We start from the raw sequence: 131,571 nt of genomic DNA, 5'->3' as shown, positions 1-131,571 counted from the left end.
ACCAGATCCACACTGTGGGTGGAATCCCTGTCAAGGAGACTGGGGGCATTGACCAGATCCACACTGTGGGTGGAATCCCTGTCAAGGAGACTGGGGGCATTGACCAGATCCACACTGTGGGTGGAATCCCTGTCAAGGAGACTGGAGGCATTGACCAGATCCACACACTGTGGGTGGAATCCAATGTCAAGGAGACTGGGGGCATTGACCAGATCCACACTGTGGGTGGAATCCCTGTCAAGGAGACTGGAGGCATTGACCAGATCCACACTGTGGGTGGAATCCCTGTCAAGGAGACTGGGGGCATTGACCAGATCCACACTGTGGGTGGAATCCCTGTCAAGGAGACTGGGGGCATTGACCAGATCCACACTGTGGGTGGAATCCCTGTCAAGGAGACTGGGGGCATTGACCAGATCCACACTGGGGGTGGAATCCCTGTCAAGGAGACTGGGTGCATTGACCAGATCCACACACTGTGGGTGGAATCCCTGTCAAGGAGACTGGGCGCATTGACCAGATCCACACTGTGGGTGGAATCCCTGTCAAGGAGACTGGGCGCATTGACCAGATCCACACACTGTGGGTGGAATCCCTGTCAAGGAGACTGGGGGCATTGACCAGATCCACACTGTGGGTGGAATCCCTGTCAAGGAGACTGGGGGCATTGACCAGATCCACACTGGGGGTGGAATCCCTGTCAAGGAGACTGGGTGCATTGACCAAATCCACACACTGTGGGTGGAATCCCTGTCAAGGAGACTGGGGGCATTGACCAGATCCACACTGTGGGTGGAATCCCTGTCAAGGAGACTGGGGGCATTGACCAGATCCACACTGTGGGTGGAATCCCTGTCAAGGAGACTGGGAGCATTGACCAGATCCACACTGTGGGTGGAATCCCTGTCAAGGAGACTGGGGGCATTGACCAGATCCACACTGTGGGTGGAATCCCTGTCAAGGAGACTGGGTGCATTGACCAGATCCACACACTGTGGGTGGAATCCCTGTCAAGGAGACTGGGGGCATTGACCAGATCCACACTGTGGGTGGAATCCCTGTCAAGGAGACTGGGGGCATTGACCAGATCCACACTGTGGGTGGAATCCCTGTCAAGGAGACTGGGAGCATTGACCAGATCCACACTGTGGGTGGAATCCCTGTCAAGGAGACTGGGGGCATTGACCAGATCCACACTGTGGGTGGAATCCCTGTCAAGGAGACTGGGGGCATTGACCAGATCCACACTGTGGGTGGAATCCCTGTCAAGGAGACTGGGGGCATTGACCAGATCCACACACTGTGGGTGGAATCCCTGTCAAGGAGACTGGGGGCATTGACCAGATCCACACTGTGGGTGGAATCCCTGTCAAGGAGACTGGGGGCATTGACCAGATCCACACTGTGGGTGGAATCCCTGTCAAGGAGACTGGGGGCATTGACCAGATCCACACACTGTGGGTGGAATCCCTGTCAAGGAGACTGGGCGCATTGACCAGATCCACACACTGTGGGTGGAATCCCTGTCAAGGAGACTGGGGGCATTGACCAGATCCACACACTGTGGGTGGAATCCCTGTCAAGGAGACTGGGGGCATTGACCAGATCCACACACTGTGGGTGGAATCCCTGTCAAGGAGACTGGGTGCATTGACCAGATCCACACACTGTGGGTGGAATCCCTGTCAAGGAGACTGGGGGCATTGACCAGATCCACACACTGTGGGTGGAATCCCTGTCAAGGAGACTGGGTGCATTGACCAGATCCACACACTGTGGGTGGAATCCCTGTCAAGGAGACTGGGAGCATTGACCAGATCCACACACTGTGGGTGGAATCCCTGTCAAGGAGACTGGGGCATTGACCAGATCCACACACTGTGGGTGGAATCCCTGTCAAGGAGACTGGGAGCATTGACCAGATCCACACTGTGGGTGGAATCCCTGTCAAGGAGACTGGGGGCATTGACCAGATCCACACTGTGGGTGGAATCCCTGTCAAGGAGACTGGGGACTTTGACCAGATCCACACACTGTGGGTGAAATCCCTGTCAAGGAGATTGGGAGCATTGACCAGATCCACACACTGGGTGGAATCCCTGTCAAGGAGACTGGGGGCATTGACCAGATCCACACTGTGGGTGGAATCCCTGTCAAGGAGACTGGGGGCATTGACCAGATCCACACACTGGGTGGAATCCCTGTCAAGGAGACTGGGGGCATTGACCAGATCCACACACTGTGGGTGGAATCCCTGTCAAGGAGACTGGGGGCATTGACCAGATCCACACACTGTGGGTGGAATCCCTGTCAAGGAGACTGGGGGCATTGACCAGATCCACACACTGTGGGTGGAATCCCTGTCAAGGAGACTGGGGGCATTGACCAGATCCACACACTGTGGGTGGAATCCCTGTCAAGGAGACTGGGAGCATTGACCAGATCCACACACTGTGGGTGGAATCCCTGTCAAGGAGACTGGGGGCATTGACCAGATCCACACACTGTGGGTGGAATCCCTGTCAAGGAGACTGGGAGCATTGACCAGATCCACACTGTGGGTGGAATCCCTGTCAAGGAGACTGGGGGCATTGACCAGATCCACACTGTGGGTGGAATCCCTGTCAAGGAGACTGGGGGCATTGACCAGATCCACACTGGGGGTGGAATCCCTGTCAAGGAGACTGGGTGCATTGACCAGATCCACACACTGTGGGTGGAATCCCTGTCAAGGAGACTGGGGGCATTGACCAGATCCACACTGTGGGTGGAATCCCTGTCAAGGAGACTGGGGGCATTGACCAGATCCACACTGGGGGTGGAATCCCTGTCAAGGAGACTGGGTGCATTGACCAGATCCACACACTGTGGGTGGAATCCCTGTCAAGGAGACTGGGGGCATTGACCAGATCCACACTGTGGGTGGAATCCCTGTCAAGGAGACTGGGGGCATTAACCAGATCCACACTGTGGGTGGAATCCCTGTCAAGGAGACTGGGAGCATTGACCAGATCCACACTGTGGGTGGAATCCCTGTCAAGGAGACTGGGGGCATTGACCAGATCCACACTGTGGGTGGAATTCCTGTCAAGGAGACTGGGTGCATTGACCAGATCCACACACTGTGGGTGGAATCCCTGTCAAGGAGACTGGGGGCATTGACCAGATCCACACTGTGGGTGGAATCCCTGTCAAGGAGACTGGGGGCATTGACCAGATCCACACTGTGGGTGGAATCCCTGTCAAGGAGACTGGGAGCATTGACCAGATCCACACTGTGGGTGGAATCCCTGTCAAGGAGACTGGGGGCATTGACCAGATCCACACTGTGGGTGGAATCCCTGTCAAGGAGACTGGGGGCATTGACCAGATCCACACTGTGGGTGGAATCCCTGTCAAGGAGACTGGGGGCATTGACCAGATCCACACACTGTGGGTGGAATCCCTGTCAAGGAGACTGGGGGCATTGACCAGATCCACACTGGGGGTGGAATCCCTGTCAAGGAGACTGGGGCATTGACCAGATCCACACTGTGGGTGGAATCCCTGTCAAGGAGACTGGGGGCATTGACCAGATCCACACTGTGGGTGGAATCCCTGTCAAGGAGACTGGGGGCATTGACCAGATCCACACTGTGGGTGGAATCCCTGTCAAGGAGACTGGGGGCATTGACCAGATCCACACTGTGGGTGGAATCCCTGTCAAGGAGACTGGGGGCATTGACCAGATCCACACTGTGGGTGGAATCCCTGTCAAGGAGACTGGGGGCATTGACCAGATCCACACTGTGGGTGGAATCCCTGTCAAGGAGACTGGGGGCATTGACCAGATCCACACACTGGGGGTGGAATCCCTGTCAAGGAGACTGGGGGCATTGACCAGATCCACACTGTGGGTGGAATCCCTGTCAAGGAGACTGGGGGCATTGACCAGATCCACACTGTGGGTGGAATCCCTGTCAAGGAGACTGGGGGCATTGACCAGATCCACACACTGTGGGTGGAATCCCTGTCAAGGAGACTGGGGGCATTGACCAGATCCACACACTGTGGGTGGAATCCCTGTCAAGGAGACTGGGGGCATTGACCAGATCCACACTGGGGGTGGAATCCCTGTCAGCACATTCCTGCAGCGACCTGTTGAACACGCTGGCGTTCTAACTAAGGCAACATCGCTCGGGCAAACGCTTGGTTTCTAAATCTACTAGACCTGTAGGCATACAGCTGAACATTTTTTAGGGCATTTAAGGTTTCACAAGACTGACTCAGCATATTTTGTTTTCTTTTTGTTTTAGTGAATTTTTGGATTCAGTGGTTAAAAATGGGTATTTTTGTACAACTGGTTGTAACTGCTGCCTACATGGGTTATGGCTCATTGCAGAGTCTCAGTTATCAAAAACAATCTCCTCTCCTTTCCCCAGAGATACCTCTAAACCCTACGTTGACTGGTGGTGCAGCAGATTTTATCTTACAGAGGGATCTGATTGTTACCATTTGACTCCTGGTGATGCAGCAGCTTTTATCTTTCAGAGGGATCTGATTGTTACCATTTGACTCCTGATGGTGCAGCAGCTTTTATCTTTCAGAGGGATCTGATTGTTACCATTTGCCTCCTGATGGTGGAGCAGCTTTTATCTTTCAGAGGGATCTGATTGTTACCATTTGCCTCCTGATGGTGGAGCAGCTTTTATCTTTCAGAGGGATCTGATTGTTACCATTTGCCTCCTACTGTGACATGCTCATGAAACTCTTTCTCATCTACAGGGTTTGGTCTGGCTAAAAACTGGGTTTGTTGTATCAGATGACTGTAGTTTGGATCATTTTAAATCATCTAAAGTGTAGAGAGATTTTAGGAAGCAACAAATCAAGGTGTTTTATTGTTCTTCTGCTTTTGTTGTCAGGAAACATTCAGCCAAACCCAGGTCCACTGGCTATGGAGGAACGTCCCACTCCAAATGATTTGTTGTCAGGAAACATTCAGCCAAACCCAGGTCCACTGGCTATGGAGGAACGTCCCACTCCAAATGATTTGTTGTCAGGAAACATTCAGCCAAACCCAGGTCCACTGGCTATGGAGGAACGTCCCACTCCAAATGATTTGTTGTCAGGAAACATTCAGCCAAACCCAGGTCCACTGGCTATGGAGGAACGTCCCACTCCAAATGATTTGTTGTCAGGAAACATTCAGCCAAACCCAGGTCCACTGGCTATGGATGAACTTCCCACTCCAAATGATTTGGTGTCAGGAAACATTCAGCCAAACCCAGGTCCACTGGCTATGGAGGAACGTCCCACTCCAAATGATTTGGTGTCAGGAAACATTCAGCCAAACCCAGGCCCACTGGCTATGGAGGAACTTCTCACTCCAAATTATTTGAAAACTAGATCAGGGTTGGGACTGTGTCATGAGAATCTCTAATACTAAGCTTTGAATAATTCCCAGAGGTTGTAAGACTAGTTAATTAAGAATTAAACAAATGATCCAGTCTGCAAGAAATCAGCCATTTTTTTTATTCATGAGAGCTCTGGCGCTCAAAACACACACAGGCTTTTTATATACCCTCACACAAAGGAACTTTGCTCCACCCACCATAATCCTACATTACTTCTACATTTCCAAAAATATAATGTCCCCCTGAAAGCTTGACCAAAATTCAATGTGTTGACGTCATATGATCACCCCCTTTACCCGTTACCTTTTTCAATGATGTCGCTCTTGCTGCTGCTGGTGACTCTCAGATCCACCTCTACGCAGACGACACAATTTTGTATACATCTGGCCCTTCATTGGACACTGTGTTAACAAACCTCCAAACGAGCTTCAATGCCATACAACAATCCTTCAGTAGCCTCCAACTGCTCTTAAACACTAGTAAAACTAAATGCATGCTTTTCAATCGAACGCTGCTGGCACCCGCCCACCCGACTAGAATCACCACTCTCGACGGGTCTGACCTAGAGTATGTGGACAACTACAAATACCTAGGTGTCTGGTTAGACTGTAAACTCAACTTCAAGACTCACATAAAGAATCTCCAATCCAAAGTTAAATCTAGAATCGGCTTCCTATTTCGCAACAAAGCCTCCTTCACTCATGCTGCCAAACATGCCCTCGTAAAACTGACTATCCTACCGATCCTTGACTTCGGCGATGTCATTTACAAAATAGCCTCCAACACTCTACTCAGCAAATTGGATGTAGTCTATCACAGTGCCATCCGTTTTGTCTCCAAAGCCCCATACACTACCCACCACTGTGACCTGTACGCTCTTGTTGGCTGGTCCTCACTACATGTTCGTCGTCAAACCCACTGGCTCCAGGCCATCTATAAATCACTGCTAGGCAAATCCCCGCCTTATCTTAGCTCATTGGTCACCATAGCAGCACCCACCCGTAGTCTGCGCTCCAGCAGGTATATCTCACTGGTCATTCCCAAAGCCAACACCTCCTTTGGCCGCCATTCCTTCCAGTTCTCTGCTGCCAATGACTGGAACGAATTGCAAAAATCTCTGAAGCTGGAGACTCTTATCTCCCTCAATAACTTTAAGCATCAGTTGTCAGAGCACCTTACCGATCACTGCACCTGTACACAGCCCATCTGAAATTAGCCCACCCAACTACCTCATCCCTATATTGTTATTTATTTTGCTCTTTTGCACCCCAGTATCTCTATTTGCACATAATCTCTTGCACATCTAGCATTCCAGTGTTAATACTATTGTAATTATTCTGCACTATAGCCTATTTATTGCCTTACCTCCATAACTTGCTTCATTTGCACACACTGTATATATATTTTCTGTTGTATTTCTGACTTTATGTTTTTTACCCCATATGTAACTCTGTGTTGTTTTTTATTGCACTACTTTGCTTTATCTTGGCCAGGTCGCAGTTGTAAATGAGAACCTGTTCTCAACTGGCTTACCTGGTTAAATAAAGGTGAAATAAATAAAATAAAAATTTCTCCAACAAGATTTCTCATATTCCTCCTGTTCTTTTTTCCTTCCCCTTGTCTGCTTTCTTTATGTCCGCAGTCGCGATGGTTATGGCCTGTTTTGTTACAGTATTTACACGGGGCCTCACACTCTCTTGCAAAGTGCCCTCCCTTGTTACAGTTAAAGCACTTATTCCCTCCACCATAGGACAGGAAAGAGTGAGGGCTATCTCCTCTCTCCTGGGTTTCTACCTCTACCAGCTATTTCCCCTATGGTGGCCATTAAATACTCTGCTCCCTTCTGTTATTTTCTTTCTCTGTCCTGTCTACTATTCTGCTCATGATGGATTGCGTATCTCTTAACCTCAGCTAGTGATGCTGTTCCCCACCCCACCAAATAATTTTTAATGGTCCTGCTTATTTCTGGTCTCATTCCACTGAGGAACGCTATCTTCAGCTGCTGATGGTACGGAGTATCATTTCCCTGCGCCTGGGGCGGCTCAGGTATGCCACTGTTTGTGTTAAATACATCTTTCAGCCTTTCTAAGTATTGGCTGATGGTTTCACTGTCTTCCTGTTTACACTCATGTACTTTGGAGAAGTCAGCATGCCGATGGTAATGTTCCCTTAAATTATTACAAAACTCATTTTCCCAACATATTGCCCATTATCTGCCCATAAAAGTCTGGGTTCACTCTGCTGACCCAGATGTCTTAGTTCTGTCCGAGACCTGGCATAAGACGTCTGTTCTAAATCAGTCTATAGGCTTGGATGGTTATAATGTTTATCGATGTGACCGAAGATGTAAGGGTATAAGTAAGTATAGCCATCTATATTAAAGACAGATATGTGGTTACTGAACTAAGGTCTTTATCTAAACCAAAACAGTTTTTAGCATTGAAACTGCAGTAATTGAAAGCTGTGAACTTAGATTCAATAGGATGTTATTGACCTCCATCTGCAAAAGTAGAATCCCTGGATTCTCTGGCTGAACTGATGCGTGGTTGGGGGAAAAATGGAATGGTCCTTATGGGCGATTTAAACTGGGACTGGTTATCTCCAAACTCCGAGGCCATAAGAGGACGGTGCACTGAATTCAACTCAAATTATATATATAGTCACAAGACTCAATCCAAAAGACATCTCTACGTCAACACTTATTGATGTTATTCTAACTAACAATCCGCATAAATACTCGCCGGTTGGTATTTTCCCTAATGATTTAAGTGATCATTGTGCAGTTGCTTGCATTAGAGACACCAAAATCCTCAAAGTGCCCCCTCGGTTCATAGTCAAACGACATTTTACGCAGTTCTGTGAGCAGGCATTCCTGCATGAACTTTATTCATGCAACTGGGATAGGATTGCGCATATTTCAGACATCAAAGAGGCAGTCTCCTATTTTAATTCCATGTTTTCTGCTATCTGTGATAAACACTCCCTCTCAAAAAAGTACCGGGTAAGAGGTAGAGACAATCCCTGGTTTACAGGGGAAGTATCTGATTTGATCCAAATACACAATGGGCCAAAGCCAGAAAGGGTCATTCCCAGGCTGAATGGCAGTTATTCAGGCCACTGAGAAATAAGTGCCCCTTGTTAAAACGGAAATGCAAATCTAGCTTCTATTACGAATCTACCTTAAGGCAAACCTCAATAACCCGACGAAATTATGGAAAACCATTAAATTCATGAATGCTAACACTAACTCCTCTGGTCTTCCGCTGAAATTGACCTCAAATTCAATGCTTGTGACTGACAAGAATAAACTGCTTGACATGTTGAATGAGCATTTTGCTAAAGCTGGGCATTTATTTGATAATGAACTCCTTCCTAACATCTGGAATGAGGCAGTGAATGAAACTGCCGCATGCCGGCCTGTGGTTCATCTATTTCATTTGACAGAGATTGAGCTTTCAGAAGTTGTAAAGTCACTCAAATCTATTGATATTAAGAAAGCGGCTGGCCCGGATGAATTAAACCCTTATTTTCTCAAAATTGGTGCAAAGATCATTGCTGTCCCTCTCACTCATATATTACATATTTTGTTGGCGAATAATACCATTCCAAAAGTCTGGAAAGCAGCCTATGTCACGCCTTTACATAAGGGTGGAGATCCGTCCCAGTTGGATAACTATCGTCCCATATCTAAGCTGTTTCCATTGGCAAAAGTTTTGGAAAAACTGGTGAACTCACAGTTGAAAGACTGTCTTTATAATAACTCAGTTTTATCTCAATTCCAGTCGGGTTTTAGAGCCAATCGTAGTACAATTACTGCAGTAAGTAAGGTTGTAGGTGATATTCTACATGCTCAGGACAAGACAAATCACTGTGTTTCACTTTTTATTGACTTATCGAAGGCCTTCGACACTGTTGACCATGCCCTGCTGTTGTATCGACTAAAAAAAGGTTGGTTTAAGTGTTCATGCATTGGATTGGTTCCAAAACGACCTTTCTGACAGAACACAGTGTGTAGCACAGGAGGGTATGAAATCTGAGTTTCGAAGGCTTACAAAAGGAGTTCCCCAGGGCTCAACTTTAGGTCCGATCCCTTTTACACTGCATGTAAATGATATTGGAAGACTGTTGACTCTGCAAATCTCCAACTGTGTGCTGATGACACAATTATATTTATTCTAGCGCATCTAATATTGAGAAGGCTTTTCAGGACTTACAGTTGGCTTTTGATGTTATACAAAGGCAGCTATTCGAATTGAAACTTGTGCTTAATGCAAGGAAAACAACATGTATGGTTTTCTCTTCCCTGAAAGTAAACAGATGGAGTCACTTGCAGATTTGAACTATAAAAGGCCAGCAAATTGATAGGGTCACCTCCCATAAGTATCTTGGGATTTGGTTAGATGAAAAGCTGAATTCTAAACAACACATTGATAACTTGACCAAGAAGCTGAGGTTGAGATTGGGTTTCTATTTTGGGAACATATCTTGCTTTTCAATGTTAGTCAGAAAGGATCTTGTTCAAAACACTTTTTAATCAGTGCTGGATTATGGTGATGTTGTTTATATGCCTCAGCAAGTACCTTAACAACTCTGGGCACAGTGGATCATGGTGTTATTTATTACAGCTGCTAGATCAATCACTCATCACTGTGGTCCTCTGTAGCTCAGCTGGTAGAGCACGGCGCTTGTAACGCCAAGGTAGTGGGTTCGATCCCCGGGACCACCCATACACAAAAATGTATGCACGCACGACTGTAAGTTGCTTTGGATAAAAGCGTCTGCTAAATGGCATATTATTATTATTATTATTATTATTACTGTGATTTGTATGCTATGGTGCAATGGACCTCTCTCTCCACCAGGAGGCTAAAGCACTTGTACATGTTTGTGTACAAAGCATTGATAGGACAACTCCCTTTGTATCTCTGTTCCTTACTGACCAGATCAGTCACTCAATACAGTCTTCGTTCACAGTCGCTGCTGTCCTTGGCTGTTCCTAAGGCTAGAACTGAGATGTGGGAAACAGTATTTTTCCCCATAATGCCCCTTCATCCTGGAACATGCTTCAAAATATATTAAAGTTAGGGGAGTTAGTGTCCTTGCCTGTTTTTAAGACTCTGATCGACAACACTGTTTGTGACAGCTGCAGTTGTTTCTAATCGTCAATTGTATCTGTAACTTGTGACTCTTTGTCTTTTGTTTGTATTTTGTTTTTTTTCTGTAATAATTTATGCACGCTGCTATTTCCCTGTTTTGCCTTCTTGCCAGGTCGCCCTCGCAAAATAGGGTTTAACCTCAATGGGTCTTACCTGGTTAAATCAAAATCAAAATAAATATTACGGACTACAAAGGGGAAACCCAGCCGCGAGCTGCCTAGTGACGCGAGCCTACCAAACGAGCTAAATGCCTTTTATGCTCGCTTCGAGATAAGCAACACTGAAGCATGCATGAGAGCACCAGCTGTTCCGGACGACTGTGTGATCACGCTCTCCATAGCCGATGTGAGCAAAGACCTTTAAACAGGTCAACATTCACAAAGCCGCGGGGCCAGACGGATTACCAGGACGTGTACTCAAAGTACGCGCGGTCCAACTGGCAAGTGTCTTCACTGACATTTTCAACCTCTCCCTGACCGAGTCTGTAATACCTTAAGTTTGCTGACGACACAACAGTGGTAGGCCTGATCACCGACCATGATGAGACAGCCTATAGGGAGGAGGTCAGAGACCTGGCAGTGTGGTGCCAGGACAACAACCTCGCCCTCAAAGGAGCTGATCGTGGACTATAGGAAAAGGAGGGCCGAACAGGCCCCCATAAACATCGACCGGGCTGTAGTGGAGCGGGTCGAGAGTTTCAAGTTCCTTGGTGTCCACATCACCAACGAACTATCATGGTGCAAACACATCAAGACCATTGTGAAGAGGGCACGACAACACCTTTTCTCCCTCAGGAGACTGAAAAGATTTGGCATGGGTCCCCAGATCCTCAAAAAGTTATACAGTTGCACCATCAAGAGCATCCTGTCTTGTCTCATATATATTTACTAAAATAGAATTGTACTTTTGGTCATGCCCCATTAAATCAAATTGTATAAAGCTGTATGTTTTTCATTCAACTTCTGCTCCTAACCTGTACCTCAGCACATTGACTCGGTACCGGTACCCCCTGTATATAGCCTCATTATTGTTATTTTACTGTGTTACTTTTAATTTATTTAGTTTATTTAGTAAATATTTTAACTCTTATTTTTCATAAAGCTGCATTGTTGGTTAAGGGCTTGTAAGTAAGCATTTCATGGTAAGGTCTACACCGGTTGTATTCTGCGCATGTGACAAATAACATTTGATTTGATTCGAACTGAATACAGAGCATATCAGTTTCAATGTTACGGTCTTTGATTCAATTCTATTTTTCAAACTCTGGCTTGTGTGTTTATCTGCGTCATTCCTTGATCATTCCTTGTGGTCCTGTAGCTCAGTTGGTAGAGTATGGTGCTTGTAAAACCAGGGTAGTGGGTTCGATTCCCGGGACCACCCATATGTAAAATGTATGCATACATGACTGTAAATGGCTTTGGATAAAAGTGTCTGCTAAATGGCATATATATACACTGATTATACCAAACATTTGGAACACCTTTCTAATATTGAGTTGCACCCTCCCCTTTTTCCCTCAGAACAGCCTCAATTCGTCGGGACATGGACTCTACAAGGTGTGGAAAGCGTTCTACAGGGATGCTGGCCCATGTTGACTCCAATGCTTCCCAAAATTGTGTCAAGTTGGCTGGATGTCGTTTGGGTGCAGTGGAGGCTCCTCAGAGGAGGAAGGGGAGGACCATCCTCCTGAGTGATTCCCAGAAAAATAAAAATGGTAAAACATTAAAAAAGTTCTCATTTTTAGACAAAACTATACTAAATATAATCACGTCACCAAATAATTGATTCAAACATACTATTTTGCAATGAAGGTCTACAGTAGCCACAACAGCACTCTGTAGGGTAGCCCCATGGTATAGCACGGAGGACAGCTAGCTTCCGTCCTCCTCTGGGTACATTGATTTCAACACAAAACCTAGGAAGCTCATTTGTTCTCAAGCCCTTCCATAGACTTACACAGTAATCATGACAACTACCGGAAGACGTCCTCCAACCTATCAGAGCTTTTGCAGCATGAACTTACATGTTGTCCACCCAATCAAAGGATCAGAGAATGAATTTAGTACTGAAAGCATAAGCTACAACTAGCTAGCACTGCAGTGCATAAAATGTGGTGAGTAATTGACACAAAGAGAGAAAAATACAATAGTTGAACAGTTTTGAACAAATTCATTTCTTCCAAAATGAAGGAGAAGCGAGAGAGAGAGCGAGAGAGATTTCGTCATTTTTTTCCCACTTTCAGTTTCACTTACTTAGCTAGCAAATGCAGCTGGCTAGTTTAGTTACCCAAACACCCGGCTCAAACAGAGGGATGCTATGTTAGCTAGCTGGCTATGACTATCCAACACAACACTGGAACTCTTCCAAGTCAAGGTAAGCTTTTGGTTTTATTAATTTATTGTCTCCAGGCCCACCGGTGTAAGTGCTAAACTGCTTACTGACTGTACACTGTAACGTCATTGCATGATTATAGCAGGTATACTAATGCGTTAGTTCTATTATCTATGTTGACTTTACTTTAGCTAATATGGTGACAACGATGTAGGCTGTGTGTAGCAGTTATGATATGGTTTGGCTTGGAAAGGTTTTTTCGCCTTGTCACATACAGCTGATGTGGTTTGCATTGAAGTCCAGAAGCGAAGGGAAAAGTTGAGAGGAGGAGAGCGCATAGATGCGAGAAGAAATACAACGTGGCTGTTATGAAAGTGAACTGTGTTTACGCGTGATCAGGGGTGTATTCATTCCGCCGATTCTGTTGAAAAAACATTTTTAAAACGAAACAAAACCGGGATAAACGTACCTGAATTTGTCCAATAGAAACTCTCGTTTGCAACAGTTGGACTAATGATTACACACTATGTCAGCTAGATACAGGCAACAGTTTGGAAGGCGGTATTGAATGTGTCACTGTCTGTCACCTCAAATTTTTATCTCGACCTGTGTGCACCTACATTCTAAACTTTCATTCATAGGCTAGGTTGTAGCAACCTCATGATGGGTACAGGGAAAAGTATCATGTAGTAGCATAAACCTATCGCTGTTACATTGAACAGGGTGAATGGAATATGAATGACAGTCATCCAATGTGGTGTAATAGAAATAAGGCCATGCTCATGAAAAACAAAATGTCCTCCCTCATCTTAAATGGTACCAACCTCCACTGTTTGGGTGGTGGACCATTCTTGGTACACGTGGGAAACTGGTGAGCTGGAAAAACCCAGCAGCGTTGCAGTTCTTGACACAAACTGGTGCGCCTGGCACCTACTACCATACCCCGTTCAAAGGCACTTAAATATTTTGTCTCCCCGATTCACCCTCTGAATGGCACACATACACAATCCATGTCTCAATTGTCTCAAGGCTTAAACATCCTTCTTTAACCGGTCTCCTCCCCTTCATCTACACTGATTTAAGTGGATTTAACAAGTGACATCAATAGTTGGATCATAGCTTTCAACTGGATTCACCTAGTCAGTCTATGTCATGGAAGGAGAAGGTATTCTTAATGTTTTGTATACTCAGTGTATATCACTACAGATAATCAAGTGCTATTTGCATGTGATGCATTTGCTCTATTGTTTACAGGATGATTTGTATCTTATAGAGTGTGGCTTTAAGGGAATATTATGGTCACTTCTAGATAAAAACGAACGTGAAAAATGAACAGAGAATGTGTATTAACACACTACCTATTCATAGAAGTATTTATTAATCAAATTCAATCAATCACATTTTATTTATAAAGCACTATTTACATCAGCAGATGTCACAAAGTGCTATACAGAAACCCAGCCTAAAACCCCAAACAGCAAGCAATGCAGATGGAGAAGCACGTGGCTAGGAAACACTCCCTAGAAAGGCAGGAACCAAGAGAGGAACCAGGCTCTGAGGGGTGGCCAGTCCCCTTCTGGCTGTACTGGGTAGAGAGGAACCAGGCTCTGAGGGGTGGCCAGTCCCCTTCTGGCTGTACTGGGTAGAGAGGAACCAGGCTCTGAGGGGTGGCCAGTCCCCTTCTGGCTGTACTGGGTAGAGAGGAACCAGGCTCTGAGGGGTGGCCAGTCCCCTTCTGGCTGTGCCTGGTAGAGAGGAACCAGGCTCTGAGGGGTGGCCAGTCCCCTTCTGGCTGTGACCGGTGGAGATTATAACAGTACATGGCCATTAATGCAAGATTTTTCTCCAAGATGTTAAAATGTTCATAGATGACCAGCAGGGTCAAATAATAATCACAGTAGCTGTAGATGTTGCAACAGGTCAGTACATCAGGAGTAAACATCACTTGGCTTTTCATAGCTGGGCATTTAGAGGTTGAAATAGCAGGTGCGGTAGAGAGAGAGTTGAAAACAGCAGGTCTGGGACAAGGTAGCACGTCCGGTGAACAGGTCAGGGTTCCATAGCCGCAGGCAGAACAGTTGAAACCGGAGCAGCAGCACGACCAGGTGGACTGGGGACAGCAAGGAGTCATCAGGCCAGGTAGTCCTGAGTCATGGTCCTAGGGCTCAGGTCCTCCGGGATGGGAGGGAGAGAGGGAGAGAGAGATAATTAGAGGGAGCATACTTCAATTCACACAGGACACTGGATAAGACAGGAGAATAACACCAGATATAAGAGACTGAACCTAGCCTCCCAGCACATAGACTATTGGAGCATAGATACTGGAGGCTGAGACAGGGAGGTTTGGGAGACACTGTGGCCCCATCCGATGATACCCCCAGACAGTGCCAACCAGGCAGGATATAACCCCACCCACTTTGCCAAAGCACAGCCCCCACACCACCAGAGGGATATCAACAGACCACCAACCTACTACCCTGAGACAAGGCTGAGTATAGCCCACAAAGATCTCCTCCACTGCACGAGCCCGAGGGAGCAACAAACCGGACAGGAAGATAATGTCAGTTACTCAACCCAATCAAGTGATGCACCCCTCTTAGGGACGGTGAGAGATAGGAACCTAAATCTAAATATTCATATTAAGCTTTACGTCTGTGTACAGGAAAGTGTTATTTGTAAGACGTAAGAGAAAATATATCAGCTTATTGTTAAATTATTACGACATTCTTTGCCAATACGAACGATGTAGTAAATATTGTTTCCAAACTGCGTTACCCACTCCAGTCAGCAGATGGCGATGTGAGTCTTTCAGGTGATGATTATTGCGTGACGTTTAATGGACTGGACGGGACTCTTCTTCAGCAACAACCACACGGCTACTCTTTCAACCACCTCAGTAGCTTGCTAGCCAACATAAAACCGAAAGATTGAGGATTTAGACCATGTTTATTTACATTAGCTAACCTCAGTGTTTTAAACACATTTCTTTTGACGTAACATTATCTACTGGGTAACTTTAACCTAATTTGCAAACTTGTTAAAGATTGATACTGAGCCTAGCACTAGGCTAGTCGCTAATTAGCTAGCTAACTAGCTTACATCCCTGACCATGAGCTCACTAAACTACTCCTCCCGTGCTAAAGAAGAGGAGGTCTGGTCTATGGAGAAAGAAGCTCTGGGGCTGAACATTGCCGTGAAACAAGAAGAGGAGGATGTTACAGTGAAAGGAGAGGAAGAAGCTTTCAGAATGAAAAAGGAGGAAGAGGACGCTGATGTATTGAAAGAAGAAGAGGAGGATGTTATAGTGAAAAAAGAGGAAGAACCTTTTAGAGAGGAAGAGGATGGTATCTCAATAAAGGTGAAGAAGGAAGACGTTTTTGGAGTGAAAGAGCAGGAGGAGGAGACAGAATATCAGATTAACACCAGTGAGTACTGTCTTAAAAACAGGGGCACAAACTATGCAGTTCTTGAACTAATGTGTGGTTTTTAAGGGGCATTCTACTGAAGTTATATACTTCAATATGTTGTTCAGTACTGTAGGAATTGTTAAAGGTTCAATCTGCAATTAGTACATATATTTTTGGGACTTTTAAATTAGCTTTAATGAATTCTCCATGTGGTCTACATTAAAGTGCACCTCATCTAATATAACAGGCTTTTCAAATTCAATATTGGTGCTTAATTTCTACTTAAAATATCAAAAGGACGCAAAAGGCACCCAATTTGTGGAACTACCTTTTCACATTTGCATCATAAACAATATTTTATAAAATGATGATGAAAGTGACCATTTTAGGCCCTGTTTAGATATATTAATGCCTCTTGTAAGACCCTGTGATTGTAATAGACGGTCATAAGTTTACCATCAGTTTGATGTTCTCGTTCACACAGGAGGGAGACATTACTATCATGGATCCTCTGGGGAGCCTCAACAACATCCTGATACTGACGAGGCAGAGAAGAGTCTCTCCAGATCAGAACACCAGATGGTACAGCTTGGTCTGGTCTAGCATACAGCTTGCTCTGTCGGGGTCTGGGTTTCTGTAAAGCACTTTATGACTACAGTGACATCAGCATCCATAATGATATGTGTCTGTGTCCCCTCTTTATGGTTACCAGGACAACGCTAGCCCTTCCGCCCTCCCAGAATCCCCGTGTCGTACCTCTCCCAGTAGCACCTTACTGCTGGGTCTGAAGAGGTTGTCTGTGCGGCTGGTGGACTGCAGGAAAACAACGGGGCTGAGTGGAACTGTGAGAGGAGGAGAAGAGAAGAAAGGAGCAGATTTGACTCATCAAAGTAAGTGCTGTAGTTTAGTTTGAACAAATAAAATAGATCTGCCCACTGGTATCTGTTACCAGGACAACCAGCAGAGTTCTGTTTGTTGAGATGACAATAAACTGGTACAGTTGAAGTCGGAAGTTTACATACACCTTAGCCAAATACATTTAAACTCAGTTTTTCACAATTCCTGACATTTAATCCTAGAAAAAAATCCCTGTCTTAGGTCAGTTAGGATCACCACTTTATTTTAAGAATGTGAAATGTCCAAATAATAGTAGAGAATGATTTATTTAAGCTTTTATTTCTTTCATCACATTCCCTGTGGGTCAGAAGTTTACATACACTCAATTAGTATTTGGTAGCATTGCCTTTCAATTGTTTAACTTGGGTCAAACGTTTCGGGTAGCTTTCCACAAGCTTCCCACAATAAGTTGGGGAAGTGTAGCTCAGTTGGTAGAGCATGGCGCTTGCAACGCCAGGGTTGTGGGTTCGATTCCCACGGGGGGCCTGTATGAGAAGAAAAAAAATGTATGCACTCACTAACTGTAAGGTGCTCTGGATAAGAGCGTCTGCTAAATGACTAAAATGTAAAATGTGAATTTTGGCCCATTCCTCCTGACAGAGCTTGTGTAACTGAGTCAGGTTTGTAGGCCTCCTTGCTCGCACACGCCTTTTCAGTTCTGCCCACACATTTTCTATAGGATTGAGGTCAGGGCTTTGTGATGGCCACTCCAATACCTTGACTTTGTTGTCCTTAAGCAATTTTGCCACAACTTTGGAAGTATGCTTGGGGTCATTGTCCATTTGGAAGACCGATTTGCGACCAAGCTTTAACTTCCTGACTGATGTCTTGAGATGTTGCTTCAATATATCCACATCATTTTCCTTCCTCATGATGCCATCTATTTTCTGAAGTGCACGAGTCCCTCCTGCAGCAAAGCACCCCCACAGCATGATGCTGCCACCCCCGTTCTTCACGGTTTGGATGGTGTTCTTCGGCTTGCAAGTTACCCCCTTTTTCCTCTAAACATAATGATGGTCATTATGGCCAAACAATTCTATTTTTGTTTCATCAGAACAGAGGACATTTCTCCAAAAACTACGATCTTTGTCCCCATGTGCAATTGCAAACCGTATTCTGGCTTTTTTAGGGCGGTTTTGGAGCAGTGGCTTCTTCCTTGCCGAACGGCCTTTCAGGTTTTTTTATTTATTTAAAAAAATATATATATATTTCACCTTTATTTAACCAGGTAAGCCAGTTGAGAACAGGTTCTCATTTACAACTGCGACCTGGCCAAGATAAAGCAAAGCAGTGCAATAAAAACAACACAGAGTTACATATGGGGTAAAAAACATAAAGTCAAAAATACAACAGAAAATATACATTTACATTTACATTTACATTTTAGTCATTTAGCAGACGCTCTTATCCAGAGCGACTTACAGGAGCAATTAGGGTTAAGTGCCTTGCTCAAGGGCACATTTACGTCATTTAGCAGACACTCTTATCCAGAGCGACTTACAAATTGGTGCATTCACCCTATAGCCAGTGGGATAACCACTTTACAATTATTATTTTTATTTTTATTTTTATTTTTTTTGGGGGGGGTAGAAGGATGACTTTATCCTATCCCAGGTATTCCTTAAAGAGGTGGGGTTTCAAATGTCTCCGGAAGGTGGTGAGTGACTCCGCTGTCCTGGCGTCGTGAGGGAGCTTGTTCCACCATTGGGGTGCCAGAGCAGCGAACAGTTTTGACTGGGCTGAGCGGGAACTATGCTTCCGCAGAGGAAGGGGAGCCAGCAGGCCAGAGGTGGATGAACGCAATGCCCTCGTTTGGGTGTAGGGACTGATCAGAGCCTGAAGGTACAGAGGTGCCGTTCCCCTCACAGCTCCATAGGCAAGCACCATGGTCTTGTAACAGATGCGAGCTTCAACTGGAAGCCAGTGGAGTGTGCGGAGGAGCGGGGTGACGTGAGAGAACTTGGGAAGGTTGAACACCAGACGGGCTGCGGCATTCTGGATGAGTTGTAGGTGTTTAATGGCACAGGCAGGGAGCCCAGCCAACAGCGAGTTGCAGTAATCCAGACGGGAGATGACAAGTGCCTGGATTAGGACCTGTGCCGCTTCCTGTGTAAGGCAGGGTCGTACTCTCCGAATGTTGTAGAGCATGAATGATGGGTATAGGGAAAAGTATCATGTAGTAGCATAAACCTATCGCTGTTACATTGAACAGGGTGAATGGAATATGAATGACAGTCATCCAATGTGGTGTAATAGAAATATGGCCATGCTCATAAAAAACAAATTGTCCTCCCTCATCTTAAACGGCACCAACCTCCACTGTTTGGGTGGTGGACCATTCTTGGTACACATGGGAAACTGCTGAGCTGGAAAACCCCAGCAGCGTTGCAGTTCTTGACACAAACCGGTGCGCCTGGCACCTACTACCATACCCCGTTCAAAGGCACTTAAATATTTTGTCTCCCCGATTCACCCTCTGAATGGCACACATACACAATCCATGTCTTAATTGTCTCAAGGCTTAAACATCCTTCTTTAACCGGTCTCCTCCCCTTCATCTACACTGATTGAAGTGGATTTAACGAGTGACATCAATAGTTGGATCATAGCTTTCACCTGGATTCACCTAGTCAGTCTATGTCATGGAAGGAGAAGGTATTCTTAATGTTTTGTATACTCAGTGTATATCACTACAGATAATCAAGTGCTATTTGCATGTGATGCATTTGCTCTATTGTTTACAGGATGATTTGTATCTTATAGAGTGTGGCTTTAAGGGAATATTATGGTCACATCTAGATAAAAACGAATGTGAAAAATGAACAGAGAATGTGTATTAACACACTACCTATTCATAGAATTATTTATTAATCAAATTCAATCAATCAAATGTTATTTATAAAGCCCTTTTTACATCAGCAGATGTCACAAAGTGCTATACAGAAACCCAGCCTAAAACCCCAAACAGCAAGCAATGCAGATGTAGAAGCACGTGGCTAGGAAACACTCCCTAGAAAGGTAGAAACCTAGAGAGGAACCAGGCTCTGAGGGGTGGCCAGTCCCCTTCTGGCTGTGCCTGGTGGAGAATATAACAGTACATGGCCATTAATGCAAGATTTTTCTCCAAGATGTTAAAACGTTCATAGATGACCAGCAGGGTCAAATAATAATCACAGTAGCTGTAGATGTTGCAACAGGTCAGTACATCAGGAGTAAACATCACTTGGCTTTTCATAGCCGGGCATTTAGAGGTTGAAATAGCAGGTGCGGTAGAGAGAGAGAGTTGAAAACAGCAGGTCTGGGACAAGGTAGCACGTCCGGTGAACAGGTCAGGGTTCCATAGCCGCAGGCAGAACAGTTGAAACTGGAGCAGCAGCACGACCAGGTGGACTGGGGACAGCCAGGAGTCATCAGGCCAGGTAGTCCTGAGGCATGGTCCTAGGGCTCAGGTCCTCCGGGATGGGAGGGAGAGAGGGAGAGAGATAATTAGAGGGAGCATACTTCAATTCACACAGGACACTGGATAAGACAGGAGAATAACACCAGATATAACAGACTGAACCTAGCCCCCGGCACATAGACTATTGGAGCATAGATACTGGAGGCTGAGACAGGGAGGTTCGGGAGACACTGTGGCCCCATCCGATGATACCCCAGACAGGGCCAACCAGGCAGGATATAACCCCACCCACTTTGCCAAAGCACAGCCCCCACACCACCAGAGGGATATCAACAGACCACCAACCTACTACCCTGAGACAAGGCTGAGTATAGCCCACAAAGATCTCCTCCACTGGACGAGCCCGAGGGAGCAACAAACCAGACAGGAAGATAATGTCAGTTACTCAACCCAATCAAGTGATGCACCCCTCTTAGGGACGGTGAGAGATAGGAACCTAAATCTAAATATTCATATTAAGCTTCTACGTCTGTGTACAGGAAAGTGTTATTTGTAAGACGTAAGAGAAAATATATCAGCTTATTGTTAAATTATTACGACATTCTTTGCCAATACGAACGATGTAGTCAATATTGTTTCCAAACTGCGTTACCCACTCCAGTCAGCAGATGGCGATGTGAGTCTTTCAGGTGATGATTCTTGCGTGACGTATAATGGCCTGGACGGGACACTTCTTCAGCAACAACCACACGGCTACTCTTTTAACCATCTCAGTAGCTTGCTAGCCAACATAAAACCGAAAGATTGAGGATTTAGACCATGTTTATGTACATTAGCTAATCTCAGTGTTTTAAACACATTTCTTTTGACGTAACATTATCTACTGGGTAACTTTAACCTAATTTGCAAACTTGTTAAAGATTGATACTGAGCCTAGCACTAGGCTAGTCGCTAATGCTAACTAGCTAGCTAACTAGCTTACATCCCTGACCATGAGCTCACTAAACTACTCCTCCCCTGCTAAAGAAGAGGAGGTATGGTGTATGGAGAAAGAAGCTCTGGGGCTGAACATTGCCGTGAAACAAGAAGAGGATGATGTTACAGTGAAAGGAGAGGAAGAAGCTTTCAGAATGATAAAGGAGGAAGAGGAGGATATTACACTGAAAGAAGAAGAGGAGGATGTTACAGTGAAAGGAGAGAAAGATCCGTTTGTAGTGAAAGAGGAAGAGGGGATAGAGGCAGTCACAGTGGAAGAGGAGGAGGTAGAAGCTTTCAGAATGATAAAGGAGGAAGAGGACGCTGGTGTATTGAAAGAAGAAGAGGAGGATGTTATAGTGAAAAAAGAGGAAGAACCTTTTAGAGAGGAAGAGGATGGTATCTCAATAAAGGTGAAGAAGGAAGACGTTTTTGGAGTGAAAGAACAGGAGGAGGAGACAGAAGATCTGATTAACACCAGTGAGTACTGTCTTAAAAACAGGGGCACAAACTATGCAGTTCTTGAACTAATGTGTGGTTTTTAAGGGGGCATTCTACTGAAGTTATATACTTCAATATGTTGTTCAGTACTGTATAAATTGTTAAAGGTTCAATCTGCAATTGGTACATATATTTTTTGGACTTTTAAATTAGCTTTAATTAATTCTCCATGTGGTCTACATTAAAGTGCACCTCATCTAATATAACAGGCTTTTAAAATTCAAAATTGGTGCTTAATTTCTACTTAAAATATCAAATGGACGCAAAAGGCACCCAATTTGTGGAACTACCTTTTCACATTTGCATCATAAACAATATTTTATGAAATCGTGATGAAAGTGGCCATTTTAGGCCCTGTTTAGATATATTAATGCCTATTGTAAGACCCTATGATTGCAATAGAAGATAATACGTTTACCATCTGTTTGATGTTCTCGTTCACACAGGAGAGAGACATGACTATCATGGATCCTCTGGGGAGCCTCAACAACATCCTGATGCTGACGAGGCAGAGAAGAGTCTCTCCAGATCAGAACACCAGATGGTACAGCTTGGTCTGGTCTAGCATACAGCTTGCTCTATCGGGGTCTGGGTTTCTGTAAAGCACTTTATGACAACAGTGACATCAGCATCCATAATGATATGTGTCTGTGTCCCCTCTATATGGTTACCAGGACAACACTAGCCCTTCCTCCCTCCCAGAGTCCCCGTGTCGTACCTCTCCCAGTAGCACCTTACTGCTGGGTCTGAAAAGGTTGTCTGTGCGGCTGGTGGACTGCAGGAAAACAACGGGGCTGAGTGGAACTGTGAGAGGAGGAGAAGAGAAGAAAGGAGCAGATTTGACTCATCAAAGTAAGTGCTGTAGTTTAGTTTGAACAAATAAAATAGATCTGCCCACTGGTATCTGTTACCAGGACAACCAGCAGAGTTCTGTTAGTTGACATGAAGATAGACTGGTGGATATGGATGTTATGAATATCATAACACTGAAAAAGGATTCTGCCAATGAAAAGAGAGAAACCAATAGACTATATAAAACCTTGATGAAAGTTAGATTTAGAGAGAACGTTTCAAGATGATCCAATATAAGGTGCATGTTTTACAAAAACATTTCCCAAAAACATTAGCTAATTTTCCCCCAACATCGGACACCCCCTAACTTCGGACACTCTAGTGGTTGGAGGACTAAATCACCTCGAGTTCGACGTTTAAATGGACTGGAAAATAACTGTACGTTTTGCGACTAACGACACCCTTCTAGCTAGCTGACCACCGATTTTCATTGCTATTTTTGTAAGTTAAGTTCGGTTTGCATATTGTAAAATTTGACGGCGCGACAGACCACACATCATTTAATATCCAACTTTTTACCTCTGAAATATAGCTAACGCATTTTCTAATGTTACTAGCTTAGTTGCTAAATGTTGATAGAACTGCTAAGACAGCAAAAAGGAAAGAAATTGTAAGCGTTAGATAATACATATCACGAAAACAGCTGAATGTTGTCAAGCTTTACCTTTTCAGAATTGGAGTCCTCTGACGGAGGCGTTTTGCACAATCTGCAAAAATGTATTTGGAATTTTGAACCATTAACTTTTTGACACCTATCACTGTTGGCTATGTTTCATCTTACAACAGCTACATAGAGGCAGTATTTAGTCAAATTTTACAATGTATGCATCAATATGAAACTAATTGGGACACTCATTTTCATTACAGATAACATCAAACAAAAAACGTGGGTACATTTTCAGTTAATGTGAAAACTTTCATCACCTTTCAATGCCTTAGCTCTGAAATGTAAATGTTTATACATATTCAGATTGAGTTATCTGTCTAAAATGTGTATAGTATGCCAAGTTATTTAGCTACATGTATTTACCACCACAGCATGGAGAAAGTCAAGAGGAAGCAGTGGAGTGAGGTGGATATGTTCCATGCCATGGAGGACTGCGGGGCAGGGATGGCTATCCGCCATGCTGCCAAGGTTAGGCATCTTTTGTTTTTAGGAGATTACCATGTGTATGTGAATTTTATCTGCTAGTAACAGTTTTATTTTCTTATCTACCAAGGTACATGGTGTACCTCGGCAGACCCTGGCGTACAGGCTGAGCGGCCGGGGGACCCATGGTTTTCGCCGTGGACAACCCACATTGCTTGCACCAGAGGATGAAAATTCTCTGGTGCAGTACTGTATCTACTGCGCCAGCCATGGGTTCCCCCTTCACCAGACAGAGGCTGATGAAATACGCCGACAAAATACGCAGGTATTTGGTGTTCTATGTATGTAGATTGGTGGACTGACTGTTCTCAATGTGTGTGATGTAAATGTGGATGTGTATGGTGATGCCAAAACAAACATTTTCATCCTGGATGGACAATTATACATTCTATTCTATTGTAGGTTTCGGCACCCAGGGGAAACAATCCCACCACTGGGGAAGAGGTGGTGGGAATTGTTCAGGAAGAGGCACAAGAACCTGAGCATAAGGAGGCCGGACACCCTGGACAGGGGGAGAGCTGAGTGTGCATCACCACTGCCAGTGCCTCCCAGTGTGCAACACCTGTAGGAGCCGCCGGAGTCCCCAGCTGCAGAAGAAGGCCACGTGCCTACTCTCCCGGCCACACCATCGTTGGCCCCTCAACCCCACCATTACAAACACCAGCTCCTCCAAGCCATTGTCGGCGGTTTTGTCCACCACCACCACGATGCACCCCCGTCCCCCGTCTGTCACCACCAACACGGCCTCCTCTGGACCAACTGCCTCCTACGTCTCCCCTGGTCACACCACCATAGCAGCCTCGTATGGGAAGTGGAGTGGTCTGCTATTGGCCGGTTATAAAATGGCCCATAACTGTAACACTAGCAGAGATCCTGGACCTGATATATCCTTACAGTATATTATGTTCAACAATATATAGAAAAATAATCTAAAATGTTATATTTTCAATATTCATTTTTATGTTTTTCAATATTAATAAATTAATGTAATTCATTTTTTTACTAAATTAAAATACTGCTCATATTACAGGTCAAGTGGTAAAGATTAATATGACCCATTGTTGATTTGTAGCCTGTAGCATCTAATGATGAAACATTATGGAGTCTTAAAGGAGGACTGTAGCATCTAATGATGAAACATTATGGAGTCTTAAAGGAGGACTGTAGCATCTAATGATGAAACATTATGGAGTCTTAAAGGAGGGCTGTAGCATCTAATGATAAAACATTATGGAGTCTTAAAGGAGGCCTGTAGCATCTGATGATGAAACATTATGGAGTCTTAAAGGAGGACTGTAGCATCTAATGATGAAACATTATGGAGTCTTAAAGGAGGACTGTAGCATCTAATGATGAAACATTATGGAGTCTTAAAGGAGGACTAGGATGAAAAGGGAAAGGAAAGGGCATATCTAGTCAGTCACAGCTGAATGCATTCACTCTAAATGTGTCTTCCTCATTTAACCCAACCCATCTGAATCAGAGAGGTGCTGGGGCTGCCTTAATCGAAGTTCCACGTCATCCGCGTCCGAGGAGCATTTGTTGTTGGGGGATAACTGCTTTGCTCAAGTGCAGAACGGCAGACCTTTCCACCTTGCGGGCGTGGGGAATCAAACCAGTGACCTTTCGGTTACTGGCCCAACACTCTTAACCGTTAGTCTACAAATGTTCCAACTTCAATTAATTATTTCTCAATGATGCTTTAAAGGAGAAGTTTACCCAAAATCCAGAAACTCTGAAGTGATTCCATACTATGAAACCAGTCCAGTGGAGTTTGCCCTCTCTCCCTGTAGTGCTGTACTGAAACAGCTTCAAACACGTATCACGTGACGTTGCTGAATGCAGGCCAAGCTCTGCTACTTTGCCAGTTAATTTGGTATTTTATTAAAGCTATGGCCTTTGGCTTTCACCTGGAATTGTTTATTTATGTCTGAGGAAAAAAAGTTTTTCAATCAATAAAACATATACAAAAATATGATGATATCATAGTGAATTCATGACATCTGAATGAACAAGCCTTTTCATACTTTATAATATAGTGCTTTCGGAAAGTATTCAGACCCCTCGACCTTTTCCGTATTCTTTTACGGTGCAGCCTGATTCTAAAATGGATTAAAAATAATTTTTCACTCATCAATCTACACACAATACTCCTTAATGACAGAAACAAAACAGGTTTTTATACATTTTTGCAAATATATATTTAAAAAAAGATACCTTATTTAAATAAGTATTCAGACGTTTTGATATGACACTCGAAATTGAGCTGAGATGCATCATGTTTCCATTGATCATCCTTGAGATGTTTCTACAACTTACCTGTGGTAAATTCAATGGATTGGACATGATTTGGAAAGGCACACACCTGTTTATAAAAGGTCCCACAGTTGACAAACGCATGTCAGAGCAAATACCAAGCCATGAGGTCAAAGGAATTGTCCTTAGAGCTCCGAGACAGGATTGTGTCACGGCACAGATCTGGGGAAGTGTACCAAAACATTTCTGCAGCATTGAAGGTCCCCAAGAACACAGTGGCCAACATCATTCTTAAAAGGAAGACCTTTGGAACCACCAAGACTCTTCCTAGAGCTGGGCGCCTGGCAACACTGAGAACACTCTAGGCTGTAATCGCTGCTAAAGGTGCTTCAACAAAGTACTGAGTAAAGGGTCTCAATATTTACGTAAATGTGACATTTCAGGTTTTCTTTTTGAAAAAAGGTGAAAAAATTCATACAAACCTGTTTTTTGCTTTGACATTTATGGGGTGTTGTGTATAGATTGATGAGGGGGAAATGAAACAATTTAAAATATCTACAGTGAGGGGAAAAAAGTATTTGATCCCCTGCTGATTTGGTACGTTTGCCCACTGACAAAGAAATGATCAGTCTATCATTTTAATGGTAGGTTTATTTGAACAGTGAGAGACAGAATAACAACAAAAAAATCCAGAAAAACACATGTCAAAAATGTTATAAATTGATTTGCATTTTAATGAGGGAAATAAGTATTTGACCCCTCTGCAAAACATGACTTAGTACATTGGCAAAACCCTTGTTGGCAATCACAGAGGTCAGATGTTTCTTGTAGTTGGCCACCAGGTTTGCACACATCTCAGGAGGGATTTTGTCCCACTCCTCTTTGCAGATCTTCTCCAAGTCATTAAGGTTTCGAGGCTGACGTTTGGCAACTCGAACCTTCAGCTCCCTCCACAGATTTACTATGGGATTAAGGTCTGGAGACTGGCTAGGCCACTCCAGGACCTTAATGTGCTTCTTCTTGAGCCACTCCTTTGTTGCCTTGGCCGTGTGTTTTGGGTCATTGTCATGCTGGAATACCCATCCACGACCCATTTTCAATGCCCTGGCTGAGGGAAGGAGGTTCTCACCCAAGATTTGACGGTACATGGCCCCATCCATCGTCCCTTTGATGCGGTGAAGTTGGCCTGTCCCCTTAGCAGAAAAACACCCCCAAAGCATAATGTTTCCACCTCCATGTTTGATGGTGGGGATGGTGTTCTTGGGGTCATAGGCAGCATTCCTCCTCCTCCAAACACAGCAAGTTGAGTTGATTCCAAAGAGCTCGATTTTGGTCTCATCTGACCACAACACTTTCACCCAGTTCTCCTCTGAATCATTCAGATGTTCATTGGCAAACTTCAGACGGGCCTGTATATGTGCTTTCTTGAGCGGGGGGACCTCGCGGGCGCTGCAGGATTTCAGTCCTTCACGGCGTAGTATGTTACCAATTGTTTTCTTGGTGACTATGGTCCCAGCTGCCTTGAGATCATTGACAAGATCCTCCCGTGTAGTTCTGGGCTGATTCCTCACCGTTCTCATGATCATTGCAACTCCACGAGGTGAGATCTTGCATGGAGCCCCAGGCAGAGGGAGATTGACAGTTATTTTGTGTTTCTTCCATTTGCGAATAATCGCACCAACTGTTGTCTCCTTCTCACCAAGCTGCTTGGCGATGGTCTTGTAGCCTTGTGTAGGTCTACAATCTTGTCCCTGACATCCTTGGAGAGCTCTTTGGTCTTGGCCATGGTGGAGAGTTTGGAATCTGATTGATTGATTGCTTCTGTGGACAGGTGTCTTTTATACAGGTAACAAACTGAGATTAGGAGCACTCCCTTTAAGAGTGTGCTCCTAATCTCAGATCATTACCTGTATAAAAGACACCTGGGAGACATAAATCTTTCTGATTGAGAGGGGGTCAAATACTTATTTAGCTAATTAAAATGCAAATCAATTTATAACATTTCTGACATGCGTTTTCTGGATGTTTTTGTTATTCTGTCTCTCACTGTTCAAATAAACCTACCATTAAAATTATAGACTGATCATTTCTTTGTCAGTGGGCAAACGTACAAAATCAGCAGGGGATCAAATACTTTTTTCCCCTCACTGTATTTTAGAATAAGGCTGTAACAAAAATGTGTAAAAAGTCAAGGGGTCTGAATACTTTCCGAGAGCATTGTATGTACAGTACTACTCAAACGTTAGGACACAGCACATGCTTTTCCAACAGTCTTGAAGGAGTTCCCACATATGCTGAGCACTTGTTGGCTGCTTTTCCTTCACTCTGCGGTCCATCTCATCCCAAACCATCTCAATTGGGTTGAGGTCGGGGGATTGTGCAGGCCAGGTCATCTGATGCAGCGCTCCATCACTCTCCTTCTTGGTAACATAGCCCTTACACAGCCTGGAGATGTGTTGGGTCATTGTCTTGTTGAAAAACAAATGATAGTCCCACTGAGCCCAAACCAGATGTGATGGCGTATCGCTGCAGAATTCTGTGGTAGCCATGCTGGTTAAGTGTGCCTTGAATTCTAAATATATCACAGACAGTTTCACCAGCAAAGCACCCCCACACCATCACACCACCTCCGTGCTTTACGGTGGGAAATACACATGCGGAGATCATCCGTTCACCCACACCGTGTCTCACGAAGACATGGCGGTTTGAACCAAAAATCTCCAATTTGGACTCCAGACCAAAGGATACATTTCCACCGGTCTAATGTCCATTGCTCGTGTTTCTTGGCCCAAGCAAGTCTCTTCTTCTTATTGGTGTCCTTTAGTAGTGGTTTCTTTGCAGCAATTCGACCATGACGGCCTGATTCAAACAGTCTCCTCTGAACAGTTGATGTTGAGATGTGTCTGTTACTTGAACTCTGTGAAGCATTTATTTGGGCTGCTATTTCTGAGGCTGGTAACTCTAATGAACTTATCCTCTGCAGCAGAGGTAACTCTGGGTCTTCCATTCCTGTGGCGGTCCTCATGAGAGCCAGTTTCATCATAGCGCTTGATGGTTTTTGTGACTGCACTTGAAGAAACTTTAAAAGTTCTTGAAATGTTCCGAATTGACTGACCTTCATGTCGTAAAGTAATGTTGGACTGTTGTTTTTCATTGCTTATTTGAGCTGTTCTTGCCGTAATAGGGTTGTCTTCTGTATACCCCCCCTACCTTGTCACAACACAACTGATTGGCTCAAACGCATTAAGAAGGAAATAAATTGCACAAATAAACTTTTAAGAAGGTACACCTGTTAATTGAAATGCATTCCAGGTGACTACTTCATGAAGCTGGATGAGAGAATGCCAAGAGTGTGCAAAGCTGTCATCAAGGCAAAGGGAGGCTATTTGAAGAATCTCAAATATAAAAATATACTTTGATTTCTTAAAAACTTTTTGGGTTACTACATGATTCCATATGTGTTATTTCATAGTTTTGATATCTTCACTATTATTCTATAATGAAGTTAATATTAAAAATAAATAATTAACCCAGGAAAGAGTAGGTGTTCTAAATCTTTTGACCGGTAGTGTATATTTATTGAACAAAAATATAAATGCAACAATTTCAACGATTTACAGTTCATATAAGCCAACCCTCTTCCTGGAGATCTACTGTCCTGTAGGTTTTCAGTCCAACTCTAATTTAGCATATCTGATTCAGTGTGTTAAGGTCTTGTTGAGCAGCTAATAAGTGGAATCAGGTGTGTTAAATTAGAGCTGGCCTGATAACCCACAGGACGGTACATCTCCAGGAAGAGGGGGGTTGGGCAGCCTTGATATAAGCAAATCAGTCAGTGTAAATAAATTCATTAGGCACTAATCTATGGACTTAACATGACTGGGCAGGGGCACAGCCATTGGTGGGCCTTTTAATATGACTGGGCAGGGGCACAGCCATTGGTGGGCCTTTTAATATGACTGGGCAGGGGCACAGCCATTGGTGGGCCTTTTAATATGACTGGGCAGGGGCACAGCCATTGGTGGGCCTTTTAATATGACTGGGCAGGGGCACAGCCATTGGTGGGCCTTTTAATATGACTGGGCAGGGGCACAAATTAGTGCACAACATTTGAGAAATAAGCTTTCGTGCGCTTGTAAAAATTCAGGGATCTTTTTTTTCAGCTCATGAAAGATTGGACCAACACTTGCGTTTTATATTTTTAGGAACAAAATATTTCACATTCTTTTTGACTTTACCCAAAATATAATGACATTAGTGATCGTCAAAATGTCAAAAATGTGTGAATGTCTAAATCAGAAAAATTGCCATTTAAAACAGCACGTGTCGGACCCTTTCGACAACAGGGAGATGTTACTGATGTGTCTGTCTCCAATGTAAAAAAAACACAATTACTTTTTAACTTATTTTAGGTTTAAGGAAATGTGTAGGTCGCATTCTGTATCATACCGCTATTAAGGTTATAAATGTACAACCAGCTGGTATCATACCGCTATTAAGGTTATAAATGTAAAACCACCTGGTATCATACCGCTATTAAGGTTATAAATGTAAAACCACCTGGTATCATACCGCTATTAAGGTTATAAATGTAAAACCACCTGGTATCATACCGCTATTAAGGTTATAAATGTAAAACCACCTGGTATCATACAACTATTAAGGTTATAAATGTAAAACCACCTGGTATCATACAACTATTAAGGTTATAAATGTAAAACCACCTGGTATCATACCAGGTACAACCGAAAAAGAAAAGCCGCACACTCTAGGAGCTCAGATGCAATAATTGAATATCCTAATAACCAACTGCGAGCAGTGTGGAAAGAGTTTTAGCTGTTTAGGAAGCCTGAAAGGTCATGAACGAATACACACAGGGGAAAAGCCTTACCACTGCTCCCATTGTGGAAAGAGTTTTAGCCATTTAGAAAGCCTGGAAAGACATGAGAGGAAACACAGGGGAGAAGTCTTACCACTGCTCCCGTTGTGGAAAGAGTTTTAATCGGTTAGACAACCTGAAAAGACGAGCAAATACACATAGAAGCGAAGCCACACCACTGCTCCCAGTGTGGAAAGACTTTTAACCAGTTAAGAAAGCTGAAAGAACACAAGAGAATTCACACAGGGGAGAAGCCTTACAAATGTTCAGACTGTGGGAAGAGATATTACTCATCACAGTCACATAAAAAGTATGTGAGAATCCACACAGGAGAGAAGAAGCCTTACTTCTCCTATTGTGTAAATTGATATTTCACATCACATTGACTTAATTACTTCTCCTAGTGTGTAACATTGACTTAATTACTTCTCCTAGTGTGTAAATTGATATTTAACATCGACTTAAAGTTAATCAGAGAACATACACAGTGCTCCCATTGTCTTATATTGTTGACATGAGAATGTGTTTACTTGTTTATACCATATTAAATGTAATTGTACAAAGTATACTCAAAAATATATTTGTATGTGTTTATTAGAAAACATGAATTGAATATGGAGTGTGTCAGTTTGAATATAGAGTAGATCAGATGTGTTTAAATTGTCATTTTTTAAACTCTGACTGTGTGTGTTTATCTGGGTGTGTCATTCCTCCAGCTCTACAGGTAATCAAGTGATATTTGGATGTGATGCATTTGGCTCCATTGTTTACATTTGCATTGTTGGCCCACTGATGATTTAATGAAATGGAAATGTTCACGGACTCTGTAATGGAATTGTTTTATTGTATGTGTCCACATAACTGAGTCCACATAACTGAGTATGTAACTAACCTTGTGAAACTGTCCTATTATAATCTTCTGTTCTTGTGAGTATCATCCTGTGTTAAAAACCAGCTTGCACCTGCGTCCTTGTATAAATAAAGTCCGGCCCAGGAACAGGAAACTATAAAGATATGTGCTCATCACCCAATGCTTTGGAATTCATACTGTCTACACTGCACTGTGTAACGCTGTTATTCTCTCTGAGATCAGAAATAAAGAATCTTGGTTTGACAGGGGGGTTCGGGAGACACTGTGGCCCCATCCGATGATACCCCCAGACAGGGCCAACCAGGCAGGATATAACCCCATCCACTTTGCCAAAGCACAGCCCCCACACCACCAGAGGGATATCAACAGACCACCAACCTACTACCCTGAGACAAGGCTGAGTATAGCCCACGAAGATCTCCTCCACTGCACGAGCCCGAGGGAGCGACAAACCGGACAGGAAGATAACGTCAGTGACTCAACCCACTCAAGTGATGCACCCCTCCTAGGGACGGCATGGAAAGCACCAGTAAGCCAGGGAAACAGCCCCGTAATAGGGTCAGAGGCAGAGAATCCCAATGGAGAGACAGGAACCTAAATCTAAATATTCATATTAAGCTTCTACGTCTGTGTACAGGAAAGTATTATTTGTAAGACGTAAGAGAAAATATATCAGCTTATTGTTAAATTATTACGACATTCTTTGCCAATACGAACGATGTAGTAAATATTGTTTCCAAACTGCGTTACCCACTCCAGTCAGCAGATGGCGATGTGAGTCTTTCAGGTGATGATTCTTGCGTGACGTATAATGGACTGGACGGGACACTTCTTCAGCAACAACCACACGGCTACTCTTTTAACCACCTCAGTAGCTTGCTAGCCAACATAAAACCGAAAGATTGAGGATTTAGACCATGTTTATTTACATTAGCTAACCTCAGTGTTTTAAACACATTTCTTTTGACGTAACATTATCTACTGGGTAACTTTAACCTAATTTGCAAACTTGTTAAAGATTGATACTGAGCCTAGCACTAGGCTAGTCGCTAATTAGCTAGCTAACTAGCTTACATCCCTGACCATGAGCTCACTAAACTACTCCTCCCCTGCTAAAGAAGAGGAGGTCTGGTGTATGGAGAAAGAAGCTCTGGGGCTGAACATTGCCGTGAAACAAGAAGAGGAGGATGTTACAGTGAAAGGAGAGGAAGAAGCTTTCAGAATGATAAAGGAGGAAGAGGAGGATATTACACTGAAAGAAGAAGAGGATGTTACAGTGAAAGGAGAGAAAGGTCCGTTTGTAGTGAAAGAGGAAGAGGGGATAGAGGCTGTCACAGTGGAAGAGGAGGAGGTAGAAGCTTTCAGAATGAAAAAGGAGGAAGAGGACGCTGGTGTATTGAAAGAAGAAGAGGAGGATGTTATAGTGAAAAAGAGGAAGAACCTTTTAGAGAGGAAGAGGATGGTATCTCAATAAAGGTGAAGAAGGAAGACGTTTTTGGAGTGAAAGAACAGGAGGAGGAGACAGAAGATCTGATTAACACCAGTGAGTACTGTCTTAAAAACAGGGGCACAAACTATGCAGTTCTTGAACTAATGTGTGGTTTTTAAGGGGCATTCTACTGAAGTTATATACTTCAATATGTTGTTCAGTACTGTATAAATTGTTAAAGGTTCAATCTGCAATTGGTACATATATTTTTTGGACTTTTAAATTAGCTTTAATTAATTCTCCATGTGGTCTACATTAAAGTGCACCTCATCTAATATAACAGGCTTTTAAAATTCAAAATTGGTGCTTAATTTCTACTTAAAATATCAAATGGACGCAAAAGGCACCCAATTTGTGGAACTACCTTTTCACATTTGCATCATAAACAATATTTTATGAAATCGTGATGAAAGTGGCCATTTTAGGCCCTGTTTAGATATATTAATGCCTATTGTAAGACCCTACGATTGCAATAGAAGATAATACGTTTACCATCTGTTTGATGTTCTCGTTCACACAGGAGAGAGACATGACTATCATGGATCCTCTGGGGAGCCTCAACAACATCCTGATGCTGACGAGGCAGAGAAGAGTCTCTCCAGATCAGAACACCAGATGGTACAGCTTGGTCTGGTCTAGCATACAGCTTGCTCTATCGGGGTCTGGGTTTCTGTAAAGCACTTTATGACAACAGTGACATCAGCATCCATAATGATATGTGTCTGTGTCCCCTCTATATGGTTACCAGGACAACACTAGCCCTTCCTCCCTCCCAGAGTCCCCGTGTCGTACCTCTCCCAGTAGCACCTTACTGCTGGGTCTGAAAAGGTTGTCTGTGCGGCTGGTGGACTGCAGGAAAACAACGGGGCTGAGTGGAACTGTGAGAGGAGGAGAAGAGAAGAAAGGAGCAGATTTGACTCATCAAAGTAAGTGCTGTAGTTTAGTTTGAACAAATAAAATAGATCTGCCCACTGGTATCTGTTACCAGGACAACCAGCAGAGTTCTGTTAGTTGACATGAAGATAGACTGGTGGATATGGATGTTATGAATATCATAACACTGAAAAAGGATTCTGCCAATGAAAAGAGAGAAACCAATAGACTATATAAAACCTTGATGAAAGTTAGATTTAGAGAGAACGTTTCAAGATGATCCAATATAAGGTGCATGTTTTACAAAAACATTTCCTAAAAACATTAGCTAATTTTCCCCCAACATCGGACACCCCCTAACTTCGGACACTCTAGTGGTTGGAGGACTAAATCACCTCGAGTTCGACGTTTAAATGGACTGGAAAATAACTGTACGTTTTGCGACTAACGACACCCTTCTAGCTAGCTGACCACCGATTTTCATTGCTATTTTTGTAAGTTAAGTTCGGTTTGCATATTGTAAAATTTGACGGCGCGACAGACCACACATCATTTAATATCCAACTTTTTACCTCTGAAATATAGCTAACGCATTTTCTAATGTTACTAGCTTAGTTGCTAAATGTTGATAGAACTGCTAAGACAGCAAAAAGGAAAGAAATTGTAAGCGTTAGATAATACATATCACGAAAACAGCTGAATGTTGTCAAGCTTTACCTTTTCAGAATTGGAGTCCTCTGACGGAGGCGTTTTGCACAATCTGCAAAAATGTATTTGGAATTTTGAACCATTAACTTTTTGACACCTATCACTGTTGGCTATGTTTCATCTTACAACAGCTACATAGAGGCAGTATTTAGTCAAATTTTACAATGTATGCATCAATATGAAACTAATTGGGACACTCATTTTCATTACAGATAACATCAAACAAAAAACGTGGGTACATTTTCAGTTAATGTGAAAACTTTCATCACCTTTCAATGCCTTAGCTCTGAAATGTAAATGTTTATACATATTCAGATTGAGTTATCTGTCTAAAATGTGTATAGTATGCCAAGTTATTTAGCTACATGTATTTACCACCACAGCATGGAGAAAGTCAAGAGGAAGCAGTGGAGTGAGGTGGATATGTTCCATGCCATGGAGGACTGCGGGGCAGGGATGGCTATCCGCCATGCTGCCAAGGTTAGGCATCTTTTGTTTTTAGGAGATTACCATGTGTATGTGAATTTTATCTGCTAGTAACAGTTTTATTTTCTTATCTACCAAGGTACATGGTGTACCTCGGCAGACCCTGGCGTACAGGCTGAGCGGCCGGGGGACCCATGGTTTTCGCCGTGGACAACCCACATTGCTTGCACCAGAGGATGAAAATTCTCTGGTGCAGTACTGTATCTACTGCGCCAGCCATGGGTTCCCCTTCACCAGACAGAGGCTGATGAAATACGCCGACAAAATACGCAGGTATTTGGTGTTCTATGTATGTAGATTGGTGGACTGACTGTTCTCAATGTGTGTGATGTAAATGTGGATGTGTATGGTGATGCCAAAACAAACATTTTCATCCTGGATGGACAATTATACATTCTATTCTATTGTAGGTTTCGGCACCCAGGGGAAACAATCCCACCACTGGGGAAGAAGTGGTGGGAATTGTTCAGGAAGAGGCACAAGAACCTGAGCATAAGGAGGCCGGACACCCTGGACAGGGGGAGAGCTGAGTGTGCATCACCACTGCCAGTGCCTCCCAGTGTGCAACACCTGTAGGAGCCGCCGGAGTCCCCAGCTGCAGAAGAAGGCCACGTGCCTACTCTCCCGGCCACACCATCGTTGGCCCCTCAACCCCACCATTACAAACACCAGCTCCTCCAAGCCATTGTCGGCGGTTTTGTCCACCACCACCACGATGCACCCCCGTCCCCGTCTGTCACCACCAACACGGCCTCCTCTGGACCAACTGCCTCCTACGTCTCCCCTGGTCACACCACCATAGCAGCCTCGTATGGGAAGTGGAGTGGTCTGCTATTGGCCGGTTATAAAATGGCCCATAACTGTAACACTAGCAGAGATCCTGGACCTGATATATCCTTACAGTATATTATGTTCAACAATATATAGAAAAATAATCTAAAATGTTATATTTTCAATATTCATTTTTATGTTTTTCAATATTAATAAATTAATGTAATTCATTTTTTTACTAAATTAAAATACTGCTCATATTACAGGTCAAGTGGTAAAGATTAATATGACCCATTGTTGATTTGTAGCCTGTAGCATCTAATGATGAAACATTATGGAGTCTTAAAGGAGGACTGTAGCATCTAATGATGAAACATTATGGAGTCTTAAAGGAGGACTGTAGCATCTAATGATGAAACATTATGGAGTCTTAAAGGAGGGCTGTAGCATCTAATGATAAAACATTATGGAGTCTTAAAGGAGGCCTGTAGCATCTGATGATGAAACATTATGGAGTCTTAAAGGAGGACTGTAGCATCTAATGATGAAACATTATGGAGTCTTAAAGGAGGACTGTAGCATCTAATGATGAAACATTATGGAGTCTTAAAGGAGGACTAGGATGAAAAGGGAAAGGAAAGGGCATATCTAGTCAGTCACAGCTGAATGCATTCACTCTAAATGTGTCTTCCTCATTTAACCCAACCCATCTGAATCAGAGAGGTGCTGGGGCTGCCTTAATCGAAGTTCCACGTCATCCGCGTCCGAGGAGCATTTGTTGTTGGGGGATAACTGCTTTGCTCAAGTGCAGAACGGCAGACCTTTCCACCTTGCGGGCGTGGGGAATCAAACCAGTGACCTTTCGGTTACTGGCCCAACACTCTTAACCGTTAGTCTACAAATGTTCCAACTTCAATTAATTATTTCTCAATGATGCTTTAAAGGAGAAGTTTACCCAAAATCCAGAAACTCTGAAGTGATTCCATACTATGAAACCAGTCCAGTGGAGTTTGCCCTCTCTCCCTGTAGTGCTGTACTGAAACAGCTTCAAACACGTATCACGTGACGTTGCTGAATGCAGGCCAAGCTCTGCTACTTTGCCAGTTAATTTGGTATTTTATTAAAGCTATGGCCTTTGGCTTTCACCTGGAATTGTTTATTTATGTCTGAGGAAAAAAAGTTTTTCAATCAATAAAACATATACAAAAATATGATGATATCATAGTGAATTCATGACATCTGAATGAACAAGCCTTTTCATACTTTATAATATAGTGCTTTCGGAAAGTATTCAGACCCCTCGACCTTTTCCGTATTCTTTTACGGTGCAGCCTGATTCTAAAATGGATTAAAAATAATTTTTCACTCATCAATCTACACACAATACTCCTTAATGACAGAAACAAAACAGGTTTTTATACATTTTTGCAAATATATATTTAAAAAAAGATACCTTATTTAAATAAGTATTCAGACGTTTTGATATGACACTCGAAATTGAGCTGAGATGCATCATGTTTCCATTGATCATCCTTGAGATGTTTCTACAACTTACCTGTGGTAAATTCAATGGATTGGACATGATTTGGAAAGGCACACACCTGTTTATAAAAGGTCCCACAGTTGACAAACGCATGTCAGAGCAAATACCAAGCCATGAGGTCAAAGGAATTGTCCTTAGAGCTCCGAGACAGGATTGTGTCACGGCACAGATCTGGGGAAGTGTACCAAAACATTTCTGCAGCATTGAAGGTCCCCAAGAACACAGTGGCCAACATCATTCTTAAAAGGAAGACCTTTGGAACCACCAAGACTCTTCCTAGAGCTGGGCGCCTGGCAACACTGAGAACACTCTAGGCTGTAATCGCTGCTAAAGGTGCTTCAACAAAGTACTGAGTAAAGGGTCTCAATATTTACGTAAATGTGACATTTCAGGTTTTCTTTTTGAAAAAAGGTGAAAAAATTCATACAAACCTGTTTTTTGCTTTGACATTTATGGGGTGTTGTGTATAGATTGATGAGGGGGAAATGAAACAATTTAAAATATCTACAGTGAGGGGAAAAAAGTATTTGATCCCCTGCTGATTTGGTACGTTTGCCCACTGACAAAGAAATGATCAGTCTATCATTTTAATGGTAGGTTTATTTGAACAGTGAGAGACAGAATAACAACAAAAAAATCCAGAAAAACACATGTCAAAAATGTTATAAATTGATTTGCATTTTAATGAGGGAAATAAGTATTTGACCCCTCTGCAAAACATGACTTAGTACATTGGCAAAACCCTTGTTGGCAATCACAGAGGTCAGATGTTTCTTGTAGTTGGCCACCAGGTTTGCACACATCTCAGGAGGGATTTTGTCCCACTCCTCTTTGCAGATCTTCTCCAAGTCATTAAGGTTTCGAGGCTGACGTTTGGCAACTCGAACCTTCAGCTCCCTCCACAGATTTACTATGGGATTAAGGTCTGGAGACTGGCTAGGCCACTCCAGGACCTTAATGTGCTTCTTCTTGAGCCACTCCTTTGTTGCCTTGGCCGTGTGTTTTGGGTCATTGTCATGCTGGAATACCCATCCACGACCCATTTTCAATGCCCTGGCTGAGGGAAGGAGGTTCTCACCCAAGATTTGACGGTACATGGCCCCATCCATCGTCCCTTTGATGCGGTGAAGTTGGCCTGTCCCCTTAGCAGAAAAACACCCCCAAAGCATAATGTTTCCACCTCCATGTTTGATGGTGGGGATGGTGTTCTTGGGGTCATAGGCAGCATTCCTCCTCCTCCAAACACAGCAAGTTGAGTTGATTCCAAAGAGCTCGATTTTGGTCTCATCTGACCACAACACTTTCACCCAGTTCTCCTCTGAATCATTCAGATGTTCATTGGCAAACTTCAGACGGGCCTGTATATGTGCTTTCTTGAGCGGGGGGGACCTCGCGGGCGCTGCAGGATTTCAGTCCTTCACGGCGTAGTATGTTACCAATTGTTTTCTTGGTGACTATGGTCCCAGCTGCCTTGAGATCATTGACAAGATCCTCCCGTGTAGTTCTGGGCTGATTCCTCACCGTTCTCATGATCATTGCAACTCCACGAGGTGAGATCTTGCATGGAGCCCCAGGCAGAGGGAGATTGACAGTTATTTTGTGTTTCTTCCATTTGCGAATAATCGCACCAACTGTTGTCTCCTTCTCACCAAGCTGCTTGGCGATGGTCTTGTAGCCTTGTGTAGGTCTACAATCTTGTCCCTGACATCCTTGGAGAGCTCTTTGGTCTTGGCCATGGTGGAGAGTTTGGAATCTGATTGATTGATTGCTTCTGTGGACAGGTGTCTTTTATACAGGTAACAAACTGAGATTAGGAGCACTCCCTTTAAGAGTGTGCTCCTAATCTCAGATCATTACCTGTATAAAAGACACCTGGGAGACATAAATCTTTCTGATTGAGAGGGGGTCAAATACTTATTTAGCTAATTAAAATGCAAATCAATTTATAACATTTCTGACATGCGTTTTTCTGGATGTTTTTGTTATTCTGTCTCTCACTGTTCAAATAAACCTACCATTAAAATTATAGACTGATCATTTCTTTGTCAGTGGGCAAACGTACAAAATCAGCAGGGGATCAAATACTTTTTTCCCCTCACTGTATTTTAGAATAAGGCTGTAACAAAAATGTGTAAAAAGTCAAGGGGTCTGAATACTTTCCGAGAGCATTGTATGTACAGTACTACTCAAACGTTAGGACACAGCACATGCTTTTCCAACAGTCTTGAAGGAGTTCCCACATATGCTGAGCACTTGTTGGCTGCTTTTCCTTCACTCTGCGGTCCATCTCATCCCAAACCATCTCAATTGGGTTGAGGTCGGGGGATTGTGCAGGCCAGGTCATCTGATGCAGCGCTCCATCACTCTCCTTCTTGGTAACATAGCCCTTACACAGCCTGGAGATGTGTTGGGTCATTGTCTTGTTGAAAAACAAATGATAGTCCCACTGAGCCCAAACCAGATGTGATGGCGTATCGCTGCAGAATTCTGTGGTAGCCATGCTGGTTAAGTGTGCCTTGAATTCTAAATATATCACAGACAGTTTCACCAGCAAAGCACCCCCACACCATCACACCACCTCCGTGCTTTACGGTGGGAAATACACATGCGGAGATCATCCGTTCACCCACACCGTGTCTCACGAAGACATGGCGGTTTGAACCAAAAATCTCCAATTTGGACTCCAGACCAAAGGATACATTTCCACCGGTCTAATGTCCATTGCTCGTGTTTCTTGGCCCAAGCAAGTCTCTTCTTCTTATTGGTGTCCTTTAGTAGTGGTTTCTTTGCAGCAATTCGACCATGACGGCCTGATTCAAACAGTCTCCTCTGAACAGTTGATGTTGAGATGTGTCTGTTACTTGAACTCTGTGAAGCATTTATTTGGGCTGCTATTTCTGAGGCTGGTAACTCTAATGAACTTATCCTCTGCAGCAGAGGTAACTCTGGGTCTTCCATTCCTGTGGCGGTCCTCATGAGAGCCAGTTTCATCATAGCGCTTGATGGTTTTTGTGACTGCACTTGAAGAAACTTTAAAAGTTCTTGAAATGTTCCGAATTGACTGACCTTCATGTCGTAAAGTAATGTTGGACTGTTGTTTTTCATTGCTTATTTGAGCTGTTCTTGCCGTAATAGGGTTGTCTTCTGTATACCCCCCCTACCTTGTCACAACACAACTGATTGGCTCAAACGCATTAAGAAGGAAATAAATTGCACAAATAAACTTTTAAGAAGGTACACCTGTTAATTGAAATGCATTCCAGGTGACTACTTCATGAAGCTGGATGAGAGAATGCCAAGAGTGTGCAAAGCTGTCATCAAGGCAAAGGGAGGCTATTTGAAGAATCTCAAATATAAAAATATACTTTGATTTCTTAAAAACTTTTTGGGTTACTACATGATTCCATATGTGTTATTTCATAGTTTTGATATCTTCACTATTATTCTATAATGAAGTTAATATTAAAAATAAATAATTAACCCAGGAAAGAGTAGGTGTTCTAAATCTTTTGACCGGTAGTGTATATTTATTGAACAAAAATATAAATGCAACAATTTCAACGATTTACAGTTCATATAAGCCAACCCTCTTCCTGGAGATCTACTGTCCTGTAGGTTTTCAGTCCAACTCTAATTTAGCATATCTGATTCAGTGTGTTAAGGTCTTGTTGAGCAGCTAATAAGTGGAATCAGGTGTGTTAAATTAGAGCTGGCCTGATAACCCACAGGACGGTACATCTCCAGGAAGAGGGGGGTTGGGCAGCCTTGATATAAGCAAATCAGTCAGTGTAAATAAATTCATTAGGCACTAATCTATGGACTTAACATGACTGGGCAGGGGCACAGCCATTGGTGGGCCTTTTAATATGACTGGGCAGGGGCACAGCCATTGGTGGGCCTTTTAATATGACTGGGCAGGGGCACAGCCATTGGTGGGCCTTTTAATATGACTGGGCAGGGGCACAGCCATTGGTGGGCCTTTTAATATGACTGGGCAGGGGCACAAATTAGTGCACAACATTTGAGAAATAAGCTTTCGTGCGCTTGTAAAAATTCAGGGATCTTTTTTTTCAGCTCATGAAAGATTGGACCAACACTTGCGTTTTATATTTTTAGGAACAAAATATTTCACATTCTTTTTGACTTTACCCAAAATATAATGACATTAGTGATCGTCAAAATGTCAAAAATGTGTGAATGTCTAAATCAGAAAAATTGCCATTTAAAACAGCACGTGTCGGACCCTTTCGACAACAGGGAGATGTTACTGATGTGTCTGTCTCCAATGTAAAAAAAACACAATTACTTTTTAACTTATTTTAGGTTTAAGGAAATGTGTAGGTCGCATTCTGTATCATACCGCTATTAAGGTTATAAATGTACAACCAGCTGGTATCATACCGCTATTAAGGTTATAAATGTAAAACCACCTGGTATCATACCGCTATTAAGGTTATAAATGTAAAACCACCTGGTATCATACCGCTATTAAGGTTATAAATGTAAAACCACCTGGTATCATACCGCTATTAAGGTTATAAATGTAAAACCACCTGGTATCATACCGCTATTAAGGTTATAAATGTAAAACCACCTGGTATCATACCGCTATTAAGGTTATAAATGTAAAACCACCTGGTATCATACAACTATTAAGGTTATAAATGTAAAACCACCTGGTATCATACAACTATTAAGGTTATAAATGTAAAACCACCTGGTATCATACAACTATTAAGGTTATAAATGTAAAACCACCTGGTATCATACCAGGTACAACCGAAAAGAAAAGCCGCACACTCTAGGAGCTCAGATGCAATAATTGAATATCCTAATAACCAACTGCGAGCAGTGTGGAAAGAGTTTTAGCTGTTTAGGAAGCCTGAAAGGTCATGAACGAATACACACAGGGGAAAAGCCTTACCACTGCTCCCATTGTGGAAAGAGTTTTAGCCATTTAGAAAGCCTGGAAAGACATGAGAGGAAACACAGGGGAGAAGTCTTACCACTGCTCCCGTTGTGGAAAGAGTTTTAATCGGTTAGACAACCTGAAAAGACGAGCAAATACACATAGAAGCGAAGCCACACCACTGCTCCCAGTGTGGAAAGACTTTTAACCAGTTAAGAAAGCTGAAAGAACACAAGAGAATTCACACAGGGGAGAAGCCTTACAAATGTTCAGACTGTGGGAAGAGATATTACTCATCACAGTCACATAAAAAGTATGTGAGAATCCACACAGGAGAGAAGAAGCCTTACTTCTCCTATTGTGTAAATTGATATTTCACATCACATTGACTTAATTACTTCTCCTAGTGTGTAACATTGACTTAATTACTTCTCCTAGTGTGTAAATTGATATTTAACATCGACTTAAAGTTAATCAGAGAACATACACAGTGCTCCCATTGTCTTATATTGTTGACATGAGAATGTGTTTACTTGTTTATACCATATTAAATGTAATTGTACAAAGTATACTCAAAAATATATTTGTATGTGTTTATTAGAAAACATGAATTGAATATGGAGTGTGTCAGTTTGAATATAGAGTAGATCAGATGTGTTTAAATTGTCATTTTTTAAACTCTGACTGTGTGTGTTTATCTGGGTGTGTCATTCCTCCAGCTCTACAGGTAATCAAGTGATATTTGGATGTGATGCATTTGGCTCCATTGTTTACATTTGCATTGTTGGCCCACTGATGATTTAATGAAATGGAAATGTTCACGGACTCTGTAATGGAATTGTTTTATTGTATGTGTCCACATAACTGAGTCCACATAACTGAGTATGTAACTAACCTTGTGAAACTGTCCTATTATAATCTTCTGTTCTTGTGAGTATCATCCTGTGTTAAAAACCAGCTTGCACCTGCGTCCTTGTATAAATAAAGTCCGGCCCAGGAACAGGAAACTATAAAGATATGTGCTCATCACCCAATGCTTTGGAATTCATACTGTCTACACTGCACTGTGTAACGCTGTTATTCTCTCTGAGATCAGAAATAAAGAATCTTGGTTTGACAGGGGGGTTCGGGAGACACTGTGGCCCCATCCGATGATACCCCAGACAGGGCCAACCAGGCAGGATATAACCCCATCCACTTTGCCAAAGCACAGCCCCCACACCACCAGAGGGATATCAACAGACCACCAACCTACTACCCTGAAACAAGGCTGAGTATAGCCCACGAAGATCTCCTCCACTGCACGAGCCCGAGGGAGCAACAAACCGGACAGGAAGATAACGTCAGTGACTCAACCCACTCAAGTGATGCACCCCTCCTAGGGACGGCATGGAAAGCACCAGTAAACCAGGGAAACAGCCCCGTAATAGGGTCAGAGGCAGAGAATCCCAATGGAGAGACAGGAACCTAAATCTAAATATTCATATTAAGCTTTACGTCTGTGTACAGGAAAGTGTTATTTGTAAGACGTAAGAAAAAATATATCAGCTTATTGTTAAATTATTACGACATTCTTTGCCAATACGAACGATGTAGTAAATATTGTTTCCAAACTGCGTTACCCACTCCAGTCAGCAGATGGCGATGTGAGTCTTTCAGGTGATGATTCTTGCGTGACGTATAATGGACTGGACGGGACTCTTCTTCAGCAACAACCACACGGCTACTCTTTCAACCACCTCAGTAGCTTGCTAGCCAACATAAAACCGAAAGATTGAGGATTTAGACCATGTTTATTTACATTAGCTAACCTCAGTGTTTTAAACACATTTCTTTTGACGTAACATTATCTACTGGGTAACTTTAACCTAATTTGCAAACTTGTTAAAGATTGATACTGAGCCTAGCACTAGGCTAGTCGCTAATGCTAACTAGCTAGCTAACTAGCTTACATCCCTGACCATGAGCTCACTAAACTACTCCTCCCGTGCTAAAGAAGAAGAGGTCTGGTGTATGGAGAAAGAAGCTCTGGGGCTGAACATTGCCGTGAAACAAGAAGAGGAGGATGTTACAGTGAAAGGAGAGGAAGAAGCTTTCAGAATGATAAAGGAGGAAGAGGAGGATATTACACTGAAAGAAGAAGAGGATGTTACAGTGAAAGGAGAGAAAGGTCCGTTCGTAGTGAAAGAGGAAGAGGGGGTAGAGGCTGTCACAGTGGAAGAGGAGGAGGTAGAAGCTTTCAGAATGAAAAAGGAGGAAGAGGACGCTGATGTATTGAAAGAAGAAGAGGAGGATGTTATAGTGAAAAAAGAGGAAGAACCTTTTAGAGAGGAAGAGGATGGTATCTCAATAAAGGTGAAGAAGGAAGACGTTTTTGGAGTGAAAGAACAGGAGGAGGAGACAGAAGATCTGATTAACACCAGTGAGTACTCTCTTAAAAACAGGGGCACAAACTATGCAGTTCTTGAACTAATGTGTGGTTTTTAAGGGGCATTCTACTGAAGTTATATACTTCAATATGTTGTTCAGTACTGTATAAATTGTTAAAGGTTCAATCTGCAATTAGTACATATATTTTTTGGACTTTTAAATTAGCTTTAATTAATTCTCCATGTGGTCTACATTAAAGTGCACCTCATCTAATATAACAGGCTTTTAAAATTCAAAATTGGTGCTTAATTTCTACTTAAAATATCAAATGGACGCAAAAGGCACCCAATTTGTGGAACTACCTTTTCACATTTGCATCATAAACAATATTTTATGAAATCGTGATGAAAGTGGCCATTTTAGGCCCTGTTTAGATATATTAATGCCTATTGTAAGACCCTATGATTGCAATAGAAGATAATACGTTTACCATCTGTTTGATGTTCTCGTTCACACAGGAGAGAGACATGACTATCATGGATCCTCTGGGGAGCCTCAACAACATCCTGATGCTGACGAGGCAGAGAAGAGTCTCTCCAGATCAGAACACCAGATGGTACAGCTTGGTCTGGTCTAGCATACAGCTTGCTCTATCGGGGTCTGGGTTTCTGTAAAGCACTTTATGACAACAGTGACATCAGCATCCATAATGATATGTGTCTGTGTCCCCTCTATATGGTTACCAGGACAACACTAGCCCTTCCTCCCTCCCAGAGTCCCCGTGTCGTACCTCTCCCAGTAGCACCTTACTGCTGGGTCTGAAAAGGTTGTCTGTGCGGCTGGTGGACTGCAGGAAAACAACGGGGCTGAGTGGAACTGTGAGAGGAGGAGAAGAGAAGAAAGGAGCAGATTTGACTCATCAAAGTAAGTGCTGTAGTTTAGTTTGAACAAATAAAATAGATCTGCCCACTGGTATCTGTTACCAGGACAACCAGCAGAGTTCTGTTAGTTGACATGAAGATAGACTGGTGGATATGGATGTTATGAATATCATAACACTGAAAAAGGATTCTGCCAATGAAAAGAGAGAAACCAATAGACTATATAAAACCTTGATGAAAGTTAGATTTAGAGAGAACGTTTCAAGATGATCCAATATAAGGTGCATGTTTTACAAAAACATTTCCTAAAAACATTAGCTAATTTTCCCCCAACATCGGACACCCCCTAACTTCGGACACTCTAGTGGTTGGAGGACTAAATCACCTCGAGTTCGACGTTTAAATGGACTGGAAAATAACTGTACGTTTTGCGACTAACGACACCCTTCTAGCTAGCTGACCACCGATTTTCATTGCTATTTTTGTAAGTTAAGTTCGGTTTGCATATTGTAAAATTTGACGGCGCGACAGACCACACATCATTTAATATCCAACTTTTTACCTCTGAAATATAGCTAACGCATTTTCTAATGTTACTAGCTTAGTTGCTAAATGTTGATAGAACTGCTAAGACAGCAAAAAGGAAAGAAATTGTAAGCGTTAGATAATACATATCACGAAAACAGCTGAATGTTGTCAAGCTTTACCTTTTCAGAATTGGAGTCCTCTGACGGAGGCGTTTTGCACAATCTGCAAAAATGTATTTGGAATTTTGAACCATTAACTTTTTGACACCTATCACTGTTGGCTATGTTTCATCTTACAACAGCTACATAGAGGCAGTATTTAGTCAAATTTTACAATGTATGCATCAATATGAAACTAATTGGGACACTCATTTTCATTACAGATAACATCAAACAAAAAACGTGGGTACATTTTCAGTTAATGTGAAAACTTTCATCACCTTTCAATGCCTTAGCTCTGAAATGTAAATGTTTATACATATTCAGATTGAGTTATCTGTCTAAAATGTGTATAGTATGCCAAGTTATTTAGCTACATGTATTTACCACCACAGCATGGAGAAAGTCAAGAGGAAGCAGTGGAGTGAGGTGGATATGTTCCATGCCATGGAGGACTGCGGGGCAGGGATGGCTATCCGCCATGCTGCCAAGGTTAGGCATCTTTTGTTTTTAGGAGATTACCATGTGTATGTGAATTTTATCTGCTAGTAACAGTTTTATTTTCTTATCTACCAAGGTACATGGTGTACCTCGGCAGACCCTGGCGTACAGGCTGAGCGGCCGGGGGACCCATGGTTTTCGCCGTGGACAACCCAGATTGCTTGCACCAGAGGATGAAAATTCTCTGGTGCAGTACTGTATCTACTGCGCCAGCCATGGGTTCCCCTTCACCAGACAGAGGCTGATGAAATACGCCGACAAAATACGCAGGTATTTGGTGTTCTATGTATGTAGATTGGTGGACTGACTGTTCTCAATGTGTGTGATGTAAATGTGGATGTGTATGGTGATGCCAAAACAAACATTTTCATCCTGGATGGACAATTATACATTCTATTCTATTGTAGGTTTCGGCACCCAGGGGAAACAATCCCACCACTGGGGAAGAAGTGGTGGGAATTGTTCAGGAAGAGGCACAAGAACCTGAGCATAAGGAGGCCGGACACCCTGGACAGGGGGAGAGCTGAGTGTGCATCACCACTGCCAGTGCCTCCCAGTGTGCAACACCTGTAGGAGCCGCCGGAGTCCCCAGCTGCAGAAGAAGGCCACGTGCCTACTCTCCCGGCCACACCATCGTTGGCCCCTCAACCCCACCATTACAAACACCAGCTCCTCCAAGCCATTGTCGGCGGTTTTGTCCACCACCACCACGATGCACCCCCGTCCCCGTCTGTCACCACCAACACGGCCTCCTCTGGACCAACTGCCTCCTACGTCTCCCCTGGTCACACCACCATAGCAGCCTCGTATGGGAAGTGGAGTGGTCTGCTATTGGCCGGTTATAAAATGGCCCATAACTGTAACACTAGCAGAGATCCTGGACCTGATATATCCTTACAGTATATTATGTTCAACAATATATAGAAAAATAATCTAAAATGTTATATTTTCAATATTCATTTTTATGTTTTTCAATATTAATAAATTAATGTAATTCATTTTTTTACTAAATTAAAATACTGCTCATATTACAGGTCAAGTGGTAAAGATTAATATGACCCATTGTTGATTTGTAGCCTGTAGCATCTAATGATGAAACATTATGGAGTCTTAAAGGAGGACTGTAGCATCTAATGATGAAACATTATGGAGTCTTAAAGGAGGACTGTAGCATCTAATGATGAAACATTATGGAGTCTTAAAGGAGGGCTGTAGCATCTAATGATGAAACATTATGGAGTCTTAAAGGAGGCCTGTAGCATCTGATGATGAAACATTATGGAGTCTTAAAGGAGGACTGTAGCATCTAATGATGAAACATTATGGAGTCTTAAAGGAGGACTGTAGCATCTAATGATGAAACATTATGGAGTCTTAAAGGAGGACTAGGATGAAAAGGGAAAGGAAAGGGCATATCTAGTCAGTCACAGCTGAATGCATTCACTCTAAATGTGTCTTCCTCATTTAACCCAACCCATCTGAATCAGAGAGGTGCTGGGGCTGCCTTAATCGAAGTTCCACGTCATCCGCGTCCGAGGAGCATTTGTTGTTGGGGGATAACTGCTTTGCTCAAGTGCAGAACGGCAGACCTTTCCACCTTGCGGGCGTGGGGAATCAAACCAGTGACCTTTCGGTTACTGGCCCAACACTCTTAACCGTTAGTCTACAAATGTTCCAACTTCAATTAATTATTTCTCAATGATGCTTTAAAGGAGAAGTTTACCCAAAATCCAGAAACTCTGAAGTGATTCCATACTATGAAACCAGTCCAGTGGAGTTTGCCCTCTCTCCCTGTAGTGCTGTACTGAAACAGCTTCAAACACGTATCACGTGACGTTGCTGAATGCAGGCCAAGCTCTGCTACTTTGCCAGTTAATTTGGTATTTTATTAAAGCTATGGCCTTTGGCTTTCACCTGGAATTGTTTATTTATGTCTGAGGAAAAAAGTTTTTCAATCAATAAAACATATACAAAAATATGATGATATCATAGTGAATTCATGACATCTGAATGAACAAGCCTTTTCATACTTTATAATATAGTGCTTTCGGAAAGTATTCAGACCCCCTCGACCTTTTCCGTATTCTTTTACGGTGCAGCCTGATTCTAAAATGGATTAAAAATAATTTTTCACTCATCAATCTACACACAATACTCCTTAATGACAGAAACAAAACAGGTTTTTATACATTTTTGCAAATATATATTTTAAAAAAAGATACCTTATTTAAATAAGTATTCAGACGTTTTGATATGACACTCGAAATTGAGCTGAGATGCATCATGTTTCCATTGATCATCCTTGAGATGTTTCTACAACTTACCTGTGGTAAATTCAATGGATTGGACATGATTTGGAAAGGCACACACCTGTTTATAAAAGGTCCCACAGTTGACAAACGCATGTCAGAGCAAATACCAAGCCATGAGGTCAAAGGAATTGTCCTTAGAGCTCCGAGACAGGATTGTGTCACGGCACAGATCTGGGGAAGTGTACCAAAACATTTCTGCAGCATTGAAGGTCCCCAAGAACACAGTGGCCAACATCATTCTTAAAAGGAAGACCTTTGGAACCACCAAGACTCTTCCTAGAGCTGGGCGCCTGGCAACACTGAGAACACTCTAGGCTGTAATCGCTGCTAAAGGTGCTTCAACAAAGTACTGAGTAAAGGGTCTCAATATTTACGTAAATGTGACATTTCAGGTTTTCTTTTTGAAAAAAGGTGAAAAAATTCATACAAACCTTTTTTTTGCTTTGACATTTATGGGGTGTTGTGTATAGATTGATGAGGGGGAAATGAAACAATTTAAAATATCTACAGTGAGGGGAAAAAAGTATTTGATCCCCTGCTGATTTGGTACGTTTGCCCACTGACAAAGAAATGATCAGTCTATCATTTTAATGGAGACTGTTTTCCTTCACTCTGCGGTCCATCTCATCCCAAACCATCTCAATTGGGTTGAGGTCGGGGGATTGTGCAGGCCAGGTCATCTGATGCAGCGCTCCATCACTCTCCTTCTTGGTAACATAGCCCTTACACAGCCTGGAGATGTGTTGGGTCATTGTCTTGTTGAAAAACAAATGATAGTCCCACTGAGCCCAAACCAGATGTGATGGCGTATCGCTGCAGAATTCTGTGGTAGCCATGCTGGTTAAGTGTGCCTTGAATTCTAAATATATCACAGACAGTTTCACCAGCAAAGCACCCCCACACCATCACACCACCTCCGTGCTTTACGGTGGGAAATACACATGCGGAGATCATCCGTTCACCCACACCGTGTCTCACGAAGACATGGCGGTTTGAACCAAAAATCTCCAATTTGGACTCCAGACCAAAGGATACATTTCCACCGGTCTAATGTCCATTGCTCGTGTTTCTTGGCCCAAGCAAGTCTCTTCTTCTTATTGGTGTCCTTTAGTAGTGGTTTCTTTGCAGCAATTCGACCATGACGGCCTGATTCAAACAGTCTCTGAACAGTTGATGTTGAGATGTGTCTGTTACTTGAACTCTGTGAAGCATTTATTTGGGCTGCTATTTCTGAGGCTGGTAACTCTAATGAACTTATCCTCTGCAGCAGAGGTAACTCTGGGTCTTCCATTCCTGTGGCGGTCCTCATGAGAGCCAGTTTCATCATAGCGCTTGATGGTTTTTGTGACTGCACTTGAAGAAACTTTAAAAGTTCTTGAAATGTTCCGAATTGACTGACCTTCATGTCGTAAAGTAATGTTGGACTGTTGTTTTTCATTGCTTATTTGAGCTGTTCTTGCCGTAATAGGGTTGTCTTCTGTATACCCCCCCTACCTTGTCACAACACAACTGATTGGCTCAAACGCATTAAGAAGGAAATAAATTGCACAAATAAACTTTTAAGAAGGTACACCTGTTAATTGAAATGCATTCCAGGTGACTACTTCATGAAGCTGGATCAGAGAATGCCAAGAGTGTGCAAAGTTGTCATCAAGGCAAAGGGAGGCTATTTGAAGAATCTCAAATATAAAAAATATACTTTGATTTCTTAAAAACTTTTTGGGTTACTACATGATTCCATATGTGTTATTTCATAGTTTTGATATCTTCACTATTATTCTATAATGAAGTTAATATTAAAAATAAATAATTAACCCAGGAAAGAGTAGGTGTTCTAAATCTTTTGACCGGTAGTGTATATTTATTGAACAAAAATATAAATGCAACAATTTCAACGATTTACAGTTCATATAAGCCAACCCTCTTCCTGGAGATCTACTGTCCTGTAGGTTTTCAGTCCAACTCTAATTTAGCATATCTGATTCAGTGTGTTAAGGTCTTGTTGAGCAGCTAATAAGTGGAATCAGGTGTGTTAAATTAGAGCTGGCCTGATAACCCACAGGACGGTACATCTCCAGGAAGAGGGGGGTTGGGCAGCCTTGATATAAGCAAATCAGTCAGTGTAAATAAATTCATTAGGCACTAATCTATGGACTTAACATGACTGGGCAGGGGCACAGCCATTGGTGGGCCTTTTAATATGACTGGGCAGGGGCACAGCCATTGGTGGGCCTTTTTAATATGACTGGGCAGGGGCACAGCCATTGGTGGGCCTTTTAATATGACTGGGCAGGGGCACAGCCATTGGTGGGCCTTTTAATATGACTGGGCAGGGGCACAAATTAGTGCACAACATTTGAGAAATAAGCTTTCGTGCGCTTGTAAAAATTCAGGGATCTTTTTTCAGCTCATGAAAGATTGGACCAACACTTGCGTTTTATATTTTTAGGAACAAAATATTTCACATTCTTTTTGACTTTACCCAAAATATAATGACATTAGTGATCGTCAAAATGTCAAAAATGTGTGAATGTCTAAATCAGAAAAATTGCCATTTAAAACAGCACGTGTCGGACCCTTTCGACAACAGGGAGATGTTACTGATGTGTCTGTCTCCAATGTAAAAAAAACACAATTACTTTTTAACTTATTTTAGGTTTAAGGAAATGTGTAGGTCGCATTCTGTATCATACCGCTATTAAGGTTATAAATGTACAACCAGCTGGTATCATACCGCTATTAAGGTTATAAATGTAAAACCACCTGGTATCATACCGCTATTAAGGTTATAAATGTAAAACCACCTGGTATCATACCGCTATTAAGGTTATAAATGTAAAACCACCTGGTATCATACCGCTATTAAGGTTATAAATGTAAAACCACCTGGTATCATACCGCTATTAAGGTTATAAATGTAAAACCACCTGGTATCATACCGCTATTAAGGTTATAAATGTAAAACCACCTGGTATCATACAACTATTAAGGTTATAAATGTAAAACCACCTGGTATCATACAACTATTAAGGTTATAAATGTAAAACCACCTGGTATCATACAACTATTAAGGTTATAAATGTAAAACCACCTGGTATCATACCAGGTACAACCGAAAAAGAAAAGCCGCACACTCTAGGAGCTCAGATGCAATAATTGAATATCCTAATAACCAACTGCGAGCAGTGTGGAAAGAGTTTTAGCTGTTTAGGAAGCCTGAAAGGTCATGAACGAATACACACAGGGGAAAAGCCTTACCACTGCTCCCATTGTGGAAAGAGTTTTAGCCATTTAGAAAGCCTGGAAAGACATGAGAGGAAACACAGGGGAGAAGTCTTACCACTGCTCCCGTTGTGGAAAGAGTTTTAATCGGTTAGACAACCTGAAAAGACGAGCAAATACACATAGAAGCGAAGCCACACCACTGCTCCCAGTGTGGAAAGACTTTTAACCAGTTAAGAAAGCTGAAAGAACACAAGAGAATTCACACAGGGGAGAAGCCTTACAAATGTTCAGACTGTGGGAAGAGATATTACTCATCACAGTCACATAAAAAGTATGTGAGAATCCACACAGGAGAGAAGAAGCCTTACTTCTCCTATTGTGTAAATTGATATTTCACATCACATTGACTTAATTACTTCTCCTAGTGTGTAACATTGACTTAATTACTTCTCCTAGTGTGTAAATTGATATTTAACATCGACTTAAAGTTAATCAGAGAACATACACAGTGCTCCCATTGTCTTATATTGTTGACTTGAGAATGTGTTTACTTGTTTATACCATATTAAATGTAATTGTACAAAGTATACTCAAAAATATATTTGTATGTGTTTATTAGAAAACATGAATTGAATATGGAGTGTGTCAGTTTGAATATAGAGTAGATCAGATGTGTTTAAATTGTCATTTTTTAAACTCTGACTGTGTGTGTTTATCTGGGTGTGTCATTCCTCCAGCTCTACAGGTAATCAAGTGATATTTGGATGTGATGCATTTGGCTCCATTGTTTACATTTGCATTGTTGGCCCACTGATGATTTAATGAAATGGAAATGTTCACGGACTCTGTAATGGAATTGTTTTATTGTATGTGTCCACATAACTGAGTCCACATAACTGAGTATGTAACTAACCTTGTGAAACTGTCCTATTATAATCTTCTGTTCTTGTGAGTATCATCCTGTGTTAAAAACCAGCTTGCACCTGCGTCCTTGTATAAATAAAGTCCGGCCCAGGAACAGGAAACTATAAAGATATGTGCTCATCACCCAATGCTTTGGAATTCATACTGTCTACACTGCACTGTGTAACGCTGTTATTCTCTCTGAGATCAGAAATAAAGAATCTTGGTTTGACAGGGGGGTTCGGGAGACACTGTGGCCCCATCCGATGATACCCCCAGACAGGGCCAACCAGGCAGGATATAACCCCATCCACTTTGCCAAAGCACAGCCCCCACACCACCAGAGGGATATCAACAGACCACCAACCTACTACCCTGAAACAAGGCTGAGTATAGCCCACGAAGATCTCCTCCACTGCACGAGCCCGAGGGAGCAACAAACCGGACAGGAAGATAACGTCAGTGACTCAACCCACTCAAGTGATGCACCCCTCCTAGGGACGGCATGGAAAGCACCAGTAAACCAGGGAAACAGCCCCGTAATAGGGTCAGAGGCAGAGAATCCCAATGGAGAGATAGGAACCTAAATCTAAATATTCATATTAAGCTTTACGTCTGTGTACAGGAAAGTGTTATTTGTAAGACGTAAGAAAAAATATATCAGCTTATTGTTAAATTATTACGACATTCTTTGCCAATACGAACGATGTAGTAAATATTGTTTCCAAACTGCGTTACCCACTCCAGTCAGCAGATGGCGATGTGAGTCCTTCAGGTGATGATTCTTGCGTGACGTATAATGGACTGGACGGGACTCTTCTTCAGCAACAACCACACGGCTACTCTTTCAACCACCTCAGTAGCTTGCTAGCCAACATAAAACCGAAAGATTGAGGATTTAGACCATGTTTATGTACATTAGCTAACCTCAGTGTTTTAAACACATTTCTTTTGACGTAACATTATCTACTGGGTAACTTTAACCTAATTTGCAAACTTGTTAAAGATTGATACTGAGCCTAGCACTAGGCTAGTCGCTAATTAGCTAGCTAACTAGCTTACATCCCTGACCATGAGCTCACTAAACTACTCCTCCCGTGCTAAAGAAGAAGAGGTCTGGTGTATGGAGAAAGAAGCTCTGGGGCTGAACATTGCCGTGAAACAAGAAGAGGAGGATGTTGCAGTGAAAGGAGAGGAAGAAGCTTTCAGAATGATAAAGGAGGAAGAGGAGGATATTACACTGAAAGAAGAAGAGGATGTTACAGTGAAAGGAGAGAAAGGTCCGTTCGTAGTGAAAGAGGAAGAGGGGGTAGAGGCTGTCACAGTGGAAGAGGAGGAGGTAGAAGCTTTCAGAATGAAAAAGGAGGAAGAGGACGCTGATGTATTGAAAGAAGAAGAGGAGGACGTTATAGTGAAAAAAGAGGAAGAACCTTTTAGAGAGGAAGAGGATGGTATCTCAATAAAGGTGAAGAAGGAAGACGTTTTTGGAGTGAAAGAACAGGAGGAGGAGACAGAAGATCTGATTAACACCAGTGAGTACTGTCTTAAAAACAGGGGCACAAACTATGCAGTTCTTGAACTAATGTGTGGTTTTTAAGGGGCATTCTACTGAAGTTATATACTTCAATATGTTGTTCAGTACTGTATAAATTGTTAAAGGTTCAATCTGCAATTAGTACATATATTTTTGGGACTTTTAAATTAGCTTTAATGAATTCTCCATGTGGTCTACATTAAAGTGCACCTCATCTAATATAACAGGCTTTTCAAATTCAATATTGGTGCTTAATTTCTACTTAAAATATCAAAAGGACGCAAAAGGCACCCAATTTGTGGAACTACCTTTTCACATTTGCATCATAAACAATATTTTATAAAATGATGATGAAAGTGACCATTTTAGGTCCTGTTTAGATATATTAATGCCTCTTGTAAGACCCTGTGATTGTAATAGACGGTCATAAGTTTACCATCAGTTTGATGTTCTCGTTCACACAGGAGGGAGACATTACTATCATGGATCCTCTGGGGAGCCTCAACAACATCCTGATACTGACGAGGCAGAGAAGAGTCTCTCCAGATCAGAACACCAGATGGTACAGCTTGGTCTGGTCTAGCATACAGCTTGCTCTGTCGGGGTCTGGGTTTCTGTAAAGCACTTTATGACTACAGTGACATCAGCATCCATAATGATATGTGTCTGTGTCCCCTCTTTATGGTTACCAGGACAACACTAGCCCTTCCGCCCTCCCAGAATCCCCGTGTCGTACCTCTCCCAGTAGCACCTTACTGCTGGGTCTGAAGAGGTTGTCTGTGCGGCTGGTGGACTGCAGGAAAACAACGGGGCTGAGTGGAACTGTGAGAGGAGGAGAAGAGAAGAAAGGAGCAGATTTGACTCATCAAAGTAAGTGCTGTAGTTTAGTTTGAACAAATAAAATAGATCTGCCCACTGGTATCTGTTACCAGGACAACCAGCAGAGTTCTGTTTGTTGAGATGACAATAAACTGGTAAAGTTGAAGTCGGAAGTTTACATACACCTTAGCCAAATACATTTAAACTCAGTTTTTCACAATTCCTGACATTTAATCCTAGAAAAAAATCCCTGTCTTAGGTCAGTTAGGATCACCACTTTATTTTAAGAATGTGAAATGTCCAAATAATAGTAGAGAATGATTTATTTAAGCTTTTATTTCTTTCATCACATTCCCTGTGGGTCAGAAGTTTACATACACTCAATTAGTATTTGGTAGCATTGCCTTTCAATTGTTTAACTTGGGTCAAACGTTTCGGGTAGCTTTCCACAAGCTTCCCACAATAAGTTGGGGAAGTGTAGCTCAGTTGGTAGAGCATGGCGCTTGCAACGCCAGGGTTGTGGGTTCGATTCCCACGGGGGGCCTGTATGAGAAGAAAAAAATGTATGCACTCACTAACTGTAAGGTGCTCTGGATAAGAGCGTCTGCTAAATGACTAAAATGTAAAATGTGAATTTTGGCCCATTCCTCCTGACAGAGCTTGTGTAACTGAGTCAGGTTTGTAGGCCTCCTTGCTCGCACACGCCTTTTCAGTTCTGCCCACACATTTTCTATAGGATTGAGGTCAGGGCTTTGTGATGGCCACTCCAATACCTTGACTTTGTTGTCCTTAAGCAATTTTGCCACAACTTTGGAAGTATGCTTGGGGTCATTGTCCATTTGGAAGACCGATTTGCGACCAAGCTTTAACTTCCTGACTGATGTCTTGAGATGTTGCTTCAATATATCCACATCATTTTCCTTCCTCATGATGCCATCTATTTTCTGAAGTGCACGAGTCCCTCCTGCAGCAAAGCACCCCCACAGCATGATGCTGCCACCCCCGTTCTTCACGGTTTGGATGGTGTTCTTCGGCTTGCAAGTTACCCCCTTTTTCCTCTAAACATAATGATGGTCATTATGGCCAAACAATTCTATTTTTGTTTCATCAGAACAGAGGACATTTCTCCAAAAACTACGATCTTTGTCCCCATGTGCAATTGCAAACCGTATTCTGGCTTTTTTAGGGCGGTTTTGGAGCAGTGGCTTCTTCCTTGCCGAACGGCCTTTCAGGTTTTTTTATTTATTTAAAAAAAATATATATATATTTCACCTTTATTTAACCAGGTAAGCCAGTTGAGAACAGGTTCTCATTTACAACTGCGACCTGGCCAAGATAAAGCAAAGCAGTGCAATAAAAACAACACAGAGTTACATATGGGGTAAAAAACATAAAGTCAAAAATACAACAGAAAATATACATTTACATTTACATTTACATTTTAGTCATTTAGCAGACGCTCTTATCCAGAGCGACTTACAGGAGCAATTAGGGTTAAGTGCCTTGCTCAAGGGCACATTTACGTCATTTAGCAGACACTCTTATCCAGAGCGACTTACAAATTGGTGCATTCACCCTATAGCCAGTGGGATAACCACTTTACAATTATTATTTTTATTTTTATTTTTATTTTTTTTTGGGGGGGTAGAAGGATGACTTTATCCTATCCCAGGTATTCCTTAAAGAGGTGGGGTTTCAAATGTCTCCGGAAGGTGGTGAGTGACTCCGCTGTCCTGGCGTCGTGAGGGAGCTTGTTCCACCATTGGGGTGCCAGAGCAGCGAACAGTTTTGACTGGGCTGAGCGGGAACTATGCTTCCGCAGAGGAAGGGAGCCAGCAGGCCAGAGGTGGATGAACGCAATGCCCTCGTTTGGGTGTAGGGACTGATCAGAGCCTGAAGGTACAGAGGTGCCGTTCCCCTCACAGCTCCATAGGCAAGCACCATGGTCTTGTAACAGATGCGAGCTTCAACTGGAAGCCAGTGGAGTGTGCGGAGGAGCGGGGTGACGTGAGAGAACTTGGGAAGGTTGAACACCAGACGGGCTGCGGCATTCTGGATGAGTTGTAGGGGTTTAATGGCACAGGCAGGGAGCCCAGCCAACAGCGAGTTGCAGTAATCCAGACGGGAGATGACAAGTGCCTGGATTAGGACCTGTGCCGCTTCCTGTGTAAGGCAGGGTCGTACTCTCCGAATGTTGTAGAGCATGAATGATGGGTATAGGGAAAAGTATCATGTAGTAGCATAAACCTATCGCTGTTACATTGAACAGGGTGAATGGAATATGAATGACAGTCATCCAATGTGGTGTAATAGAAATATGGCCATGCTCATAAAAAACAAATTGTCCTCCCTCATCTTAAACGGCACCAACCTCCACTGTTTGGGTGGTGGACCATTCTTGGTACACATGGGAAACTGCTGAGCTGGAAAACCCCAGCAGCGTTGCAGTTCTTGACACAAACCGGTGCGCCTGGCACCTACTACCATACCCCGTTCAAAGGCACTTAAATATTTTGTCTCCCCGATTCACCCTCTGAATGGCACACATACACAATCCATGTCTTAATTGTCTCAAGGCTTAAACATCCTTCTTTAACCGGTCTCCTCCCCTTCATCTACACTGATTGAAGTGGATTTAACGAGTGACATCAATAGTTGGATCATAGCTTTCACCTGGATTCACCTAGTCAGTCTATGTCATGGAAGGAGAAGGTATTCTTAATGTTTTGTATACTCAGTGTATATCACTACAGATAATCAAGTGCTATTTGCATGTGATGCATTTGCTCTATTGTTTACAGGATGATTTGTATCTTATAGAGTGTGGCTTTAAGGGAATATTATGGTCACATCTAGATAAAAACGAATGTGAAAAATGAACAGAGAATGTGTATTAACACACTACCTATTCATAGAATTATTTATTAATCAAATTCAATCAATCAAATGTTATTTATAAAGCCCTTTTTACATCAGCAGATGTCACAAAGTGCTATACAGAAACCCAGCCTAAAACCCCAAACAGCAAGCAATGCAGATGTAGAAGCACGTGGCTAGGAAACACTCCCTAGAAAGGTAGAAGCCTAGAGAGGAACCAGGCTCTGAGGGGTGGCCAGTCCCCTTCTGGCTGTGCCTGGTGGAGAATATAACAGTACATGGCCATTAATGCAAGATTTTTCTCCAAGATGTTAAAACGTTCATAGATGACCAGCAGGGTCAAATAATAATCACAGTAGCTGTAGATGTTGCAACAGGTCAGTACATCAGGAGTAAACATCACTTGGCTTTTCATAGCCGGGCATTTAGAGGTTGAAATAGCAGGTGCGGTAGAGAGAGAGAGTTGAAAACAGCAGGTCTGGGACAAGGTAGCACGTCCGGTGAACAGGTCAGGGTTCCATAGCCGCAGGCAGAACAGTTGAAACTGGAGCAGCAGCACGACCAGGTGGACTGGGGACAGCCAGGAGTCATCAGGCCAGGTAGTCCTGAGGCATGGTCCTAGGGCTCAGGTCCTCCGGGATGGGAGGGAGAGAGGGAGAGAGATAATTAGAGGGAGCATACTTCAATTCACACAGGACACTGGATAAGACAGGAGAATAACACCAGATATAACAGACTGAACCTAGCCCCCCGGCACATAGACTATTGGAGCATAGATACTGGAGGCTGAGACAGGGAGGTTCGGGAGACACTGTGGCCCCATCCGATGATACCCCCAGACAGGGCCAACCAGGCAGGATATAACCCCACCCACTTTGCCAAAGCACAGCCCCCACACCACCAGAGGGATATCAACAGACCACCAACCTACTACCCTGAGACAAGGCTGAGTATAGCCCACAAAGATCTCCTCCACTGGACGAGCCCGAGGGAGCAACAAACCAGACAGGAAGATAATGTCAGTTACTCAACCCAATCAAGTGATGCACCCCTCTTAGGGACGGTGAGAGATAGGAACCTAAATCTAAATATTCATATTAAGCTTCTACGTCTGTGTACAGGAAAGTGTTATTTGTAAGACGTAAGAGAAAATATATCAGCTTATTGTTAAATTATTACGACATTCTTTGCCAATACGAACGATGTAGTCAATATTGTTTCCAAACTGCGTTACCCACTCCAGTCAGCAGATGGCGATGTGAGTCTTTCAGGTGATGATTCTTGCGTGACGTATAATGGACTGGACGGGACACTTCTTCAGCAACAACCACACGGCTACTCTTTTAACCATCTCAGTAGCTTGCTAGCCAACATAAAACCGAAAGATTGAGGATTTAGACCATGTTTATGTACATTAGCTAACCTCAGTGTTTTAAACACATTTCTTTTGACGTAACATTATCTACTGGGTAACTTTAACCTAATTTGCAAACTTGTTAAAGATTGATACTGAGCCTAGCACTAGGCTAGTCGCTAATGCTAATTAGCTAGCTAACTAGCTTACATCCCTGACCATGAGCTCACTGAACTACTCCTCCCCTGCTAAAGAAGAGGAGGTCTGGTGTATGGAGAAAGAAGCTCTGGGGCTGAACATTGCCGTGAAACAAGAAGAGGAGGATGTTACAGTGAAAGGAGAGGAAGAAGCTTTCAGAATGATAAAGGAGGAAGAGGAGGATATTACACTGAAAGAAGAAGAGGAGGATGTTACAGTGAAAGGAGAGAAAGATCCGTTTGTAGTGAAAGGGGAAGAGGGGATAGAGGCTGTCACAGTGGAAGAGGAGGAGGTAGAAGCTTTCAGAATGATAAAGGAGGAAGAGGACGCTGGTGTATTGAAAGAAGAAGAGGAGGATGTTATAGTGAAAAAAGAGGAAGAACCTTTTAGAGAGGAAGAGGATGGTATCTCAATAAAGGTGAAGAAGGAAGACGTTTTTGGAGTGAAAGAACAGGAGGAGGAGACAGAAGATCTGATTAACACCAGTGAGTACTGTCTTAAAAACAGGGGCACAAACTATGCAGTTCTTGAACTAATGTGTGGTTTTTAAGGGGCATTCTACTGAAGTTATATACTTCAATATGTTGTTCAGTACTGTATAAATTGTTAAAGGTTCAATCTGCAATTGGTACATATATTTTTTGGACTTTTAAATTAGCTTTAATTAATTCTCCATGTGGTCTACATTAAAGTGCACCTCATCTAATATAACAGGCTTTTAAAATTCAAAATTGGTGCTTAATTTCTACTTAAAATATCAAATGGACGCAAAAGGCACCCAATTTGTGGAACTACCTTTTCACATTTGCATCATAAACAATATTTTATGAAATCGTGATGAAAGTGGCCATTTTAGGCCCTGTTTAGATATATTAATGCCTATTGTAAGACCCTATGATTGCAATAGAAGATAATACGTTTACCATCTGTTTGATGTTCTCGTTCACACAGGAGAGAGACATGACTATCATGGATCCTCTGGGGAGCCTCAACAACATCCTGATGCTGACGAGGCAGAGAAGAGTCTCTCCAGATCAGAACACCAGATGGTACAGCTTGGTCTGGTCTAGCATACAGCTTGCTCTATCGGGGTCTGGGTTTCTGTAAAGCACTTTATGACAACAGTGACATCAGCATCCATAATGATATGTGTCTGTGTCCCCTCTATATGGTTACCAGGACAACACTAGCCCTTCCTCCCTCCCAGAGTCCCCGTGTCGTACCTCTCCCAGTAGCACCTTACTGCTGGGTCTGAAAAGGTTGTCTGTGCGGCTGGTGGACTGCAGGAAAACAACGGGGCTGAGTGGAACTGTGAGAGGAGGAGAAGAGAAGAAAGGAGCAGATTTGACTCATCAAAGTAAGTGCTGTAGTTTAGTTTGAACAAATAAAATAGATCTGCCCACTGGTATCTGTTACCAGGACAACCAGCAGAGTTCTGTTAGTTGACATGAAGATAGACTGGTGGATATGGATGTTATGAATATCATAACACTGAAAAAGGATTCTGCCAATGAAAAGAGAGAAACCAATAGACTATATAAAACCTTGATGAAAGTTAGATTTAGAGAGAACGTTTCAAGATGATCCAATATAAGGTGCATGTTTTACAAAAACATTTCCTAAAAACATTAGCTAATTTTCCCCCAACATCGGACACCCCCTAACCCGGACACTCTAGTGGTTGGAGGACTAAATCACCTCGAGTTCGACGTTTAAATGGACTGGAAAATAACTGTACGCTTTTGCGACTAACGACACCCTTCTAGCTAGCTGACCACCGATTTTCATTGCTATTTTTGTAAGTTAAGTTCGGTTTGCATATTGTAAAATTTGACGGCGCGACAGACCACACATCATTTAATATCCAACTTTTTACCTCTGAAATATAGCTAACGCATTTTCTAATGTTACTAGCTTAGTTGCTAAATGTTGATAGAACTGCTAAGACAGCAAAAAGGAAAGAAATTGTAAGCGTTAGATAATACATATCACGAAAACAGCTGAATGTTGTCAAGCTTTACCTTTTCAGAATTGGAGTCCTCTGACGGAGGCGTTTTGCACAATCTGCAAAAATGTATTTGGAATTTTGAACCATTAACTTTTTGACACCTATCACTGTTGGCTATGTTTCATCTTACAACAGCTACATAGAGGCAGTATTTAGTCAAATTTTACAATGTATGCATCAATATGAAACTAATTGGGACACTCATTTTCATTACAGATAACATCAAACAAAAAACGTGGGTACATTTTCAGTTAATGTGAAAACTTTCATCACCTTTCAATGCCTTAGCTCTGAAATGTAAATGTTTATACATATTCAGATTGAGTTATCTGTCTAAAATGTGTATAGTATGCCAAGTTATTTAGCTACATGTATTTACCACCACAGCATGGAGAAAGTCAAGAGGAAGCAGTGGAGTGAGGTGGATATGTTCCATGCCATGGAGGACTGCGGGGCAGGGATGGCTATCCGCCATGCTGCCAAGGTTAGGCATCTTTTGTTTTTAGGAGATTACCATGTGTATGTGAATTTTATCTGCTAGTAACAGTTTTATTTTCTTATCTACCAAGGTACATGGTGTACCTCGGCAGACCCTGGCGTACAGGCTGAGCGGCCGGGGGACCCATGGTTTTCGCCGTGGACAACCCACATTGCTTGCACCAGAGGATGAAAATTCTCTGGTGCAGTACTGTATCTACTGCGCCAGCCATGGGTTCCCCCTTCACCAGACAGAGGCTGATGAAATACGCCGACAAAATACGCAGGTATTTGGTGTTCTATGTATGTAGATTGGTGGACTGACTGTTCTCAATGTGTGTGATGTAAATGTGGATGTGTATGGTGATGCCAAAACAAACATTTTCATCCTGGATGGACAATTATACATTCTATTCTATTGTAGGTTTCGGCACCCAGGGAAACAATCCCACCACTGGGGAAGAGGTGGTGGGAATTGTTCAGGAAGAGGCACAAGAACCTGAGCATAAGGAGGCCGGACACCCTGGACAGGGGGAGAGCTGAGTGTGCATCACCACTGCCAGTGCCTCCCAGTGTGCAACACCTGTAGGAGCCGCCGGAGTCCCCAGCTGCAGAAGAAGGCCACGTGCCTACTCTCCCGGCCACACCATCGTTGGCCCCTCAACCCCACCATTACAAACACCAGCTCCTCCAAGCCATTGTCGGCGGTTTTGTCCACCACCACCACGATGCACCCCCGTCCCCCGTCTGTCACCACCAACACGGCCTCCTCTGGACCAACTGCCTCCTACGTCTCCCCTGGTCACACCACCATAGCAGCCTCGTATGGGAAGTGGAGTGGTCTGCTATTGGCCGGTTATAAAATGGCCCATAACTGTAACACTAGCAGAGATCCTGGACCTGATATATCCTTACAGTATATTATGTTCAACAATATATAGAAAAATAATCTAAAATGTTATATTTTCAATATTCATTTTTATGTTTTTCAATATTAATAAATTAATGTAATTCATTTTTTTACTAAATTAAAATACTGCTCATATTACAGGTCAAGTGGTAAAGATTAATATGACCCATTGTTGATTTGTAGCCTGTAGCATCTAATGATGAAACATTATGGAGTCTTAAAGGAGGACTGTAGCATCTAATGATGAAACATTATGGAGTCTTAAAGGAGGACTGTAGCATCTAATGATGAAACATTATGGAGTCTTAAAGGAGGGCTGTAGCATCTAATGATAAAACATTATGGAGTCTTAAAGGAGGCCTGTAGCATCTGATGATGAAACATTATGGAGTCTTAAAGGAGGACTGTAGCATCTAATGATGAAACATTATGGAGTCTTAAAGGAGGACTGTAGCATCTAATGATGAAACATTATGGAGTCTTAAAGGAGGACTAGGATGAAAAGGGAAAGGAAAGGGCATATCTAGTCAGTCACAGCTGAATGCATTCACTCTAAATGTGTCTTCCTCATTTAACCCAACCCATCTGAATCAGAGAGGTGCTGGGGCTGCCTTAATCGAAGTTCCACGTCATCCGCGTCCGAGGAGCATTTGTTGTTGGGGGATAACTGCTTTGCTCAAGTGCAGAACGGCAGACCTTTCCACCTTGCGGGCGTGGGGAATCAAACCAGTGACCTTTCGGTTACTGGCCCAACACTCTTAACCGTTAGTCTACAAATGTTCCAACTTCAATTAATTATTTCTCAATGATGCTTTAAAGGAGAAGTTTACCCAAAATCCAGAAACTCTGAAGTGATTCCATACTATGAAACCAGTCCAGTGGAGTTTGCCCTCTCTCCCTGTAGTGCTGTACTGAAACAGCTTCAAACACGTATCACGTGACGTTGCTGAATGCAGGCCAAGCTCTGCTACTTTGCCAGTTAATTTGGTATTTTATTAAAGCTATGGCCTTTGGCTTTCACCTGGAATTGTTTATTTATGTCTGAGGAAAAAAAGTTTTTCAATCAATAAAACATATACAAAAATATGATGATATCATAGTGAATTCATGACATCTGAATGAACAAGCCTTTTCATACTTTATAATATAGTGCTTTCGGAAAGTATTCAGACCCCTCGACCTTTTCCGTATTCTTTTACGGTGCAGCCTGATTCTAAAATGGATTAAAAATAATTTTTCACTCATCAATCTACACACAATACTCCTTAATGACAGAAACAAAACAGGTTTTTATACATTTTTGCAAATATATATTAAAAAAAAGATACCTTATTTAAATAAGTATTCAGACGTTTTGATATGACACTCGAAATTGAGCTGAGATGCATCATGTTTCCATTGATCATCCTTGAGATGTTTCTACAACTTACCTGTGGTAAATTCAATGGATTGGACATGATTTGGAAAGGCACACACCTGTTTATAAAAGGTCCCACAGTTGACAAACGCATGTCAGAGCAAATACCAAGCCATGAGGTCAAAGGAATTGTCCTTAGAGCTCCGAGACAGGATTGTGTCACAGCACAGATCTGGGGAAGTGTACCAAAACATTTCTGCAGCATTGAAGGTCCCCAAGAACACAGTGGCCAACATCATTCTTAAAAGGAAGACCTTTGGAACCACCAAGACTCTTCCTAGAGCTGGGCGCCTGGCAACACTGAGAACACTCTAGGCTGTAATCGCTGCTAAAGGTGCTTCAACAAAGTACTGAGTAAAGGGTCTCAATATTTACGTAAATGTGACATTTCAGGTTTTCTTTTTGAAAAAAGGTGAAAAAATTCATACAAACCTGTTTTTTGCTTTGACATTTATGGGGTGTTGTGTATAGATTGATGAGGGGGAAATGAAACAATTTAAAATATCTACAGTGAGGGGAAAAAAGTATTTGATCCCCTGCTGATTTGGTACGTTTGCCCACTGACAAAGAAATGATCAGTCTATCATTTTAATGGTAGGTTTATTTGAACAGTGAGAGACAGAATAACAACAAAAAAATCCAGAAAAACACATGTCAAAAATGTTATAAATTGATTTGCATTTTAATGAGGGAAATAAGTATTTGACCCCTCTGCAAAACATGACTTAGTACATTGGCAAAACCCTTGTTGGCAATCACAGAGGTCAGATGTTTCTTGTAGTTGGCCACCAGGTTTGCACACATCTCAGGAGGGATTTTGTCCCACTCCTCTTTGCAGATCTTCTCCAAGTCATTAAGGTTTCGAGGCTGACGTTTGGCAACTCGAACCTTCAGCTCCCTCCACAGATTTACTATGGGATTAAGGTCTGGAGACTGGCTAGGCCACTCCAGGACCTTAATGTGCTTCTTCTTGAGCCACTCCTTTGTTGCCTTGGCCGTGTGTTTTGGGTCATTGTCATGCTGGAATACCCATCCACGACCCATTTTCAATGCCCTGGCTGAGGGAAGGAGGTTCTCACCCAAGATTTGACGGTACATGGCCCCATCCATCGTCCCTTTGATGCGGTGAAGTTGGCCTGTCCCCTTAGCAGAAAAAACACCCCCAAAGCATAATGTTTCCACCTCCATGTTTGATGGTGGGGATGGTGTTCTTGGGGTCATAGGCAGCATTCCTCCTCCTCCAAACACAGCAAGTTGAGTTGATTCCAAAGAGCTCGATTTTGGTCTCATCTGACCACAACACTTTCACCCAGTTCTCCTCTGAATCATTCAGATGTTCATTGGCAAACTTCAGACGGGCCTGTATATGTGCTTTCTTGAGCGGGGGGACCTCGCGGGCGCCTGCAGGATTTCAGTCCTTCACGGCGTAGTATGTTACCAATTGTTTTCTTGGTGACTATGGTCCCAGCTGCCTTGAGATCATTGACAAGATCCTCCCGTGTAGTTCTGGGCTGATTCCTCACCGTTCTCATGATCATTGCAACTCCACGAGGTGAGATCTTGCATGGAGCCCCAGGCAGAGGGAGATTGACAGTTATTTTGTGTTTCTTCCATTTGCGAATAATCGCACCAACTGTTGTCTCCTTCTCACCAAGCTGCTTGGCGATGGTCTTGTAGCCTTGTGTAGGTCTACAATCTTGTCCCTGACATCCTTGGAGAGCTCTTTGGTCTTGGCCATGGTGGAGAGTTTGGAATCTGATTGATTGATTGCTTCTGTGGACAGGTGTCTTTTATACAGGTAACAAACTGAGATTAGGAGCACTCCCTTTAAGAGTGTGCTCCTAATCTCAGATCATTACCTGTATAAAAGACACCTGGGAGACATAAATCTTTCTGATTGAGAGGGGTCAAATACTTATTTAGCTAATTAAAATGCAAATCAATTTATAACATTTCTGACATGCGTTTTTCTGGATGTTTTTGTTATTCTGTCTCTCACTGTTCAAATAAACCTACCATTAAAATTATAGACTGATCATTTCTTTGTCAGTGGGCAACGTACAAAATCAGCAGGGGATCAAATACTTTTTTCCCCTCACTGTATTTTAGAATAAGGCTGTAACAAAAATGTGTAAAAAGTCAAGGGGTCTGAATACTTTCCGAGAGCATTGTATGTACAGTACTACTCAAACGTTAGGACACAGCACATGCTTTTCCAACAGTCTTGAAGGAGTTCCCACATATGCTGAGCACTTGTTGGCTGCTTTTCCTTCACTCTGCGGTCCATCTCATCCCAAACCATCTCAATTGGGTTGAGGTCGGGGGATTGTGCAGGCCAGGTCATCTGATGCAGCGCTCCATCACTCTCCTTCTTGGTAACATAGCCCTTACACAGCCTGGAGATGTGTTGGGTCATTGTCTTGTTGAAAAACAAATGATAGTCCCACTGAGCCCAAACCAGATGTGATGGCGTATCGCTGCAGAATTCTGTGGTAGCCATGCTGGTTAAGTGTGCCTTGAATTCTAAATATATCACAGACAGTTTCACCAGCAAAGCACCCCCCACACCATCACACCACCTCCGTGCTTTACGGTGGGAAATACACATGCGGAGATCATCCGTTCACCCACACCGTGTCTCACGAAGACATGGCGGTTTGAACCAAAAATCTCCAATTTGGACTCCAGACCAAAGGATACATTTCCACCGGTCTAATGTCCATTGCTCGTGTTTCTTGGCCCAAGCAAGTCTCTTCTTCTTATTGGTGTCCTTTAGTAGTGGTTTCTTTGCAGCAATTCGACCATGACGGCCTGATTCAAACAGTCTCCTCTGAACAGTTGATGTTGAGATGTGTCTGTTACTTGAACTCTGTGAAGCATTTATTTGGGCTGCTATTTCTGAGGCTGGTAACTCTAATGAACTTATCCTCTGCAGCAGAGGTAACTCTGGGTCTTCCATTCCTGTGGCGGTCCTCATGAGAGCCAGTTTCATCATAGCGCTTGATGGTTTTTGTGACTGCACTTGAAGAAACTTTAAAAGTTCTTGAAATGTTCCGAATTGACTGACCTTCATGTCGTAAAGTAATGTTGGACTGTTGTTTTTCATTGCTTATTTGAGCTGTTCTTGCCGTAATAGGGTTGTCTTCTGTATACCCCCCCTACCTTGTCACAACACAACTGATTGGCTCAAACGCATTAAGAAGGAAATAAATTGCACAAATAAACTTTTAAGAAGGTACACCTGTTAATTGAAATGCATTCCAGGTGACTACTTCATGAAGCTGGATGAGAGAATGCCAAGAGTGTGCAAAGCTGTCATCAAGGCAAAGGGAGGCTATTTGAAGAATCTCAAATATAAAAAATATACTTTGATTTCTTAAAAACTTTTTGGGTTACTACATGATTCCATATGTGTTATTTCATAGTTTTGATCAGTGGCGGCTGGTGAAAAATATTCTCGGTGGGGCTGTGCCATACTTTTTTTTCCTGTAACCATCGCGATATATTTTAACACAAACTGCAGGACAGCAGTGCTCAGTGAAACATTCAGTAATTATTTAATGCCAATATTAAAAAGTTGAGGCATTCTTACACAAAAACATATTACACAAACCCAAGCCTTTCATTTGCATTTAAAGTGAACTTTTTACCATTGGTAGTAAACAGGCAACGCAACAGGCATGCTGTCAGAACAGAGTGGAAAGTGGACAATAACATGAAATTATTATAAAGTTTATAGGAAATCTTACACTGTATAAAAGGATGTATAATATAGAAATGGATATCAAGTGGATGAACTCAAACCTTTGACTGGAAGAATAGCATACAGTATTTTATGATCATACTAAATGTGACTAATTGTTAATGTGCTCCAGAACTGCAACAATTAATTGATACAAAACAACATATATACATTAATATTAGCAAAGACACTATTAAGACTTTCTAGAGTACCATATATAACTGGATTTTTTATGCTAAGGTCAACTATATACAAAGAAACATGCGGCCAGAGCTGCTCTGTGTGTGTGTGTCTGTCATCTTATTTGTACAGGAATTTTGCCCGTCTGTCCTTCTGAGTGGCAAACCTCTCAATGACCCTTTGATTAAAGTCAGGAATGTCCCTGACAAGTTTCTTCTCCATGGAGAGCATGGCCAGAGCGTTCAGGCGATCCTGTGTCATGCTGTTTCTCAGGAAGGTCTTGATCCTTTTCAGTGTAGAGAAGCACCTTTCTGACTCAGCAGTTGTCATGGGTGTGGTGATGAGGATCTTGAGGAGGCTGGCAGTCTCTGTGAAAGTGCTCTGAAGGTTGTTCTCCATGAAGAACTGGTACAGGGGCACTGCACCACTACAAAGCCTTGAACTCACTGTTCTCATAGATGAGGGACAGTTCGGTTTTGAGCTTGGCCTTGTTCAACATGGGGTACGCCTCCACGGTTGTTTCAAGCGCTGTATCGGGGAACTTCACACTGTGTTGTGGGAACAACTCTCCGTGCAATAGTGTTGCGCTGATGAGGTGCTGGGTGAAGGAGAACCTCTCTTTGGCATGACTCAGGATGGTATCACATACCTGTAAAAGATACATCATCAGCTTTAATTTGCAATTAAGCTATTTTGATGCAAGTGATCCTGACTGACACATGCCTATGTCCAACTCAAGTATATGATTACCAAGGTGCTGATTGTTCAGGGTTTTGGCTACATACTACCAGGCCTGAAAAAAGTTCTATGGGGGAAACACTGACAATTACATCACAACTTACCTCTATAGCCAACCTCTGTTGTTCTCCTGGTCCCAGCATCCTCCGTCGCTTGATGGGCTGTTGCTGCTCGTCAGATGCGCTGTCCCCACACAAAGAGGGAATTGAGGCCCTGGGTCCAAAAATAAAGTTTAATTTGATAACTTGCAATCAGACTTCTTAGCTCACTGTAATTCCCCCTCAACACACAACCAGTGACTTATATATATATATATATAGACAGACAGACAGACAGACAGACAGATAGTGTGTATATACACACAAACTATGTCTAGTAACTGCTTTTAACCTGTGATGTACATAATTAACTGATGTTATTACGTTTTAAAGCCTTTTTCTATTACATTTGTGAGAGGGATGCAACATAATTTTGTTCTGCTGTGCACTTAGCAATAAAGTTAATCTTCAATAACAACTAGGCCTCTTCTAGAAATTGACCTGGTGGACACCTGAATAATTATTACAAACTGTGTAGTACTTTCCTGCATTATTATCAACGTCTGATTGTGTCTTTTGGACAAACACTTGTTCTCGTGGTCGAGTAACAACAACTGCGCTCCTTGAGTGACGGGGTGGTACTTGGTGAGAGAGGGAGAGAGACGACCCAAATTGCGGAGTAAACTAGAAAAACGGACGTTACACATGGCGGAGTGGCATTACCACATTTAACAAACCAAACATTGAAATACCGTTATAGAAGGTAAAGTAAAAACCCAAACTGGTCTGTGCATCAATACCGGTATATAGTAATATATAGGCAACATACCGTATATCTGTATCAATTATGTATCAGTTTTACATGTGACCCATATCAAATTTGCGCATTCACACTGAAGGAGCACACAAATGCAATGCTCATTTGGCGTGATTGTCGTGGTAACACAGGTGAAAAAAAATCCTGAATGGTATCCTAATGGCAGCCATTTTGGTTAGGGGAGAAATACAAACAACTCTACTGCCATACATTCCAATTAGACTGAAGGCATACAGTTGTGTCCAAATATATTGGCACCCTTGGGCTTTTCTTAAATAATTCCCTATTTCTTCTAAAATCAGTTGAAATTTGAGAGGAAAAAATGGGTCTCCACACCTTTAATTATATTTCTGTAAACTTAAGTTTACAATTGTAATTTAGAAAATATAGACAAATGTCATGGACTAAATTATTGGCACCCTGGAGCTAGTACTTGGTTGCACAGCTTTTGGCCAAGATAGCTGCCAACATATGCTTATTGTAGACATCAATGAGCTTGCTGCACCTTTTCTGCTGGCAATTTGGCCCATTCTTCAGCAGCAAACTGCTGTAATTCTTCAATGTTTGAGGGTTGCACTCCACCAACTTCTTTTTTCAGATCTTGCCAAAACTAATGTGGTCCCGTGTAGCTCAGTTGGTAGAGCATGGCGCTTGCAACGCCAGGGTTGTGGGTTCGTTTCCCACGGGGGCCAGTATGAAAAAATTTATGCACTCTTAACTGTAAGTCGCTCTGGATAAGAGCGTCTGCTAAATGACTAAAATGTAATGTAAATGTCTTCTCTTTCCTTTTAAAATACTAAAACAAATATAATTGTGACGGCTCTATGATAATCACTCACTTTGATGACCAGACACATTTAGGCTTTTAAACTGTTGTAAGTGAACTATTCATCTTTCTAACAGCATCTTTATCAGCCAATAGTAAATATAGTTATTTACCTGATTGTTAGCATGCTTTCTGTGAACCTCTGGACAAGTGCTTTAATGAAGACAGGGTCGATGTTCCTCTTCTGCAGCTGGCTGAAAAGCATGTCCACATTTGGCATGATCTTGTGGAACAGTGCCAGGAAAAAACAGAAAGCCTCGTCTTCGAGCATCCTCACAAAGCCCCCCGCCTCTCTGACAGTCGGGGGCATCAAAGTTCCCAGAGTCTCTGATGGTCTGGAAACACGTTAGGAGGTCATCCCTGTACTCGTACACAGTGTTTACAGCGCGACTGTGGAAGTTCCACCGTGTTGTAGAGGCTCTGGGGAGTCTATGCCCAACCACTTCGTCAAGCACGGTGGTTCGCTTGGGAGACCTGGAGAAGAAAGCAGAAAATCCTGCAAGGTCGGAAAGAAAGTGCCGATCCTGGGGATGCGTGAAGTAGCCTGCTGCATGATGAGGTTCAGCTGATGTGCATAGCAGTGGACGTAGTGCGCATTTTCGTACACATCCACTATTTTACGCTGCACTCCGCCGGTGGCTCCCCCTCATCACACTTGCTCCGTCCGTAAGCCTGGGCAATAAGTTTGGCCTTTTGTCCATGTGAGAGTATGGTGCTGAGCCTCTCCAGCAGCGCTGTAGCGATGGTGTCGGCGGTTGCGTTCTCGATCAAAATGAACTCGAAAAACGCTCTTGGACGTTACTTTTAGCATCGATGTAGCGTATCACAAGCACCAACTGGCAGTGGGTGGAAAGCGTCCAGTCGTCTGCGTCAGCTTGAATGGCGATAAAATCAGCACTCTTTACTTCCTCCAGGATGTAATCCTTAAGCACTGACAACATACAGTCCAACAGCTCGTTCTGTATCGTCTTTGACGTGCCCTTAAAACGGTAGCTGTCTTCAGGTGCTCCTCCAGCACACTGTCGAGGGAGGCAACAAAATCCACTAAGCCCCGGAAAATGCCGGGGTTGTCCGAGGAGTCAGTCTCCTGCGTGCCCACGCAAGGCCAACTCAAAAGCCCCACAGAACTTCACACAATCGATAATTTTGGATAGAATGTGCCTGTTTTTATCCACCTCCTCATTGTGTTTCCTCACCGCAATCCTGTGGCCGTCATCCAGCTGCGTAGCAATGTTCACCCTTCCTAATACAGCTAGCTTTACAGAGTTGTCCATGTGTGCCCTGGTGTTCTCATGTTTCTTTACCTTCTCTGACAGGTGCTTCATATCCCTCACTCCGGTACCTGTCCATGCTGAATCTGACCCCGTCGTTTTAAAAAGCAAGCACGGAAAGCAAAATAAAGCATTAGCATCAGTGCACCCAGCTAGCCAAGCCTTCCTGGTGTACCAGCTACGGGAGAAGCCGCGCATATACTGCTTCCCTTTCTCGCTAGCCTGCTGTCTGATTGAGAGGTCAGGTTGATCTGGGCCCAGCTCTTTCACCCGAACTTTCTCTGACAAAGTTCTCCTCTCAAACGGATCTTGGAGGAGAGATTTCACCGAGTTAGGTTGGGTCTTGGAGGAGTAACGTTTGCGTTCGCCATTGTCGTCTAGTAAAAATGGCGCCACTGGAGCCCGGTCCTTATTTTATCAGGGGCGAGCTTGGGGCGATAAAATAATCGCCCTCCTTGGATTCGGAATTAAAATCGCTGATTAGCTACATTTTATGTCATACATTCATATCTTAAATTAGCAATTGGCTTAACTGCTACGTAGACCCGCCTCCCTCGGGGCACTTTCTGTATCGCCCAGAGCTGACGAGGCGTTTGACAGGCAGAGGAAAGGTTGCGAATATGATTTTCTATCATATCTTACACATATTACTGTGTGCATTCCATATTTCAAACACACAAATATTGACATACTGATGTTTTTATTATTATTATTATTATTATTATTATTTTTTTTTATAATTTTATTTAAGGGCGGCGCCCTAGCGCCCTCTATCGGCCAGCCGCCACTGGTTTTGATATCTTCACTATTATTCTATAATGAAGTTAATATTAAAAATAAATAATTAACCCAGGAAAGAGTAGGTGTTCTAAATCTTTTGACCGGTAGTGTATATTTATTGAACAAAAATATAAATGCAACAATTTCAACGATTTACAGTTCATATAAGCCAACCCTCTTCCTGGAGATCTACTGTCCTGTAGGTTTTCAGTCCAACTCTAATTTAGCATATCTGATTCAGTGTGTTAAGGTCTTGTTGAGCAGCTAATAAGTGGAATCAGGTGTGTTAAATTAGAGCTGGCCTGATAACCCACAGGACGGTACATCTCCAGGAAGAGGGGGGTTGGGCAGCCTTGATATAAGCAAATCAGTCAGTGTAAATAAATTCATTAGGCACTAATCTATGGACTTAACATGACTGGGCAGGGGCACAGCCATTGGTGGGCCTTTTAATATGACTGGGCAGGGGCACAGCCATTGGTGGGCCTTTTAATATGACTGGGCAGGGGCACAGCCATTGGTGGGCCTTTTAATATGACTGGGCAGGGGCACAGCCATTGGTGGGCCTTTTAATATGACTGGGCAGGGGCACAAATTAGTGCACAACATTTGAGAAATAAGCTTTCGTGCGCTTGTAAAAATTCAGGGATCTTTTTTTCAGCTCATGAAAGATTGGACCAACACTTGCGTTTTTATATTTTTAGGAACAAAATATTTCACATTCTTTTTGACTTTACCCAAAATATAATGACATTAGTGATCGTCAAAATGTCAAAAATGTGTGAATGTCTAAATCAGAAAAATTGCCATTTAAAACAGCACGTGTCGGACCCTTTCGACAACAGGGAGATGTTACTGATGTGTCTGTCTCCAATGTAAAAAAAACACAATTACTTTTTAACTTATTTTAGGTTTAAGAAAATGTGTAGGTCGCATTCTGTATCATACCGCTATTAAGGTTATAAATGTACAACCAGCTGGTATCATACCGCTATTAAGGTTATAAATGTAAAACCACCTGGTATCATACCGCTATTAAGGTTATAAATGTAAAACCACCTGGTATCATACCGCTATTAAGGTTATAAATGTAAAACCACCTGGTATCATACCGCTATTAAGGTTATAAATGTAAAACCACCTGGTATCATACCGCTATTAAGGTTATAAATGTAAAACCACCTGGTATCATACCGCTATTAAGGTTATAAATGTAAAACCACCTGGTATCATACAACTATTAAGGTTATAAATGTAAAACCACCTGGTATCATACAACTATTAAGGTTATAAATGTAAAACCACCTGGTATCATACAACTATTAAGGTTATAAATGTAAAACCACCTGGTATCATACCAGGTACAACCGAAAAAGAAAAGCCGCACACTCTAGGAGCTCAGATGCAATAATTGAATATCCTAATAACCAACTGCGAGCAGTGTGGAAAGAGTTTTAGCTGTTTAGGAAGCCTGAAAGGTCATGAACGAATACACACAGGGGAAAAGCCTTACCACTGCTCCCATTGTGGAAAGAGTTTTAGCCATTTAGAAAGCCTGGAAAGACATGAGAGGAAACACAGGGGAGAAGTCTTACCACTGCTCCCGTTGTGGAAAGAGTTTTAATCGGTTAGACAACCTGAAAAGACGAGCAAATACACATAGAAGCGAAGCCACACCACTGCTCCCAGTGTGGAAAGACTTTTAACCAGTTAAGAAAGCTGAAAGAACACAAGAGAATTCACACAGGGGGAGAAGCCTTACAAATGTTCAGACTGTGGGAAGAGATATTACTCATCACAGTCACATAAAAAGTATGTGAGAATCCACACAGGAGAGAAGAAGCCTTACTTCTCCTATTGTGTAAATTGATATTTCACATCACATTGACTTAATTACTTCTCCTAGTGTGTAACATTGACTTAATTACTTCTCCTAGTGTGTAAATTGATATTTAACATCGACTTAAAGTTAATCAGAGAACATACACAGTGCTCCCATTGTCTTATATTGTTGACATGAGAATGTGTTTACTTGTTTATACCATATTAAATGTAATTGTACAAAGTATACTCAAAAATATATTTGTATGTGTTTATTAGAAAACATGAATTGAATATGGAGTGTGTCAGTTTGAATATAGAGTAGATCAGATGTGTTTAAATTGTCATTTTTTAAATTCTGACTGTGTGTGTTTATCTGGGTGTGTCATTCCTCCAGCTCTACAGGTAATCAAGTGATATTTGGATGTGATGCATTTGGCTCCATTGTTTACATTTGCATTGTTGGCCCACTGATGATTTAATGAAATGGAAATGTTCACGGACTCTGTAATGGAATTGTTTTATTGTATGTGTCCACATAACTGAGTCCACATAACTGAGTATGTGACTAACCTTGTGAAACTGTCCTATTATAATCTTCTGTTCTTGTGAGTATCATCCTGTGTTAAAAACCAGCTTGCACCTGCGTCCTTGTATAAATAAAGTCCGGCCCAGGAACAGGAAACTATAAAGATATGTGCTCATCACCCAATGCTTTGGAATTCATACTGTCTACACTGCACTGTGTAACGCTGTTATTCTCTCTGAGATCAGAAATAAAGAATCTTGGTTTGACAGGGGGGTTCGGGAGACACTGTGGCCCCATCCGATGATACCCCCAGACAGGGCCAACCAGGCAGGATATAACCCCACCCACTTTGCCAAAGCACAGCCCCCACACCACCAGAGGGATATCAACAGACCACCAACCTACTACCCTGAGACAAGGCTGAGTATAGCCCACGAAGATCTCCTCCACTGCACGAGCCCGAGGGAGCGACAAACCGGACAGGAAGATAACGTCAGTGACTCAACCCACTCAAGTGATGCACCCCTCCTAGGGACGGCATGGAAAGCACCAGTAAGCCAGGGAAACAGCCCCGTAATAGGGTCAGAGGCAGAGAATCCCAATGGAGAGACAGGAACCTAAATCTAAATATTAATATTAAGCTTCTGCGTCTGTGTACAGGAAAGTATTATTTGTAAGACGTAGGAGAAAATATATCAGCTTATTGTTAAATTATTACGACATTCTTTGCCAATACGAACGATGTAGTAAATATTGTTTCCAAACTGCGTTACCCACTCCAGTCAGCAGATGGCGATGTGCCTCTTTCAGGTGATGATTCTAGCGTGACGTATAATGGACTGGACGGGACACTTCTTCAGCAACAACCACACGGCTACTCTTTTAACCACCTCAGTAGCTTGCTAGCCAACATAAACCCGAAAGATTGACGCTTTAGACCATGTTTATGTACATTAGCTAATCTCAGTGTTTTAAACACATTTCTGTTGACGTAACATTATCTACTGGGTAACTTTAAACTGATTTGCAAACTTGTTAAAGATTGATACTGAGCCTAGCACTAGGCTAGTCGCTAATGCTAACTAACTAACTAGCTAACTAGCTTACATCCCTGACCATGAGCTCACTAAACTACCCCTCCCCTGCTAAAAAAGAGGAGGTCTGGTCTATGGAGAAAGAAGCTCTGGGGCTGAACATTGCCGTGAAACAAGAAGAGGAGGATGTTACAGTGAAAGGAGAGGAAGAAGCTTTCAGAATGATAAAGGAGGAAGAGGAGGCTATTACACTGAAAGAAGAGAAAGGTCCGTTTGGAGTGAAAGAGGAAGAGGGGATAGAGGTTGTCACAGTGGAAGAGGAGGAGGTAGAAGCTTTCAGAATGATAAAGGAGGAAGAGGACGCTGGTATATTGAAAGAAGAAGAGGAGGATGTTATAGTGAAAAAAGAGGAAGAACCTTTTAGAGAGGAAGAGGATGGTATCTCAATAAAGGTGAAGAAGGAAGACGTTTTTGGAGTGAAAGAGCAGGAGGAGGAGACAGAATATCAGATTAACACCAGTGAGTACTGTCTTAAAAACAGGGGCACAAACTATGCAGTTCTTGAACTAATGTGTGGTTTTTAAGGGGCATTCTACTGAAGTTATATACTTCAATATGTTGTTCAGTACTGTATAAATTGTTAAAGGTTCAATCTGCAATTGGTACATATATTTTTTGGACTTTTAAATTAGCTTTAATTAATTCTCCATGTGGTCTACATTAAAGTGCACCTCATCTAATATAACAGGCTTTTAAAATTCAAAATTGGTGCTTAATTTCTACTTAAAATATCAAATGGACGCAAAAGGCACCCAATTTGTGGAACTACCTTTTCACATTTGCATCATAAACAATATTTTATGAAATCGTGATGAAAGTGGCCATTTTAGGCCCTGTTTAGATATATTAATGCCTATTGTAAGACCCTATGATTGCAATAGAAGATAATACGTTTACCATCTGTTTGATGTTCTCGTTCACACAGGAGAGAGACATGACTATCATGGATCCTCTGGGGAGCCTCAACAACATCCTGATGCTGACGAGGCAGAGAAGAGTCTCTCCAGATCAGAACACCAGATGGTACATCTTGGTCTGGTCTAGCATACAGCTTGCTCTATCGGGGTCTGGGTTTCTGTAAAGCACTTTATGACAACAGTGACATCAGCATCCATAATGATATGTGTCTGTGTCCCCTCTATATGGTTACCAGGACAACACTAGCCCTTCCTCCCTCCCAGAGTCCCAGTGTCGTACCTCTCCCAGTAGCAGCTTATTGCTGGGTCTGAAGAGGTTGTCTGTGCGGCTGGTGGACTGCAGGAAAACAACGGGGCTGAGTGGAACTGTGAGAGGAGGAGAAGAGAAGAAAGGAGCAGATTTGACTCATCAAAGTAAGTGCTGTAGTTTAGTTTGAACAAATAAAATAGATCTGCCCACTGGTATCTGTTACCAGGACAACCAGCAGAGTTCTGTTAGTTGACATGAAGATAGACTGGTGGATATGGATGTTATGAATATCATAACACTGAAAAAGGATTCTGCCAATGAAAAGAGAGAAACCAATAGACTATATAAAACCTTGATGAAAGTTAGATTTAGAGAGAACGTTTCAAGATGATCCAATATAAGGTGCATGTTTTACAAAAACATTTCCTAAAAACATTAGCTAATTTTCCCCCAACATCGGACACCCCCTAACCCGGACACTCTAGTGGTTGGAGGACAAAATCACCTCGAGTTCGACGTTTAAATGGACTGGAAAATAACTGTACGTTTTGCGACTAACGACACCCTTCTAGCTAGCTGACCACCGATTTTCATTGCTATTTTTGTAAGTTAAGTTCGGTTTGCATATTGTAAAATTTGACGGCGCGACAGACCACACATCATTTAATATCCAACTTTTTACCTCTGAAATATAGCTAACGCATTTTCTAATGTTACTAGCTTAGTTGCTAAATGTTGATAGAACTGCTAAGACAGCAAAAAGGAAAGAAATTGTAAGCGTTAGATAATACATATCACGAAAACAGCTGAATGTTGTCAAGCTTTACCTTTTCAGAATTGGAGTCCTCTGACGGAGGCGTTTTTGCACAATCTGCAAAAATGTATTTGGAATTTTGAACCATTAACTTTTTTGACACCTATCACTGTTGGCTATGTTTCATCTTACAACAGCTACATAGAGGCAGTATTTAGTCAAATTTTACAATGTATGCATCAATATGAAACTAATTCGGACACTCATTTTCATTACAGATAACATCAAACAAAAAACGTGGGTACATTTTCAGTTAATGTGAAAACTTTCATCACCTTTCAATGCCTTAGCTCTGAAATGTAAATGTTTATACATATTCAGATTGAGTTATCTGTCTAAAATGTGTATAGTATGCCAAGTTATTTAGCTACATGTATTTACCACCACAGCATGGAGAAAGTCAAGAGGAAGCAGTGGAGTGAGGTGGATATGTTCCATGCCATGGAGGACTGCGGGGCAGGGATGGCTATCCGCCATGCTGCCAAGGTTAGGCATCTTTTGTTTTTAGGAGATTACCATGTGTATGTGAATTTTATCTGCTAGTAACAGTTTTATTTTCTTATCTACCAAGGTACATGGTGTACCTCGGCAGACCCTGGCGTACAGGCTGAGCGGCCGGGGGACCCATGGTTTTCGCCGTGGACAACCCACATTGCTTGCACCAGAGGATGAAAATTCTCTGGTGCAGTACCTGTATCTACTGCGCCAGCCATGGGTTCCCCCTTCACCAGACAGAGGCTGATGAAATACGCCGACAAAATACGCAGGTATTTGGTGTTCTATGTATGTAGATTGGTGGACTGACTGTTCTCAATGTGTGTGATGTAAATGTGGATGTGTATGGTGATGCCAAAACAAACATTTTCATCCTGGATGGACAATTATACATTCTATTCTATTGTAGGTTTCGGCACCCAGGGGAAACAATCCCACCACTGGGGAAGAGGTGGTGGGAATTGTTCAGGAAGAGGCACAAGAACCTGAGCATAAGGAGGCCGGACACCCTGGACAGGGGGAGAGCTGAGTGTGCATCACCACTGCCAGTGCCTCCCAGTGTGCAACACCTGTAGGAGCCGCCGGAGTCCCCAGCTGCAGAAGAAGGCCACGTGCCTACTCTCCCGGCCACACCATCGTTGGCCCCTCAACCCCACCATTACAAACACCAGCTCCTCCAAGCCATTGTCGGCGGTTTTGTCCACCACCACCACGATGCACCCCCGTCCCCGTCTGTCACCACCAACACGGCCTCCTCTGGACCAACTGCCTCCTACGTCTCCCCTGGTCACACCACCATAGCAGCCTCGTATGGGAAGTGGAGTGGTCTGCTATTGGCCGGTTATAAAATGGCCCATTACTGTAACACTAGCAGAGATCCTGGACCTGATATATCCTTACAGTATATTATGTTCAACAATATATAGAAAAATAATCTAAAATGTTATATTTTCAATATTCATTTTTATGTTTTTCAATATTAATAAATTAATGTAATTCATTTTTTTACTAAATTAAAATACTGCTCATATTACAGGTCAAGTGGTAAAGATTAATATGACCCATTGTTGATTTGTAGCCTGTAGCATCTAATGATGAAACATTATGGAGTCTTAAAGGAGGACTGTAGCATCTAATGATGAAACATTATGGAGTCTTAAAGGAGGACTGTAGCATCTAATGATGAAACATTATGGAGTCTTAAAGGAGGGCTGTAGCATCTAATGATAAAACATGATGGAGTCTTAAAGGAGGCCTGTAGCATCTGATGATGAAACATTATGGAGTCTTAAAGGAGGACTGTAGCATCTAATGATGAAACATTATGGAGTCTTAAAGGAGGACTGTAGCATCTAATGATGAAACATTATGGAGTCTTAAAGGAGGACTAGGATGAAAAGGGAAAGGAAAGGGCATATCTAGTCAGTCACAGCTGAATGCATTCACTCTAAATGTGTCTTCCTCATTTAACCCAACCCATCTGAATCAGAGAGGTGCTGGGGCTGCCTTAATCGAAGTTCCACGTCATCCGCGTCCGAGGAGCATTTGTTGTTGGGGGATAACTGCTTTGCTCAAGTGCAGAACGGCAGACCGTTCCACCTTGCGGGCGTGGGGAATCAAACCAGTGACCTTTCGGTTACTGGCCCAACACTCTTAACCGTTAGTCTACAAATGTTCCAACTTCAATTAATTATTTCTCAATGATGCTTTAAAGGAGAAGTTTACCCAAAATCCAGAAACTCTGAAGTGATTCCATACTATGAAACCAGTCCAGTGGAGTTTGCCCTCTCTCCCTGTAGTGCTGTACTGAAACAGCTTCAAACACGTATCACGTGACGTTGCTGAATGCAGGCCAAGCTCTGCTACTTTGCCAGTTAATTTGGTATTTTATTAAAGCTATGGCCTTTGGCTTTCACCTGGAATTGTTTATTTATGTCTGAGGAAAAAAAGTTTTTCAATCAATAAAACATATACAAAAATATGATGATATCATAGTGAATTCATGACATCTGAATGAACAAGCCTTTTCATACTTTATAATATAGTGCTTTCGGAAAGTATTCAGACCCCTCGACCTTTTCCGTATTCTTTTACGGTGCAGCCTGATTCTAAAATGGATTAAAAATAATTTTTCACTCATCAATCTACACACAATACTCCTTAATGACAGAAACAAAACAGGTTTTTATACATTTTTGCAAATATATATTTAAAAAAAGATACCTTATTTAAATAAGTATTCAGACGTTTTGATATGACACTCGAAATTGAGCTGAGATGCATCATGTTTCCATTGATCATCCTTGAGATGTTTCTACAACTTACCTGTGGTAAATTCAATGGATTGGACATGATTTGGAAAGGCACACACCTGTTTATAAAAGGTCCCACAGTTGACAAACGCATGTCAGAGCAAATACCAAGCCATGAGGTCAAAGGAATTGTCCTTAGAGCTCCGAGACAGGATTGTGTCACGGCACAGATCTGGGGAAGTGTACCAAAACATTTCTGCAGCATTGAAGGTCCCCAAGAACACAGTGGCCAACATCATTCTTAAAAGGAAGACCTTTGGAACCACCAAGACTCTTCCTAGAGCTGGGCGCCTGGCAACACTGAGAACACTCTAGGCTGTAATCGCTGCTAAAGGTGCTTCAACAAAGTACTGAGTAAAGGGTCTCAATATTTACGAAAATGTGACATTTCAGGTTTTCTTTTTGAAAAAAGGTGAAAAAATTCATACAAACCTGTTTTTTGCTTTGACATTTATGGGGTGTTGTGTATAGATTGATGAGGGGGAAATGAAACAATTTAAAATATCTACAGTGAGGGGAAAAAAGTATTTGATCCCCTGCTGATTTGGTACGTTTGCCCACTGACAAAGAAATGATCAGTCTATCATTTTAATGGTAGGTTTATTTGAACAGTGAGAGACAGAATAACAACAAAAAAATCCAGAAAAACACATGTCAAAAATGTTATAAATTGATTTGCATTTTAATGAGGGAAATAAGTATTTGACCCCTCTGCAAAACATGACTTAGTACATTGGCAAAACCCTTGTTGGCAATCACAGAGGTCAGATGTTTCTTGTAGTTGGCCACCAGGTTTGCACACATCTCAGGAGGGATTTTGTCCCACTCCTCTTTGCAGATCTTCTCCAAGTCATTAAGGTTTCGAGGCTGACGTTTGGCAACTCGAACCTTCAGCTCCCCTCCACAGATTTACTATGGGATTAAGGTCTGGAGACTGGCTAGGCCACTCCAGGACCTTAATGTGCTTCTTCTTGAGCCACTCCTTTGTTGCCTTGGCCGTGTGTTTTGGGTCATTGTCATGCTGGAATACCCATCCACGACCCATTTTCAATGCCCTGGCTGAGGGAAGGAGGTTCTCACCCAAGATTTGACGGTACATGGCCCCATCCATCGTCCCTTTGATGCGGTGAAGTTGGCCTGTCCCCTTAGCAGAAAAAACACCCCCAAAGCATAATGTTTCCACCTCCATGTTTGATGGTGGGGATGGTGTTCTTGGGGTCATAGGCAGCATTCCTCCTCCTCCAAACACAGCAAGTTGAGTTGATTCCAAAGAGCTCGATTTTGGTCTCATCTGACCACAACACTTTCACCCAGTTCTCCTCTGAATCATTCAGATGTTCATTGGCAAACTTCAGACGGGCCTGTATATGTGCTTTCTTGAGCGGGGGGACCTCGCGGGCGCTGCAGGATTTCAGTCCTTCACGGCGTAGTATGTTACCAATTGTTTTCTTGGTGACTATGGTCCCAGCTGCCTTGAGATCATTGACAAGATCCTCCCGTGTAGTTCTGGGCTGATTCCTCACCGTTCTCATGATCATTGCAACTCCACGAGGTGAGATCTTGCATGGAGCCCCAGGCAGAGGGAGATTGACAGTTATTTTGTGTTTCTTCCATTTGCGAATAATCGCACCAACTGTTGTCTCCTTCTCACCAAGCTGCTTGGCGATGGTCTTGTAGCCTTGTGTAGGTCTACAATCTTGTCCCTGACATCCTTGGAGAGCTCTTTGGTCTTGGCCATGGTGGAGAGTTTGGAATCTGATTGATTGATTGCTTCTGTGGACAGGTGTCTTTTATACAGGTAACAAACTGAGATTAGGAGCACTCCCTTTAAGAGTGTGCTCCTAATCTCAGATCATTACCTGTATAAAAGACACCTGGGAGACATAAATCTTTCTGATTGAGAGGGGGTCAAATACTTATTTAGCTAATTAAAATGCAAATCAATTTATAACATTTCTGACATGCGTTTTTCTGGATGTTTTTGTTATTCTGTCTCTCACTGTTCAAATAAACCTACCATTAAAATTATAGACTGATCATTTCTTTGTCAGTGGGCAACGTACAAAATCAGCAGGGGATCAAATACTTTTTTCCCCTCACTGTATTTTAGAATAAGGCTGTAACAAAAATGTGTAAAAAGTCAAGGGGTCTGAATACTTTCCGAGAGCATTGTATGTACAGTACTACTCAAACGTTAGGACACAGCACATGCTTTTCCAACAGTCTTGAAGGAGTTCCCACATATGCTGAGCACTTGTTGGCTGCTTTTCCTTCACTCTGCGGTCCATCTCATCCCAAACCATCTCAATTGGGTTGAGGTCGGGGAGTTGTGCAGGCCAGGTCATCTGATGCAGCGCTCCATCACTCTCCTTCTTGGTAACATAGCCCTTACACAGCCTGGAGATGTGTTGGGTCATTGTCTTGTTGAAAAACAAATGATAGTCCCACTGAGCCCAAACCAGATGTGATGGCGTATCGCTGCAGAATTCTGTGGTAGCCATGCTGGTTAAGTGTGCCTTGAATTCTAAATATATCACAGACAGTTTCACCAGCAAAGCACCCCCACACCATCACACCACCTCCGTGCTTTACGGTGGGAAATACACATGCGGAGATCATCCGTTCACCCACACCGTGTCTCACGAAGACATGGCGGTTTGAACCAAAAATCTCCAATTTGGACTCCAGACCAAAGGATACATTTCCACCGGTCTAATGTCCATTGCTCGTGTTTCTTGGCCCAAGCAAGTCTCTTCTTCTTATTGGTGTCCTTTAGTAGTGGTTTCTTTGCAGCAATTCGACCATGACGGCCTGATTCAAACAGTCTCCTCTTAACAGTTGATGTTGAGATGTGTCTGTTACTTGAACTCTGTGAAGCATTTATTTGGGCTGCTATTTCTGAGGCTGGTAACTCTAATGAACTTATCCTCTGCAGCAGAGGTAACTCTGGGTCTTCCATTCCTGTGGCGGTCCTCATGAGAGCCAGTTTCATCATAGCGCTTGATGGTTTTTGTGACTGCACTTGAAGAAACTTTAAAAGTTATTGAAATGTTCCGAATTGACTGACCTTCATGTCGTAAAGTAATGTTGGACTGTTGTTTTTCATTGCTTATTTGAGCTGTTCTTGCCGTAATAGGGTTGTCTTCTGTATACCCCCCCTACCTTGTCACAACACAACTGATTGGCTCAAACGCATTAAGAAGGAAATAAATTGCACAAATAAACTTTTAAGAAGGTACACCTGTTAATTGAAATGCATTCCAGGTGACTACTTCATGAAGCTGGATGAGAGAATGCCAAGAGTGTGCAAAGCTGTCATCAAGGCAAAGGGAGGCTATTTGAAGAATCTCAAATATAAAATATATACTTTGATTTCTTAAAAACTTTTTGGGTTACTACATGATTCCATATGTGTTATTTCATAGTTTTGATATCTTCACTATTATTCTATAATGAAGTTAATATTAAAAATAAATAATTAACCCAGGAAAGAGTAGGTGTTCTAAATCTTTTGACCGGTAGTGTATATTTATTGAACAAAAATATAAATGCAACAATTTCAACGATTTACAGTTCATATAAGCCAACCCTCTTCCTGGAGATCTACTGTCCTGTAGGTTTTCAGTCCAACTCTAATTTAGCATATCTGATTCAGCTAGTTAAGGTCTTGTTGAGCAGCTAATAAGTGGAATCAGGTGTGTTAAATTAGAGTTGGACTGATTACCCAGAGGATGGCAGATCTCCAGGAAGAGGGTTGGGCAGCCTTGATATAAGCAAATCAGTCAGTGTAAATAAATTCATTAGGCACTAATCTATGGACTTAACATGACTGGGCAGGGGCACAGCCATTGGTGGGCCTTTTAATATGACCATTGGTGGGCCTTTTATATGACTGGCAGGCACAGCCATTGGTGGCCTATATATGGGCAGGGCACAGCCATTGGTGGGCCTTTTAATATGACTGGGCAGGGGCACAGCCATTGGGCCTTTTAATATGACTGGGCAGGGGCACAAATTAGTGCACAACATTTGAGAAATAAGCTTTCGTGCGCTTGTAAAAATTCAGGGATCTTTTTTTTCAGCTCATGAAAGATTGGACCAACACTTGCGTTTTATATTTTTAGGAACAAAATATTTCACATTCTTTTTGACTTTACCCAAAATATAATGACATTAGTGATCGTCAAAATGTCAAAAATGTGTGAATGTCTAAATCAGAAAAATTGCCATTTAAAACAGCACGTGTCGGACCCTTTCGACAACAGGGAGATGTTACTGATGTGTCTGTCTCCAATGTAAAAAAAACACAATTACTTTTTAACTTATTTTAGGTTTAAGGAAATGTGTAGGTCGCATTCTGTATCATACCGCTATTAAGGTTATAAATGTACAACCAGCTGGTATCATACCGCTATTAAGGTTATAAATGTAAAACCACCTGGTATCATACCGCTATTAAGGTTATAAATGTAAAACCACCTGGTATCATACCGCTATTAAGGTTATAAATGTAAAACCACCTGGTATCATACCGCTATTAAGGTTATAAATGTAAAACCACCTGGTATCATACCGCTATTAAGGTTATAAATGTAAAACCACCTGGTATCATACCGCTATTAAGGTTATAAATGTAAAACCACCTGGTATCATACAACTATTAAGGTTATAAATGTAAAACCACCTGGTATCATACAACTATTAAGGTTATAAATGTAAAACCACCTGGTATCATACAACTATTAAGGTTATAAATGTAAAACCACCTGGTATCATACCAGGTACAACCGAAAAAGAAAAGCCGCACACTCTAGGAGCTCAGATGCAATAATTGAATATCCTAATAACCAACTGCGAGCAGTGTGGAAAGAGTTTTAGCTGTTTAGGAAGCCTGAAAGGTCATGAACGAATACACACAGGGGAAAAGCCTTACCACTGCTCCCATTGTGGAAAGAGTTTTAGCCATTTAGAAAGCCTGGAAAGACATGAGAGGAAACACAGGGGAGAAGTCTTACCACTGCTCCCGTTGTGGAAAGAGTTTTAATCGGTTAGACAACCTGAAAAAGACGAGCAAATACACATAGAAGCGAAGCCACACCACTGCTCCCAGTGTGGAAAGACTTTTAACCAGTTAAGAAAGCTGAAAGAACACAAGAGAATTCACACAGGGGAGAAGCCTTACAAATGTTCAGACTGTGGGAAGAGATATTACTCATCACAGTCACATAAAAAGTATGTGAGAATCCACACAGGAGAGAAGAAGCCTTACTTCTCCTATTGTGTAAATTGATATTTCACATCACATTGACTTAATTACTTCTCCTAGTGTGTAACATTGACTTAATTACTTCTCCTAGTGTGTAAATTGATATTTAACATCGACTTAAAGTTAATCAGAGAACATACACAGTGCTCCCATTGTCTTATATTGTTGACATGAGAATGTGTTTACTTGTTTATACCATATTAAATGTAATTGTACAAAGTATACTCAAAAATATATTTGTATGTGTTTATTAGAAAACATGAATTGAATATGGAGTGTGTCAGTTTGAATATAGAGTAGATCAGATGTGTTTAAATTGTCATTTTTTAAACTCTGACTGTGTGTGTTTATCTGGGTGTGTCATTCCTCCAGCTCTACAGGTAATCAAGTGATATTTGGATGTGATGCATTTGGCTCCATTGTTTACATTTGCATTGTTGGCCCACTGATGATTTAATGAAATGGAAATGTTCACGGACTCTGTAATGGAATTGTTTTATTGTATGTGTCCACATAACTGAGTCCACATAACTGAGTATGTGACTAACCTTGTGAAACTGTCCTATTATAATCTTCTGTTCTTGTGAGTATCATCCTGTGTTAAAAACCAGCTTGCACCTGCGTCCTTGTATAAATAAAGTCCGGCCCAGGAACAGGAAACTATAAAGATATGTGCTCATCACCCAATGCTTTGGAATTCATACTGTCTACACTGCACTGTGTAACGCTGTTATTCTCTCTGAGATCAGAAATAAAGAATCTTGGTTTGACAGGGGGGTTCGGGAGACACTGTGGCCCCATCCGATGATACCCCCAGACAGGGCCAACCAGGCAGGATATAACCCCACCCACTTTGCCAAAGCACAGCCCCCACACCACCAGAGGGATATCAACAGACCACCAACCTACTACCCTGAGACAAGGCTGAGTATAGCCCACGAAGATCTCCTCCACTGCACGAGCCCGAGGGAGCGACAAACCGGACAGGAAGATAATGTCAGTTATCAACCCAATCAAGTGATGCACCCCTCCTAGGGACGGTGTTACGGATACAGGTATCCTGTGTTTTTGTGTGTTTCTCTCCTTCTGCCCTAATCACAGGTGTCCTGTATGTTCCTGATTGGTGGTCGTTGAGGTGTCTGCTGATTGGACCAATCAGTGAACATTCCTGTGAATAGCACCACCTGTTACTCGTTTGTTCAATCACACAGCCCATTGTATAAAAACCAGTCTTGTGTTTGTTGAGAGAGAGAGATTTTTTCCATATGTGAGTATGGACACTGTTGTGTCCTGTGTGTTGTGTACTCACTAAGTTGTTGGTTACCCTGTTGGTAACTTTATTAGAAACTATTTCTTTACCTGAGTGTGGATACTGTTGTGTCCTGTGTGGTGTGTACTTATTTAATTGCTGATTACCCTGTTTGGTAGCTTTGTGTGTTTCTGGGAAAAGGGGAGTTTAAGCTAGTTGCCCTTGGGCGTACATTACCCGTAGGAAGAAATCTGTCTATAAACACTAGTTAGACCTGAGCGGACCACCCACTGTATTTTTGTATGGTAGCAGTAGCCTAGCGGTTCTTGAGGCAGGCAAGATCAGTTTAGGGGGTTTTACACTATTGTTTCATTTCTTGGGTCCTGCTCAGCCCTTTTTCCCAAACCCTTACCGTGTGTTCAGAAATAAACACTTTGTGTTTGACGGTAGTTCATGGTTGTTGGGTCATTTTTGGTTCTCACTGTTCCCTGCCACACTTATAATTTACATGAATTTATGTTATGGTTCTCACTGTTCCCTGCCACACTTATAATTTACATGAATTTATGTTACGGGTCTCATGTCCATCCACCCTAGATGTTTAGAGCCACGGGGTTCGTAACATAAAGTGGGGGCTCGTCTGGGATCCTATCTATCCCATGCTACTCATGTAAATTAGTCAGTGTCTGGTTCAGTGTTGAGCTTGGCAGCTGTAACTACCTGTTCAGTAGTCGACGGCTCGTGTTGCTAGTAGGATGGCTACTTTTGAGTTGGAGGCATTTTTGGAAAACCCTACGTGGGAGGTTTTTGATAATTGCCGTAGAGTGGATCTACAGGCTTTGGCTGACCACTTTTCTGTACCCATACCGAGGGGTTTAGTGAAAGCAGAAGTTAGGGAAGTAGTGCTAGCGATATTGTTAAACGAGCGAGTGCTTGAGTTACCGCCGCCTGAGTCTGCTGCTCCTGTAGGGGATGTGGTTGCTGTTCCTGTAAGCCCATCAGTGTCTGAGGACGAGGCTAAGGCTCCAGCCACATTGCCCCGTTATGACCCACTCTCCCCACTGACTGACAGTGATGCCAGGATCGATGTCCGCTCGACACGGCTCCAAATGGAGGCGGAAGAGCGGGCACAAATCAGGCAAGACAAGCTGGAGATGCGTAAGCTAGAGGCAGAACAGGAGACGCGTAAGCTAGAGGCAGAACAGGAGACGCGTAAGCTAGAGGCAGAACAGGAGACGCGTAAGCTAGAGGCAGAACAGGAGACGCGTAAGCTAGAGGCAGAACTGGAGACGCGTAAGATGGAAATGGAGATGCGTAAGATGGAACTGGAGGTGCGTAAAATGGAACTAGAGGCAGAAACAGCGAGGTTAGTCTCTGCTAATACTATGCCTGCTAGTGAGCCATCCTCACCAGCTGTGTCATCTGCTACGTTTGATATTAGTAGGCAGATCACCTTGGTACCTGTGTTCAGGGAGTCAGAGGTTGATTCCTATTTCAGTGTGTTTGAACGTATAGCGGTAGCATTGAAATGGCCCGACGAGGTATGGTGCCTATTACTTCAGTGTAAACTAACAGGTAAAGCCCAAGAGGTTCTGGCAGCGCTACCTCTTGAAGACAGTTTGAATTATGAAGTGGTCAAAGCTACTGTTCTTCGTGCCTATGAGCTTGTTCCTGAGGCATATCGACAAAGATTTAGGTCTCATAAAAAGTATCCTACTCAGACTTATGTGGAGTTTGCTAGAGACAAAGGAAATCTGTTTGACAAATGGCACAGTGCTAGTAAGGTAACTGATTTTAACTCTCTACGGGAGTTAATCTTGTTAGAAGAGTTTAAAAATTGCTTACCGGAACGCATTGTAGTTTATCTGAACGAACAGAAAGTATCCTCACTGTCGGAAGCGTCTGTATTGGCAGACGAGTTTGTGTTGACGCATAAGAGCGTGTTTTCGGCTCGTACGGAGAGCAGGGCTGCGGAGTTGCTAACTTTTAGTCCTAGTCGACCAGCAGTACATCCAGCACGCCCAAAAGATGTGCGTCACTGTTTCTATTGTCATAAGGTGGGACATATGGTTAATGATTGCTTTCTGCTAAAACGCAAACCGGGGATGCCTCAGCACGCCAGGCCGCCAACGGGTGTTGGGCTGATTCGATGCGGTTGTAAGGCCGGAATCAAGACAGAGGCCTCATAGTGAATGTGGTTTGAAAGGCCCTGTCCCAGATCACAGTTATGAACCGTTCATTTTTGAGGGGTTTGTTTCTATATCAGATGACGAAGCGTCTCAGCGTCCAGTTAGAATCCTCAGAGATACTGGTGCGGCGCAGTCGTTCATACTCGCTGATGTGTTGCCCTTGTCCAGTAATACATATTGTGGTTCCAGTGTGTTAGTACAAGGAATTGAAATGGGTTTCGTCCCAGTGCCATTGCACTTTGTGAACGTACACTCTGAGTTAGTCAGTGGATTGTTCAGAGTTGGCGTACGTCCTATGTTGCCAGTAAAAGGTGTGACATTTATAATGGGCAACGATATTGCCGGAGGAAAGGTAATACCCATATTGGAGGTATTGGATAAAAGTGACCAGTCTCTCTCCGAGGAGCTGGCACAGGGTTATCCAGATGTGTTCCCCGCTTGTGCTGTCACACGTGCTCAAGCACGACAAGTGGGTGAAGTGATAGATTTGTCAGACACGATTCTATTCAGAGAGTGTGACCCAGAGGATAGTTCGGGTGCTACCTCTGGTAAGCTGGTGCAGTCTGACCAACAGTCCAGAGAAAGGAAGAAGGATGTGGAACTTGTTGCTGAGGCAATACAGTTACCAGTTACTCGTGAGCAGCTGATCGCTAACCAACAGGTTGACATTAGCCTGGCTAAATGTTTTTCTAGTGTTGTCTCAGAGGACGAGCTAAAGAAGAAAAACATGGCATACTTCATTGATGGTAATCTCCTCATGCGTAAATGGACATCCCATGTTGACGCTGGCGGAGATTGGAATGCTGTTTACCAAATAGTGATTCCTACAGCCTTTCGACCAAATGTTTTATCCCTCGCTCATGATCACCAGTGGTCCGGACATCTGGGAGTCACCAAGACTTATGATCGTGTTTTGCGACATTTCTTTTGGCCTGGCTTAAAACAAGATGTGGCTCAGTTCTGTCGGACTTGCCACACCTGTCAAGTAGTTGGGAAACCGAACCAGGTTATTTCCCCCGCGCCTCTTTGTCCCATACCGGCCATAGGTGAACCATTCGAACATGTGATGGTTGATTGTGTTGGACCATTACCAAAAACAAAATCTGGTAACCAGTTTATGTTGACAATTATGTGTGTGGCCACCAGGTACCCAGAGGCCATTCCTCTGCGAAGGATTACTGCTCCGGTGGTGAGTAAAGCGTTGATCAAATTCTTCTCAACTTTTGGATTACCTAAGGTGATACAAACTGATCAGGGTACGAATTTCCTTTCTAAACTTTTCAAACAAGTGTTAAAATCCTTGTCAGTTATACACCGTGTGTCAAGCGCATATCACCCAGAGTCTCAGGGTGCGCTTGAACGTTGGCATCAGACCCTGAAGTCTATGCTCCGTAAATATTGCTTGGAATCTGAGAAAGATTGGGATGAGGGAGTTCCTCTAGTGTTGTTTGCTGTCCGTGAGACAGTACAGGAATCCCTAGGGTTCAGCCCAGCTGAACTGGTGTTTGGACACACCATGAGAGGACCTATGAAAGTCCTTAAGGATCAGTTTTTGTCACAAGAGTTGTGTGTGAAAGAAAATGTGTTGGACTACGTTAGTCGCTTTCGTGAGCGCCTACATGCTGCCTGTGCTCTAGCAAAGGAAGCGCTGTCTTCCTCACAGAAACGGATGAAACGACACTATGACACACAGGCTGTTTCTCGTTCACTGCAGCCAGGTGACCCGAGTTCTTGTGTTGTTGCCTGTGCCAGGAGCGTCATTGTCAGCACGTTTCTCTGGTCCTTATGTCATTGAAAAGAAACTAACTGAAACTGACTATGTGATACAGACTCCTGATAGAAAACGCCAATCTCGTGTGTGCCACGTTAACATGTTGAAGACATACCACAACAGACCCGTCACTCAGGTAGACAGTCCAGAGAAACTGGCCGAGTCGGCTGTCTCTGTTGCTGCTACGGCTGTAGTGGGAGGTCATGTTAATGATGTGGACGGAGATGGTTTGGAGTTGCGCAATACTCAGCAGCAGTGTGCTAGATTGCCCAATTCAGAGATGCTGCTGTCTCTCCCGTCAAGCCTGATTCATTTAACGGACAGACAGTCAGATGATATTGTGAGACTATTACACAGCTTTCCATGTCTTTTTAATGATGTTCCTACATGTACAAATGTGTTAGAACATGACATTTATGTTGGAAACGCTGCACCTATCAAGCAACATCCTTATCGTGTCAACGTCGCTAAGAGAAAGATAATGAGGGGTGAGGTCGGTTATTTGCTGGAGAATAACCTGGCTATGCCAAGTTCAAGTCCTTGGAGTTCTCCGTGCATTCTGGTTCCTAAACCTGATGGGACATCCAGATTATGTACGGACTATCGGAAAGTCAATGCGGTCACAGTGCCCGACTCGTTCCCGTTACCCAGACTGGATGACTGTATTGATACTGTTGGTGCTGCTACTTATGTAACCAAATTAGATCTTCTAAAAGGTTACTGGCAGGTGCCGTTAACCCCACGTGCCTCCGACATCTCTGCATTTGTGACCCCAGATCACTTCCTACAATATGCTGTCATGGCATTTGGGATGCGGAACGCACCAGCCACTTTCCAACGCCTGGTTAACACAGTATTGGCTGGAGTTCCTAATTGTAGTGCTTACCTTGATGATCTGGTAATTTATTCAACTGAGTGGTCTGATCATGTTAACACTCTAAGGGTAGTGTGTGAACGTCTAGCAACCGCTTCTCTAACCCTGAACTTAGCAAAGTGCGAGTTTGGGAAGGCCACTGTTACTTATCTTGGTAAACAGGTCGGCCATGGTCAGGTGCGCCCTCTAGATGCCAAGGTCTCAGCTATAAACGCATTTCCCGCACCTACCACCAGAAGAGAGCTACGCCGTTTTTTAGGGATGGTTGGCTACTACCGTAGTTTCTGTAAAAATTTCTCTGCGGTAGTTGCTCCATTAACGGATTTGCTCAGTCCGGCGAGAAAATTTGTATGGTCTGAAGATTGTTGTACTGCTTTCAACACTGCTAAAGCACTCTTGTGTAGTACTCCTGTTCTTGCTGCGCCAGATTTTGAGCGGCCGTTTAAACTGGAGGTAGATGCAAGTGCCAGAGGTGCTGGTGCTGTTCTACTGCAGCAAGACCAGAGTGGAGTGGACCATCCTGTCTGTTATTTTTCACGGAAATTTAGCAAATGTCAGACAAACTATTCCACCATTGAACAAGAAGCTCTAGCTTTGTTGTTAGCTCTGCAGTACTTTGAAGTTTATGTTGGTTCCAGTGCATTACCAGTGGTAGTGTATACTGACCATAACCCCTTAGTTTTTCTCCACCGGATGTACAACCAGAACCAACGCCTTATGCGTTGGGCACTTGTCGTGCAAAATTATAATTTGGAGATCCGCCACAAAAAGGGGTTAGATAATGTGATGGCAGATGCTTTGTCTCGTGTTTGATGATCTAGGTTTTTTTTTGTTATCCTGGCAGGATGATTATTGAATTTTGGGTGTTGTGATAGTACGTGTGTCGCAAACCATTTTGGTTTGCTCTTTTGAGGGTGGGAGTGTTACGGATACAGGTATCCTGTGTTTTTGTGTGTTTCTCTCCTTCTGCCCTAATCACAGGTGTCCTGTATGTTCCTGATTGGTGGTCGTTGAGGTGTCTGCTGATTGGACCAATCAGTGAACATTCCTGTGAATAGCACCACCTGTTACTCGTTTGTTCAATCACACAGCCCATTGTATAAAAACCAGTTTTGTGTTTGTTGAGAGAGAGAGATTTTTTCCATATGTGAGTATGGACACTGTTGTGTCCTGTGTGTTGTGTACTCACTAAGTTGTTGGTTACCCTGTTGGTAACTTTATTAGAAACTATTTCTTTACCTGAGTGTGGATACTGTTGTGTCCTGTGTGGTGTGTACTTATTTAATTGCTGATTACCCTGTTTGGTAGCTTTGTGTGTTTCTGGGAAAAGGGGAGTTTAAGCTAGTTGCCCTTGGGCGTACATTACCCGTAGGAAGAAATCTGTCTATAAACACTAGTTAGACCTGAGCGGACCACCCACTGTATTTTTGTATGGTAGCAGTAGCCTAGCGGTTCTTGAGGCAGGCAAGATCAGTTTAGGGGGTTTTACACTATTGTTTCATTTCTTGGGTCCTGCTCAGCCCTTTTTCCCAAACCCTTACCGTGTGTTCAGAAATAAACACTTTGTGTTTGACGGTAGTTCATGGTTGTTGGGTCATTTTTGGTTCTCACTGTTCCCTGCCACACTTATAATTTACATGAATTTATGTTATGGTTCTCACTGTTCCCTGCCACACTTATAATTTACATGAATTTATGTTACGGGTCTCATGTCCATCCACCCTAGATGTTTAGAGCCACGGGGTTCGTAACAGACGGCATGGAAAGCACCAGTAAGCCAGGGAAACAGCCCCGTAATAGGGTCAGAGGCAGAGAATCCCAATGGAGAGACAGGAACCTAAATATTAATATTAAGCTTCTGCGTCTGTGTACAGGAAAGTATTATTTGTAAGACGTAGGAGAAAATATATCAGCTTATTGTTAAATTATTACGACATTCTTTGCCAATACGAACGATGTAGTAAATATTGTTTCCAAACTGCGTTACCCACTCCAGTCAGCAGATGGCGATGTGCCTCTTTCAGGTGATGATTCTTGCGTGACGTATAATGGACTGGACGGGACACTTCTTCAGCAACAACCACACGGCTACTCTTTTAACCACCTCAGTAGCTTGCTAGCCAACATAAACCCGAAAGATTGACGCTTTAGACCATGTTTATGTACATTAGCTAATCTCAGTGTTTTAAACACATTTCTGTTGACGTAACATTATCTACTGGGTAACTTTAAACTGATTTGCAAACTTGTTAAAGATTGATACTGAGCCTAGCACTAGGCTAGTCGCTAATGCTAACTAGCTAGCTAACTAGCTTACATCCCTGACCATGAGCTCACTAAACTACCCCTCCCCTGCTAAAAAAGAGGAGGTCTGGTCTATGGAGAAAGAAGCTCTGGGGCTGAACATTGCCGTGAAACAAGAAGAGGAGGATGTTACAGTGAAAGGAGAGGAAGAAGCTTTCAGAATGATAAAGGAGGAAGAGGAGGCTATTACACTGAAAGAAGAGAAAGGTCCGTTTGGAGTGAAAGAGGAAGAGGGGATAGAGGTTGTCACAGTGGAAGAGGAGGAGGTAGAAGCTTTCAGAATGATAAAGGAGGAAGAGGACGCTGGTATATTGAAAGAAGAAGAGGAGGATGTTATAGTGAAAAAAGAGGAAGAACCTTTTAGAGAGGAAGAGGATGGTATCTCAATAAAGGTGAAGAAGGAAGACATTTTTGGAGTGAAAGAGCAGGAGGAGGAGACAGAAGATCAGATTAACACCAGTGAGTACTGTCTTAAAAACAGGGGCACAAACTATGCAGTTCTTGAACTAATGTGTGGTTTTTAAGGGGCATTCTACTGAAGTTATATACTTCAATATGTTGTTCAGTACTGTATAAATTGTTAAAGGTTCAATCTGCAATTAGTACATATATTTTTGGGACTTTTAAATTAGCTTTAATGAATTCTCCATGTGGTCTACATTAAAGTGCACCTCATCTAATATAACAGGCTTTTCAAATTCAATATTGGTGCTTAATTTCTACTTAAAATATCAAATGGACGCTAAAGGCACCCAATTTGTGGAACTATCTTTTCACATTTGCATCAAACAATATTTTATAAAATCATGATGAAAGTGACCATTTTAGGCCCTGTTTAGATATATTAATGCCTCTTGTAAGACCCTGTGATTGCAATAGAAGATAATACGTTTACCATCTGTTTGATGTTCTCGTTCACACAGGAGGGAGACATGACTATCATGGATCCTCTGGGGAGCCTCAACAACATCCTGATGCTGACGAGGCAGAGAAGAGTCTCTCCAGATCAGAACACCAGATGGTACAGCTTGGTCTGGTCTAGCATACAGCTTGCTCTATCGGGGTCTGGGCTGGGTTTCTGTAAAGCACTTTATGACAACAGTGACATCAGCATCCATAATGATATGTGTCTGTGTCCCCTCTATATGGTTACCAGGACAACGCTAGCCCTTCCTCCCTCCCAGAGTCCCCGTGTCGTACCTCTCCCAGTAGCACCTTACTGCTGGGTCTGAAGAGGTTGTCTGTGCGGCTGGTGGACTGCAGGAAAACAACGGGGCTGAGTGGAACTGTGAGAGGAGGAGAAGAGAAGAAAGGAGCAGATTTGACTCATCAAAGTAAGTGCTGTAGTTTAGTTTGAACAAATAAAATAGATCTGCCCACTGGTATCTGTTACCAGGACAACCAGCAGAGTTCTGTTAGTTGACATGAAGATAGACTGGTATCTGTTACCAGGACAACCAGTAGAGTTATGTTAGTTGACATGAAGATACACTGGTATCTGTTACCAGGACAACCACCAGATTTCTGTTAGTTGACATGAAGATAGACTGGTGGATATGGATGTTATGAATATCATAACACTGAAAAAGGATTCTGCCAATGAAAAGAGAGAAACCAATAGACTATATAAAACCTTGATGAAAGTTAGATTTAGAGAGAAAGTTTCAAGATGATCTGATGTATGGTGCATGTTTTACAAATACTTTTCCTAAAAACATAATGTACATGTAGGTAGAGTTAAAGTGACTATGCATGGATAACGTTACGTATGTATTATTATACATTGTGGTCTAAAGGCAAACAAAACTCAAGATAGTTCCATTTTGAGTCTTAAAGGAGTCTTAAAGGAGGCCAGTAGCATCTAATGATGAAACATTATGGAGTCTTATAGGAGGCCTGTAGCATCTAATGATGAAACATTATGGAGTCTTAATGGAGGACTGTAGCATCTAATGATGAAACATTATGGAGTCTTAAAGGAGGACTGTAGCATCTAATGATGAAACATTATGGAGTCTTAAAGGAGGACTGTAGCATCTAATGATGAAACATTATGGAGTCTTAAAGGAGGACTGTAGCATCTAATGATGAAACATTATGGAGTCTTAAAGGAGGACTGTAGCATCTAATGATGAAACATTATGGAGTCTTAAAGGAGGACTGGGATGAAAAGGGAAAGGAAAGGGGATATCTAGTCAGTCACAGCTGAATGCATTCACCCTAAATGTGTCTTCCTCATTGAAATCAACACCTTTGAATCAGAGTGGTGAGGGGGCTGCCTTAATCGACGTTCCACATCATCCGCGTCCGAGGAGCAGTTGTTGTTGGGGGACAACTGCTTTGCTCAAGTGCAGAACGGCAGACCTTTCCACCTTGCGGGCGTGGGGATTCGAACCAGTGACCTTTCGGTTACTGGCCCAACACTCTTAACCGTTAGTCTACAAATGTTCCAACTTCAATTAATTATTTCTCAATGATGCTTTAAAGGAGACGTTTACCCAAAATCCAGAAACTCTGAAGTGATTCCATACTGTGAAACTAGTCCAGTGGAGTTTGCCCTCTCTCCCTGTAGTGCTGTACTGAAACAGCTGCAAACACGTATCACAAAACGATTTTCAATCAATAAAACATATACAAATATGATGATATCATAGTTAATTCATGACATCTGAATGAACAAACCTTTTCATACTTCAGACCCCTTGACCTTTTCCATATTTTGTTATGTTACAGCCTGATTCTAAAATGAATTAAAAAATAAATGTCCCTCATCAGTCTACACACAATACTCCTTAATGACAAAAACAAAACAGGTTTTTATACATTTTTGCAAATGTATTAAAAATAAAAAACAGATTTATTTAAATAAGTATTCAGACGCTTTTCTATGAGACTCAAATTGAGCTGAGATGCATCATGTTTCCATTGATCCTTGAGATGTTTCTAGAACTTACCTGTGGTAAATTCAATTGATTGGACATGATTTGGAAAGGCACACACCTGTCTATAAAAGGTCCCACAGTTTACAGACGCATGTCAGAGCAAAAACCAAACCATGAGTTTGAAGGAATGATCCTTACAGCTCCAAGACAGGATTGTGTCACGGCAAAACATTTCTGCAGCAGTGAAGGTCTCCAAGAACACAGTGGCCAACATCCTTCTTAAAAGGAAGACCTTTGGAACCACCAAGACTCTTCCTAGTGCTGGCCGCCCGGCCAAACTGAGCAATCGGGGGAGAAGGGCCTTGGTCAGGGAGGTGAACAAGAACCTGATGGTCACTCTGACAGAACTCCAGAGTTCCTCTGTGGAGATGAGAGAACCTTCCAGAAGGACAACCATCTCTGTAGCACTCCGTCAATCAGGCCTTTATGGTAGATTGGCCAGACGGAATCCACTCCTCAGTAAAGCACATGACAGCCCGCTTGGAGTTTGCCAAAAGGCACCTAAAGGATTCTCAGACCATGAGAAACAAGATTCTCTGGTCTGATGAAACCAAGATTGAACTCTTTGCCTGAATGCCAAGCGTCACGTCTGGAGAAAACCTGTCATCATCTCTACGGTGAAGCATGGGGGTGGCAGCATCATGCTGTGGGGATGTATTTCAGCGGCAGGGACTTGGAGACTAGTCAGGATCGAGGGAAAGATGAACAGAGAAAAGTACAGAGAGATCCTTGATCCAGAGAACTCAACACCTCACTGGGGCAAAGGTTCCCCTTCCAACAGGACAACGAACAAAAGCACATAGCCAAGATAATACAGGAGTGGCTTCGGGACATTACTTCCTTGAGTGGCCCAGTCAGAGCCTGGACTTGAACCCGATCAATCATCTCTGGAGAGACCTGAAAATAGCTGTGAAACAACGCTCCTCATCCAACCTGACAGAGCTTGAGAGGACAAGTGTGCCAAGCTTGTAGCGTCATACCCAAGAAAACTCTAGGGTGTAATCGCTGCTAAAGGTGCTTCAACAAAGTACTGAGTAAAGGTCTCAATATTTACATGAATGTGACATTTAAGGTTTTCTTTTAGAAAAAATTTGCAAAAATTCATACAAACCTGTTTTTGCTTTGACATTATGGGGTGTTGTGTATAGATTGATGAGGGGGAAATTAAAAATATATCAATTTTAGAATAAGGTCGTAACGTAACAAAATGTGTAAAAAGTAAAGGGGTCTGAATACTTTCCGAGTGTGCACTGTATGTACAGTATACCTCAAACGTACTCATTCAAGGTTTTTTCTTTATTTTTTACTGTTTTCTACATTGTAGAATAATAGTGAAGACATCAAAACTATGAAATAACACATGGAATCATGTAGTATCCTACAAAGTGTTAAACATGTCAAATATATTTTATATGGGTTTCTTCAAAGTAGTCACCCTTTGCCTTGACGACAGCTTTGCACCCTCTTGGCATTCTCTCAACCAGCTTCATGAGGTAGTCACCTGGAATGCTTTTCCAACAGTCTTGAAGGAGTTCCCACAAATGCTGAGCACTTGTTGACTGCTTTTCTTTCACTCTGCGGTCCAACTCATCCCAAACCATCACAATTTGGTTGAGGTCGGGGTATTGTGGAGGCCAGGTCATCTGATGCAGCACTCCATCCCTCTCCTTCTTCGTTAAATAGCCCTTACACAGCCTGGAGGTGTGTTGGGTCATTGTCCTGTTGAAAAACAAATGATAGTCCCATTAAGCCCAAACCAGATGGGATGGCGTATTGCTGCAGAATGCTATGGTAGCCATGCTGGTTAAGTGTGCCTTGAATTCTAAATAAATCACAGACAGTGTAACCAGCAAAGCACCCCCGCACCATAACACCTCCTCCATGCTTTACGGTGGGAAATACACATGCGGAGATCATCCGTTCACCCACACCGCGTCTCACAAAGACACGGCGGTTGGAACCAGAAATCTCCAATTTGGACTCCAGACCAAAGGACACATTTCCACAGGTCTAATGTCCATTGCTCGTGTTTATTGGCCCAAGCAAGTTTCTTCTTCTTATTGGTGTCCTTTAGTAGTGGTTTCTTTGCAGCAATTCGACCATGACGGTGTGATTCAAACAGTCTCCTCTGAACAGTTGCTGTTGAGATGTGTCTGTTACTTGAACTCTGTGAAGCATTTTATTTGGGCTGCAATTTCTGAGGCTGGTAACTCTAATGAACCTTTCCTCTGCAGCAGAGGTAACACTGGGTCTTCCATTCCTTTGGCGGGCCTCATGAGAGCCAGTTTCATCATAGCACTTGATGGTTTTTGTGACTGCACTTGAAGAAACTTTCAAAGTTATTGAAATTTCCGTATTGACTGACCTTCATGTCTTAAAGTAATGATGGACTGTTGTTTCTCTTTGCTTATTTGAGCTGTTCTTGCCGTAATATGGACTTGGGCTGTCTTCTGTATACCCCCCCTACCTTGTCACAACACAACTGATTTGCTCAAACGTATTAAGAAGGAAATAAATTGCACAAATCAACTTTTAAGAAGGCACACCTGTTAATTTAAATGCATTTCAGGTGACTACCTCATGAAGCTGGTTGAGAGAATGCCAATAGTGTGCAAAGCTGTCATCAAGGCAAAGGGTGGCTATTTGAAGAATCTCAAATACAGTGGGGAGAACAAGTATTTGATACACTGCCGATTTTGCAGGTTTTCTTACTTACAAAGCATGTAGAGGTCTGTAATTTCTATCATAGGTACACTTCAACTGTGAGAGACGGAATCTAAAACAAAAATCCAGAAAACCACATTGTATGATTTTTAAGTAATTAATTTGCATTTTATTGCATGACATAAGTATTTGATCACCTACCAACCAGTAAGAATTCCGGCTCTCACAGACCAGTTAGTTTTTCTTTAAGAAGCCCTCCTGTTCTCCACTCATTACCTGTATTAACTGCACCTGTTTGAACTCATTACCTGTATAAAAGACACCTGTCCACACACTCAATCAAACAGACTCCAACCTCTCCACAATGGCCAAGCCCAGAGAGCTGTGTAAGGACATCAGGGATAAAATTGTAGACCTGCACAAGGCTGTGATGGGCTACAGGACAATAGGCAAGCAGCTTGGTGAGAAGGCAACAACTGTTGGCGCAATTATTAGAAAATGGAAGAAGTTCAAGATGACGGTCAATCACCCTCGGTCTGGGGCTCCATGCAAGATCTCACCTCGTGGGGCATCAATGATCATGAGGAAGGTGAGGGATCAGCCTAGAACTACACGGCAGGACCTGGTCAATGACCTGAAGAGAGCTGGGACCACAGTCTCAAAGAAAACCATTAGTAACACACTACGCCGTCATGGATTAAAATCCTGCAGCGCACGCAAGGTCCCCCTGCTCAAGCCAGCGCATGTCCAGGCCGTCTGCCAATGACCATCTGGATGATCCAGAGGAGGAATGGGAGAAGGTCATGTGGTCTGATGAGACAAAAATATAGCTTTTTGGTCTAAACTCCACTCGCCGTGTTTGGAGGAAGAAGAAGGATGAGTACAACCCCAAGAACACCATCCCAACCGTGAAGCATGGAGGTGGAAACATCATTCTTTGGGGATGCTTTTCTGCAAAGGGGACAGGACGACTGCACCGTATTGCGGGGAGGATGGATGGGGCCATGTATCGCGAGATCTTGGCCAACAATCTCCTTCCCTCAGTAAGAGCATTGAAGAAGGGTCGTGGCTGGGTCTTCCAGCATGACAACGACCCGAAACACACAGCCAGGGCAACTAAGAAGCATCTCAAGGTCCTGGAGTGGCCTAGCCAGTCTCCAGACCTTAACACAATAGAACATCTTTTGGAGGGAGCTGAAAGTCTGTATTGCCCAGCGACAGCCCCGAAACCTGAAGGATCTGGAGAAGGTCTGTATGGAGGAGTGGGCCAAAATCCCTGCTGCAGTGTGTGCAAACCTGGTCAAGACCTACAGGAAACGTATGATCTCTGTAATTGCAAACAAAGGTTTCTGTACCAAATATTAAGAGTTGCTTTTCTGATGTATTAAATACTTATGTCATGCAATAAAATGCAAATTAATTACTTAAAAATCATACAATGTGATTTTCTGGATTTTTGTTTTAGATTCCGTCTCTCACAGTTGAAGTGTACCTATGATAGAAATTACAGACCTCTACATGCTTTGTAAGTAGTGTGACGTCACGAGAGGCTACACAGCTTTCAGCGGGATTGCTCAAGTAGTGCAAGGAGACAAGGTTCAAACAAAACAAGGATTTTATTATAGGTCTTGGGAAATTAACGAAAATATAACAAAATTCTGTTCTCTTGTGGCTCTTTAAGGGTTAACAGTTCAGGGATGTCTCTTCCACATCCAAAATCATAATTCCCACTCGCTCAGATAACTTTTCCCCAGCCTTACTGTAGTCCACGTTGCAGCTAGTGGCCAACCCAGCAAAAAGTCCTTCCAAATGTCTCTCACGTATACCATACCAGCAGATGGAGCCATAGCTGTCTGGGTTTGCAGCCACCTCAGGGGGATGTAACGTCCCTCCAGGACACAGCCTCTCGTGACATCACACATCCCCCTCCTCGGGACCGACGTCCTCGTCGGGGTAAAGGCAGCGAAGAAGGCATCACGCCGGGAGAGGGCGTCCGCATTGCCGTGGTGCTTGCCAGCCTGCTCTCTCTTCAACTCCTCCAACTCTAGGACCAGGGACTCAGCCTCCTGTTGTCTCTCCTTGAGTTTCTTACTGAACGCATCAGCCTTGGTTTTAGCAGAGTTTAGCTTCTGTTGAGCAGCTTTCAGTTCCTTCTCTCTCTCTGCCTCCGCATTCTTCATCTTGTTCTCCAACACCTTGTACTTCTCCTCTGCCTTCTTCTGGACCTCCTTACTACTGCGCAGGGTCTCCTCACACTCCTCGATGGTCCTGTGCAGCATCTCCAGCTCCTCCTGTTGCTTATGGAAGGAGCTCTGTTGGAGTTTAGCCTGGAGGATATCTAACTCTTCTGTCTTCATGTCTAACTGTTGCTTTAACAAACGATACCTCTCAGCGGTCCCCTTCAGACCAGACAGTTCTTTGTCCAGATTCTGTAGCTCCGTCTCTGTGTCGGTCTGGGCACCTGCCATCCCTATCAGAGCCCGGGCGGGAGTGAGTAACTTGGAGTATTGCACTGGAGCCTTCCCAGGATGAGTCTTGCCTCTCCGTTTCCGAGGTACTCGGGTTATCCTCTCCTGAGACTCTCTCCAGAGTGGGTAAAAGGCTGGGCAGTCTCGTCCAATTAGGACAGGGACGGGGAGGGAATCAACCACCCCCGCCGTCGTGTGTATGGTTCCCCGTGTGCTGGTCATTGTAAGTTCAGTAATGGGGTATTCTCTGGTGTCCCCATGGACACAGGAAACTGGGAGGACTTTCCCCGGGGTCAGACACGTTGGGCCCACCAAATCCTTACGCACCAGGGTGGCCCGGCTACCAGAATCCAGTAAGGCCTCCACATCATGGTGATTCACAGTTACCGGGCAGGTGGGGGGTCGATCTGGGCCGCCATCTACGACTCCCAAGAGCGAGGCAAAACGGTGTGTGGGTGCTGAGCTGGAGGACTCCGCAGTGGGCATAGGTTAATCGGCTGGTTTCCCACACTGCCAGGAGATATGTCCCATCTCCCCACACCGGTAACACTGTCGAGTTTCCCCCTCCTGGTGTACTCTTCTTGGACCCGCCTGGTTTCTGGCTCCCCCTGGAGCCGGGATAAGTCCTGACGTGGCTGGGTTCGAGACCTTGGGGTCCTTTGGACGGGTTCTTCCCATTTGTGGTGGGGCCGCACTCCTGGGGTCTTTTCGGGAAGCATTCAGCATCTCCGCTGTGGCCTGGTACTTTTCCACAGCTTCCACGGTCAGATCAGCCGTGGTCAAGGCCTGTTGACTGATGAACCGTTTTGCCTCATAAGGCAGGGCGCGTAGGTAACGATCCACCACAACGGCCTCCACCACCGCCGCTGCTGTATTCCTCTGCGGATCCAGCCATTTCCTTGCGATTCGGACAAGTTCATGCATCTGCGCCCGAGGAGGTTGGTCTGGTTGGAAGGTTCAGCTGTGAAAGCGCTGGGCCATACCAAACTTTGTGAGTCCATATCTGCTGAGGATCTCAGACTTCAGGGCATCATAGTCAGTAACCTGGTCAGGGCCCAGGTCCCGGACAGCATTCAGCGATTCCCCGGGTTAGAAAGGGGGCTAACAGACCAACCCACTGTTGCTTGGGCCAGGCTTCCCTAGTGGCCGTGGCCTCAAATGCATGCAGGTATGCCTCAATGTCATCGGTAGCTCCCATCTTAGATATAAAGTCACTTGCCTTTATTGGGCGGGTATTTTGGACCACCCTCTGTCTCTGCAACTGCAATTCCTCTGCCTTCAGAAGGTTGGCTTTCTTTTGCTCCTCCAAGAGAGCCACGTTTGCTTGCATCTGGGCTTGCTGGCCAGCAACAAGGGCTTTCAATATGTCCTCCATTTCAGTCGGCGGGGAGCCTACGGCCAACTTGGAAAACTGGGTGATCAAACCTTCGGTATCCTCCTCTGACATGCACTATTAACGCTTGAGCGTGCCCGTATTCTCCACCATCTGTGACGTCACGAGAGGCTACACAGCTTTCAGCGGGATTGCTCAAGTAGTGCAAGGAGACAAGGTTCAAACAAAACAAGGATTTTATTATAGGTCTTGGGAAATTAACGAAAATATAACAAAATTCTGTTCTCTTGTGGCTCTTTAAGGGTTAACAGTTCAGGGATGTCTCTTCCACATCCAAAATCATAATTCCCACTCACTCAGATAACTTTTCCCCAGCCTTACTGTAGTCCACGTTGCAGCTAGTGGCCAACCCAGCAAAAAGTCCTTCCAAATGTCTCTCACATATTTCCACAGGTGCATATATCCAAAGGTGAGTATTTCCCAAAGGTAAGTATCTCCAAATCCTTATATTCCTCATGGAAGTGGACGTGCAGCACTCTTGTCCTCCAGAGAGCCCAGGTTGGAGACTGTGTCTCTTCCCCTCCAAAACCTCCAGCTCATCAGCTCCTGATTTGTTTCAGCTGCGTGGGAAGATTGGCCATAGAGGGGTGGAGTTCCCGACCATACCAGCAGATGGAGCCATAGCTGTCTGGGTTTGCAGCCACCTCAGGGGGATGTAACGTCCCTCCAGGACACAGCCTCTCGTGACATCACAGTAGGAAAACATGCAAAATCGGCAGTGTATCAAATACTTGTTCTCCCCACTGTATATAATATATTTGTTTAACACTTTTTTGGTTACTACATGATTCCATATGTATTATTTCATAGTTTTGATGTCTTCACTTATATTCTACAATGTAGGAAATAGTCAAAATAAAGAAAGACCCTTGAATAAGTAGGTGTTCTAAAACCTAAACAAAAATATAAACGCAACAATTTCAACGATTTACAGTTCATATAAGCCAGGGCTGCCCAACCCTCTTCCTGTAGATTTTCAGTCCAACTCTAATTTAGCATATCTGATTCAGCTTGTTAAGGTCTTGTTGAGCAGCTAATAAGTAGAATCAGGTGTGTTAAATTAGAGCTGGCCTGATAACCCACAGGACGATACATCTCCAGGAAGAGGGGGGTTGGGCAGCCTTGATATAAGCAAATCAGTCAATGTAAATAAATTCATTAGGCACTAATCTATGGACTTAACATGACTGGGCAGGAGCGCAGCCATGGGTGGGCCTGGGAGGGCATAAGCCCACCCACTTGGGAGGCAGGCCCAACCAATCAGAATCCGTTTTTCCCCACTAAAGGGCTGTATTACAGAGAGAAGTACTCCTCAGTTTCATCAGCTGTCGGGATGGCTGGTCTCAGACGATATGGAGGTCCTGGGCTGGCGTTGTTATACGTGGTCTGCGATTGTGAGGCCGGTTGGGTGCACTGCCAAATTCTCTAAAAAGACGGAGTTACATCTCCTGTGGATATTCCTGCAGTCAGCATGCCAATTGCACACTCCCTCAAAACTTGAGACATCTGTGGCATTGTGTGACACAACTGCATATTTTAATGGCCTTTTATTGTCCCCAGCACAAGATGCACCCTTGTAATGATCATGCTGTTTAATCAGCTTCTTGATATGCCACACCTGTCAGGTGGATGGATTATCTTGGCAAAGGAGAAATGTTCACTAACAAGGATGTAAACAAATTTGTGCACAAGATTTGAGAGAAATAAGCTTTAGTGCTCTTGGATTTCTGGGATCTTTTATTTCAGCTCATGAAACATGGGACCAACACTTTACATGTTGCGTTTATATTTTTAGGAACAAAATATTTCACATTCTTTTTGACTTTATCCAAAATATCATGACATTAGTGATAGTCTAAATCAGAAGAATTGCCATTTAAACAGCAGTGTCGGACTCTTTCCACAATGGGGAGATGTTACTGATGTGCTTTGTGTCTGTCTCCAATGTAAAAAAAATAAAATAGTTTGGGACTTCCACACAAAATTACTTATTTTAGGTTTAAGGAAATGTGTAGGTCTCATTCTGTATCATACAGCTATTAAGGTTATACATTTACAACCACCTGCACGATAGGAATCCAGAGATGTCTGTGTCTTGAGTGTCCTAGAACTGTCTAGTTTGGGTTCTGACTTATAAAACAGAATGAATAAAAATGTATCAGTAATTACCAGGAAGCTCTACAACATCATTTGTTTTGAAATCACACCAAGATTGTTTTAATTGGTGAAATGTTTCAAAACTGTCCTCAGGTTATTGAGGGATCTGATTTGGATTAAATGTCATAGCAATTTGGTTTTATCAAGTGGAGGTTTCATTCAGGTCTCTCTTTAAATAAACACTGTCTTTGGCAGGAGAACAACCAAAGTCGGAGGAACCAGAGACGTCCAAACCAGCAAGACGACACCTCTGCTCCCAGTGTGGAACTAGGTTTGTCAATTTAGGAAACCTGAAAAGACATGAGAAGACACACAAAGGGGAGAAGCCTTTCCATTGCTCCCAGTGTGGAAAGAGTTTTAACCGGTTAGACTACCTGAAAGCTCATGAGAAAATACACAAAGAGGAGAAGCCTTTCCATTGCTCCCAGTGTGGAAAGAGTTTTAAACGGTTAGACTACCTGAAATCTCATCAGCAAATACACACAGTGGAGAAGCCTTACCACTGCTCCCATTGTGGAAAGAGTTTTATCCGTTTACAGACCCTGAAAATACATGAGAAGGCACACACAGGAGCGAAGCCACACCATTGCGCCCAGTGTGGAAAGAGTTTTAAACGGTTAGACTACCTGAAATCTCATCAGCAAATACACACAGTGGAGAAGCCTTACCACTGCTCCCATTGTGGAAAGAGTTTTGTCCGTTTACAGACCCTGAAAATACATGAGAAGGCACACACAGGAGCGAAGCTACACCATTGCGCCCAGTGTGGAAAGAGTTTTAACCACTTAGGAAACATGAAAGCTCATGAGCAAATACACAAAGAGGAGAAGCCTTTCCATTGCTCCCAGTGTGGAAAGAGTTTTAAACTGTTAGACTACCTGAAATCTCATCAGAAAGTACACACAGTGGAGAAGCCTTACCACTGCTCCCATTGTGGAAAGAGTTTTAAACTGTTAGACTACCTGAAATCTCATCAGAAAGTACACACAGTGGAGAAGCCTTACCACTGCTCCCATTGTGGAAAGAGTTTTAACCGGTTAGAAAACATGGAAGCTCATGAGCGGACACACACAGAAGACATATTACTCATCACAGTCACTTAAAAGTCGTGTGAGAATCCACACAGGAGAGAAGAAGCCTTACTTCTCCTAGTGTGTAAATTGATATTTCACATCACATTGACTTAAAGTTCATCAGAGGACATACACAGTGCTCCCATTGTCTTATATTGTTGACTGACTGAGATTGTGTCTTTACTTGTTTATACCATATGAAATGTAATTATACAAAGTATACTTAAACATTTATTTGTATGTTTTTATTAGAAAACATGAATTGAACATAGAGTTTGTCAGTTTGAATATAGAGTAGATCAGATTCCATGTGTTTAAATGGTCCTTTTTTAAACTCTGACTGTGTGTTTATCTGGGTGTGTCATTCCTCCAGCACTACAGATAATCAAATTATATTTGGATGTGATGCATTTGCTCCATTGTTTACATTGTTGGCCCACTGATGATTTCATGAAATACAGTGGGGGGAAAAAGTATTTAGTCAGCCACCAATTGTGCAAGTTCTCCCACTTAAAAAGATGAGAGAGGCCTGTAATTTTCATCATAGGTACACGTCAACTATAACAGACAAATTGAGAAGGAAAAAATCCAGAAAATCACATTGTAGGATTTTTAATGAATTTATTTGCAAATTATGGTGAAAATAAGTATTTGGTCACCTACAAACAAGAAAGATTTCTGGATCTCACAGACCTGTAACTTCTTCTTTAAGAGGCTCCTCTGTCCTCCACTCGTTACCTGTATTAATGGCACCTGTTTGAACTTGTTATCAGTATAAAAGACACCTGTCCACAACCTCAAACAGTCACACTCCAAACTCCAGTATGGCCAAGACCAAAGAGCTGTCAAAGGACACCAGAAACAAAATTGTAGACCTGCACCAGGCTGGGAAGACTGAATCTGCAATAGGTAAGCAGCTTGGTTTGAATAAATCAACTGTGGGAGCAATTATTAGGAAATGGAAGACATACAAGACATGAAGAAATCAACTGTGGGAGCAATTATTAGGAAATGGAAGACATACAAGACATGAAGAAATCAACTGTGGGAGCAATTATTAGGAAATGGAAGACATACAAGACCACTGATAATCTCCCTCGATCTGGGGCTCCACGCAAGATCTCACCCCGTGGGGTCAAAATGATCACAAGAACGGTGAGCAAAAATCCCAGAACCACACGGGGGGACCTAGTGAATGACCTGCAGAGAGCTGGGACCAAAGTAACAAAGCCTACCATCAGTAACACACTACGCCGCCAGGGACTCAAATCCTGCAGTGCCAGACGTGTCCCCTTGCTTAAGCCAGTACATGTCCAGGCCCATCTGAAGTTTGATAGAGTGCATTTGGATGATCCAGAAGGGGATTGGGAGAATGTCATATGGTCAGATGAAACCAAAATAGAACTTTTTGGTAAAAACTCAACTCGTCGTGTTTGGAGGACAAAGAATGCTGAGTTGCATCCAAAGAACACCATACCTACTGTGAAGCATGGGGGTGGAAACATCATGCTTTGGGGCTGTTTTTCTGCAAAGGGACCAGGACGACTGATCCGTGTAAAGGAAAGAATGAATGGGGCCATGTATCGTGAGATTTTGAGTGAAAACCTCCTTCCATCAGCAAGGGCATTGAAGATGAAACGTGGCTGGGTCTTTCAGCATGACAATGATCCCAAACACACCGCCCGGGCAACGAAGGAGTGGCTTCGTAAGAAGCATTTCAAGGTCCTGGAGTGGCCTAGCCAGTCTCCAGATCTCAACCCCATAGAAAATCTTTGGAGGGAGTTGAAAGTCTGTGTTGCCCAGCGACAGCCCCAAAACATCACTGCTTTAGAGGAGATCTGCATGGAGGAATGAGCCAAAATACCAGCAACAGTGTGTGAAAACCTTGTGAAGACTTACAGAAAACGTTTGACCTGTGTCATTGCCAACAAAGGGTATATAACAAAGTATTGAGAAACTTTTGTTATTGACCAAATACTTATTTTCCACCATAATTTGCAAATAAATTCATTAAAAATCCTACAATGTGATTTTCTGGAGAAAAAAAATCTCATTTTGTCTGTCATAGTTGACGTGTACCTATGATGAAAATTACAGGCCTCTCTCATCAGAACTGCACAATTGGTGGCTGACTAAATACTTTTTTTCCCCACTGTAAATGTTCTCTGACTCTGTAATGGAACATTTTAATTGTATGTGTCCACATAACTGAGTATGTGACTAACCTTGTGAAACTGTCCTATTATAATCTCCTGTTCTTGGGAGTATCATCCTGTGTTGCAAACCAGCTTGCACCTGCGTCCTTGTATAAATAAAGTCCTGTCCAGGAACAGGAAACTATAAAGATATGTGCTCATCACCCAATGCTTTGGAATTCATACTGTCTACACTGCACTGTGTAACTCTGTTATTCTCTCTGAGCTCAGAAATAAAGAATCTTGGTTTGACTTAGACTCCAGCAGATCCTTATTTTATAATATCCACCACAACTCGCCCACAGATTGCTGTTTCATCATTGTCTCAATGAAGAGTTCCTCGTTCGACTTTCCTGGGGGCATTTACAAGCCTCCCACTGGTTGAATAAACGTTGTTTCCACATCATTTCAACAAAAAAAATCCATGTGATGATTTTAGATCAATGTGGAAAACTGATTGGATTTGCAAAAAGCCATCAACATATTTATTTTTTACTGACCTGGCAATCTAAATCCAATGACGGGTGACATTTGCATTTTAATGAGGGAAATAAGTATTTGACCCCTCTGCAAAACATGACTTAGTACTTGGTGGCAAAACCCTTGTTGGCAATCACAGAGGTCAGACGTTTCTTGTAGTTGGCCATCAGGTTTGCACACATCTCAGTAGGGATTTTGTTCCACTCCTCTTTGCAGATCTTCTCCAAGTCATTAAGGTTTCGAGGCTGACGTTTGGCAACTCGAACCTTCAGCTCCCTCCACAGATTTTCTATGGGATTAAGGTCTGGAGACTGGCTAGGCCACTCCAGGACCTTAATGTGCTTCTTCTTGAGCCACTCCTTTGTTGCCTTGGCCGTGTGTTTTGGGTCATTGTCATGCTGGAATACCCATCCACGACCCATTTTCAATGCCCTGGCTGAGGGAAGGAGGTTCTCATCCAAGATTTGATGGTACATGGCCCCGTCCATCGTCCCTTTGATGCGGTGAAGTTGTCCTGTCCCCTTAGCAGAAAAACACCCCCTAAGCATAATGTTTCCACCTCCATGTTTGACGGTGGGGATGGTGTTCTTGGGGTCATAGGCAGCATTCCTCCCCCTCCAAACACGGCGAGTTGAGTTGATTCCAAAGAGCTCGATTTTGGTCTCATCTGACCACAACACTTTCACCCAGTTCTCCTCTGAATCATTCAGATGTTCATTGGCAAACTTCAGACGGCCCTGTATATGTGCTTTCTTGAGCAGAGGGACCTTGCGGGCGCTGCAGGATTTCAGTCCTTCACGGCGTAGTGTGTTACCAATAGTTTTCTTGGTGACTATGGTCCCAGCTGCCTTGAGATCATTGACAAGATCCTCCCATGTAGTTATGGGCTGATTCCTCACCGTTCTCATGATCATTGCAACTCCACAAGGTGAGATCTTGCATGGAGCCCCAGGCAGAGTTACAGTGGGGGAAAAAAGTATTTAGTCAGCCACCAATTGTGCATGTTCTCCCACTTAAAAAGATGAGAGAGGCCTGTAATTTTCATCATAGGTACACGTCAACTATGACAGACAAAACGAGAAAAAAAAATCCAGAAAATCACATTGTAGGATTTTTAATGAATTTATTTGCAAATTATGGTGGAAAATAAGTATTTGGTCAATAACAAAAGTTTCTCAATACTTTGTTATATGCCCTTTGTTGGCAATGACACAGGTCAAACATTTTCTGTAAGTCTTCACAAGGTTTTCACACACTGTTGCTGGCATTTTGGCCCATTCCTCCATGCAGATCTCCTCTAGAGCAGTGATGTTTTGGGGCTGTCGCTGGGCAACAAGGACTTTCAACTCCCTCCAAAGATTTTCTATGGGGTTGAGATCTGGAGACTGGCTAGGCCACTCCAGGACCTTGAAATGCTTCTTACGAAGCCACTCCTTCGTTGCCCGGGCGGTGTGTTTGGGATCATTGTCATGCTGAAAGACCCAGCCATGTTTCATCTTCAATGCCCTTGCTGATGGAAGGAGGTTTTCACTCAAAATCTCACGATACATGGCCCCATTCATTCTTTCCTTTACACGGATCAGTCGTCCTGGTCCCTTTGCAGAAAAACAGCCCCAAAGCATGATGTTTCCACCCCCATGCTTCACAGTAGGTATGGTGTTCTTTGGATGCAACTCAGCATTCTTTGTCCTCCAAACACGACGAGTTGAGTTTTTACCAAAAAGTTATATTTTGGTTTCATCTGACCATATGACATTCTCCCAATCCTCTTCTGGATCATCCAAATGCATTCTAGCAAACTTCAGACGGGCCTGGACATGTACTGGCTTAAGCAGGGGGGACACGTCTGGCACTGCAGGATTTGAGTCCCTGGCGGTGTAGTGTGTTACTGATGGTAGGCTTTGTTACTTTGGTCCCAGCTCTCTGCAGGTCATTCACTAGGTCCCCCCCGTGTGGTTCTGGGATTTTTGCTCACCGTTCTTGTGATCATTTTGACCCCACGGGGTGAGATCTTGCGTGGAGCCCCAGATCGAGGGAGATTATCAGTGGTCTTGTATGTCTTCCATTTCCTAATAATTGCTCCCACAGTTGATTTCTTCAAACCAAGCTGCTTACCTATTGCAGATTCAGTCTTCCCAGCCTGGTGCAGGTCTACAATTTTGTTTCTGGTGTCCTTTGACAGCTCTTTGGTCTTGGCCATAGTGGAGTTTGGAGTGTGACTCTTTGAGGTTGTGGACAGGTGTCTTTTATACTGATAACAAGTTCAAACAGGTGCCATTAATACAGGTAACGAGTGGAGGACAGAGGAGCCTCTCAAAGAAGAAGTTACAGGTCTGTGAGAGCCAGAAATCTTGCTTGTTTGTAGGTGACCATATACTTATTTTCCACCATAATTTGCAAATAAATTCATTAAAAATCCTACAATTTGGTTTTCTGGATTTTTTTCCCTCAATTTGTCTGTCATAGTTGACATGTACCTATGATGAAAATTACAGGCCTCTCTCATCTTTTTAAGTGGGAGAACTTGCACAATTGGTGGCTGACTAAATACTTTTTTCCCCCACTGTATTTTGTGTTTCTTCCATTTGCGAATAATCGCACCAACTGTTGTCACCTTCTCACCAAGCTGCTTGGCGATGGTCTTGTAGCCCATTCCAGCCTTGTGTAGGTCTACAATCTTGTCCCTGACATCCTTGGAGAGCTCTTTGGTCTTGGCCATGGTGGAGAGTTTGGAATCTGATTGATTGATTGCTTCTGTGGACAGGTGTCTTTTATACAGGTAACAAGCTGAGATTAGGAGCACTCCCTTTAAGAGTGTGCTCCTAATCTCAGCTCGTTACCTGTATAAAAGATACCTGGGAGCCAGAAACCTCTCTGATTGAGAAGGGGTCAAATACTTATTTCCCTCATTAAAATGCAAATCAATTTATAACATTTTTGACCTGCGTTTTTCTGGTTTTTGTTGTTGTTATTCTGTCTCTCACTGTTCAAATAAACCTACCATTAAAATTATAGACTGATCATTTCTTTGTCAATGGGCAAACGTACAAAATCAGCAGGGGATCAAATACTTTTTTCCCTCACTGTATGTCAAATGGCAACCAAGCATCGATCATCATGTTTCCAGAATAAGACCCTCAAAATGTATTGGAACGGAGCATCAAGCTCATCACGTGCACTTTCACCACCCTGTGAAGTATGGATGATTTTCAAGTACATATGTTGTAGAATTAAACACCTATATGCCTTAAAATGTTTATGGATTGAGAACCAGTTGAAGGGTTAATACAGAGCAGAGACATTTATGTGTTTTTCATAAACTCCCTTCAGCTGGTCTGGGTATGTCAATGACATGTGATGGCTGTGTGGAGATTGGAGTAACAATGGACCTAGTGTTATCATTTGTTTTGCTTATGACCCTATGACCTGACACATGGCCACATGCACATAATCTCAAGGGCCAGGGAGGATGGTAAATGATAAATGCCTTAATGTATGTACGTGTATTATTTGTAAAGAAAGGGTCTGCAACCATATAATGAGATTAGGGAAAGGGTCTGCTACCAATATAATGAGATTAGGGAAGAGGCTTCCTGTGGAAAAGCGCCCATGACCTTTTGGAGTAAATTACAGGTGACATCTGGACGTTGAAAGATAAGGGTAGAGTGGCACTAAAATAAGTTAATCATTTGCCCTAAGGGGAGGGACTGTATATGCTATGTAACATGATTATGCATTTGTGTGTATAAAAGGGAGCACTAAGCCAAAGAGAGACAGTTGTTGTTCCATGGAGCAAGCTCGGCTTTGTTTTGCAATAAAGTATAATTCTTGAATTCACAAGCTCCGGTGTCTTGAGAGATATTTTTGAGTTGATTATCTATTAGTCAAATATTTCTACCACAGAAGTTCATAACTTACTTCATCTGTAGCCTAATAAACTGCATGGGTTCCCAAGTCGTAGTGGGAGGACCACACAACATATCATCGCGTGACTCCAAGTTAACTTCGATATGATGGTTATTATATCAATATTTGCACATAAAGGAGTTTCCACCGCCATTTCTCGCCTATACATTTTTACAGACACAAAGATCTCACCATGTAAAACGACCGAACAAATTGTCTGTCGGCATTTATACAATCCTGTTTCCATCAGCCCCGTCATTACTTTGGAAATGGTTGGATCAACATCCACCTTCATTATATGGATGAAGCCTGATTTGAAATGTCTCAGTAGTTCTATCTGGCTCCGTAGTTTACCCCTCTGATAATCAAGTGATATTTACATGTGATGCATTTGCTCCATTGTTTACATTTACAGTGCTATGAAAATAAATAGGATTATTAATCAAAAACTCCTATAGCAACAATACACTGAGGCTTTGACGTCAAGAAGAGAACTGGCTGATCGGTGGTGGTGCTACTCTATAGGTAAGGCTGTCCAGTCCAATATGAATGTTCAATACACACAATAGGTTGATCGGTAGCCAGTTAGCTAGCTGTCCAGTCCAATAGGAATGTTCATAATGAGGGAAAAATAAAGGTGGGCTCGCCTGTCAACATGAGGCTCCTGCTGCAGGTAGCCTAGCGGTTAAGAGTGTTGTGCCAGTAACCGAAAGGTCCCTGGTTTGAATCCCAGAGACGACTAGGTGAAAAATCTGTCAATGTGCCTTTTGAGGGCAGCAGCAGGAGCCTCATGTTGACAGGAGAGCCCACCTGCACTCAGCTGGTCAGCTGTCTTAATAGGAACAGGATGTGCCTGCCCAACACTCTTCCCCACATCAAGGATGGTGTCACATGGCCACACAGCTCTCTTCATTGAGACAGCACACTAGAAGCATCAGTAAGTCATCACAAATGACTATTTCTAAACATTGTTAAGATAATAGAGAAGTAAAATGGGACAGGTTTCTTATTGGCTACACATTATTGGACATAGACGCTACATCGCTGTTGATGTATTGACATTTTAGTAATATTATTTTAGAGAGTCTGAAAACTCTGCTCCTAACAAGGAGATGAAGTACATCGTGTTTTTAATCACAGCTTCTGGAACTCTTCGGAACTTGTCTGATGTGCAGCGAAGACACTCCAGGGACGGTGATGAAGGCTGTGGGAATGAAAATCAGACAGTGAAGAGACTCCAGGGATGGAGATGAAGGCTGTAGGAATGAAGATCAGACAGTGAAGAGACTCCAGGGACGGTGATGAAGGCTGTAGGAATGAAGATCTGACAGCGGTGCTGGTCCTGTGGTCATGTGGGGGAGTGATTGAGCCCGCCAATGGTTGGGATGAAGCATGCGGGAAACAGCCTCTTTTCTACTGCCAATCTGGTGTCTGTAAGTAAGTGATCGTGCCGATGGAGATGGCGGCCTCGCGACTAGCTCTTGGATATCAGAGCGGCGGCAAGGGTTTCTATCCAGAGAGACATCGGGTTCTGTAACATACTTTGTTTCACGGAAAACATGGCTCTCTCTGGATATTCTGTTGAAATCTGTCCAGCCAAATGGGTTCTCAGTTCATCGCGCAGACAGGAATACATATCTCTCCGGGAAGCAGAAGGGCGGAGGTGAGTGTTTCATGATTCATGGTGTAATTTTAGTAACATACAGGAACTCAAGTCCTTATGTTCACCCGACCTAGAATAGCTCAAAATCAAATGCCGACCGTATTATCTCCCAAGAGAATTTTCCTTGGTTATAGCCACGGCCGTTTATATCCCCCCTCACGCCGATACCACGAATAACTTCACTGGACTTTATGCAAACTGGAAACCACATATGCCTTCTCACAAAGCTGCTTGCCTATTGTCCTGTAGCCCATCCCAGCCTTGTGCAGGTCTACAATTGTATCCCTGATGTCCTTACACAGCTCTCTGGTGTTGGCCATTGTGGAGAGGTTGGAGTCTGTTTGATTGAGTGTGTGGACAGGTGTCTTTTATACAGGTAACGAGTTCAAAGAGGCTATATTTTATATTTGAGATTCTTCAAATAGCCACCCTTTGCATTGATGACAGCTTTGCACACTCTTGGCATTCCCTCAACCAGCTTCGTAAGGTAGTCACCTGGAATGCAGTTCAATTAACAGGTGTGCCTTGTTAAAAGTTAATTTGTGGAATTTATTTCCTTCTTAATGCTTTTGAGCCAATCAGTTGTGTTGTGACAAGGTAGGGGGGGTATACAGAAGATAGCCCTATTTGGTAAAAGACCAAGTCCATATTATGGCAAGAACAGCTCAAATAAGCAAAGAGAAACGACAGTTCATCATTACTTTAAAAACATGAAGGTCAGTCAATCACAAAAAACATCAAGAGCTATGATGAAGCTGGCTCTAATGAGGCCCACCACAGGAAATAAATAGTTGCCTCTGCTGCAGAGGATCATTTCATTAGAGTTACCAGCCTCAGAAATTGCAGCCCAAATAAATGCTTTACAGAGTTCAAGTAACATACACATCTCAACATCAACTGTTCAGAGGAGGCTGTTTGAATCAGTCCTTCATGGTCCAATTGCTGCAAAGAAACCACTACTAAAGAACACCAATAAGAAGAAGAGACTTGCTTGGGCCAAGAAACACGAGCAATGGACATTAGACCGGTGGAAATCTGTCCTTTGGTCTGATGAGTCCAAATGTGAGATTTTTAGTTCCAACCGCTGTGTCTTTGTGAAACAGAGTAGGAGAACGGATGATCTCTGCATGGGTGGTTCCCACCTTGAAGCATGGTGGAGGTGGTGTGAATGTGCTTTGCTGGTGAAAATGTCTGTGATTTATTTAGAATTCAAGGCACACTTAACCAGCATGGCTACCATCGCATTCTGCAGCGATACGCCATCCCATTTGGTTTGGGCTTAGTGGGACTATAATTTGTTTTTCAACAGGACAATGACCCAACACACCTCCAGTCTGTGTGGGCTATTTGACCAAGAAGGAAAAAGATGGAGTGCTGCATCAGTCACTCCATCACTTTCCACAATCACTCCACCTCAACCCAATTGAGATGGTTTGGGATGATTTGACCACAGAGTGAAGGAAAAGCAGCCACCAAGTGCTCAGCATATGTGGGAACTCCTTCAAGACTGTTGGAAAAGCATTCCAGGTGAAGCTGGTTGAGAGAATGTCAAGAGTGTGCAAAGCTGTTATCAAGGCAAAGGGTGGCTAAAATATTTTGATTTGTTTAATACTTTTTGGGTTATTACATGATTCCATATGTGTTATTTCATAGTTTTGATGTCTTCACTATTATTATACAATGTAGAAAATAGTAAAAATAAAGAAAAACCCTTGAATGAGTTGGTGTGTCCAAACTTTTGACTGGTACTGCATATACAGTGGGGAGAACAAGTATTTGATACACTGCCGATTTTGCAGGTTTTCCTACTTACAAAGCATGTAGAGGTCTATAATTGTTATCATAGGTACACTTCAACTGTGAGAGACGGAATCTAAAACAAAAATCCAGAAAATCACATTGTATGAATGTTAAGTAAATCATTTGCATTTTATTGCACGACATAAGTATTTGATCACCTACCAACCAGTAAGAATTCCGGCTCTCACAGACCTGTTAGTTTTTCTTTAAGAAGCCCTCCTGTTCTCCACTCATTACCTGTATTAACTGCACCTGTTTGAACTCGTTACCTGTAGAAAAGACACCTGTCCACACACTCAATCAAACAGACTCCAACCTCTCCACAATGGCCAAGACCAGAGAGCTGTGTAAAGACATCAGGGATAAAATTGTAGACCTGCACAAGGCTGGGATGGGCTACAGGACAATAGGCAAGCAGCTTGGTGAGAAGGCAACAACTGTTGGCGCAATTATTAGAAAATGGAAGAAGTTCAAGATGACGGTCAATCACCCTTGGTCTGGGGCTCCATGCAAGATCTCACCTCGTGGGGTATCAATGATCATGAGGAAGGTGAGGGATCAGCCCAGAACTACACGGCAGGACCTGGTCAATGACCTGAAGAGAGCTGGGACCACAGTCTCAAAGAAAACCATTAGTAACACACTACGCCGTCATGGATTAAAATCCTGCAGCGCACGCAAGGTCCCCCTGCTCAAGCCAGCGCATGTCCAGGCCCGTCTGAAGTTTGCCAATGACCATCTGGATGATCCAGAGGAGGAATGGGAGAAGATCATGTGGTCTGATGAGACAGAAATATAGCTTTTTGGTCTAAACTCCACTCGCCGTGTTTGGAGGAAGAAGAAGGATGAGTACAACCCCAAGAACACCATCCCAACCGTGAAGCATGGAGGTGGAGACATCATTCTTTGGGGATGCTTTTCTGCAAAGGGGACAGGACGACTGCACCGTATTGAAGGGAGGATGGATGGGGCCATTTATCGCGAGATCTTGGCCAACAACCTCCTTCCCTCAGTAAGAGCATTGAAGATGGGTCGTGGCTGGGTCTTCCAGCATGACAACGACCCGAAACACACAGCCAGGGCAACTAAGGAGTGGCTCCGTAAGAAGCATCTCAAGGATCTGGAGAAGTGTCACGAATACCGCCGAGGCTGCTCCTCCTCCTTGTTTGGGCAGGCTTCGGCGTTCGTCGTCCCCGGAGTACTAGCTGCCACCGTTTGATGTTTCGATGTTCGTTTGGTCATGTCTAGTTTAGTGCACCTGTTTCGTATTCTGTCCTGATTATGTCACTTATAAGTTTCCCTGTGTTATGTTTTGGAGTTGTGTGTTGTTGTCCGCCTGTCGTTTGTCTGTTGGTTTATGTTGTGCTTTAGTGTTTTACGCGTTGCGCGTAGGTTTTTGCCTCCTGTGTTTTGAGGCCATTTATTTTCTGTATTGTGTATTCAGTCAAGTAAAGCTGTTTGACTTATCCGCTGTGTCCTGCGCCTGACTTCACCACCACATCCACAAGTACATCGTGACAAGAAGGTATGGAGGAGTGGGCCAAAATCCCTGCTGCAATGTGTGCAAACCTGGTCAAGACCTACAGGAAACGTATGATCTCTGTAATTGCAAACAAAGGTTTCTGTACCAAATATTAAGTTATGCTTTTCTGATGTATCAAATACTTATGTCATGCAATAAAATGCAAATTAATTACATAAAAATCATACAATGTGATTTTCTGGATTTTTGTTTTAGATTCCGTCTCTCACAGTTGAAGTGTACCTATGATCAAAATTACAGACCTCTACATGCTTTGTAAGTAGGAAAACCTGCAAAATCGGCAGTGTATCAAATACTTGTTCTCCCCACTGTATAAATCAAATAAAAATATCTCAAATGAAGATGCAACCATTTAAACAACTGCATTAGCATGAGAAGCAAAAACTTATTTTACTTACTGATCTAAACATGGATCTTTTCCTTCCAAAAACGTTTATTTTGCGCTGGAATCAAAATTGTGCTCCCTCAACGAGTCCTCATCCATTCGTTCTGTGTCACTCTCCCAGTCAATTTCTGCAATCAAAATTCATCAACATTTGTTTGGACATCGGTTTAGCTTTTCCACTCATAGTAGCCATGTTTTACTTTTTCAGTTTTGAGAAATATTTGAAGAATAGAACGAACCGCTGCGTAACGTGAACTGCCGTGCTTCCTGTTTCCTTTCACATAACATAATACAATGACAGTGTCAGTGTATGCAGCCCTAGATTCTGGGGGATTCACCAAACAGTCTTGTTCACTATAGTTTAACATAAACAATATTTCCCTCCCCTCTCCCCTTTTGGATTATACATTTTTCAATAAAAAAAAAAGAAAAGTAGCCAATGTATTTTGTCATGTCATATACAGTGAGGGGAAAAACTATTTGATCCCTTGCTGATTTTGTACGTTTGCCCACTGACAAAGAAATGATCAGTCTATAATTTTAATGGTAGGTTTATTTGAACAGTGAGAGACAGAATAACAACAACAAAATCCAGAAAAACACATGTCAAAAATGTTATAAATTGATTTGCATTTTAATGAGGGAAATAAGTATTTGACCCCCTCTCAATCAGAAAGATTTCTGTCTCCCAGGTGTCTTTTATACAGGTAACGAGCTGAGATTAGGAGCACACTCTTAAAGGGAGTGCTCCTAATCTCAGCTTGTTACCTGTATAAAAGACACCTGTCCACAGAAGCAATCAATCAATCAGATTCCAAACTCTCCACCATGGCCAAGACCAAAGAGCTCTCCAAGGATGTCAGGGACAAGATTGTAGACCTACACAAGGCTGGAATGGGCTACAAGACCATCGCCAAGCAGCTTGGTGAGAAGGTGACAACAGTTGGTGCGATTATTCGCAAATGGAAGAAACACAAAATAACTGTCAATCTCCCTTGGCCAGGGGCTCCATGCAAGATCTCACCTCGTGGAGTTGCAATGATCATGAGAACGGTGAGGAATCAGCCGAGAACTACCCAGGAGGATCTTGTCAATGGCAGCTGGGACCATAGTCACCAAGAAAACAATTGGTAACACACTACGCCGTGAAGGACTGAAATCCTGCAGCGCCCGCAAGGTCCCCCTGCTCAAGAAAGCACATACAGTGGGGAGAACAAGTATTTGATACACTGCCGATTTTGCAGGTTTTCCTACTTACAAAGCATGTAGAGGTCTGTAATTTTTTATCATAGGTACACTTCAACTGTGAGTGACGGAATCTAAAACAAAAATCCAGAAAATCACATTGTATGATTTTTAAGTAATTCATTTGCATTTTATTGCATGACATAAGTATTTGATACATCAGAAAAGCAGAACTTAATATTTGGTACAGAAACCTTTGTTTGCAATTACAGAGATCATACGTTTCCTGTAGGTCTTGACCAGGTTTGCACTCACTGCAGCAGGGATTTTGGCCCACTCCTCCATACAGACCTTCTCCAGATCCTTCAGGTTTCGGGGCTGTTGCTGGGCAATACGGACTTTCAGCTCCCTCCAAAGATTTTCTATTGGGTTCAGGTCTGGAGACTGGCTAGGCCACTCCAGGACCTTGAGATGCTTCTTACAGAGCCACTCCTTAGTTGCCCTGGCTGTGTGTTTCGGGTCGTTGTCATGCTGGAAGACCCAGCCACGACCCATCTTCAATGCTCTTACTGAGGGAAGGAGGTTGTTGGCCAAGATCTCGCGATACATGGCCCCATCCATCCTCCCCTCAATACGGTGCAGTCGTCCTGTCCCCTTTGCAGAAAAGCATCCCCAAAAAATGATGTTTCCACCTCCATGCTTCACGGTTGGGATGGTGTTCTTGGGGTTGTACTCATCCTTCTTCTTCCTCCAAACACGGCGAGTGGAGTTTAGACCAAAAAGCTCTATTTTGTCTCATCAGACCACATGACCTTCTCCCATTCCTCCTCTGGATCATCCAGATGGTCATTGGCAAACTTCAGACGGGCCTGGACATGCGCTGGCTTGAGCAGGGGGACCTTGCGTGCGCTGCAGGATTTTAATCCATGACGGCGTAGTGTGTTACTAATGGTTTTCTTTGAGACTGTGGTCCCAGCTCTCTTCAGGTCATTGACCAGGACCTGCCGTGTAGTTCTGGGCTGATCCCTCACCTTCCTCATGATCATTGATGCCCCACGAGGTGAGATCTTGCATGAAGCCCCAGACCGAGGGTGATTGACCGTCATCTTGAACTTCTTCCATTTTCTAATAATTGCGCCAACAGTTGTTGCCTTCTCACCAAGCTGCTTGCCTATTGTCCTGTAGCCCATCCCAGCCTTGTGCAGGTCTACAATTTTATCCCTGATGTCCTTACACAGCTCTCTGGTCTTGGCCATTGTGGAGAGGTTGGAGTCTGTTTGATTGAGTGTGTGGACAGGTGTCTTTTATACAGGTAATGAGTTCAAACAGGTGCAGTTAATACAGGTAATGAGTGGAGAACAGGAGGGCTTCTTAAAGAAAAACTAACAGGTCTGTGAGAGCCGGAATTCTTACTGGTTGGTAGGTGATCAAATAATTATGTCGTGCAATAAAATGCAAATTAATTACTTAAAAATCATACAAAGTGAATTTTTATCATAGCCACAGTGGGGAGAACAAGTATTTGATACACTGCCGATTTTGTAGGTTTTCCTACTTAAAAAGCATGTAGAGGTCTGTAATTCTTATCATAGGTACATTTCAACTGTGAGAGACGGAATCTAAAACAAAAATCCAGAAAATCACATTGTATGATTTTTAAGTAATTAATTTGACCCATTCCACACATCTGCTGTTTTTCATGTAGACTGGGAGGGTGTATCGTGCTATAAAATATATTTGTATTGTCTGTATGTCAGAGCTCTCAACCCAACAGTCAAGAGTGTTGGGTCGACCAGCCTCACTTACTACCTTATTAGTACATTTTGAATAAAGTAATATCCTGATTGGTGATTGATCTCGTCTCTACTCATTATTGATAAGAATTTCCACTACAGGTTTTAGGAAATGGGTTTCTTTATAGACGTTAAGCTGTCTTTAAAAAACATATTGATGAGTTAGTTAATTAAGATGCTGAGTTGGGGTTTTAGGCTGGGTTTCTGTATAGACGTTAAGCTGTCTTTTAAAAACATATTGATGAGTTAGTTAATTAAGATGCTGAGTTGGGGTTTTAGGCTGGGTTTCTGTATAGATGTTAAGCTGTCTTTAAAAAACATATTGATGAGTTAGTTAATTAAGATGCTGAGTTGGGGTTTTAGGCTGGGTTTCTGTATAGATGTTAAGCTGTCTTTAAAAAACATATTGATGAGTTAGTTAATTAAGATGCTGAGTTGGGGTTTTAGGCTGGGTTTCTGTATAGACGTTAAGCTGTCTTTTAAAAAACATATTGATGAGTTAGTTAATTAAGATGCTGAGTTGGAGTTTTAGGCTGGGTTTCTGTATAGACGTTAAGCTGTCTTTTAAAAAAACATATTGATGAGTTAGTTAATTAAGATGCTGAGTTGGGGTTTTAGGCTGGGTTTCTGTATAGATGTTAAGCTGTCTTTTAAAAAACATATTGATGAGTTAGTTAATTAAGATGCTGAGTTGGAGTTTTAGGCTGGGTTTCTGTATAGACGTTAAGCTGTCTTTTAAAAAAACATATTGATGAGTTAGTTAATTAAGATGCTGAGTTGGGGTTTTAGGCTGGGTTTCTGTATAGATGTTAAGCTGTCTTTTAAAAAAACATATTGATGAGTTAGTTAATTAAGATGCTGAGTTGGAGTTTTAGGCTGGGTTTCTGTATAGACGTTAAGCTGTCTTTTAAAAAACATATTGATGAGTTAGTTAATTAAGATGCTGAGTTGGAGTTTTAGGCTGGGTTTCTGTATAGACGTTAAGCTGTCTTTTAAAAAACATATTGATGAGTTAGTTAATTAAGATGCTGAGTTGGGGTTTTAGGCTGGGTTTCTGTATAGACGTTAAGCTGTCTTTTAAAAAACATATTGATGAGTTAGTTAATTAAGATGCTGAGTTGGAGTTTTAGGCTGGGTTTCTGTATAGACGTTAAGCTGTCTTTTTAAAAAAACATATTGATGAGTTAGTTAATTAAGATGCTGAGTTGGGGTTTTAGGCTGGGTTTCTGTATAGATGTTAAGCTGTCTTTTAAAAAACATATTGATGAGTTAGTTAATTAAGATGCTGAGTTGGAGTTTTAGGCTGGGTTTCTGTATAGACGTTAAGCTGTCTTTTAAAAAAACATATTGATGAGTTAGTTAATTAAGATGCTGAGTTGGGGTTTTAGGCTGGGTTTCTGTATAGATGTTAAGCTGTCTTTTAAAAAACATATTGATGAGTTAGTTAATTAAGATGCTGAGTTGGAGTTTTAGGCTGGGTTTCTGTATAGACGTTAAGCTGTCTTTTAAAAAACATATTGATGAGTTAGTTAATTAAGATGCTGAGTTGGAGTTTTAGGCTGGGTTTCTGTATAGACGTTAAGCTGTCTTTTAAAAAACATATTGATGAGTTAGTTAATTAAGATGCTGAGTATAAAAAGGGGCTTCTTCTATAGAAATAGGTCAGGCCTCTTGCTTAATGGTACAAAGCAGATCATTCAATCGATGTTCTTACTGGTCCTAGATCAGGGTTCTTCAATTCCGGTCCTGGAGGGCCGAAACACTTCTGGTTTTTTATTTCTACCTGGTAGTTAATTGCACTCACCTGGTGTCCCAGGTCTGAATTAGCCCCTGATTAGAAGGAGAGGATGAAAAACAGAGGTGTTTCGGCCCTCCAGGACCGGAATTGAAGAACCCTGTCCTAGACTATGGGGAAATAATCTATATGAATGCAGCTTCATTAAAGCAATTAGATGCATTTGACCATAGAGCACTTTGTTTTATTATGGGTACAGGTTCAGTACCAATCCCTGCATTCTCTATCAGGAAGTAGGCTGACCCTCGTCCAATCCCTGCATTCTCTATCAGGAAGTAGGCTGACCCTCGTCCAATCCCTGCATTCTCTATCAGGAAGTAGGCTGACCCTCGTCCAATCCCTGCATTCTCTATCAGGAAGTAGGCTGACCCTCGTCCAATCCCTGCATTCTCTATCAGGAAGTAGGCTGACCCTCGTCCAATCCCTGCATTCTCTATCAGGAAGTAGGCTGACCCTCGTCCAATCCCTGCATTCTCTATCAGGAAGTAGGCTGACCCTCGTCCAATCCCTGCATTCTCTATCAGGAAGTAGGCTGACCCTCGTCCTGGTCACATTGCTCTCTTTGCATTTATAAAGTTCTTTGACATAAATCTCCGTTATCATACCCAGTCTCAGGGATGGCTCTGCTCTGGGAATTCCTTTGGTCTGCACAGAGTAAGGTAAATAAGCTCATTGCACCTTATTGTTGAATAATCTCCAAACTTCTCTAAACGTTGAATTTTTGGCGCCTCTAGGTTAATTCAGACTGGCTTAATGAGGACCTGTTACAACTGACTTACAAAACCTGTTAAAGGAGTTCATGAAACCATTCAGTCATGGAAGTATGTAAACATATTGACCACATATTGCTTGTTACAGAAGACTAGTGTTGTACATTGAATAGCCATTCATCCCTGTTACACCTCCTTAATGTGATGGTCTGTACATAGTGTGTGAATAGTGGTTTCCAAAAAGTTATTACCCCCCTAAACCTGAATCTGAAAGGACCTTTATGATCTTTCTCACCACTATTACTTTGGGGTTCTAACCCCTCTTTCCAAATCCCCATTGTGAACACATCTTTAACATTCATGAACCTTCACCTTCTTCATCCCTAAACTAGCAACAATAACTATTGTCTATTGTTATTCTCAATGACCTTCCTGGCCATATGAAAGCTAAATACAATGTTGGCGCCAGTTTTCATGTCTTTGGTTATAAAAACATTTGTTTTATTAGCTTATATTTCTCATTAAGAATAATGTTGTTTTAATTCTATATGGGTCACGCCTTGCTTTGGTCATGTGTTCTCTTATGGGTCAATTATTTTAATTAGAATATAGCAATTATGCTCTCTCCTCAATCACTAACAGTGCCTTCGGAAAGTATTCAGACCCCTTGACTTTTTCCACATTTTGTTACCTTACAGCCTTATTCTAAAATAGATTAAATAAAACAATTTCCTCAGCAATCTACACACAATCTACACACAATACCCCATAATGACAAAGCTAAAACAGGCTTTTAGAAATTTTTGCAAATTCATTAAAAATAAAAAACAGAAATACCTTATTTACATAAGTATTCAGACCCTTTGCTATGAGACTCGAAATTGAGCTCAGGTGCATCCTGCTTCCATTGATCATCCTTGAGATGTTTCTACAACTTGATTAGAGTCCACCTGTGGTAAATGCAATTGATTGGACATGATTTGGAAAGGCACACACCTGTCTATATAAGGTCCCACAGTTGACAGTTCATGTCAGAGCAGAAACCAAGCCATGAGGTCAAAGGAATTGTCCTTAAAGCTCCAAGACAGGATTGTGTCGAGGCACAGATCTGGGGAAGGGTACCAAAACATTTCTGCAGCATTGAAGGTCCCCAAGAACACAGTGGCCTTCAGAAAGTATTCAGAACCCTTGACTATTTCCACATTTTGTTAGGTTACATCTTTATTCTAAAAAGTTTTTTGTTTTTTTTCATCCTCAGCAATCCCCATAATGACAAAGAAAAAACTGTTTTTTTAGAAATTGTAGCTAATTTATTAAAAATAAAAAACATATTTACATAAGTATTCAGGCCCTTTACTCAGTACTTTGTTGAAGCACCATTGGCAGCGATTACAGCCTCGAGTCTTCTTGGGTATGATACTACAAGCTTGTCACACCTGTATTTGGGGAGTTTCTCCCATGGGAAGCTTTGCTGCAGAGCTATTTTCAGGTCTCTCCAGAGATGTTAGATCGGGTTCAAGTCCGGGCTCTGGCTGGGCCACTCAAGGACATTCAGAGACTTGTCCTGAAGCCACTCCTGCGTTTTCTTTGCTGTGTGCTTAGGGTCGTTGTCCTGTTGGAAGGGGAACCTTCGCCCCAGTCTGAAGTCCTGAGTGCTGTTGAGCAGGTTTTCATCAAGGATCACTCTGTACTTTGCTCTGTTCATCTTTGCCTCGATCCTGACTAGTCTCCGAGTCCCTGCCGCTGAAAAACATCCCCACAGCATGATGCTGCCACCACCATGCTTCACCGTAGGGATGGTGCCAGGTTTCCTCCTGACGTGACGCTTGGCATTCAGGCCAAAGAGTTCAATCTTGGTTTCATCAGACCAGAGAATCTTGTTTCTCATGGTCTGAGAGTCTTTAGGTGCCTTTTGGCAAACTCCAAGTTGGCTGTCATGTGCCTTTTACTGAGGAGTGGCTTCAGTCTGGCCACTCCACCATAAAGGCCTGATTGGTGGAGTGCTGCAGAGATGGTTGTCCTTCTGGAAGTTTCTCCCCTAGAGGAACTCTATATCTCTTTCAGAATGACCATCGGGTTCATGGTCACCTCCCTGACCAAGGCCCTTCTCCCCCGATTGCTCAGTTTGGCCACGCAGCCAGCTCTAGGAAGAACCTTGGTTGTTCCAAACTTCTTCCATTTAAGGATGATGTTCTTGGGGACCTTCAATGCTGCAGAAATGTTTTGGTACCCTTTCCCAGATCTGTAACTCGACACAATCCTGTCTCGGAGCTCTATGGACAATTCCTTCAACCTCATGGCTTGGGTTTTGCTCTGACATGCACTGTTAACTGTGGGACCTTATATAGACAGGTGTGTGCCTTTCCAAATCATGTCAAATCAATTGAACTTACCACAGGTGGACTCCAATCAAGTTGTAGAAACATCTCAAGGATGATCAATGGAAGCAGGATGCACCTGAGCTCAATCTCTAGTACTTACACTACCGTTCAAAAGTTTGGGGTCACTTACAAATGTCCTTGTTTTTTAAAGAAAAGCAAAATGTTTGTCCATTAAAATAACGTCAAATTGATCAGAAATACAGTGTAGACATTGTTAATATTGTAAATGGCTATTGTAGCTGGAAACGGCTGATTTTTTATGTTTGCTAATACAAGTTCATCATTTAAAGAGAAAACCCTTTTGCAATTATGTTAGCACAGCTGAAAACTGTTGTGCTGATTAAAGAAGCAATAAAACTGGCCTTCTTGAGACCAGTTGAGTATCTGGAGCATCAGCAAATGTGGGTTCGATTACAGGCTCAAAATGGCCAGAAACAAATAACTTTCTTCTGAAACTCGTCAGTTTATTCTTGTTCTGAGAAATGAAGGCTATTCCATGCGAGTAAATGCCAAGAAACTGAAGATCTCGTACAACGCTGTGTACTACTCCCTTCACAGAACAGCACAAACAGTCAAAATAGAATATGAAATACTATAGCTTACCATGACTATATCCAACCCTACTCCATTTGTTGCCACTATCATGTATCCTACCATGACTATATCCAACCCAACTCCATGTGTTGACACTATCATGTATCCTAACCTGACTATATCCAACCCAACTCCATGTGTTGACACTATCATGTATCCTACCATGACTATATCCAACCCAACTCCATGTGTTGACACTATCATGTATCCTACAATGACTATATCCAACCCAACTCCATGTGTTGCCACTATCATGTATCCTACCATGACTATATCCAACCCAGCTCCATGTGTTGCCACTATCATGTATCCTACCATGACTATATCCAACCCAACTCCATGTGTTGCCACTATCATGTATCCTACCATGACTATATCCAACCCAGCTTCATGTGTTGACACTATCATGTATCCTACCATGACTATATCCAACCCAACTCCATGTGTTGCAACTATCATGTATCCTACCATGACTATATCCAACCCAGCTCCATGTGTTGCCACTATCATGTATCCTACCATGACTATATCCAACCCAACTCCATGTGTTGCCACTATCATGTATCCTACCATGACTATATCCAACCCAACTCCATGTGTTGCCACTATCATGTATCCTACCATGACTATATCCAACCCAGCTCCATATGTTGACACTAAAATGTATCCTACCATGACTATATCCAACCCAACTCCATGTGTTGACACTATCATGTATCCTACCATGACTATATCCAACCTTACTCCATGTGTTGCCACTATCATGTATCCTACCATGACTATATCCAACCCAGCACCATGTGTTGACACTATCATGTATCCTACCATGACTATATCCAACCCAACTCCATGTGTTGCCACTATCATGTATCCTACCATGACTATATCCAACCCAGCACCATGTGTTGACACTATCATGTATCCTACCATGACTATATCCAACCCAACTCCATGTGTTGCCACTATCATGTATCCTACCATGACTATATCCAACCCAGCTCCATGTGTTGACACTATCATGTATCCTACCATGACTATATCCAACCCAGCTCCATGTGTTGACACTATCATGTATCCTACCATGACTATATCCAACCCAGCTCCATGTGTTGCCACTATCATGTATCCTACCATGACTATATCCAACCCAGCTCCATGTGTTGACACTATCATGTATCCTACCATGACTATATCCAACCCAACTCCATTTGTTGCCACTATCATGTATCCTACCATGACTATATCCAACCCAGCTCCATGTGTTGACACTATCATGTATCCTACCATTACTATATCCAACCCAACTCCATGTGTTGCCACTATCATGTATCCTACCATGACTATATCCAACCCAACTCCATGTGTTGCCATTATCATGTATCCTACCATGACTATATCCAACCCAACTCCATGTGTTGCCCCTATCATGCATCCTACCATGACTATATCCAACCCAACTCCATGTGTTGCCACTATCATGCATCCTACCATGACTATATCCAACCCAACTCCATGTGTTGCCACTATCATGTATCCTACCATGACTATATCCAACCCAGTTCCATGTGTTGACACTATCATGTATCCTACCATGACTATATCCAACCCAACTCCATGTGTTGCCACTATCATGTATCCTACCATGACTATATCCAACCCAGCTCCATGTGTTGCCACTATCATGTATCCTACCATGACTATATCCAACCCAGCTCCATGTGTTGACACTATCATGTATCCTACCATGACTATATCCAACCCAACTCCATTTGTTGCCACTATCATGTATCCTACCATGACTATATCCAACCCAGCTCCATGTGTTGACACTATCATGTATCCTACCATTACTATATCCAACCCAACTCCATGTGTTGCCACTATCATGTATCCTACCATGACTATATCCAACCCAACTCCATGTGTTGCCACTATCATGTATCCTACCATGACTATATCCAACCCAACTCCATGTGTTGCCCCTATCATGTATCCTACCATGACTATATCCAACCCAACTCCATGTGTTGCCACTATCATGCATCCTACCATGACTATATCCAACCCAACTCCATGTGTTGCCACTATCATGTATCCTACCATGACTATATCCAACTCAACTCCATGTGTTGCCACTATCATGTATCCTACCATGAATATATCCAACCCAACTCCATGTGTTGCCACTATCATGTATCCTACCATGACTATATCCAACCCAGCTCCATGTGTTTCCACTATCATGTATCCTACCATGACTATATCCAACCCAACTCCATTTGTTGCCACTATCATGTATAATACCATGACTATATCCAACCCAGCTCCATGTGTTTCCACTATCATGTATCCTACCATGACTATATCCAACCCAACTCCATGTGTTGCCACTATCATGTATCCTACCATGACTATATCCAACCCAGCTCCATGTGTTTCCACTATCATGTATCCTACCATGACTATATCCAACCCAACTCCATGTGTTGCCACTATCATGTATCCTACCATGACTATATCCAACTCAACTCCATGTGTTGCCACTATCATGTATCCTACCATGACTATATCCAACCCAACTCCATGTGTTGCCACTATCATGTATCCTACCATGACTATATCCAACCCAGCTCCATGTGTTTCCACTATCATGTATCCTACCATGACTATATCCAACCCAGCTCCATGTGTTTCCACTATCATGTATCCTACCATGACTATATCCAACCCAACTCCATGTGTTGCCACTATCATGTATCCTACCATGACTATATCCAACCCAGCTCCATGTGTTTCCACTATCATGTATCCTACCATGACTATATCCAACCCAACTCCATGTGTTGCC

The 131,571-nt window shown here is 42.7% G+C and overlaps 1 protein-coding gene and 6 long non-coding RNA genes across 8 annotated transcripts; 6 read left to right on the top strand and 1 right to left on the bottom strand.

Moving 5' to 3' along the window:
• The first annotated feature begins 22,563 nt into the window (after nucleotides 1-22,563).
• LOC123485338 lies at nucleotides 22,564-23,974 on the top strand. Its single transcript, XR_006658963.1, has 4 exons — nucleotides 22,564-22,604; nucleotides 22,735-22,912; nucleotides 23,780-23,798; nucleotides 23,951-23,974. It is a non-coding gene; the product is annotated as an uncharacterized LOC123485338 (long non-coding RNA).
• Nucleotides 23,975-30,371: 6,397 nt separating this feature from the next.
• LOC123485339 lies at nucleotides 30,372-53,997 on the bottom strand. Its single transcript, XR_006658965.1, has 3 exons — nucleotides 52,566-53,997; nucleotides 42,574-42,696; nucleotides 30,372-31,042 (listed from the first exon to the last, which is right to left on the bottom strand). It is a non-coding gene; the product is annotated as an uncharacterized LOC123485339 (long non-coding RNA).
• Nucleotides 34,135-35,545, top strand: LOC123485337. The gene is made up of 4 exons (XR_006658962.1): nucleotides 34,135-34,175; nucleotides 34,306-34,483; nucleotides 35,351-35,369; nucleotides 35,522-35,545. It is a non-coding gene; the product is annotated as an uncharacterized LOC123485337 (long non-coding RNA).
• Nucleotides 45,793-47,203, top strand: LOC121560166. Its single transcript, XR_005998901.2, has 4 exons — nucleotides 45,793-45,833; nucleotides 45,964-46,141; nucleotides 47,009-47,027; nucleotides 47,180-47,203. It is a non-coding gene; the product is annotated as an uncharacterized LOC121560166 (long non-coding RNA).
• A 7,518-nt stretch (nucleotides 53,998-61,515) lies between the features above and the next one.
• Nucleotides 61,516-62,926, top strand: LOC123485336. The gene is made up of 4 exons (XR_006658961.1): nucleotides 61,516-61,556; nucleotides 61,687-61,864; nucleotides 62,732-62,750; nucleotides 62,903-62,926. It is a non-coding gene; the product is annotated as an uncharacterized LOC123485336 (long non-coding RNA).
• A 13,846-nt stretch (nucleotides 62,927-76,772) lies between these two features.
• On the top strand, nucleotides 76,773-108,816 carry LOC121534261 (zinc finger protein 2). 2 transcript variants are annotated; one of them, XM_045216252.1, is made up of 4 exons: nucleotides 76,773-77,614; nucleotides 96,520-96,617; nucleotides 96,753-96,930; nucleotides 107,416-108,815. In XM_045216252.1, exons 1-4 carry the CDS (start codon nucleotides 77,179-77,181, stop codon nucleotides 108,321-108,323), a joined length of 1,620 nt encoding a protein of 539 aa, XP_045072187.1. In that variant the 5' UTR covers nucleotides 76,773-77,178; the 3' UTR covers nucleotides 108,324-108,815. The 2 variants fall into 2 exon arrangements, with proteins under 2 accessions (XP_045072187.1, XP_045072186.1); XM_045216251.1 differs by lacking the exon at nucleotides 76,773-77,614 and adding an exon at nucleotides 95,359-96,055 and having other exon boundaries at nucleotides 107,416-108,816.
• LOC121534268 lies at nucleotides 78,138-79,549 on the top strand. Its single transcript, XR_006658964.1, has 4 exons — nucleotides 78,138-78,178; nucleotides 78,309-78,486; nucleotides 79,355-79,373; nucleotides 79,526-79,549. It is a non-coding gene; the product is annotated as an uncharacterized LOC121534268 (long non-coding RNA).
• Nucleotides 108,817-131,571: the final 22,755 nt, after the last annotated feature.

Source organism: Coregonus clupeaformis, unplaced genomic scaffold (assembly GCF_020615455.1).
Source record: "Coregonus clupeaformis isolate EN_2021a unplaced genomic scaffold, ASM2061545v1 scaf0651, whole genome shotgun sequence".
Taxonomy (NCBI): domain Eukaryota; kingdom Metazoa; phylum Chordata; class Actinopteri; order Salmoniformes; family Salmonidae; genus Coregonus; species Coregonus clupeaformis.
Note: the sequence above shows the minus strand (reverse complement) of the source record. Positions and strands in the feature narration are given on the sequence as shown.

Bases quoted from the DNA above. Each gene is read 5' to 3' on its own strand.
- LOC121534261 (XM_045216251.1), top strand. From the start codon at position 95,620: ATGAGCTCACTAAACTACCCCTCCCCTGCTAAAAAAGAGGAGGTCTGG. The intron at 96,056-96,519 runs GTGAGTACTGTC...TCGTTCACACAG, and splicing joins AGAAGATCAGATTAACACCA to GAGGGAGACATGACTATCAT. The intron at 96,618-96,752 runs GTACAGCTTGGT...TATGGTTACCAG, and splicing joins CCAGATCAGAACACCAGATG to GACAACGCTAGCCCTTCCTC.